We start from the raw sequence: 112,071 nt of genomic DNA, 5'->3' as shown, positions 1-112,071 counted from the left end.
GCCTATATAGCAGTATTAAATATAAAATTATGCTTATGAAAGCAGATTTTATTCTCGCCAACGTCCGTGTCAGTTAGTGGTTTTTTTTTATATTATGTCTTAAGGCCACTAGAGGGTGCTGCTTAAGTGTTATCCCTTTATGTTTTCTAAAATCACCACTAAACATTAACTAGAGGCAAATATATAGTGATGAGTAAATTATATTAGCAAACATCTCGCAGCCTTCCTAAGCTAATTCTCTCCCAATAACATACTGGTGCCTAAAGCACAACGGAGTGGAGTGGAAATGAAATCAGTAGAGATTGACATAAAAACCACATGCAGTGTTACAGATGGTTGAAGAACCACTACCAGAGAGTTAATGCTAAGTTAATGAGATCTCGTTAAAAATATTACCTTTAAAATGAAATTACTACTGTTTATATAGGCAATCACGAGTTTCTTTTTTTAGAGGGGTGTAACTATAAATCAATCATGCACTGTGGTTGCTGGGAGCCCCGTGGGTCACTGACTGATAAGCAGATTAAGGGGGAAATTCACTAAGGTGCGAAGCGGTGCGTTAAGTAAGTTCGATACTTCGCCTATTTACTAATGGGCGCTAGCTAGCAAATTCGCACTTACCTCTTACGCCAGACTTGCCTTCGCCAGCTCAGATCTGGATAGGACTTCAAAAAAAAAAAAAAAAAAAAGTCGAATCAAAAGTCCCAAAAAATGCTGGCGTCTTTTCATGGCTCATGGGTGATAGGCTGCAAAAGGACGAAAACTTTTGTTTTGGTACCCTGCTTCCTCCCTACTTTTCATAACATATGACACATAAACTATACTCTGGGCACATGTGTAGGGCAATAAAACATCTCTATTTGCATTTATGAAGGCTCCCTGGGCTTGTCAATCAATCTGTAGGTGAGACATTCGGCCCCCAAGCCTGGAAAGGGCATATCTAGCACTAGTGGAATCTGCCCAATTATGCAGCTCCCATTAAGACTGTGTGAGAACACGACTGAGCCCAGTCCTACATGCCCTGTCCTAGCACAGGGGGTCATGTCTGGGAGCAGCCACACTGCAATCTACATATATTAGCACCTGAAATATTCTGCAACTGATCCGTCATTGTCATCGCAGCCACCATTGTGCTTTCACACGTTTTCCCCCTTCACATGGCTCCAACAAAATGAGAGGCTGTGACAATTCAGGACAATAAGAACAAAAAAAATATATAAAATGTGCAGCTTTTGTGCAAGACTGTGGTGATCCAAACTGGGTAGAGGAAATCATAGAAAAAACAGCTGTCCTGCCATGGCACTAGATAATCTAAGGAGATATTTGACTAAACACTGGTAGTTTCCAATGACACAATGTTTTGTAAAAAATGAATTTGAGACCACAGCCCAGCCTTGCAAGGCTCAACTGTGTGTGATAGATGCTCATGTTCAGTATAGACTGCCCCACGGCTAATGATATGAAAATGATATGAGACCTTGTCAGAAGGTTCTATATTAGGACATAAAGGCAACTGCAAAATTAAAGGAAATAAAATGTTTCACTAGGGTTATGTTTCAGACCTGCATACTCTCTTAAAACAATGGAATTGCAGGGTTTGATCTAAAGCTCATAAGAAAAGCATACAATATATGAAGACCAATATGTACTTTTTTTCAGTAGAGGAGCTATTCTTCACTCGTTCACATAAATGATGGTGGATTCAGATTATAATCACGTTATTAGCACGAGTGAATAATTGATGTATCACTAGCCAACATACAGGGCTGGATTTACATAGCAGGCACCCCTAGGCCCGCTGCCGGTCATCATCCCGTCCCCTCCCTTTTATTTGCACAAATTTTATCATTGGGACTGGAGCAATGAGGAATCGAATCTCCTGTGCATCCCCAGTGTTTCTGAATCAATGTGAGTGTGGTTGGGCAACATGCCGCCCCCCTAAAATCCTGCTGGCCTGGGCCTTGGTGGCCTTTCCACAAATCCAGGCCAACATAGGCAGTGGCACGTGTTGATCCTTGTAAATGCATTTTTCATTTCCCTTTCATAATCGTGTTCTACATTTTAACATGATGAACAGTCTTTTCCCAAATCTGCAAAACTAAATAAAGATCCACTGAATGAACTCCTTCATTTAGTAACAATCTGATCAGAGGAGCATGGGGGCCATTGTAGGCCTCAGGACTGGAGTTAGCATTTCATATTAGGTCCACTGGGACAGTCATTGACTCTGCAGTATTTATATGTATTGCATAATTGAGGTTCTTTAAGAATAAAGAATAAAATAATTGAGATTTAGTAATGCATTATATTCAGAGAATTAAATTTTCAATAACATATTAACATATAATTATTTTGAGATAGCTCCCTTATTGAACTTATTTCCTTAATGTCCATGATTTTACCCTCAAAGTCATAACTCACCTGAGTATACCAGAGCTTTGATGGTTGGATTCTAGATCTTTTTAAAACATTGCAAAAAAGTTGTCATTCTTGTAACAGTGGCATTTGTAGCTTATTCAGCACAGCATCATGGGGTCATGAAAATGCATGACTTATGGTTAACCTGCAGGATGGGGGTGGAATCAGGGCCAGATTCGTTGCGAGGCCACAAATGCCCGGGCCAAGGTGGCCAAATATTAGGGGCGACATGCTACCCAGCTGCTTTCAGGGGAACACTGGGGACACAGAGCTCCCCAGTACTCCGGTGTGTGCACAAGGGGAGGGGGGAAGTGCAGGCGGGCACTAGGACCGTGCGGCCTAGGGGCGCTCACCTAGGAAATCCGGCCCTGGCTGGAATATATTTAGGATAATTATGGACTCCATACAAAAACTATTTTTGCATAGTAAGGGCTCTTACTGACGAGCGTTTTTACCTGCACTCCCCTGCGTTCCGTTTTTTCTGCGTTCAGCCGCAGGGGAGCGCAGGAATAGACGCATTACATTTTTTCCAATGGGGCTGTACTTTCACAGGCGTGTGTAGGCACCAAACGCAGGTTGAGACGCAACATGCTGCATTTTTCCTGCGTTCGGCGCCTACACACGCCTGTGTGAGTACAGCCCCATTGGAAAAAATGTAATGCGTCTATTCCTGCGCTCCCCTGCGGCTGAACGCAGAAAAACGGAACGCAGGGGAGCGCAGGTAAATACGCTCGTCAGTAAGAGCCCTTAAGGAAAATATCATTCTAAGCAATATACATTCATTTTAATTGTTCAATGCTTTTTAAAGTTACTTTTAAAGGTTTTACCAACAGTATCTGCCTTGCTGTTTACAATCTCTGCACTGCTGGTTCTGACTCCTTAAACAATGTTGCAAGGTCTGAGTTTCCAGGTCTGATTCCAGTTGCAGTGTTTTAAGAGTCAGTAGTAGCAAACAGGACAGCGTAACACAATTACATTTACAAGAACACCAATAGAAAAGGTGCAATGAATGTATATTGGAAAGTTCTTATAATTACATTTTCTTTCATTATGCAAAAATCAGTATTTGGGTGGAGGATCTCTTGTAACATTTTGCTAAGCTGTTACATTACTACAAAATACACTCACTCGCATGCAGCATGTTTCAGATATACATTTATTGTAATTTATATTATTCCAATCTATATTATTCCAAAAAATGTTGATTAGAGTACTGGTGTCGTTTGCAACTAAAAGAAAATTCACCAGAAAATATAAAACCCAGTCGTGCATTTATTCAGTTGGAAAAAGAAGCCATGTATTAGACAATCACAGAGCAGCAGGATAAAGCTTTCCATACACCTGTCGATATAATCGTACAACATCATTTTCATACGATTGCTGTCTGTTAATTAATGGCCAGATTTGTTAATTCTCCTACTTTAATCCCACAATTGAAATCTGAATGTTTTTGATCATTATATTCAAATGAATGATCAATATTCGTTGGACAATGAATAAAACTGGACATGTATGGCCAGCTTAAAACAAACATTCCTCCCCCAAGAGGCCATACTTTATCTGTGTATATGCAAGGTTATTCCATAGGTGAAGGATGAGGAATAAAGTCTTGAGGCAAGTTCGAGTCCCTTTTTTTGTATGTCTTTTCTGTACTTTTACGTCAGTGTTAGGTTTTATTTAGTCATTAGAATGTAAGAGAAGAACCTGATAGCTCATGTCAGTCCACTCACATTGATCAGATATAGTCCAGACTGCAAAGGAGGTAACATTGGATGTGAGACACTTGTTCTCTCCTGTCTGGGATATAATCTCTGCAGTGCTCAGTCATTGCATAATTCAGCTGCTGGAGAGATATCTGCATTCAATAACCACCTGTACAGTAAAGGCACACATTCTTTATTTGAATATTTATGAAATACATAAGGAATAATGATAAAGTAACTACAGACACAGACAGACTATAGGCTACTCCGAAGCCCTCACACCCTCTATGGGGCTCCCGCTTCCCTCCCACTCACACACCACGAGCCCCTCCCCCGTGTACGCACCTTATACTTTACTTTTGTCGTGATCCACCAAGTTATTTCCCTGTGTCCCACTGGAACAGTCCAACCCTGGGCACAGAGATCAACACTGAATGCAATAGAAACAAGATACATTTTTTATTATGTTTAGCTTTGGACTGTTCCCGGAAACCTAAGATCATGAAACCCATGTGTGTTGCTCACAGGATTGCATAGAACTACACTGCACAGCGACTATTTCTAAATACCTTCCCAGGGGTCACTGTATATGTCAGTTTTTAACAGTCTGGGCTGCCCAACCCTAACACGTTTCAGCCAACTTCTCTCCTGTACGTGCTTCAGTCTCCTAATAAACAACCAGCTTATTCCACCATCTCATGTGTATTGTAGAAAGTGATTTATAGGACACCTATCATCAAAAAATTGTTTCCTCCACCAGAGGTATGGGCTAAAAGAGTCTGCACCTGAGTTGGGGGAAACAATAGTTCTGTAAACTAATTTGTTTGCAACAATGCAACAGTAATTGAAACATTTTGTGTGGAGAGCTTGACACAACTTGGCTTCTGTTATTAGCTATAACGAATCCTCTGACTGTACATCAGCTGTAGCCCAGGCCACCATTACAGGGGCTATAGGCGTCTGAAGACCGTAAAGGTCACTTATTCGTGATGTGTGGGCTGGGCAGTTTCAGGCAGACTTGAATACACTGTCTTTGGGGTAGGGCTGAACTTTAGTCTATGCACACCCCACCCGCATCTTTTACCTCTCTTTGATATGGTCTCGCCGGCCCAAGGGGGGTGGGCATATAAATGAAGGCATGCATCGGGTTAGTGTCGGGTGCGGGTCCAGATGTGGATCACTATCATGTATAGCCAGCTATCTAACAAAATATAAAATTGTTCAGTGCTTTTCTGAGTACTTTTAATTTAATCTCTTTACCTTTAATTTCAATTTAAGGGTGTTTTATTGGGGTGGGGCCAGAAAACAAAAGGCTTAAATTACTACTGCAGTAAGCATCTCCTGCTGCTTACCTGCTCATTTCTTTTCCTACAGTGTGTCAGTAACAATGGAACTAAGCACAGAAGCCCAAACAGGACAAAATGGGGCACTTCTGTTAAATTTATGCTATTCAGTGTTTTGTATGCTGTGTGTAGTTTCTACCGAGTCTCCTAGCACAGGGCCCCAAATGAGCATTATAATATATTATCTTATTGGGTATCACTGCTGTGACGAGGAATGCCATATTTACTAGGGAGGTACGTTCATTTGTTGGGCACTTTTTTCCCCTGGGCCGACACTCCATCTCTAGGGGCACCCCCCCCCATCACTGTGCTAGGGTGTATGGTGGAATTGTGGAATGCAGTATGGAGAACACTACAAAGATTCTGTGGGGAGATCAAGCATGGTGCAGTGCACTGATTGACGGGACCACAGGCCGGTGCATTTTTTAGATAAAATGAGCTGTGGCTGAGGAAAAGGGATTTTTATTAAAGGACCAGTAACATCAAAAACATTTTTTTTTAAAAAAACACCAATACAAATGAAACTTTAAAATCGCTAAGTGTTTATTAAAAAATAACTTTTCGAAACTCCGCTTGTGCTCCTCTTCAGAAAGCGATCAGGTGATCCATTGTGCGGCGCTCGATTTCCCCTCCCTGCCTTCCTTATAGGAGATAGCCAGAGAGGACGGCACGATGGATCGTCGCCTTGTTGCCTTTTCTGAAGAGGAGTGAAAGCAGAGTTTTGGTAAGTTATTACTTAATAAAGGCTTTGCGATTTTAAAGTTTAATTTGTCTTGGTGTTTTTTTTCTATGTATACTAACGAATTTTTTAAAAAATGTTTTTTGATGTTAATGGTCCTTTAACTTGAAAGTGTCTTAAAAATTGGCAACACCCAGTAAATTTGGCTTTTCTATTGATCAACATCAGATCTTGATCCACGCAACTTCACCAGGCACAAATTCACTAAAATACAAAGTTGTGTCCTGGGCTCTGAATGCTGGCGACTTTCCACTAGCATTACTTTAGCAGTGGGAGCACTTAGGCTTAGGTCAATTTGAATAGGACAGGTACATTAAAGTCATATACACGTCTTTATTAGAAATGTTGGTGCAAATGCTTGAAGTGGCCACTTTTTTTACACATGTCCAAGGAACCTGAATAACGTCAAAAGAGATACTCCAATGCGCTACACATGAGCCCACCCTAATACAAATGTTCCATGCAGCGCCGATCCGCGCCTATATGCCGCCTGAGGCGGCCTTCCGCTGCACGACGCTAGTGCAGAGAGCGCAATTGCGCTCTCTGCACTAGAAGAGCCGAATTTCCGGGTTGAAAACGGAAATTCGGCTCTTAGTTACCAGGAGCGGCAAGTCTGGTGCAAGAGGTAATGTTCAGTAAAATCTGCATCTTAGTGAATTTGCGTAGTTATGTCCATTCGCCAGAGCGCAAATTCACCAGGCGTTAGGGAGCGAAGTACCGCCAGAGTCTATCTCCTTCGCTATGGAATTTACACCAGCAACCGTAAGTAAATCTGCGAAGTACCGAAATGACGTCACGCTGGCGAATTTTCGCCCGCGTTAAGTCACTTCACCCTTTAGTAAATTTGCCCCTAAGTACCTTATCAAGAAGTGTATGATTGGTTGGTGTCCAAGTGGGTCAGATCATCATGTTACAACAAAAAAATCAGCCAAAAGGAACACCTTAAGTAGCTTTCCTGAGTTCTTTTCATAAACAGGGAGTCCTCGAGTTGCAAACACCCGACTTACATACAACTCATACTTACAGACGGGGCTGTTACAGTAACATACTATGATTTTCTTGACTTTTATTAGCATTTAGCTTTATTAAACCACCTGCCATAATCCCCTCTGATGTGTGTTGTCTACTGCAGAGCAGTAAAAATAAATACTATGTTAAGACAGACATCTATCTGCATTTAATAAGTAAATGTATATGTTTCAACTTACATACAAATTCAACTTAAGAACAAACCTACAGTCCCTATCTCGTACGTAACCCGGGGACTGCCTGTAGTGATTTGGCTTGTGCTTTCAACTCCATGGGTTGGCTGGTATATGGTATACCTATTACAATACAAGGGAAGAATGAACACAGTTTTTGATAAAAATGTTTATTTCCAAAGGCATTATCATCTCTTAGACTCCCCACAAATGGATTAGAGTTTAAGAATATTACACATGGATGGAAATTAAGCATGCCAGATATTTTACCTGTAGTTATGGTTGCAAAGCCAAACAGCCTTTTGTAAGGCACGTGAGAAAGTGAGTGAGGGCAGGACTACCCGGACGATTCCGCCGCGATGCGCAAAATCGCAGGCGTCACGTCGGATGCAACTTAAATAAGGTAAGTAATGCCAGTGTCGGATCATGTCGCATTGTTAATGCGACGTGACTGTCGGATGCAGATGCAGCGTGCAGCATCTGCATCCGACAGTTGTGTCGCGTCAACGCTGCAACATGATCTGACAATTGAATTACTTACCTTATTTCCATCGCATCTGACGTGACGTCTGCTATTTTGCGCAGCGCGTCGGAATCGGCCGTGTAGTCCTGCCTTTAGGAAACACAAGCTTAATTCATTCTCCATACTGTGATCTCAATGAGCTAGGCAGGTTCTGGCAACAGGAAAATTAATTTTGCTGACTGCTTGGGAAAATCAGATGTAGCGCCATAAAGGTGAATGTAGCCGTCAGTCCAGCTATTCAGGTCAGGTCAACACTGCAGGGCCTAAAACTATTTTGTCCCAAACTGAAAAAGTTTTTCATTGCATAGTGATATTAGACCATTCTCACAGCCTGTGACCATGATTAGACTTAATGGACAGATTGGCTCTCATCATTGCTGCACCCAAGTCATTGATGAGAATAGGCTCCTGTGATTTAACCATCTGAGGACTGGCTAATCAAAACCAGAGCTGAATCATGCCTCTGTGTACCGTATATAAAATATAATATGAACCTATATTGTACATAGTTATTCCAGGTCATCGATAATACGATACTCTTGAATTTCTTCTTCTTGCTTTCTTATGAAAGATGGTTTTCCCTTATTATACTACAGCCACCAATGTATTTTCCTTATGTATATAATGTAAAAGAAAACATACAATAAAATGACCAGGTACTCTTTACCAGCATTTGTACAATTTCTAAATAGCACAGCGTCATTCCTGTTCCAACATGTACACATGGGGCGTATTTATTAACATGGGAGGAATCACTATCCAACCAACTATCAATTAGATTTGAACAGTCACCTGCCAGTTAGAAAGCAAAAGCAAAGGTCTGATTGGTAGCAATGGGCAACATCACCAGCGATGTTTTTCTCCACAGTTAATAAATATAAATATGAGCCTATTAGGATAAACAACCAATTTGTATTGATCTGACTTTGCTAGAAAAACAATATCATTAATAAAGAATATGGATTTACAGTTCATTTTTTCCATATGAGAAAGGAAGAAAAGGTTCAAAGAGAACTAGAAAAAGCCAGAGGACTGAACTGCCTATTCCCTAATCATGAATTGTCTGTTCTGGCCAGAAATGTATATATATTTTTATGTACCTAGTATATTTATAATGACACCAGTATATTGCCATTCAATTGAAACACAATGGATTGCAATGTAAAAAAAAAAAAAAAAAAAGTACAGGCGCTTTCAACCTATGGGATGTGCAGCTCCAATACCAGATACTCAGTAGCCATGCGATTATAACAATTTATAGGGGCAGCTGTCTGCTCTTCCATGCAGGTGGAAAAAAAATAAATGACGGTTCTCTTGATCTTTTAATTCACATTGGTGGCATTTAATATGGCTACATTAAAAAGACATATTTACAAATAGCTTCATAACAAATCATTTTCTTGTCCCAATGATAAACAAAGAAGAAAATGGCTGCCCTGAGACTTGAGGCTCATTTCTAAAGCTGTGTAAAAGAAGTGGAATTAGAACACACCATTCATCATCACTTTAACTACATGCTACTCCGTGTTTAATTGTGTATTTATTAAAGGAACAGTAACATGAAAAAATGGAAGCGTTTTAAAGTAATAAAATTATAACGCAGTGTTGCCCTGCACTGGTACAACTTGTCTGCTTGCTTCAGAAACACTACTATTGTTTATATAAATAAGCTGCTGTGTAGCAATGGGGGCAACCAAAGGAGAAAAGAAAAGGCTCAATTTACACAGCATGATAAGTTCTGAAGAACATAATGTTATCTGTTATCCACTATTTAACCTGTGCCATATAGCCTTTTTTCAATTTCCACCATTGCTCCACAGCAGCTTGTTGTATATGAAATAAAGAAGTGTTTCTGAAACAAACAGTTTTAACAGTGCAGGCCAACACTACATGATATTTTCATTACTTTAAAACACAATTTTTTTGTGTTACTGTTCCTTTAAAAGGTGAAGGAAATGTTAGGCACCCCCAAGTGAATGTATTGACTTACCTGAAACCCAGGCCGGTGCTCCTATCAGCAGAAAACTGCACCAGCCAGGGGTTATACCAGTGAGCACCACTGAGCAATCCTCTTCCAGCTTCTTCTTTCTTCAATTTTCCCGGGCCAAACACATGCGCAGTTGAATGAAATAGCTGGAAGCTCAGCCGCGAGAAGAAAGAAGAAGACGGAAGAGGATTGATCCGTGGTGCTCACTGGAATAACCTCGGGCCGGTGCAGTTTTCTGCTGATAGGAGCACCAGCCTCGGGTTTCAGGTAAGTAAATACAATCACTTGGGGGTGCCTAACATAACCCCCAAGTGTTAAATGACTTTCCTTCTCCTTTAAGCTGTGTAATGACTGGGCATCAGAGTGCCAAATTGGGGTGTAAAAAGCCACGTGAAAATAACGGTGTAGATTTTGGGAGCAAATCAATGGATGGTGTAAAATCAAGAGAAACACACTGCTTATAAATATCACTACAATGATTTCTGGTGTAGAACATTTTACACACACTTTAGAACTATGACTGAATGTGTGTTACCAAATGATTGTGCCTGGATACATTCTACCTGGCTCTAATGATGCCTTTTAATATAAAATAACCATTGTAGCTCCATAATGAAACAACAGATCTTTTTGCTTACAAATCACAGTTGAAATGGTGGGGGCAATAAAGCTAGTCCTATACAGTATATGGATGGTAGGTTTATTACGTTTCGCTAGATGTAAGTACCCATCATTCTCAACCAATAGCTGTTTCCAACATGACCTGTCCTTTACTATACTGGTATTTTTAATTCTGTAAATAGGATCTAACAATTATATTCCAAGCATGGTGGTCACTTTTGAGCATGGAGCAGATTATGTGGTCTCTTATGTTATAGAATAAAAATATTTGATTGTATCTGCACTTAATAGTGTTTCCAGAAGATTGTTACCATTGTAGATTCACCAGCTGTCCCATCTTTGCTGGCAATGTTCTATTTGGCTCTATGAGGCACCCAGGTACTGATGAAAGTACAGACCAAACAGGCTGGTTATGATCTGGCAGACAGAGACCCACCACGTCAGAAATGAAAAGATACCACGGAAAAACAAAGGGGTGAATAGGCCTCGTAAGGAAGTCAGCACTCCCATAATTTGCTCCACAGCAGCTTGGACATCTTCTGTATCTTCTTCTTCTTCTGAAGTAGGCGAGTGTGATTGCACAGGGGAAGAATCTACTACTGGAGTGAAACCAGGGGGTTCTGGGTACAGTCCCCAAGAATAGTCACCTAGAAAACACAGAATGTATTTCAATAAAGGTAAATGAGTTTGTAATTATGTATTAATGTCCTTATGCTGCTTTAAGGATATCACAAAACCATGCTCCGATGATGGATTCTAAGATAGGTTTGCAAATTATAGATTCTGAATTACATATTTTTCTGGAAAAACCTCAATGTTAGTAAAATAAACTGAAAAATGCAGATTGCGATACACTAGATATATAAAATAGGTAAGCATTGGTTAGTGGGTGGAGGGCAACCTTTTGCTTTAGATCTTTAAAAGTAAAACTAATAGAAGCACTAAAACTACAGCTGCAGCTATAATTTCTGCTATTATTTTCCCTGCCTCTACTAGAACAGTGAACATACAGCTTGCATAAGGTATGACATTCACACTTTTCTTGCACCTATTCCATACTAACATATTCCATATTGCCTGCGATTTCCTTTTTAGCCAGAATACATAAAACATAAACATAAAACAGATTAATCATGAATAAGGGTCAATATCCTTTTGCTATTGGGTGGCTTTGATCTCTCCACGCCTGGTGTATATTCTGGCAATATGCGGCATAGATCAATGCATCCATGCTTGAATATGGTGGGCATTTTATATACCTCCACTAGCCCTGAACATATGGTAGCCTTAGGCAAGCTAGCTGTTGCAGTTCTCATTCCTCCAGCAGATGGGAGGGATGCGCAGAGAGTTCTACAACAGCCGGAGTTCTGCCCATAGCAATTACCTAAACATACAATATTATAAAATGACTTTGTTCTGTTTACTATGCTTACTGGATAAGGATAGTGGTAAGGATAGTCCTTACAGTATGATATATACGTGGAATAGACCAATCCTGACTTAAATGATTGACTTTAGCCCCGAGAGTACCTTAATTGCCTAGCATGCATTACAATGTAATATTCACATACCTACAACTTTGTAATTGCTGGCAGAAATCAAAACAAGAAACACTCACCTAATGATTTGAGCATAAATACGCAGTGAAAAGTGAGGATAACTGGAGCCAGGTACTGAAGAGCAACCACAGTCAAATAACAAAAGATGCGTGAAATCTGTGCAGGAAGAAAGCAATGGCAGGGTTATTTTATTATAAACATATTATAAATATATTAGCCATGACTCTGCAGTAGGCCTACACTGGTAATCCACACTAGAGCATGTGGTATGGATTCTGATAATGATGTAGTTTACATTCCAAATGTATTTGGTTCTTGCCCGGTCACATTAAGACTGTCATACAGTATGATATACCTCTTATATACAGTATTTAATATGTTAGAGTTTAGATGCCATTTAAAACTCTCTGGGGGTCATTCACGAACAGCAGGAAAAATTTGCAGTTATCAGTCTATTGCAATCTGTCAGAAAAACAAATCTCTGGGTGGTTACACTTGACTGAATTAGCCCAGTATTAGTAAATGAGCCCCACAGTTTTGTTTCAGAAAAGATGGTCAGTTGAGGGCAAAGAGGTTTACGATGGTGCCATTGTAGCAAAACTAAAGGGAACCTTACTGCCTACAGAGCACTGTAGGAAATATCACAAAAGTACTCTAAATGTTGTTGCTCAGATGTGCCTAGTTCAGTATAAAGGAAAGCAGCTGCCAGCTAATGCAGGTGTTGTTAATCACAGTGCTTCTCCCTATGATGGCTGCTTCAATCAAATTAAAGGTGGCCATACATGGGCGATAAAAGCTGCAGACAGACCGAGTTGACAGCTTATTGGCCCATGTGTGGGGCCCTCCAACAGGCTTCCCAGATCGATATCTGGCCGAGAGTCGCCAGATGTCAATGGGGCAGGGCTAAAAATCCTGTTTGTTGATGCAGTCCTGCAATCTGACCGCCCGTTATCAGCAGATCGTTGGGCCTTAGGGCCCACGATCGGATCAGCCCGATATCACCCACCTCAAGGTGGGCATATTGGGGAGACATCTGCTCGTTTGCCAAAATCGCCAAACGAGCGGATCTCTATGTGTATGGCCACCTTAAGGGTCCTTTAGACCAATTCGGCAGCTTATCTGCCCATGTGTGGGAGCATCTGATGGGTCTTCCCGATCGATATCTGGCCAAAAATTGGCCTGATATCGATCAGGCTGGTTTGTTTTTTCTTATGATCTAGGACAGCATTGGATAGTTGATGCGGTCCTTGATCCATTGGCTCTCATTTCCTTTGTACAATCTGATTCTTTGGCTCTAGGGCCAAACGTTCAGATGAACCCAATATCACCCTGACGTTGGTGGGCATATTGGGGAAAGTGGTTGCCAAACGAGCAGATCTTATTGTGTATGGCCACCTTTATTCTCTGTGATGTTGCATGGTTAGACATTCAGCGTGTGAGGATGCACATTTGTATTTATCTATCTGTTGGCCCTCTAATATTAGCCTCACCTTGCGCTGTATCTCAAGCATGGAGATCCGTCCCGCTTCTCGCTTCATTTGTTCCACCCAGCGGTCAGCAAGGCACAAGTATGCCTGCAAATGAAAGCGGGTCAAGCAGAAACGTAGAAGGCAGAGAAGTACAATTATCCAAAGACGGAAGGTATTGTAGGCAGAGTTAGACATCCTAAATGTAAAATGAACAGGAGGAAATGAGAAATGTGAGAACATAATATTCCTGCAGCTGTGCAACGACATGACAAGTTTACAGAAAATAATAAAGCCTGGGAGTTCTACTTCTGTGCATTCCACAACTGGAGGCCTGCAGGCCTGCAGGCTGGACATGATGCTGCAGCACATTTTCGGATCCCCCGAGTCTGTCAACTCAACTGACTTCATATATTTCCCCCTATGAGATGATCACTCTAATGTTAACCTGCCCATGAACATGCTGTATGTGATACGAACAGCCCATTACTTGGAAGTGAATGGACTGCACAGATTTTCCAGCTTTAAAAGGTCACCATAACCTAAAAAATACCTCTGCTAAAAATGAGCACATTAAATAGGACTTGTGTTGAATTTACATTCTGCCTAATTTATATAAAAAATCCATATTTTCCCTTTTGTTGCCATTATAAACACTAACATCTGTAATCTCCTTTCACCTTTTTTAAGCAACAATAATATCTTACCATTTTGTAGTCAATGTATTATATTAATATATTAAATTGTCTGAAAGCTGCAAGACAGAATGATCACATGATTGCTTGTCATTTGATTTTGCTCAAAGCGTATTTCAATTTGCAATCTAAAGTATAATTAAATATTTTGTTCTGGCAGACTCTTTAGTCTCTATTTTACAGTTCCCTCACTTTTGTTCTTATTCCTGGAGTACTGTATATACCCAGAAGTCTGTGCTGACCATAGTTGCCTATATTAACACTGGCTGAGCAGACATAATATGTTGACATAATAGAAGGAACATATATTGACAATCATTTGCTATTGGCCACGAAGCTTTGTCGTTCAGGAGACATTGTTTGTTTATATATATTTTAGAAACTGAATTCACTTTTCAGAATTCGGTTAGCACATACTCTTGTGAAAGGTAATAAAGCTTAATTGTAAATTAAATATGCTGGAAGTGCTTTACACATTCTGTTGTAGTTACTTAACTGGCACCAGTATGACCAGATATACCCTGTCAGTTGATGCTTTCTGTTTTCTACAACAACTTCCAGCAAGTGCTTTTTACAGCCCTGTAGGAACTGACAAACTCCTGCAGGGCAAGCTTAAATTGATAATTATTTTCTCAAGGCCACAGCTAGAATGCAACCTCTGGTAAGATATTTTACACGGCCACATGGCTGTTTGTTTGGAACAGATGTATAAACAATCCACTTTCCAACAGCTGATTGCTTAGACTAAAAACAAAGACTTTTATAAGCAATACAGCGTTGGCTAGAATAGCTTGAGTTTATATAGCAGCAGGGAGCCTGTTTCTAGTAGCAGATGCACCGACAATCAGCCTTAACTAAAAATAATTCATCAGTTGTGCTCAGTATTTGATTACAGGAATGTTAACACTGCTTTAACATTTATGATGCAGTCCCAGAACACTGTTTTTCACCAACTGGGTCAAGCAGGCATCAGTCTCTATTATGATATATCACATTCTGTGTATATAAATACTTTGACAAAAGGGACAATATATTTGTGGAAAGTCAGATTTTGAATGCCTTATTCACACTACAGTGTGAAAGGGCCAAACAAATTTAAAGTAAAGTAGCCAAAAGGATTTATCCTTATGTCTAAACATGGCTAAATATTTGTCACAGCTTTACAACTGCCCAAATATCTGTGTGTACCAAAATCCATTACAGAACTAAAGTCAAAAGGATGATAGTTGACACTTACAGCTCTACAGACTCTTTTCCCATTGGTGCGTTCAACAGGAAGTCTCTGGTGATTGGACGGATCCACAGCACCACTACAATAACAGGTGGTAGAAAACTCATGTGAAGCAGGAGCCTGCAGGGAAAAAGCAATGGCAATTTGAACTAACCATTATCAATAAATTACTTTGCACAATTTAGTATGAAAGGAGCTCACCACATACTTAGATCAGACCTGCGGTGGCACCGTCCCTAGCAAACCTGTTTGTATTCGATTTAGAAAAGAAATTGTTCCTGAGAGAACCATATTCACAGTATATCATCCACTATTACAGGTATGTGGATGATATACTGATTATATGGGATGGACCACGTGAAACTTTTATTGATATGGTGGAACAGGCCAATACAGCACACAAGACAGTAAAATTTACTATGGAGGTTTCCGATACTGTAACTAATTTCCTGGATGTACAGATTAAGTTGGAAAATAATAGCCTGAGTACCAATTTATACCGCAAAGAAATGGATAGGAATAATCTCCTACACAGGAAAAGTTTCCATAACCCCCAGACCCTTAATGCTATTCCCAAGGGACAATATATGAGGGCCAAGAAAATAGCATCAAGTAACATTGGTTATAAAATGGCATGCAAAGAGCTAACAGAGAGGTTTGTACAGAGGGGATACCCGAAAGGGCAACTACGAGCAGTAGAGAATGAGGTACAGAAGATAGAACGGGGAGACTTATTAAAACCAAGAAAAAAGGAAGTGGACAATGAAAGAATAACTTTTGTGAGTAAATATGATAAGAGAAGTAAAATGGTGGAAAAAATTGTAAAACAATATTGGCCCATATTACAGACTGACACCAGTTCTAGTCTGGCTTTCAAGAAACCTCCACGATTTGCTTATAAGAAAGGGAAATCTATTAGTGACACACTATGTTCCATTGAAAAGACGGACAGTAAGTATAACCCAATGGTTAGGAATAAGGTAGGCACCTTTCCGTGTCTAGGGTGTAATTGTTGTAGTTCCATCATAAAAGGTCCCAATATTCATCACCCAATATCTGGGCAAGAAATTAAGCTGAATACATTTGCTACGTGCAAAACCGCATATGTTATCTATGTTTTAAAATGCCCATGTGGGCTAGTATACGTTGGTAAAACCATAAGACCCGTACACATGAGGATCAAGGAACATAAGGGTAGTATAAGAAATTTTAAGGCTGGTACTTATTCTGATACCCCTGTATCAAGACACTTTTTTGAGCATAAACACAATGCATGTCAGTTGAAATGGAAGGTGTTGGAGGTGGTACCAAATCCAGCTAGAGGAGGAGATCATAACAATCTATTATTACAAAGGGAGGCAAGATGGATCAGCCGGCTAGAATGTACCTCCCCGAAAGGGTTAAATGAACAATATAATTTGATATGCTTTCTTTAATGGTATAATGTATCTTGTTGTCCTCAGGTATTATAATTAGTGAGCTAATGGCATTGCCGAGGATCGTCGGCCGAATCGTTGATGGGTGAGTCCATCAAAACAGGAGTATCACTATAACACAGTTAAAAACTAAGCAAGAGTTCCGATTGCAACATAGATAGCATAGAGTGAGCTAGCAACTATTGTTGCCAAACAATTATAGATGGAAATCATTTAAATTTGCAACATTGTTATGAAACAAGTGGTGTAGATAGGCTGGTTCAGCATTTTCTCTTTATTTTTGCAGGTTAGGCCAAATGGAGCAATTTCCTGCATTTTAAGTCGTTTTGTAAATGTTTTATTGACACTATGTTCTTATTGTATTACTCTGATTTTTAGCACTAATGCACTTATACATGGATTTGGATACTTCAGAATTATCTACATAAAAGGAGAATCAAGTAAATAGTATTTTACCAATTGGGTTGAAGCGCTGCTATATTTAATTGTATGAAATATTTATTCACTGTTTTGTCTGTTTTACACTAAATGTTAACTATGTGAGAATAGTTTTTAACCTATTGCTGTTTTTAAGAATGAAAAAAATTTTACTGCACTAAGCAGCATTGATTGTACACAGATGTCGCATGATTAGGGGTAGCACAAGCGTTAAATGAAGTAACAACCCACTGAAGGTGTGATTGGCCACACAGGATTTAAATGTTGGATGTTTTGTTTGTTCCTATACACTTGATAAAGGGCTTGTCCCGAAACATGTTGTACACTCCCCAATAAACGGATTTTTTGCAGTTTGACTGCCGCCTTGGATCTGTTCCACATCTACACTACAGTTCTACAATAAATTACTTTGCCATGGTGTGGTGTACATATTAAAACATACAACTCAGAAGATGTACAGGAAAAAATTCTTGCAAATGGTTTATTTACATAGGGAGTTATTTTTCTGGCCCCCTAATCCCCAGCACGAAGGAAATAATTTTCTAAGAGATATTGCACCAGAAGTATGCGCAGTTGCTGATGCAGACCTGACTTCAACTGCACATGCTCCCAATCATCGATCACTGAAAAGGCATCTCTGACCCCGCTGCCCTAGTCTGCTTTGTCTAACCAGGTATGGCAAACAGTACCGTTTGGGTTCTGCAGTGGTCCAGTCTGGAAAGGTGCCAGCAAAAGGGGTCCTGCAGTCTTAAAAAGACTTTTGTTCTCCTTAAAAATTGTATTTTCATTAAATTATGTTTAAACAAAATACAATTCATATATAACAGATAATACGATTCATAATTATAATAGTAAGAACACAGAGGTGTGTCTTTATCTTGTTTAGCTTATCTTATTTAACAGTTATGGCAATCACTTTCATTTTATGGGAAATGCCCTACTCATGGCACACAGTCAGCATTCCTCTACAGAATGCCATAGGCAGCATTGCCTTCAATTAACCCACATGCAACTGCTGCCATTTGGGCGTCATAATTGCTGCACTTCTTCCAGACATTCAAAAAAACGGTCTGTACAATTTGCCTTAGGGCTATGGCAGACACTACATTTTGTAACCCATGATACATTTCTTCAAGTGCAGGTATATCTTTCCATTGAAGTCAGTCTGAAATGGTAAAACTATTGAATTACATGATCATGCCAAATCTTCTTAGCAAGATTATGCAACAAAACATACTGTAAACCATCACCCTTAATTTTCAATTATACGGGTTACGAGACACAATCACAATTTTTTCATCATTGTGCCATCCAGTACACAGTGCTATTGTACACAAGCAGTGCAGCACACAGATTGAGGTGCAACTCTTCGCACTCCTAACAGCAAAGCACCAGATTGAATGGAAGTGCAAAAAACATAGAACTTTGCACAAAGTTTTCATGCTTTATATCTTTTTAAAGATTTCAATTTTGTAAACAAACCCATTAAAAATAAAACTACATTAAAAAGATAATCAGCAAGAAAACACATTATGAATAATGCTGGTGTAAACCCATATGGACCAAAGTAGCTAGTCAGTGTATCCCAAAGTCTGTCGGTGTGCTTACTGTAGCATTGGCCTGTCAGCTGCCATTTTTAAAGCATCCAAGTGAGTCTGAGCCAGTCGCAAACCAGGAAAAGTGAGGCAGCCACCAAGGAATGCACAAAGGGCCACTAGTGCAATTTTAAAGGCAAGTTTGACGAAGGGCATTCTATAAAGGAAAATAATAATGCAAAACATTAGTTATCCAGCATACATTTTGTGAGCCTGTTTAAATACCTAAAATGTTTGCCTTCTATATCTTCGCTTACTCGTCACATATTCAAGTACTCATAACTTTAATTATAATTTTCCTGACAGTTTCTATAATAATGAGTGAGCAACTCTTATTGTAGTGTTATTTAGTGTGTAAAAGCTATACAGATCAAACTTATTTCATATTTAAAGTAAAAATCAAGCATTAAAAAAAGAAAAAAAAAACCTTCACAGATCTTCCAGATACTTCGGTGCAAAACAATGTGTTTCTGAGTCTTGACTGTCTTTCACTGCTTGGGTCTGTCAGTCACAGGATTTCCCATACATTGGTATGGGAAGTGGTGAAAAGCAATTTCAGGCATTTATCCAGAAAGCTCAGAATTATGGAAAGACCATCTCCCATTTTATCTAAATAATCCAAATTTTTAAAATGTAGTTGCTTTTTCTCTGTAATAATAAAACAGTAGCTTGTACTTGATCCAAACTAAGATATACTTAATCCTTATTGGAGGCAAAACCAGCCTTTTGGGTTTATTTAATGTTTACATGATTTTCTAATAGACTTAAAGGTATGAAGACCCAAATAGTTAAAGATTCATTATCCGGAAAACCCCAGGTCCCAAGCATTTTGGATAACAGGTCCGATACCTGTACTGTTCTCCACAAGAGCTTAGTACTGGTCAAAATGCTCAATGTTTCACAGAGCTAAGAGTTACATAATGAGCTTAAGGTGTTCATACAAAAATAAAACAGAAATGCAAAAGGCGTGAAACTGACTTTAATTTTCTGGGCTTATTACAAAAACATTAAAGGTTTATAGACTAGTAAGTGGAAAATATCAAACTGAAATAAAGGGGCCTCTACATAGGTTATTGTTAAAAGTCTCCTTATGTTCTTACTGTACTGTTACAGTACAGGGGCTATGAAGGAATAAGAATCATCTCCCAAAAAAGCACAGCTATCTGTGTTATTTAAAAATCCTCTCTTGTAATCCAACATCACAAAAGCCACAAGATATAATGTGAAGCAGTGTTTTGTGTGTATGTTACATAGAACATTTGGTCAGTGTTAACATGCCAACACAACCTGAATGACAAATGGGCTGGACTGTGCTAGTTTGCCACAGCCCTTCACAGCACAGAATAGGAAGTGATTGATTAAGAAAAAAGAGGCAAGAAGGTTTCTAACAGACAAGTCTACTGCATAAATAAAGAGATTGTATGTTGAGCCAGTAGTTAGCAGTGTTGCCAACTGTATGTCCTCCTCTGATTGCTTGGCTTTCCACTGGGTACTGGGTTTCCCCACATACACTCCAAAAACATGCACGTACGTTAATAAGTGCACACACTTTGGTAATAAATACCAAAGTGTGTGCACGACAAACACCTTACATTGTAAGCTTCAAATGAGCAGGAATGAGCATATGATATAGCAAAGTGCTATGTAACAAGTAGATTCTATAACATATTGGATAATAATAAACCCAGAGTTGCTGGCCACGCAACAATCTTTGATTTATATAGAAAACATGGACAACATGCAGTCAAATATATGTGTATAATGAGTACAAGCCCTTCAAAAAGTAGACATTACCATTAGTGTTAACATTGCTTAATATTACCAAAATAGGTAAATGATGTAAATGTTAGACTTACGACCACTGCCAGCCTTGCTGAGCCAGAAAATTTTCTAGATTGTGACAGACACTGGCCAAGCCTTAAAAAAATAAAAACAAAAGGAATGTAAATGATACACGAGAGACAGGAAAAGCAAGACATTTTTAAAAGCTTGTCTGCATCTGCTGAGATTTGATTCACAGCAACAGGCTTTATGCCCATTATGTGATTCAGTGTCAGCAGATGCAAGGATTGTTTATTTTTGGTTTAAGTATAGAGAACAAACAACTGATAAGACAGGTGGTTCTCAAAAATGATACAGTTCTAAGATAGGTTACTACTTCAAGGCTTACATCTGTCCCAGGCCCTATCTGATGCAAGAAGCATAAACTTTACCTGGTTCCAGCCCAAACTCCAGATACTCGTCACGCACAATTGTTACTATCATCGCAATCAGAAGAAAGAAAAAGGCAAATGTCATGCAGACAGACCGTTCACCCCCCTCCTCAGATCGGAAGTAATGTTTCATCACAGTAAATAAGACCTTGCTAAAGTCTTCTAATTAAGGAAAATTAGGTTAGAAAATTGAATAATTCCAGGTTTATGCACTGAAATATCAGAAAGGCATTAACTATTATCCCACAACAGGGAATAACTGTGCAGCATTGCTGCTTCATGCAAGGATACATGGAAAAAATGATGGACATCAGGCACCATAGGACTCCAATGTTGATCTCATTTTGGGCATCCACGACACAATAATAGGCTTCGGTGAACAAGTAGATGATTGTCGAGTACAAAGCAAAATCTATAAACCACTGGTACTCCAGGAAATAGCGAAGCACTATAAACAAAAGCAGAATGAGCACATTAAATTTAGTTGCATTCCTACATTTGCTAATGGAAGTCAAAGGAAAACTTACCAAGGGCATCCATGGTGTTGATTGGCTGTGTATCCAAGCGCAGGTCTATGTCCTTAGGGACGGTTAGCGGTTTCTCCTCTGCCACACCATTTGTCCGCCTGTAGAAGACATACACTTCATTACTACACCAGGCAAACTTCACTGTATGTGTCTGGTTGTATCCATATCTCACTCACCTTTCTTTCTTGGCTTTAGGTTTTTGTTTCCCTGCTAAAGTCCGCAGTTCCTCCTCAGTTGGATGTTTGTAACGAAACAAACTAGAAAATAAATCAAAAAAGAAAATACTTGTTTATATACACGCAACATGTCGAGCCATGCTCCCCCCTGCTTGCTTCATCTGTGCGTGTTCACATTTGATTTTAACTTGATGTCTCAATAAATTGGACGTTTTAAATGTATACATCCGTTTTCATGAATCATGCTGTGACGGTAGGCTGCAAGTGTGCTTTTATCTCTTTTAGTCTGCAAACTGCAACTAGTATACAGAACCTTTACCTTTCTGCATGTTATAGTTTTAGGAGTATTCTGGACAGCTAATAATCCATCTCTAGACAATCAGACCCTGCAGTAATAATCTGGAGAGCCAGGAAAGCAAACTTTGGTCCAAATTTTTTTAAAAAAAATAAAATTTAACAAATATTCACAGGAGATCATAGAAGGCTAGACAGAAATATGATGTACATTATTTATATGTACCTGCCATTACACAGCAACCATCTGCCAAAGGAGTAGTGTGGAGACACTCGTTGCATGAGACTTGCCACTAACAATGTGACCACCATCTGAATTCCCATAACAGCCTGTAAGGAAAAATCAGAAATATGGAATTTATAGATTTGCTATCCTAGAAAAGGTCTGTAAGAATTTGCATTCAGCAGGCCTTGAAAAGGTAATTAGGCTCCAGTGCAATTTCCTCCAACGACAACCACCCAAAACTGCTATAACTGTGCACATCAATACTTTAGTGGCAACACCCTTATTGCAGATAAATACCTTAGCAATTAGAAAAGAACTCTGGTTAGACATTGGCACACATTTCTGAAAAGTATACTTCCCATAATGTGCTTAATGAATATCATTCTAGATTAGTATAGCAGTGTTCTTAACCGTTACCTTCCTTCGTTTAGAATTAATATCATATTATTTACTATTGTGGGAACGCAAATATTAAATAATGGGAACATAAACATCATGGGGACCTCTTTTGGGGTCCCATCCCTTGCTTTTTCCCCTTTTCATTGCACACACACACACAGGCTAAATTGGCACCTAAATGTTTTTATGGTTAACACATCAAATATGTTAGATTAAACATTAAATGGAAAAGTTTTCATTGCAGTTCAAAGGAGCTTGATAAGTGTCACTGCAAAGGGAACAGCTTGCTATTGATTATATTACTGACAGACAGGCATAGAAGCCACATATATCTGTGTGAATTACCTTTTCTTTACTCCGTTCACAAGTAACATTTAGCAGATTTGGAAATCGATGTGCAGCTGAAATATTATTTCAAAGCTAGATATGCGGACACCCACAACTTTGTTACTAGTTTATGTTCAGCTCTTACTCACCATGATTACTGTCAACCTCAGTTCTGCTTGAAAGAGTGAATTAAATCTCCTCAGCCATGTGATTCCTATTGAACAGCTGCAGGAAGGACACTGTGCTGTCCCTTTAAGGCAGTCAGTACTAGCTCAGAGACTTTGACTAATCAAAATGCAGTATTCAGTTGATTGACAAGGCTACCGCCAATCATTTGGTGCGCTTTGACAAGCGAAGGCGGAGGCATTTTTATTTATATTCTTTCAGTGTTTCCGGGTAGGGTGCGGGTTATATACGTGATGCGTGACGGGAAATGTAGTTCTACATTAGCTGCAGTGTTTGACGTGTGCACGTTTATGAATGGGCAGTAGGAACACGCTCTGCCTAAGAGTGTCGTTTTCAAGATCTCTGGGGCTCATTTAGAGACTTGGAGCAGCAGTGACGGTGGGCGGGTATCCTGGTGGCGTATAGACCAAATATAAGCCAATTTTGGTGAGGTTTTGGAGATTACTTTTGTTTGTCGACGCTTGAATGAGGTTGCCAACTTTTGTAGGGAAATACAAGGCCACCTACAGTATATCTGAAGCTGACTTTCCTATTGGTGTCACATACCATTTATACTGACAGGCCTATTAAATAGAAGTCAGATCTTTCATAGTGGAGTTCAGAAGGCATTTTATTAGAATCTAGTTGGCAGCTGTCCTGCTGGAGTCTTGAAGGGGACATGTAATGTCCAGAACAAGCATTTGCTGTATGTATGTTTTTATTTATATAGTGCTACTAATGGAACAGGCATCACTAAAATAAAAAATGCAAAGTTTATGTGTCAGAGAAAATAGGAAAGTGGTCCCTGCCCCATAGAGCTTACAATCTAAGTTGGCGGTAACCTACAGATGTGCCATAACACAGATGATGTAGTGAGGTGCAGAGGAATGAAGGGCTTTGAAGATTATGAGAACGTTTATAAGTTACGCTTTGTTTTATGGGAAGCTGTGAGAACTAGGGATGTGCGGGCCAGCCCGATAGCTGCAGGTTTGGTGGGTTCAGTCCGACCTCGCACCCCTTTTTGCGGGTGGCAGGTGGGTCCGGGTTGAGCTCTTTTCTCTTTTACCTGCTCTCCCTGCCTGCCACCTTGCACTGCCGGATTCTGACTTTCCGGCTTCCTTTTCTATAAACACTCGCGTGATCACCCCGCCGCTTTTGTGACATCATGGGCTGGCGAGGGTCTATAAATGGAAGTCGGGCGCAGGAGTAGCGAAAGCGGGAACACCTTCAGCAGCAGAGGGGCTTGTACTTTCTTGCATGGGAGGAGGAGAATTCTGGCAGGAGTATTTAATACAGACTATAGTGGGGAAAGAGATTTGGAGGCATTAACAAGTTGCAGTAGTCTAGATGGGGTAAGATAAGAGCATGCATGAGCTTGTTAGCTGTTGTTTGTGAAAGAAAGGGCTGGATTTTGGCAATACTGTGTAAGAAAAAATGGTGTTAATATCGTCAGACCTGGAGAGGAGGGAAGGAGGGCAGAGACACACACTCAGATTCGGGGAGATTTAGTCGCCCGGCGATAAATCACCTCTTCGGGGCGACTAATCTCCCGGAACTGACTCCGCCGGCTAGAATGTAAATTGCCGGTGGTATGGCACTCGGAGCGGTTTGTTTTCCGAAGTCGCCTGAAGTTTCCTTGTGAGGCAACTTCAGGCGGCTTCAGAAAACGAAGCGCTCCGATTGCCATCCCGCCGGCTATTTACATTCTAGCCTGCGGGAGGCAGTTCGGGGAGATTAGTCACCCCGAAGAAGGGGAGATTCGTCACCGGGTAACTAATCTCCCCGAATCTGAGTGTGTCTCTGCTCTTAAACACATGCCTTTAAAAGTCACTTTGTATTACTTTAATTAAAATTTCCTCTAGCACCATCCATCCAATTAGTGTTTAAGTATAGAGGGCATCGCATGAAAATAAAATTTTTAGGTGAAAAATGGGTTTTATTCAGATTCCCATCAGTTTGTGTACAGCAAATCTAGGCGTCCACAGACAAAAGGATTGAATTCTCAATGAAGGGGGTAAGAAAAAAGAAAAATATATTTGTGGACTGCAGTGTGCAAGTCACAGCAATGTTTGTGTAACAATTATAAATTTGAATTAGCTACCACAAATGTTCCATAAAATTCATACAAAAGAATTGTAATATAACTGCACCACTATGTATAGTATCTGGGCAGATGTTAGTTATTCAGTCAGGTTTACTTAATGGAAACCATGTATAGTTATGGTGTACCCTGGACATTAGACTTTAAAGTTTACACTTAGTGATAAAATAGCATTAAAGTGGTTCACCTTTAAGTTAACTTTAAGTATGTAATAGAATGGCGAATGGCAACTTTTCAATTGATCTTCGTTTTTTATAGTTTTTAATTTTTTTGCTTCTTCTGACTCTTTCCATTGTTCAAAGGGGGTCACTGACCCCATCTAAAAAACAAAACAAATGATCTGTAAGGCTATACATTTATTGCTACTTTTTATTACTCATCTTGCTGATGTACTTCCTATATTTAAAAAGAAATTACAGTCTCGGCCTGGCAGTTATAGGCTAGTCTGTGGTGGGAAAATTATTTGAAGGCTTGTTAAGGGATCGCATTCAAAATTTTGTCCTAGTGAATGGCATTATGAGCAGAAATCAGCATGGCTGTATGAAGGATAGGATAGGTCATGTCTGACAAATCTGATTGCTTTTTATGATGAGCAAAGTAAGATGCTGGGCAGCCGGGAGTAGTAGCTGTGATCTATTTAGATTTTCCAAAGTGTTTGATACAGTGCCCCACAAATGACTGCTTTCTAGACTAAGGTCTGTTGGCTTTAGACGATTGCACATGGATAGGAAACTGGCTACAGGATTGGGTACAGAGCAATGTTCCCTCTGTGCGCTTGTGCATGTGCACACAAATGTTGAGTCCACAGCACACAGCAAAAATTGGCACACACAAAGATTTTGGTGTGAGAACACAATACACAATATTTTGTATTAATTCTGACCAGAGCACACAGTTTTTAAAATAATAAAACTTGGAAACCAATTGCAAATTGCCTCAGAATATCACTCTCTACATCAGGGATCCCCAAACTTTTGAACCCGTGAGCAACATTTAGAAGTAAAAGGAGATGGGGAGCAACACAAGCATGAAAATGTTCTTGGGGTGCCAAATAAAGGCTGTGATTGGCCGTTTGGTAGCCTCTATTTGGACTGGCAGCCTACAAGAGACTCTGTTTGGCAGTACACCTGGTTTTTATACAACAAAAATAAACTCCTGCTTTGAGGCCACTGGGAGCAACATCCAAGGGGCTGGAGAGCAACATGTTGCTCACGAGCTACTGGTTGGGGATCACTGCTCTACATCATACTAAAAGTGAACTCAAATGTGAACAACCCCTTTAACCATAGAGTAGGTTGTACTGAACAGGTGGGAGTAGAAACAGCAGCTGACAGAACGCATGTGTTAGCCAGTAGCAAAAATAACAAATACAAAAAGTATTGTAGAAGTGTTACCTATATTGGCTAACAATAAACTAAAAGGCTGTGATTTATTACACATGCCCTGAAATATATTGCAGGGGTATGTGGGGGTTTAGTTTGGGTCTGGCCTTTATTACAGTAAAAGTGTATTTTGGGGGTTCTGATGTATACTGCCATGAAAATAGTGCTTGTGAAATCAAATAGTAGTACTATACAATTTACTTGAGGGGCATTTGGGTTTATGGAATGTACTACAATGACACTTGGAGTCTGAATATCTTGACTATCTAAGGGTTGTAAGTTGCAGTGGAGGGGCATTGACTGGCACTACAGGGGCTCCGAAGGGGCTGTTTGGAAGATTAGGGAACTTGGCTAGGCCTAGGTTTTACATATTCCTCAATGCATCTCTAACAGCAATTTTTGCATTTATATCCTCTCATCTAAACAGGTTATCTTACCACCTTCCACTTCTGTTCCTCTGACCCTCAATAACCATGTTAAAAGCACTGCATATATCCCCAAGTTCATTGCTCAGGAGTCACTTTTTGAGCCTGAAATAATAAAAAAAAAGTCCCATATGTCCATAAGACTCACCAAGGTTTCATCAAGGTTACTAAAGAATGCTTATGTATCGGAACATTCTGAGTGCTGAAATTTACCTTCTGCATAAACCGAGTGGTCACAGAACTGAACCAAGAATGCAGTATAAATAAGGTAATATGTAAGCGTCTCAGATCCTCTGATTTAAAAAAGATTCACACAGTTTCCTTTTTGAGGAAAAAGATATACTTTGTTTCTTTTTTTTGGGTACATTTTCACTTGTGTTTTTTGATCTGTTCACATTTGCCACTTTTAAATGAAACACTGTATATAATTGAAATTCTTGGACACATTTCAAGTGTGGTGAAAGGAAACCATGATGTAAACTATTTGGACACAAAAAGATGATTTTTTTGGACAGAATTTGGAATCCAGAGGCACTATGCGAATGAAAAATCGATAAAAAAGGATTGGAATCATTGGGACATAGGATTTGTCCAAAGCGAAATGGATTGGAGCGGAATTGGGACATTTATAACACAAACATAACTTATTAATTGACAGCTGTTCGTTTAGCACTCTCCAATTTTCCCCACCCACAAATTTTCCCCACCCACATCTTACACTATTTAACACAGAACAGCAGTTGATTTCACAGGCTTGATAAAGGGTCCTGCGAGGCCCGAAACGTTGCCATTTTTATTGTCTGCTTTAAAATATGAGCCAATAAATTCACTGTTCTAAACAATCGTTCATTCTACAGTGTGCTGCAGTGTATTGGACTATTACATAAGACTCACCAAGTCCTGGATGAAGCCCAGGTGCACCGCCCGGAGCTTTCAGCAAGGGAGCGGATCAAACCTTATAGATGTAGAGCAGGCACTCAAGAGCAGTCTCCCAAACAGGCGTATACAATCCAAAAGTAGTTTATTTAGGTACAAATGAAGGTGGCCTTAAGCATTTGTATTCCAAAAACATTATGGTATAATGAGAAAAGCAAGACAATAAATGAAGTAGAGAAATAAGAAGGAAGAATAAAACCTAGGATAAGGAATATGTGGAACAACAGATAAAGGGCCATTGATGCCAAAAGGCAGAAAAGCTAACCAGATGTTCAATCTTAGAAACCAAATGTGGGCAACCAGTTTGCTTTGTGCATGGATAGTTTTTAGAGACGTCAACCAACCCCATGTCATAAGGGAGAAAATGTTCCAGTCCTGTTTTTTTATGCCTGAGTTTCTCTTTACACTAAGGGGGGTTATTTACTAAACTCCACACTTGAAATAAAAAAAACTCAACCAACTCCCATGGCCGATTTTGCCTTGTTTATTAATAAAATAACATGAATAAATTGGAATGGGAAAAAACCTGATAAAAACAAGAGAAAGCCCAAATTGTACGATTTGTTTGGCCTTTTTTCCGTACAGCTCTATTTTTTTGGCCAAAAACCCAGAAAAGTTTGGATTATCTGGCTAAATCCAGTGAAAACCACAATAACTTCAAATTGGGATAGGTACATCTGCTATTGAATTATACATGACCTCAAAATATCTGAGATGGCGGATTTTCGGATTATGGCTTTTAGCAGCATTTTTTTTGCACAAAAAAATTCGAGTTCCCCCCCCCAAAAAGCCAGACAACATAAATTGAATTTAGTAAATAACCCCCTGTATGATAACATACAAATAAGGTCTTAAGAAGGCAAGGAGTGGATCATTATCTTCCTCGTGGCGTGGGGCTGATTGACGTCTCTGAACTTTAGGTTTTTGTGATTTTCAATGGTGAACTTGGAGACAACAAAACATTTGCTTCCCTATAAAGTTTTATTGCTCTATAGTAAACCCTTTTTTTCATTCTTTATCTCTTTTTAAAGCAGGATTTTCTATTAAGGTCAGAAGAGTAGGTATAAACACAAGAGTGCCAATGTATGTATAGGTTCCCCTTTTACTGTATTCAAAAAACAAAGCTTGCATCCTAAAACAATAACTCGGATCAATAGATTATAAATTATAAAATGAATTTATACTGTAAGTTGCCACTTGTGCCTCATTCAGCTGGTTTTGTGTGAATCATTGTAGTTAAGTTATAGTTAGTGCCACTAGGTGTCAGTCAAACTTCCTTTTCCAGACCTGCAAGCTTTGGGAAAAGTGAATTCTTGTGCTGATATCAGTTTATCTGTGATTAATTGATTTTACTATAAGCCCTCTCTCTCTCTCTCTCTCTCTCTCTCTCTCTCTCTCTCTCTCTCTCTCTCTCTCTCTCTCTCTCTCTCTCTCTCTATAACATAACAAATACAAATGGTAAATATATGGCACATCTATAGTAAATAGGGGAACACGCCAAACACTTTTACTACAACAATTACAGGTATGGGACCTGTTATTTAGAATGCTCGGGACCTGTGTTTCCAGATAATTCGGATCTCCATACCTTACGTCTACTAGAAAATCAGGTAGACAATAAATAAACCCAACAGGGTTGGTTTGCTTCCAAAACTGATTAATTATATCTTAGTTTGGATCAAATACAAGGTACTGTTTTATTATTACAGAGAAAAAGGTAATCATTTTTAAAAATTGTAATTATTTGGATAAAATGGAGTCTATGGGAGATGGCCATTCTGTAATTCAGAGCTTTCTGGATAATGGGTTTAATGGGTTGGATAACGGATCCCATAGCTGTATTATATTTATTTAATAATGATAAAACATCAGAATCTTAAATATGCTGCACTTTATAGTTCTTATATTTTTCTCTGTTTATTTTTTGTTACACTACACCAATGAATTCATCATAACTATACACCAGCAAAATACATTTGTGCCAACAATTAATTTTAAATAGGGAGAGATGTGAAATGAGCCTTATAATCCATATAAATCTGCTCCATCTACCTTTTATATGTCTCCCTATTTAAAGGCAAATGTTTGCATGTGGGACGCATTTAACTAATGTGGCAGAATGGAGGAAAATGACAAACACAAAGATGCTTAAAAGATCTGTTTCCCATACCACTATCATTTGTAAAGTGTCCCATGTGATAATAAATGTGCTAATAAATATTCACACTCTCGTTTGCTTCCTCTATGGTGTTTGGGTACATGAATATGATGTCCCAGGCGACGACAGGCTGCAGACCTCACTCCTTAGGGACAGTCCCTTTCTCTAGTGAATCTGAAAGGTGCTGGGAGCCAAATGCCCTGCCTGTTCTCAGGCTCCTGAAGGAGTGGGGGGGGGGTGAGTGGAATTGAGGGAGGGCAGGTGCACAGCAAGAGGCGCCTGCAAATGAGGGAGGCGGGGGAGAGATTAGAGCAGAGAATGGGGAATGACAGTGGGTATGGAATAAATGCATAGATGAGTGGGGAAGGCACAGGGGGGAGAGAGAAAAAGATTGACTGGAAGACAGGCTGAGACAGAGAGTACATAGAAGAGACAGGGTGAAGAAGACAACCTGAGACAGGCTGGAAATGACAAATATAGAGCAGTGAGCTGAAACACACAGAGACAGCTGCAACGAAGGGGACCCTGAGATCCTGAGGTATAGAGAAATAAGCAAATACACACACAGGCCTTAGGAAATACATGAGCTCATGTAACATTTACTCCATGAGGAGGGTCATTTCCCTCTGTCCGTGACACTCATAGAGTCAGACAAATCATTTAAAGACAGGTGACAATGGCAGCTTTAAAATGTTTTTATTAAATCATTAACCACAAATGAACCATCATGTTTCAAAGTTTTCATTAAAAAAAAAACCATATACTTGCTGCCCCAATATTTTCCTAGTACATTGCCTCCTCTGCATTCCCTCAGTGCTGCATAGAGCAGGAGGGGGACTGTTGGCCACTCTCACATTTTGATGAATACTAATGAGTTCCAATGAGACCCTCAGCATCTGTTTATACTCCCATTTGGATTCCAGTCTGATCCAGTGTGTTTAACACTTGGGGTCACAAAAGATAAGTGACTAAAGAGGGGTCTAATTAGGCTACAGTGCTTAGCATGACAAAGTGACCCAGACAGTGACAGTCTTGTGTCACCAGTCCTTTGTGTTGGCATGAGCCAACAAACTTACTTAGTGGGAAACTTGTCTGTGGCTCATTGTGCCTTTGATTTACTGTAACAAAATATGTAGGTTTTTTGCATGTCTTTCATTTGAAGAAAAATATGTAAAATTCCCTCAATTCTCAACTTTTGTAGTACAACAAGACACTAATGGCAGGTACTCAGGTAGTTCTTTATGGTGTCAGAGAACACTGTATTGGCAATACCAGCATGCATGGTGCTGTTGTTTTTCGCTAAACCATAATGTGAATGGATTCAGGAAATCCTCAGTTTAATTTGACTGTCATCCTCATGTAACTTGTACAGTGTCTGCAGGTGTATTAGGGTGCAAAAATGTCCGTGACCTTGGCATTTTATACTGTAACTGGCTACACTGTGCCCTCAGTAGTGGGTATGCACAGCAGGAGGTACATGCTCAATGCAAATGGTGGAAGCAATAGCTGTCACTTATTTAAAACGCATAAACAAGTAACTTTTGTATCCTCCTCTTTCACTATTGACAACACTAAGATAATTGGGATATAACCCCTATTTACCTTTTAGAGGGCCACTATACCTTAATTTTATATTCTGTGCAAGTGACGCACAGGGCATACCACTCAAAATAAATTCCTCATCTTCTACGTGTGTGTATTGATCCTCTTTCCCACTTGTCCTTTATACCTTTATCCCAAGGAGCTTTGATTTCTTTGGCTTCCTATTGTAGGAAAACAAAAGCTAACGATGACAGTTACTTGGTTTGGATTGTTATTTTAATTTAGCCTGTTCATTTAAGTAGTTCATCAGAATAGGAGCATGGCTGTAAACAATGACAATTAGTTTAATGAATAAACTCCTGGAGCAGATGCTTCCCTGCTGATGCTTAGCGTGTGTATACCCAAACTTCTATTGGGTTTATGGCTCTTCCTACAGATTTATGGAGGTTCCAAGGCACTTAGCTACTTGATAGCTTGTACACCATATTGCACCATATTGTACATTCTCTTGTTTCTGTGTTTCAATCCCTGTGGTCTAGAAACAAACACTATAGCACCTGTAGGAACTAGTATCTGAATAACAGTAGTAGATTAGTGCTACAACCTAGACAGTAATAAACTGTGATTTTTCTTATTAATGGCTCAGGCCAAGAAGAGTTAATAATAGTTTATAACCATTAATCCTCGTGTTTTTATCCTTGTCTCAGACCCCATAAAATCCTGAAATCACTTGTAAGCTGTGGTTCTTTTAAGGAGAATTGGTTATAGATGAACGCTCACATAGTAGGAGGTCTGTGATGGATTACAATGACAAGGAAAAGTCAGTCATTCCATGAAGGGGTTGAATACTCAATATGCTGACTACCATATTTCTTCAGAGAATGATTCTTATACAACTGCTTCTGCAACTTTTTGTATGCAAACATTTTTTTTCAGTCCTAAAACTTTCTACAACTAACAAACCTCTTTCTACTGAAGTTATTTTTCTTGGTTTAATAAGTGAGACTACAATATAACTACATATAACCCCATTAATATCACTGATTGCTCTATATATTTAGATACAACTACTATTGTACATTATAGTTGCTTTCTATACTTTTTTGTATTGCCCAATATAACCTCACTCTCTTCTTCCTACTATAGCTCAATTAAACCTTATTTTGCAAAACGTTTCCTATTGCTCCATATAACACAGGGATTATTGCAAAAAATGGGCCCATGCTGTTTAAGGTGGGTTCCCATGATGCTCTTAAATACAGAAAAAGTTCTTCATACAGAAGACAGTAAGATAAGTTAAAAAATATTCTTAGGGCAATGATACAAGGGGCATTTTGTGGCCCCCCCACAACCCTCATGTAATCATGTAAAAAAATACCTTTGTGTGGCTACTTATTCATTTCACGGTATGTACAATATATATAATATATCACTACTTTGTGCAAAATGCATACAGGCATTTCGAGCACACTTTACTGTGGCTTTATTGTGGCTGACAAAATATCCAGTTTGCCCTCACCAGGTTTTTAGACAGGTTTAAAAAATATTATGGGTGCCAAGAAATAAAAGTTCAAGAAACTTAAATTTAACCTCAGTGTATAATTCCTATTCCTCTATATAACTCCACCATAACATATACAGTATTATCCTTCTATAAGTGACAATTGCTCTATCTTCTCTCTACATACTTCTATAGCTATAACCTTTTACTATTCCCTTATTAAAGTATAATTATATTTAAAGTATGATTATATATTATAATGATAACAATTATATTGTTCTATATTACCTGTGTAACACTCATCTTATTGCTTCATATATAGATAATATATCTACATACAGATTTTCTGCTTCATATAGACTCTTTCTATAACTATTTCTCTTGTTCCTGGGGCCCACTATACCTGTTGCATTAACAGATGCTGCTTCCAGTTGGTTCATACTCCTCCTCTAAATTACTTCACAAAAAAGACCCTCTTAGTATCAAAAAACCCTCCGGTTACTCCTGTGTTTATATCAGCTGCTGCTGTTAATTTGATCCAGCCATAGCTTTACATAAATTAGTTTTGTACAACTCCCGATACCATGTTGCCTTCCCGATCTTGCCGAGTTGCGGCTTTATATGAAATCCAGGTCCCACATAGTTGTTCAATCTGTGGAGGACACAAAATAGTAGTGAGATTGTTAGATTTATGCAGTAGTATTGGCAATCCCCTTACAATAAAAACATATAAAGTATAACCAAGATATCAGTCAGTGTATATTTATGCTGAAGATACATCATGGATCCTGATGTAAGTGCTAGTGGTTTGCCTGATATATTAATTTTTCAGCATACAAGCAAACCTACTTGCATCTATTTATACTGACTAACAATCTTGTATGAACAAGTAGACAGGTGTGTATAACAAGCTAATGCATACCAGAGGCTGCTTTTTAGAAGTATTGCACTGCTTTTAAATGCAATATAACAGAACATTAAACTGAACTAGGTTATTGCTTGCACACACATTTTCATCAGTTTTTCCATAGTTTTCATGTTTATACAGCACTCCATAGAGAACAGTTTAGGATACTCGCTCTCTCTTGCTCTCTCAAAGTCCTTCTCTCAAACTACTAGTCTGTTTTCAGCTGCACTGGCCTACTTTACTTGACAGGCCCACAATACTGTAGAGTTTCACTTGCGGTCCAATTGACCCCTTTTCTAAGAGCTGTAAAATTAGACAACTGATTACACACAAAAACAATCCAAACAAGCCATAAAATAAACTTAATAGCTTGAAGTATTTCTTTCTAAAACATTCCCAGCTTTCAATGTACCCCCTATGGCTAAGTAATAATGGTCAGAAACTGGAGAATCATGGTACAAAGGAAGAAAGATGCACAGAGTTCATTCTTTTCCTCATGACCCTTTTCTCCGTCTATATTCCCATCCCGAATATGACAGTTGGTATTGACACAGCTGGCAAGTTCTCAATGTGAGAATAGGGAATTCTGAAACTAGAACACCACATAATCCTGTTTGTTTTGTATAGAGGAAGGGAGATCTCAAATTAAAAAAAAATTAAATCCCTACAATCATTCATAGAAAGTAAGCTTGTCTTTCTTACTTAGCTGGTGTGTCTGGTGCATTAGCATCACTGCAAGATTTGGTGCAAGGTCTCCTTATTATTCCACCATTCCTTCTGTCTAACTTCATCCCACATGCACCACATGTAGCTTTCTGAATCTGCAGCCTCCTTAGGTCCAAGGCCACAACCTCAGCACCACTGTAGCTAGACCCATGAACATTTTATGTTTTGTAAATATCTGCATTTTTATACTTCATAGCGTGTAAATGTTCTGTGCTGACATGCTACATGACTGTTGATATTTCTATGCAACCTCTGTGTGGCAACCCCTCACCTTTATTTGTTTTGCAATTTTTTTTTTTTTTTCCCCTTTGTTTTGCCTTATACCCCTCCTCCTTTCTTTCTTCTATATCCCCCTCCTTTTGTTGGAAATCTCTTCAATAAAAAACTATTGAATGAAAAAAAAAAAAATATCTGCATTTTTGCCTTCAGTCCTGTATGGATGCTGGGAGTTGAATTGTATTATGTAACTGCATCTCCCTTTCAAATGGGAGCCCTGGTCTTGTTGCTTTGCCAGGGGGTCACCACTTTTTCATCCTGCTTTCTGTTTATTGGGATATAACTATATACAAGTGTGTGATTAATATGTGTTTGCTATGTGTAGGATAATCAGCCCACATCTAAAATGTTATCCTAGTAGTATTAGTGTAATTTGCTATTTGCTACAGATTTCTATGTGTGAAAACACGGTTATTATTAAATATATAGCACTGGTTTACTGAACTAAAATTGTTAGTACTCGTAATAGAGATGTCTGGCATATTATAAGATGCTGATAAAAATGACAGAGATTTTAGATGATTTCCCTGCCAGAGGGGCCTTATGGAGTTCAAACACCTTGATTATTACTTTCCATTTTCCTAGGCAGCTCCAGGAGATCAGTTTGTGCAGGTTATTTCAACTATACGCAATGCACTCTTTTGTTAGTGGCAATAGCAGCGTATTAGTTATTCTCAGCATCAAAGTAATTGTGACCTCTAACCCCAGTGGCCACCCCTAGGGTCTCTTTCACTGCCTCACAGCACAGATGGATGCCTGGCTAGATACCAACAGTCACATTCACACTCATCTTTCTCTTTCAACGTGCCTTTAAAACCCTTTCTACGAATATTATTTATGGGCCTGGGAATGGCAGATATAAAATTACAGCACTATTTTATCTGAATAAATCCAATATTTAACTGCCCCTGGAAAACTGTCACTTTCTCTACATATTGTCATTTTAAATGACTGCTTATTTAGTTCAAATATAACTGCAGCGTTTGCAGCACTGCTATCTATAATACTGTTATATACCATATATGTATTTATTACTGTATAATGCCATCTTGTTGCTTCATATAGTCTGTATTTTTGCATCTGCCATGCCTCCATATAACACTTCTTTATAAAATGATTTTTGGTGCATATATAGTTACCCACCAAATCCAAATTATAATCGTATAATATGGATACGAGTCAGATAGGAAATGAGGTATATTTAAAAATCAAATCTGCCAATGAATTTGCATAAGAGGAGGTATAGAAGAGCCACAGCTCCGCTTCAATGGAAAAGGGGGCAATATATATAGTACGGCACCTCATACTGTATCCATCCATTTGGCCTGCAGGTCTATCATCAAAAATCAGGCTGTGTATTATTATTATTAACACATATTTATAAAACGCCAACACATTCTGTAGCGCTGTACAATAAATGGGAGTACACTGAACATGTGGATTTACATACATAACTGATAGTAAAGTGCCCTGTCCAAACAAGCTTATGTGAGGCTTGCTTGCAAACCTGAAACCCTTTGTATTTAATAGAATATGAGCTTCTACCTCTTCATAAAGCCCATAGTACAACGGTTCTTGCTACAATTTATACATAGACATTGTAAAAATACACAAAATAGTAATGACACTTATTAGGATGACCAATGCACATAGGTTCAGTGTATTTCTGGTTCTAGTTGAATTAATATTTTAAAACACTCCTCTGTTTGGGTTGTTATAATGGCGTGATTGATCCTGTGCCAATGTTGAAGCAGCTCACCAGAGCATCAGGAACACTCCCAGTATTTTGGCCTTCTATTTGTATACTATGAAGTAATGGTAGAGAAAAAAGAAATGCAAGAAAAATAGAATGTGAAGGAAAAATAAAAGGAACAGAGCCTCAAGACGACTGAGCTTGATCATTATTTGCATATGTTTATTCACCCATTTATTTTTAGTGGAATATTGATGGTATAATATTTCATTTTGGAGTATTTTAGTTTGTTGCTTAATACGTGTTTAATGGTGCTGCTCTGCAAAGTGTGGTTCCAAATGCTGAAAAAACTTCTGTGTTAGCCAAGATGCAACAATAACTGATTCTATGTTTTTTATCATAGAGCTGGCACTATCTCCTTCATCTTTTTTCTCTGTAGGTCTCCAAACACTCCATGTGAACTGTATACTCCAATATCTTTGCCTTCTTCCTAAATATGTTTATTCCTTTTGGTGAGTCTTCTCAGTTTGCGCCTTTACTCCATACAAATTCAAATATTCTAAACCAAAGAGAGTAACTACAGAGGAAGCAGAACCTGCAGGGGGACCCAGGAGTGTAGGGGGCCCAGTGAGGCCCTTATTGATGATCAATTTTAATACATCTTGGTAGAATAGGCCAACGTATCAATAATTTGGTGCCCTCATTTGAATTTGCTGTGGGGCCCAGTAACATATATTTATGCCACTGTCTCAATTGCTTCTATGATACATATTTTATAACTCCATATTATCTCCATTGATGCTATACAGTATTTTCTTATGACTATATAAGTTATACAGGCTTTTGTTGCTAAGTAAAATAAGACACTCTTGTGTCTTAGAAAGCATTACTTCAAAATGATTGCTTGTTTAAGCTGTGACAACTTTCTGCTATTGCATTATCGCTGGGGGTACCATATCACTGAATACATCCTTTTATCTCATTTAAGCAAGGAGTATAGCAGATAATTATGTTATACACTGTGTGCCGAATAAATGGTTTCACTGAACGTGTAAAGAAATGAAGTAAAAGTTACTCCACTTACATTACATTGTTTGAAACTTACATTATTTGACATCAATCGTCTACCCATTCCAAACCCAATAATAATGATCTATATCCCCCGCATTTGCCAGATAATTGTAGTCACTTTATGCAGTGTTAATCACCCCCTACTATATAGCAATTACACTGTGACACTGCTGACATTAAAAAAAAAATAAAGCTGCTGTGTAGCCATGGGGGCAGCCATTCAAGCACAGGATACTCAGTAGGTAACAGATAAGTTCTGAAGAATCCCATTGTATACTACAGAGCTTATCTGCTGTGTATCCTGTGCCATTTCTCATTTTTCAGCTTTGAATGGCTGCCCCAGTGACTACACAGTAGCTCGTTTATATAAACTATTTTTTAATAAATCTGTTAGTATATATTAAAAAAAAAACACCAAGACAAATTAAACTTTAAAATCGCAAAGCCTTTATTAGGAAATAACTTTCCGAAACTCCGCTCCTCTTCAGAAAAGGCGATGATCCATTGTGCGGCGCTCGATTTCTACTCCCTTGCTATCTCCTATAAGGAAGGCTGGGAGGAGAAATCGAGCGCTCGAGGGATCGTGATTGCCTTTTCTGAAGAGGAAGGCAAGCAGAGTTTCATTTAGTTATTTCTTAATAAAGACTTTGCAATTTAAATGTTTCATTTGTTTTGGTGTTTTTTGTTCAATGTACACTAACAAATTCTTTTACATTTTTTTTTTGATGTTACTAGTCCTTTAAGGCAGCCATACACGGACCAAACATGTACCCTCTCCTCCTGATCAGGAGATAAGATGAGAGTGTACAACGGCCACACACATAGTATGGAGCAAGAACAATTAGAACCATAGAAAGTGAAGAGAAGCAGTAGCAGGAAGTAGAATGGAGCTGTAGCACAATGAAATTGCTGATATGGTGCATCAGCAGATAACATTTTCTAACGTGCCCAATTTCCAAACTGACCAATATCAATAGTGCATGGTCAGCCTTGGCAGGGCTTGATGCATGATGCAGATTCATATTGTATATTATTGGTTTGTATTTAGCCAGCTTTATGGCACAGTCCACAGGAGTGTTTTGCAGAAAATACTGGGTATGTGAAGTGCAGCTGAGCACATTCTGAGTGACTTTTGGGGGGTGGGGTACTAAAAGTCAGTGAAAGAAGGCATTGAGAGAATACCACAAAAACAATATGTGTAGTGTGCTTCCCACACAGACTTCAAAGTAAAATGGTATCTGACACTCGGCTTTGTTTAGGCAGCAATTGATTCTCAAAAGAGACTGATGTATTGCTCAGCTGAGATAACTTCTCTGTGATCATTGCTCCCACTGGGCATTTTAAACATCCAAATAGTTGTCTAGTGAAAAGAACTTAACCAACATAATGCTCAATATTTCTTTTCTGCAGAACAAATAATATCAAATGAAATATTAATTACACGTATGCTTTTCCTTTTAATGTAGACTGCCTGGCAGATGAAAAGAAAAGTTACAAAAATGCGAAGGCCAACAACATGACATTCCATTCAGAACATAAACTACATTGTACAAACACCAACCGGTCAAGCCAGTACATCAGCGTCTACTATGACCCCAACAAAGTAATTGGAACTGTTATTTTACTACACACTGAATTTTACCCAATAGTTTTTTATGCCTTTTCTGTGAGCAGTGGTTTCTGGAAGTGTTGCTAAATAGTGATTTAGTAACTGTGTACAGATATCTTGGTCCTCATTTACTAGCACCAGTACTAAACTGTACCACTACATTTGCCCATAGAAACTAATTAGCAATTGGTTTTATTCACTCTACTGCATCTTAGAAAATTAAATGAAGATCTGATTGGTCACTATGGGTTAATGCCTTGATGCAATATAAAAGACAAAGAAAGCTACACCGGGAGGAATATGTTAGTCACTCCTCCATAAATTCAAGCACTTTTTTCCCTGGGCTTATGCTACTTTAGGGATAAAAATGTAAGTATTGATGTTCCACATCCTACTTATCTTTCTAGCAGAGGCTTACACATGTGCAGTAAAGTCAAATTGGAAAATGTTACTCTACTGTGCATGTGAAAGTCTAAGGGGTATGTTTATGAAAGAGCGAAGCTAGAGGTCACCACAGTCCTCTAGAGGGAAATTCCCCTACTCTCCATTGATTTCTATGGGATTTTTAAAAGAGTATTTATCAATGGGGGAAAGTGAAAGTTCATCCTTTGATAAATTCGCCTTTCAAATCCCATTGAAATGAATAGGGAGTAGGCAATTGAATGTGGCAATTTCTAACTCCCCCTAAATATACCCTTAAGTCGGGAAAATTTAAGTAAGGGGGTGGTGCAAAGCTGTGCTACTTTTTTTCCCAGGGCCACTGAGGACAATTTTAAACAGTGAAGTCTGTCAGCCTCATTCATCAACACTGTGCAAATTTGCACCTGGGCAGTAACCCATAGTAACCAAACAGTTTCAGTTTTTTTTCAGCCACCTGCAAGTAGAACAATGAATGCAAAAATGTTATGGGTTGCTGCCCACAGGCACATTTGCCCAGTGTTGATAAATGACCTCCACTGTAGTGTTCCTAAAATATCCCCTAGCAAATAAGTCTGTACTTGTCTTTTAGCACCTATGTTAGTAAATCAGCTGTTTATCTGGTGCACAATACAGACATCTGTAGACTAAAATAGTTTGTATTATCTGCTTAATACCACATAAGGATATAATAGAGATTAATATGATCCTCAGGCTCCACATAAGCAATGTAATCCTTGCATCAGTTTGTTGCATTGATGCCTTCTTCTGAACTCTGATCAAGTAAGTCAACAGCCAAAGCTAAAAAAGAGCTGTTTGGTGCATAGCTGTAGGGTGTGTGCTGCACCCATCTTGTCTCAAAAAGCCTGTAAGAGTGTGATGTGCATACGCTGAGTTTAGGATTAAATCAAAGATTCTGTTCCTTTCAGCAGACAAAGTAGTCAGTGGAGAATACTGCTGCAAAAGTATTCCTCCTTCAAATTCCCTTTCATTTACAGAATCATATCGCATTCAGCAACATCATATCATTTACTCCCTTACATCATTAGATCCCAACTTGGCTCAGTCAAACTCACCTTAGAATCTCTATATCCCCCGAGGACCTTTGGAATCCCTTTATACATCTACTTGTTCTCCTCTGAATTATTAGCATCAAAAATACTGCTAAGAACCTCAGACTCCCATAACCTTCTCTAGAATATCAGTTTTCCGCAAAAGAGTTAAATTCCTTTACATGCATGAAACTTTCCTCTACCCCACGAGAGAGAATCTTGATTAGTGCCTTGTTATGCTGCCCAGATCCTCCCTTCTGGCATGAAATAGGTGCACCAGGAGCCATTACTGGGATTATGAAAGTTATTGGGAAATTAATATAAGCAAATGTAATTCTAGACAACTTTCTGATATACATTAATTATATTTTAAACTGATCTTAAAGCTATGCCTTTGCTTGTATCATACCATTCCAGCCAGTAAATGATACTGATGCTAATGTTATGCCAAGTGAAATAGAAATGTTTTATAGACTTATAATACACAAAAGCCATGAATATTCTGTAAATTATATCCTTATAAACGGTGAGTTCTGATGTCATCAGTTATAAACGGTGAGTTCTGATGTCATTTATGTCACATGACTCACTAAAACTTGTGTATTATAATAAATAAAGTACCCCCAGTTGCAAAATATGAGGATATTAGAAGTTACCTCGGAGTTCCATGACCTGTATAAAAACACTCGGCCTTCGGCCTCCTGTTTTTATATGGTCATGAAACTCCTCGGTTACTTATAATATCCTTATATTTAACAAGAGGGGGTACTTTATTCACTACATATTGGCATATGGTCTGAAGTCTAAGAGGTAATGTAATAAAAGGCACTAAATTTGACCAGGAGCAGTAACACATAGCAACCAATCAGCAGGTAGAATTTACTGGTCACCTGTTTAAAAGCAAACATGGTATTGGTTGCTATGGGTTACTGCTCCTGGGCAATGGCAGTGGCTTTTATTAAATATGGGGGTATGCCTCCCCAAACCTTCAATTTATCGCCGTTCCCAATATATGTGTGATTGTATACACACTTACCTAAATAGTAAAGGGGTTGTTCACCTTTGAGTTATTTTTTAGTGTGATGTAGAGAGTGAAATTCTGAGACAATTTGCAATTGGTTTTAATTTTTTATTATTTGTGGTTTTTGAGTTATTTAGCTTTTTATTTAGCAACTCTCCAGTTTGCAATTTTCGCCATCTGGTTTCTAGGGTCCAAATTACTCTAGCAACCATGCATTGATTTAAATAAGAGACTGGAATATAAATAGGAGAGGCCTGAATAGAAAGATGAGTAATAAAAAGTAGCAATAACAATACATTTGCAACTTTACAGAGCCATTGTTTTTTAGATGAGGTCAGTGACCCCTCCCATTTGCTAGCTGGAAAGAGTCAGAAGAAAAAGGCAAATAATTAAAAAAAACTATACAAAATTATGAAGACCAATTAAAAAGTTGCTTTAAATTGGCCATTCTATGACATACTAAAGGTATACTTAAAGGTGGCCCACCCTTTAAGATATATGAGCACTTCAGGTGCTTCGTTACAAGAGGAGACCAAAATTAATAGCTATTGGCTATGTTGTAATCATGTTTCCCCTTTTATTATACTTGCTAGAAATCCTGCTCAATTAGAACATACCTAAAATATGTAGTGTAAAATACTCATATGCAGTGGCCTTTTTCAGCAAGATTCAAATTCACCAAATCCAAGAGCCTGGCCTGGCCAAATCCTTAGCTTAAAATTACTTTAGATGACATGATTAATGAAATTCCAAAATGTTTAAACCCTTTCCATATGCAAATTAGGGTTTGAATTTTTTTCTGGGTTCCTGTAAATTGTTTGTGAAAGCTCAGACAAATGCCAAAAAGGTGGATTCGGTGCATCCTCTGCAGTAGCCTACCAAAGTCCTTCCTATCTTGTCTTCCTATCAAGGTGCCATTAAGTTGGGCTGTGGACTAAATACCAGCAAACAATAGTTCACCATAGAAAAGGAAGAGCCTTCGACTAGAGAGGGGCGTCATGTTCTTCCATCAATTCACCGAAATACTACAATGCAGCCAGGAAAAGCAGTGATACTATTAAGTTGTGTATAATACTGGAAGGGAACAGTCTAATTAAGCTCAGTAAAGGATTTAATTAATAAAGGACTAAAAAAGTAGAAGAGTTATATATCTATAGGGCCTCTGCTAAACAATTTAAAAATAACTGATATAATTCAATGTGGTTTCTACTGGACTGCCCTACAACTCTACAGGTATTTTGCACTGTATGCTTTTTGTACCACTCCTATACAGTGGAAAAGATTATCTAGGAGGTAATACAATTGTATCATTATCTGCAGGTATCACGTTTGTGTTGCTCACACGTCGGTCCTCTAGTGCTTGTGTCTCCCATAGGGCATATTCAGGCCAATTCACATTCACATGAGTGATTTTGTCAGTGACCCTGAAAGGAAACGCAGCATAATTTTTTCCCTAAAATTCCATTCAATATTTGCTTTCCATGGGGGATTTCCAAGCTGCTTTAAAAGGCTGGCACAGAAAGCAACATACTAATCCCACATTATAAACACCCTTGTAAATATAAATGAAACACTCCCAAGGATTTATTGCCATTGTATCCATTTGGGTTGCAAGTAGAGAATGAGTTCTGATTGAAGACAATGCCCAAGTGAATTAACTCTCTATCCCTGCCTCTTTCCCCTAAATGCCACAGACAGATGCACAGAGGGAAGCAAATTTCACTTTAGATTTTTTTTAATAAGTTGCAAAAGGGTTTAGACAATTATACTGTCAGTAGACAGGGGAATTATGGCAAAAGTGTGTATGAACAATTGTTCTCTTTTCGACAGCCAAATCTGGTGTGCAAAAAATCAGCATCTATCTGAAAGTCCCAGAATGATATTCTGTTGTTTATTTACAACTCTTTAACCCATAATACATTGTAAAATACCTTTGTCCATGGGTTTTGAAACAGCAATATATAAATAGATTTATAAAATCTTTATTCTTACTAAGTATTGCTAATTTTACAGAATGGTACAGAAAGAGTCAATTGGATCTGTTGTGCTCTGAGCTAAACAGGATCCAGTAGTTTCTAGGTCAGTTTCGGCTGTGGGCATAGAGGGGCCTTCTGGGTTTGTAGAGAGCAAATCTCCTGCTGTCCCCTTAGGTGGGGTGATGACAACTTTCAGCACTGTGGATATACACTGGGGTATTATTTGAAGGGGGCACGAATTCAGGGGGCTCTCTACAGAAAACATATGAGGGAGAAGATCTGTGTGGCAGGAAAAAAATCATAGTTTCCAAAAGCAGTTCTCGGGAGAGAATGTATAAGCAGACATGAACTTTGCTTTTAAATGTATGCTTTTATATTTAGTCTGATGGAAAATACAGCATATTGCATTCAGATTTCATAGTAAAATGTAAATGTATAATTATATTAAGGATGAACGGAATACAGGATTCTGTTTCAAAACCAAATACAAACCCTAGTCATAAGACTTTTTGGACTGAAATTGACAATTCTATTAACAACTATTCACATATTTGATTCTTCTTAAGTTTCAGTCTGCAAATGAGGTCTAGGATTTGGCTTGGTATTCAGAAAAATGGTTTGTGGATGATTTTCACCCAAATTCAAAAATTATGGAATTGGAGGTAGATTTATTATTACTTGTACAAAGGAAATCATTTTATTTATTAAATGATTTGCTTAATATGGAGGCTGTGGCAGATGGCCTTCCTGTAATTCAGAGCTTTCCGGGTAGTAGGTTTCCAGGCATCCCACACCTGTACTAGAGAACCTCACCTGGTACTGTGCTGCATAAATGGGAATCATTATGAAATGACGCCTGCTGCACAACAAAAATTACAAGCACCATCAGTAAAGTCTTCTTGACTGGGGAAAGGATATAGTAATTATCATATTCAAATTGAATTAACCCAATTTGCATAAATCACACACAAAGGCAGCTTGGGATAATGACAAAGTGTCCGTTCTCACGCTCTATTTTGTAATTCTGCCATTTTATATTACTCTCAATCTCAGCTGTCAGGAAAAATGCTCAATATTTACCCTATTGTGCCATTTTCTATAACCCTGGTTACCTTCTTCTTGTGGCTGACTAATCATTTTCTCTTTACACCAACAGACTATGCCACTAAAAAAGAGACAAAACAGAATTACCTAAATCTAGTTCAGCTATACTTATAGCTATAGCTATACTTATTACCCTGGTAAAGCATACGTTAATAATTTTGCATTCAATCCCTCTCAGCATGCAAAGGTCTTGTATTTTTGTCCAAAACGAAAGCATCTATATGATGCGCTGTTTGAAAATGATACATATGATTTGCCATTTTGCTGTGCAACTAAATTATAATTTTTAGAAATTTGCATATGGCAGTTTTTCATTCTTTTAGGAGCTATCATTTAAAAATATACAGCTGTCTTTCTCTTCCTCTTTGTTTCTCCTTGTATATACTGTATACTGTATGGCATTCCAAATAAGTTTCAATTACAGTTAGGTCAGGGGAAATAATTTACAACGGGGACAAGGCACATGCGACTTGTGCAGAACATGCAGGTGGTAATTGTAGAGATCACTGTACATAGAATGCTTGGGACCTGTGGCTTTCCAGATAACGGATCTTTCTGTAATTTGGGTCTTCATACCTTAAGTCTACTAGAAAATCATGTAAACATTAAATAAACCCAATAGGCTGATTTTTGCTTCCAATAAGGATTCATTATATCTTAGTTGGGATCAAGTGCAAAGTATCATTTTATTATTACAGAGATATAGGAAATCATTTTTAAAAATTTGGATGAGATGGCCATTCCATAATTTGGAGCTTTCAGGATAATGGGTTAACGGATAACGGATCCCACACCTGTACAGGTAGCGGGGGCTTTGTTAATGTGACCTTGTATTTAGAAGTAAGCTAGATGTGAGAGTAATTTATCCATTATCATGGATAGCTAAACAAAACAAAACAAAAAGCTATGCTGATAGGTATTGATGGAATTTTATAAATTAAATTGATACTGTTTTGCAACAACAAAAAAGTTTTGTTTGAGTTTAAAGTGGATGCAGTCAATAGCTTGGGGCTGTATTAGCAGCTCTGTCTGGTGCAGCAAAGATCTGCCGTTGATGAGCTGGGGGCAGCGTCTTCCATTTTCACTACAGGCTGTATGATAGCACAGTGCTGCTTTCAGCCTTTCTGAGCTGGTGTGTGTCTCTCTGTGTCTGTCTGAAGGCCTGCCACAATCTATTCACTGGCTCAGACATGTTCCCTGAATGGAGCAGAGTAAATACACAGTTAATTTTATTCTGTGAGTCTACTGTCTGGCAAACACAATTTACAGCAGAGCTGTCCAATATTTATACACATTGGACCAGTTATCTGTAAACCCCCAGTTAATCCCTTAGCTGTGTGCTGTCAAAATGATACACAAAAATCTACTAACCTATGATGTAAGAATTTACTGTTATTCAGAAAGAATAAATGATCTTAAATAATATTATTAACACAAGCCCAAACAGGATGATGCGTCTGAATGCTGTGCTGTGCTTTGACTGTATAATACAGAGTGTCCTTATTTCTGGATACCCTGAACAAGGGTATCAAAGGCAGTGTGACCAGATTCAGCTGTAAGAAGTTCTTTTAGCGCATGACTATGGTGGCACAAGCTGATTGTGTGAATAGTGGACATCCAGACAGGCTTATTAAGTTGGGGTTTTGTGTGACTGACCAATTTTGGCTATGTTGAATTAATTTCTGCTTTTAAAAAAACCCAAATAAAATGAAAGTATTCCCCTACCTTATTGGTTGACCAACAACGGAGGCATCTAAGGAGGCATTAAAATGGCTTGTTTCTTATATATGTGAGGTCCAGTCTGCTTGCCTATCAAGTCCTTAGTGATCACCTATTATACTGGTCATAATTATCTTTTGCCCACCGAGCTTCAAGTTTCCAGCCTGGCAGCACTTTTTTAGCTATATCATCTGATATAATTTTATCAAAAGACTCTCTTTGGTCTCTTCTTAAGGTTGTATTTGTTAATCCTCGCTTATTATTTATTGTCAGGCAGTTATGGGATGCTTGTGATGGCAGTAGATTTTTCTGTAATATTCTTCTCTTTCCCATCATTGCTGTGTCTTAAATTCCTTTCCCCCTAAAATGAAAAAAAAAAAACACAAATTCAAATCTAAATCATAAAAATAGAGCATAAAAATATAAAGCTTACAGAGATCCTATCCATGCGTATCCAGTGGCAGAGCACTTATTGAGGAGTTACAAAAACAAACTGAAGCTGCTTATAAAAGGTGGCACTAAAACATTCAGACTGATCATTTTAAGGTGAACTCAACATGCACAATTTCCCCTTATATTCTAAGGAGAAGGAGGATTTGAGGGTATTTTTAATTGGGGAGTGTATTTGGAGGGAGAAGGAAACAAGTGCAGCAATATCTGCTGTTCAGCACCCTGGACAGCAGATATTGCATCACAGCTTGATGTCTTTATTATTAAGCTTTATTTTATAAAACATGAACATATTCTGCAGTTCTTTATAGAGATTATACATCAGTCACATCAGTCTTTGTCCCAGTAGAGCTTACAAACTAAGGTTGATTTAAATATTGCACAATATTATTAAACAGCAACTTGCAGTCATTTTTTATTATACTTTGCATGTTATGGCAGATTTATTTTCTGAAGGTGATATAAACCTGTCTAATTGCCCATTTTAGCAATTTACTGCAGAGCCCAGAGTAGATAAATAGTTAGCCAACTTTATAAGACTGAGCAAAGTAACTGTGTATCACATGCTCTAGAGTACTTGGTTTATCTGCAGAAAATGTGCATAACTTTCAGAAAACGTGCATAGCGTGTGATGTATAAACTAAAGCTGGCCATAGACGCACGGATCATATCGTACGAATTGAGGATTCGTACGATTTTCGGATCGTGTGTGGAGAGTGCTGACATCTTTCGTCCGGCCGATCCCGCCGGAGCCCATTGCACATCGTTATCGGATCGTTCGGCCATATGGCCGAACGTTCTGATTAGCCCTGATATAGCCATGCTCCTTAATGGCATATCGGGGAAAGATCCGCTCGTTTATCGATGTCGCCAAACGAGCGGATCTTTGCGTCTATGGCCATCTTTAGGCAAAACTGGCACATGGATACAATTATACCTCTGAAAATGCAGTGTATCCTGTTTGATACAATAAATCATAGTGGTGTCCCCCTGTCGAATTGCAAACATACCAGTTATGCCTTTTCTTGTACTTAAGATACAAAGGGGGTGCTGGTCCCCTCTCAGTGCTGTGTTTCGGATTAGGAAGACGAAGAGGCTTTCAAGATGTGCCTGTGTGCATTATTATCATTAGTATGTGACTGGAGATACTCAGTAACCTTAAAGGGGAACTATCGTGAAAATGAGAATTTAATATAAGCTTCATCGTATTAAAATAAGAAAAAACGTTTTAAATACAATCAATAAAAAATTATATATTGTTTCTGTAATAATCAAATTTATCTTCACTATCCCTCTCTCAGCATCTGTTTCTCTTCATTCTTTCTTCATTCAGGAGTTGGGTGTCAGATATTCATTGACAGTTAGATCCAATATATTTTATCTTCCTAGCAGATTTATTAGAGCTCACTCAAACAACTGATTCCAGTACAAACAAAATCTAACAAAATAACTGCCTTTTGCACAAATCATGCATGTAGAGAGACATGATGTCTGGTGATTCTAGTACATCTTCTAGGCTAAAGGAGCCCCTCTATAAGATATATTGGATGTAAATGTCAATGATTATCTGACACCCAACTGCTGCATGGAGAGAGAATGAAGAGAAAGGAATAGTGAAGATAAACTTGATTATTTCAGAAACGGTACAGAATTTTTAATTGATTATATTTAGAAAATGTATTATTTCAGTATGCTGAAGCTGATATTAAATTTTCATTTTTGCTATAGTTCCCCTTTAAAGAAACCGATGCTTCTTTCATCAAACCTTCTTAAAGTGCTACAAAGCAACTGCCAAGATACTTGGAAACAGCAAGGCATACTCGCACTGGAAACTAGCTGAACTCTGTGCAGGCAGACATATAGGTTCAGGGTCACTGACAGCTGACAGCATGAGAAATAGGTCATGGTCCATGTCAGGTGTGTATTCAACAAAACCTGTGCTTGCAACCTCTTGTTTTTCTCCATATATAGTCTCCTTGACAGCTGATGCTATAGTTTTATAAAATCTTATTTAGAACACAACCTTTTGTTTTATGCAGGCTGATCTACATAACCTCTTTCTCACTATAATCTCCTACTATAAAAACTCTATAGCGCGGCCTAGTAGTTCATAACTCCCGTTATTATCTGTTACTCCATATCAGCTCTTCTTTTATAATTGTTCCCATTACCATAAAACCTCTCTCTATAATTCATCCCATTGCAACATATTACCCCATAGTATGACTCTTTATCCACTCTCTTTATAATTCCTCTTGCTGCTCTACAAAATTTGTCTTTAAAAACTCCCACTACTCAATATAAACTAGCCCTGAAATTCCTCCTACTTCTTTATATATCTGTCCTAGTAATACCAATAACCTTTTTCTGTATATTTATAAAGGTATTTACAATTTCAAACTTCAAATGATTTACCTTTTGTGGAAGGAATGTCAGTATTTCTATATCACACATGTACTTCTTTATTACACACATAATGCTATAGCTGATAAGAGATATCCTTATTCTCACAGCATCAGCAACTGACTTATGCCTTATCCCGTGACCCTAGTTATGACCCAGCCCCCACAAAGCCTGGCTTTGCATAACTGATAAATTTGTCTTGCTTACAGTATAACAATGTTACCATCAGCATGTTAGGTTTTGTATGGCTCCAGATACCAGCTGGACCAATGCTCTTATAATAATATGTATACCAAACCAGGCCTGAAAAAAATTAAGCTGCAATAGACATTGTTAGAACGCTATTGAGCCCCCACCTCTCCTCCACCAATACGCCCCCCCCCCCACAACCCTTATCGTGAGAAAGTGAGGAGGACATGTCACTAGAAAACAAGTCCCTTTTCAAATTCATATTAATTTATCCATGCAGTCCGGCTGAGCCACAAGGAGCCTTGTGAGGGGGGCCAGGAGAGGCAGCAGAGGGAGGAGTGGGGGGATGGGGGTTTGTGGGGAGAAGTATGAATAGAATCTCAGACACAATAATGCCATTTATAGTTGGATTGAGCAGACACAATAAGAAAGTGCTGTATGTGTTGGGTGAACAAAATGGCTTCGTCCCAATCTTTTTTCTCTCTCTCATTATATAATAGACATGTATTGTATTCTATCCTCTCTAAACAGAGAATGAGACTCATGTTTGTATAACCATCAGAGAGAAAGAAGTAGAAAAGTATACGCTAGGAGGAGGTGGGAAACCAGGACCTCCTATTATACTATACCAATTTCTCCTATTACTGGCCACAGAGTTTATCTGAAATGGGGGAGAAAAGGAACACTTTCATATTTTGCAGAAGTTCCTGCAATCTATCTGCTGAAGATTTTGTACAGAAGCAGGAATGAGACCGTTTAACTTTACCTTGGTATAAGCTGCTGACGCATGTTTCAGTGAATACTTTTTAATATGTTTTATTGATTGACTTGTTCTGCAAGGCTGTATGTACTGTGTGTCTTTCACAAATGACCTGCAATAAAGAGAATGTCGCAACTGCACTGCATGCACACAGGTTATCTTTTCTCTTCATATTTGCGTGAAAATGGCTGTTACCATATTGTCTACCTAGTTTTAGATATTCTCCATAGACAATTACTGAACAGTATGATCATGAATTGAGGGGATAATGGTGCCTCAAGAGAACTCATCATTTACAGTTTAAACACAATAGCTGGTTGTGTTTTCACTCAGGTATACATTTAATGGGTTTAAAGTATGTGGAGGGTCAGGTTACCACCTATAGCAGTCAGTGGATCGCTACATAGCAATCAATAAGCTTTTGATAAGCTTTTAAACAGAGGAAGCCCAGCTTTATTTTGTATTTCAGCTAAAACTATGACTACAAATATAAATAGATTTCCATACATATGTAATGAACTGGTTGCTTTACACCCAGAACTGTGATATCTATATACTGTACATATAGCATACTACAATCATAGCAAATAATGCAAATTCAGAGCCATGTTACCCAACTTGCAGTTTTAATGTTTCAATATTATTATTCTTTAATAAAAAAAAATAATAATTGTGATACCTTACAGGGTAGGTCCTTCATCAATATGTCAATAATTGTGCAGTACTTGGAGAGTAACTAGTAGGGCTAAGCAGAAAATTATATTGAAAAAAACATGAACCACCAACAAAAGTGGGAAAATCCTCCAGTAACTGCTTATGAACATGTCTCATATAAGATGCACCGTGGCATAATCCTCAAGACTAATATAATTAGATTATAAAAATTGAGATAGCTCCCCTTTTATTTAAAATCTGGTGCTTTTTCTACATACTTTCATGTAGGAACCATCTAAGAATTCCACGCTAAGGCCATTTTAACTTACAGATGATTCTTTTTTTCCGATTTTGTACCATTGCTATCTATAATCATTGAGGTTTTTAAAATAACACCTGCCTTGCACAGACTGGAAATTATATTGCACAAGACAAAGAAAAAATGCAGACCTGACAATCAGACTTATATAAACAGAGAACTGTGGTACAGATATGGACATACACTGTAACAAAATGCATTCTATGAGCTCTGAAAAATTCAGATTAATAGGCAAAAAAACCCTGCATTTTGCCCCAGACTTATTTAATTTAACTATTTAGTTATCTAATTTAACTACAGAGATTTCTTTCTCTATGACTGTTCAGGGGAGCAGGCTGAAAAACGGCATGTCGGCCTTTTGGGCTTTTGATAACAGTCATTGAAGACCTGACATTTCTTTTGTTACCATGCAGAGAACATAAGGAGTTTGTAAAATAGTGTAGGACATTAAATTATATCTCACTGTTATCACATTCACAATTACTTGAATTTTAAAAGATGGAAATTATATGTACAGTGTACAAGTGCTATCTTGACCTGTCTGAAAGGTATTCCATTTACTATTGAAATTACTAAAGATAGTAACCCAAAGGAGTTACCCAACAAGTAATGATTTGATGTGTGCAAACATACATATATAAATACACATTGTAGATATAATATACAGGGCTGCCATCAGGGGGGGGGACAGGGGGATAAGTGTCCCGGGCCCAGGCATGAAGGGGGGCCCGGCAGTACTGCACTTTTGAAAAAGCTGTGCCCCCCTTGAGAGCGCCAAAGCCGTGCAGGCATTTTTTATAGTCCCAAACAGCTGAAATGTGGAAGTGCCGAACAGCCAAAGGACCCGAAGTGGCGAAAAGACCAGATTTCACGAAAATAGCCGAAATTGAAGTCCTGAAGCTGCGAAAAGACCCAAAGTCACGAAAGGAGGCAAAGTTGAATTCCTGAAGCCATGAGTTCAATTCTACTGAACACTAATTTGTGTTTTTTTTTTAATCCACTGGCCACCAATGTATTATTTTAATATTGTATAGGCCCTGCCACCAATGTTTTTTAAAAAAATATCTTTGGGTTTTTTAACTTGTAAGGGGGGCCCTTGCGCCAATGTTTTTTTTAAAAAATATTCTTTGGGGCCCTAATTTTTTTTTTACTTGTAAGGGGGGCCCTGGCACCAATTAAAAAAAAACTTTTATGGGGGCCCTGGCGCTTTTTTTTTAGACTTATAAGGGGGCATGACCATCAATAGCTTTTTATAACTTGTGTGTGTGGGGGGGTTACTTTTTTTAGCGCTGACGTCTGTGTGGTCTTTTAATTGTGATCTGGGTGGGATTTGGGGTGGGGCTTGGGTGCTAGGGTGGGCGGGGCCCGGGAGGCCAAACAGGCGGGGCCCGGGAGGCCAAACATTTTGTTGTACGGGGCCCTATGATTTCTAATGGCGGCCCTGATAATTTATGTATGCAGTTCAGGCTTTTTCACACATTAAATGCCTCATTTACTGCACTATAACCATTTTCCTTTAAAAAATAAAAAGATACTGCAATGCTTCAAGATTTATAGGAATGCCTAAACCAGGTTTCGGTTATACAACATAATCTTATTGTCTTAATCTTAATCATACTCTCTCCTGTGTAATTCTGCAACAATACATTAGATGAATGTAAGTCCTTTTGGCAACACCTTTCCCTGTGGCAGTTTTATGATTTATGTCTTTCAGAAGCTACTGTAATAGTAGCCCCAATCTCCATTATGTTTCTCTTGATGTATTTGTGTAGCCTGTGAAGTGTTTTTTTTTTATTGCTAAACACAAGAGTGTGCTGCATAATAATAATTTTCTCACAAATATTTTTGTTCAACTGGGTCATTTGGGGATGCAACATTACTTGTAATTCAAAGCAGACAGCACAATCTTCAGTAGGCAGGACCTATTTCCTGCTCAATCCATGCTGACGTGTAGTATGTGTGTATTTCTTTAATTATATGCTTGTGTGCATAAAAGTTTTTTAAAAATTATTGGTGGCCAGGGGCCTATATAGTGTTAAAACAATACCGTGGTGGTCAGGGGTTTAATAGCAAACAAACAAAAAAACATTGGTGTTTAGTGGAACTCACCTTAGGCTCCTTTTGTGGCTTCGGGTCTTTTTGCGGCTTTGGGGCTTCAGCTTCGGCTCCTTTCGTTGCTACGGGTCTTTTCGCGGCTTCATGACTTTAACTTAAGGTCTTCAACTTCAGGTCTTTTCGTGGCTTTGGGCTTCTATGGGGCTTCGGCTCAGTTTGTGGCTTCGGGTCTTCAGCACTTCGGGTCTTTGGGACTTCTAAACTTCGGAATTCGTATCTTATTCGGACTTCGGAGGTTCGGCGGCGTACCCCCTGTGCCCCCCTGAGTGTAACTTACAGTACAGTGCTGGGGTCTTGGGTTTTATTCCAGAGAGGAAACTAGCTACAAGGAATTAGTATGGTCTCCCAATGCTTGTGTGGGTTTTCTGTTGTTACGTCAGTTTCCTCCCACACATAAACATACTAGAAGGTTAATTTGCGCCTGATAAAACTGACTGTAGTGTACGTAAAAGCTCTGCAGAACAAGTCAGCATTATATAAATAAACAACAATAATGCAACTGGAGGTAGCAGCTCTGTATGCTGTATATATAAATATATATGTATCAGCTCCATTGTTGCTGGTGTAAGGAAGCCAAACTGTCATTCATAGATGTGAGTCACCCAGGCTGTCAGAAACTGATCTGTGCTCTACAGCACAATATTCTCAGGAGTTACACCTCACTAGCTCTGTAAGTATAAAAGCAATGGAAAATCACTGTGTCTCCCAGATTAACTATACTCAATTTTTATTATTTGTGTGTAGCATTTCACTTAATCAAAATACTATTTGCATATACAGGTATTTCATTTGTAATGTTTACATTTTCTATTAACAGGTACTGTTCCATTCTTAAAATAGTTTGTACTGTAAAATAAAAACTGATTCTATTCATAAATAAAATATAGTACTTTTAGTAAAACGCTTCAGCTTTTACGCCGAGTCCCTTGCTGACACAGGTATTTATTATCTTTAAGGGTTAGAAGAATAATATATTTTGCTCAAGTTGAATCTCTCTCTGTCTGTTTTCGTTTCAAGATAGTGATGGGGCCGCTATACTAATTCATTAGATAGGGCTGCTGGGGGAAAAACATTTGAATTCCCTTGAAAAAGATTCAGAAAAGGAGAGAGGTTGTTCTGCTATACAGTATACTTATAGTACAGAGGTAAATAAGTAGTAGAAGAATATTAAAGATATAGAAGTATCCATTAAAGATCTTAAAGCTGCAATGTTTTGAGTCGATCTGTTTTTATATCTGAACTACGTTTGGATTAGAAGAGCACATAGATTTTGCTCTCTTAGTGCTCTTGTACTCAGAGCTGTGGAGTCGGAAACAATTTTGGGTATCTGGTGCCGGTTTCAGGAATTTTTGCAGTTTCTATAATAAATAAAATAAAAAGCCACAATGATATAGACTTAGTTATAGATTAAACCCAAACTTGAACTGTATCCCTCATTCATGTTGACAGGCTTGGATGGCCAATAGGGTAATGTGTCAGCTTCCCAGCCAATAGTTCTTTGGTTTGTTCCTAAAAGTAGACACCATGTTCATATAGCCTTAAAATTGCTGAGCTTTGGCAGTGATAAAATGGCTTGTATGTTGTGTACTTAACTTCTTTCAATCCGGATGTACCTTAAACTGAGGAGTCAGAGTTGGAGTAGTAGAAGGATTTATGTACCAACTCCACAGCCCTGTTTGCACTGGCATTTTGGTTAAATGACACCAATTACCATAATAATGCACCTATTTTAAATCATAGTTACTATGTTCTGCTTTATAGCTGTATCATAACGCAGTTCTGTGCATTGAGAACTGGATATAACAATCACTACATTTAATTAACTGGTTGCAGACTGACAATAAAGTGTTAGCTGATGAATGTTGGCTGTATTTAACTGGGAACTCACTCCACTGTGCAAATGCTGGTCTGTCATTCATCACTTCTACTCACTTCTACTCAGTGTTGTATGCTGTATAGATAAGCTATATAGATTACACCACAATAGTTTCTCTGCATCCTTTCCCATTGAATCCAACAGCTAAGATATTACACGGGTTCGATGCCTAATTCTAATATTTCTGAATGTTGTCAAATGCTGCTATGTAGTTTCTTTCTTATTTGTGCTAGGTGCATTGAATTGACAAAAATGCCTCATTTACTCAATCGTTGCTCTTGACCTGGGTGGATTATAATGGCTTATGTTTCCCTTATTAATACTTTATTCAGAACTCGATAAAAGCTGTTATGTAGCTTTCTAAATCTGACTTTCATCCAATGCACCAAATTGGAAAGCTTTTGCATGTTCAATGTATTTTAGATGTACACACCAATTTATTGAATGGCACTGCTGAATATGTTGGCCCTGTATAACTAGGTGTTTTATAATTGTTTTAAGGCAACAAGCAAATTCAAAGAAACCTTAAACTTATTTGATATCTGACTTGCATGTTCAAAACTAAGAAAGAGGGTCCGGGATAAAGATATGACGTAGAACTAAGAACTGTTATCTTTGCAGATAAAACCAAGTCCTAAAATAGCATTACAATTTTGATTTAATAAGCACTCACGTAGATCAGGTGCAGAATGAAAACCGAAGCACTTTTTTTTGAGCCGAGTAGATTTTGACCTCATCAACACTCAGACTGGCCACAGGTCACGCCTTTCATATGGTAATTAAGTTCCTGCACTGTTTTCCTAAAGAGAAGGAAAAAACAAAAGCACCAGAATGTTACAAGCAGGGTGGAAAGGAGGGGGTGCTGCTTGCTGAAAAGAACATAATGTTACAGTACATATAAACCATCATGATAATTAGTGAGAAGAATTAGAGGGGTACAATGAAGGAAATCTGCTGGCGGTATACAGATTATGCATTGATGTTGGCTGGAGTTAATTAAGGAAGTCCTCCCGCTAAATCTGAAAACAATGTTAGTTAGTTTATTGCCCCCTCATTAGAAGGCAGCCTGATCTACATACATGAACTGTTTTAAACGGCCAAACTACACGAGGCATACATAACAGAATAGCAGAACCAGTAGTATTACCAAATAGTAAAGCATTACAGCATCATATTTCAAAATACTTGTAAATAAAACGCAAATGTAGAAGAATTTTAAACCTGTTTTTGAGCAAAAATTGTAAAATCCATTCAATATAAAATGAAAAAGCAAACGCTTATGGTACAAACCACTTGCCACAAAAGGATTCTGGGTCAGCAGAAATTAGTGTCACTCATCTTTATACTAATATATGCATAAAATGAATCTGTGGCCTGGTGCTGATAGAGGACACAGACTGTGTATATATTAGTGATGTGAGCAGGGCTGACCTCAGCGGGGTGAGATGTCTTTTGGGCGTGAGAAAAACTCTGAGACCATTTTCACAGCTGTTCAGAGCGTCCCATTGAAACGTCGAGAGCAGAGTTAACCGTCTCCCCCCTCCCTACCTCTTCCCATTCATTCTGCTAACCCTCTTTGAGAGATCCTTAAAAATACACCTCATTACTCAGGGCTGCTTGTATTCAAGATCCTGTAGTGCTCCTGTTATCTTAGTGATTCCCTGCAGTTTCCTTGCTTTTTTATCTGTTTTTTTTTTCCCTTAGGAGAAGCACATTTGTACCAGGCTCCAAACTGTCAAAATAAAATCTAAAATTCAAATGTAGTAAATTGCTTGATAATAGGTATCTTTGTTTTTTTTTCCCATGAAAAATATTAAATGATTGTTGCATATGATTTATTGGCAATTAATTAAAATAAATTTTTATTCTCAGTGACAATGATAAATCAAATCTGCTACTTTGAGATGTTTTAAATGCAATTGTTAGAAAACAAGTGTAAAGGGTCACAAAATGTACTTGTTTTTTTTAATGGTTTACAATTTCTTAAATCATAAATCATACTACATATTTTTTCAGCTGCCGCTGTTTAATAAATGGTTCACTATATGACATTGGTATAAAAACAAAAGTGCCCAGTTAAGTGTAAACAACATTTATACTGTAGGTTTCAAACTGAGCCATTATTGTGCCATCAAGGTGGTGGAAACAATTTTTATAAGGATTATCAATGTATATTTATATATTTGTAATTCAAGTTCACGTAGCAACATGAAGGCAATATAATGCACATTGCATTCTGGAGCATATTTATGAAAATACATTTTTACAATGCACTGTTTACACTGTCGACTGCAATAAATGGTGCATGTGTATGCTTTAAATATGTTATTTTGCATAATCTTATCTGGTTTTGATAAGCCTGTGACAGACTACATAAGGTGCAATATCTCTGCATACACACACATTGGACACAGGACTTGCTCAACTTAACTCAATTTAAAGAAAAACTTGCTGCAAGAGACTCATTTTTTCTTCTGTTGAATGTGTGATTATCTGTTATACCAAACTAGTTGAATTTTGTTTGTAATTGGCTATAAATTTTAATAGGGCCTAACTATTAAATGTTGACAGAACCAGCTTCCTATCTTTATATTAAATACAAGCTTTTTAGCAATGCAATTGCTTCTCATTGGGATTGTGGGGGGCAACAAAGACGTCTACTTAAAGGTTGCAGTAGGGTGTGGAAGATGTTTTTCTGTAAATGACATCTGAGTTTATATTTTACACATGTTTCCCCTGTCTGATGCTACAGTAATATATGCAGGCAGGAGATTAAAATGACAGCTAGTGCTTATTGTGTGGATATACTTTTTAACCCGATGTGTCATAAAAGCCTATAGTATGGAATGGGAAATTGTGAAGTCACTGCATCTTTCATTTAATGGAGCAACTATAAGAACAAATCATGCAGCGATGTATGTATAGGACCAAGTGCATTCCCACCATGCATTTTTTATAAGCAACCATTAAGGACACATTTGCAGTGTTCCTGTGTGACAAGTACAGAAGTAACATTCTTCAAAGGAAAGGGATCAGTCTTTCCACTGAATTCTGTCTGGATTATGTAGATGTATGTAGACAATCTCAGGCAATAGTATCACCATTTACAAAAGAAGAGATAATTTGTGAGCTAGCTTCATCCCCATGCTGTCAGTTACAAAGTATGGGCAAGCTTTGCATCCTAGAGATTCTGAGAATAGGTATTCTATTAGCAATGGTATCAGGAAAATATTGCACTTAGCCAAAAGGGTAATAACATGTAATGAACAACGATCAACACATACAATTTTTTTTTTGTTATTTATACATATATACAGCAAATGGTGTCTTGGCAAGTTAGACAAAAAAGGAAAGTTTGGGCAGAGGAAGTCCAAACTGCAAATATAAGTGGGTATATGAAACTGTGTTACTATATAATACATTTTGTTTGGCTCAACCTGATTATGCAGATTAAGTTAGCATCGACTGTAGTGCTGGAGTCTGTCAAGGATGGTAAGTCATCAGTAATGAGACAAATAGCTGCATAGTAAGTATTGCTGTGTAGTCAGTACTTGTATGGCTGATGCTCAACCCTGGCCAGTAAGGTGGAGACATGGAGACTTTCTCTAGCAGAAAGCAAGTATCCCATGGGGTTACAATGCTGGGCCACAACCTTATATTTAGAGTTCCCTTTCCTAGAGTATTTATATAGAAAGGGCACACATATGGCTGGGATGTTACAGCCAACAAAGCTAATAGCTTAATATCCCCTTATTATAATGTAATATAACGTAATAATTATTTAAGAATGACCCATATTGCAAACTGGATATAAAATAGCTTTTTATCTATATTACAACAGCCATGATGTATTACTGAGAGGGGCACTGTCAAGCTTCAATTCTTTAGGAGATAGGATTTGGGGGCTATCAAGTCTGGAGGAAAAACATCAACCATTGCCATGTGGGGAAAGAGTGCTTCGGCACTGCAATGTGAAGTTTTAGATTTTTTTCTGAAGCACTTTTGTGTTTCTGCTGCACCCCTGCCCCATGTATTTTTTTTCTCATTTCTATCAGTAGTCAGCCAAAAAATAGGGCAGCATAAAATGGAAGGGGTTTAGGATAAAATTGATCTCCAACTAAGATTTATGGACTGATTTTCAGTTCGCTTGGCTTTCTTTTTATAGGATCCTGACTTCTATTGGTTCCAGCCAAGGCAGGCAGTAGGAAAAGAGGAAGCCCACAGGAATGCTCATAGGAAGGGTGTAAGTTAGATATAGTATGGATGCCCCAGCTTCAGGTCGCCAGCCAAGCACTACTTTGTTTGGCTTTCAGGAAATGTTGCAGCTCAACAACATAGGGATTGAATATCTCTATTGCATATCCTACAAATATTTACAAAGTGTAAGTCAATTTTTATTGACTTACAACAAAGAACAATCTACTTCTGCCACCTAATAACCATTTTCTATCTTCTATCTTTGTTTCCCTAAACTTTATTACTTATACAACACATGGAATTATTGAGCCCAACCTAATAAAACGAACAATGTTAAGCAGTGATTTAGTTACTACTTAGTAGCCACAGTGTACCTGCCCTGCAGAATACTCAATCTAAGCTTGGTGCTTGAGGCACAGGGAGATTAAAACAAAGACTGTACACAAGTGTTTCTTTTGCACTTCTTACTTTTTACCAAATACATTCAAAATTGGAAAGAACAAGCCACCTAAGCATATCCAATATAATTAGAATGTATTAAAAATGTAAACTTATACGGTTTTACTTATGTCTCTAAAGCATCTTTGGTAGTACAAAAAGGTATAGGTTTGGCTATTATTGCTGTTTTAATAGAAGAGGGGTTGTATATGTCTTAATTATCCAAAAAAACATTGGTTAATTGATGACCACCATGATGAATCAACATGGCTGTAAAGTCTTTTGAGGAATAAAATTTGTGGCTCTGCCCTTATATGTATTCTCTCACAAAACGCCATTCCTGTTTATCCGCTCATTTCTACAAATCAAAATGAGTGTAAAAAAGGCATGCACTGTGAGCAGAAAGAATGGACAAAAGCCTTTATGCATGAATGTGTAGTCTTGGGAGTCAACATTGGTTTCTGCAGAATTCCAGTAGCTGCCCGAGTGCCCGGGTGTATCACATACAAGGAAACGTTCCCTAGGAGATGGCACAATACAAGTGGTGGAAGTTGATAAAAAAAAACAATAAAGGGCTGGGAGAAGCGGAAAGGGCAGAGAGGTGTAAAACAAGGGAGGGAGGGATACAATAAATAACATAGCACAAAATGAAGATTTATACATAGATATGCCAGTCTGGATAAATGTCCTATCCTATCGACCATATAGATACAAAAGAAAATATACACTTTCAACTCAGTATACTGTGGCTACTACATCAGAATTAAACTCAGGACCCTAGTGCTATTCATTGAGCCTCCATGATGTACTATTTACAAACAGATTAGAAGCAAGGAAATGCTCTGTAGTGAGCATTTCCTTTAGCTTTCCAATATATCCACAATCTGTAAAACTCCTATTTCAAAGAAAATGTTCAATTATCAACATATTTTGCCACATTTTTTCTACCCACTTAATTAATTTGTTGAATAACTGTCATCTTGTAAAAGTAATGTTATTACAGTTACATTTTACTTCAGATTTTTATTTCAGTACCTATATTACCATCCCCTCCACCTTCCCTTTAGTATGGGATCACCATAACTGCACTGGATGCATATATTAGGTTATATTTGTTACTGCCAAGTGACCAAACTGAAGTTTAAATCTTGGTAAATGAGCAATTCAGTAAGCTGAACAAGGAATTTCCAATCCTACACAAGCAATCCCCAAAGAAGGGTTTATGTATTCAAGGCACAATCTTGGTAGAAAGGCCTGCTGCTCAGAGCACAGGCTACACCATGTCTTCCTCCTGTGCTGCGATTTTACCCGTTGCTGTGATATATATTTTTTTTGGAAGAAAATGGGAATTACATACATTTTAACGCTCCTCTATGCAGAGAAGGCAGTGGGCCTCCAGCTACCAACTGTCGTGAGGAATTATGGAGAAACAAGAAACTCCACCCAAGGATCCTATGTGCATACTGCAGAGGGGAACAACCCCCTCTTCTCTACTGGACCAGAGTGGCCCCTTCCTGATGTGACAATGTGAAAGGGCCAGACGTTTGCATGTCTGCTTTTATTTTCCTTATTCATTTTAGTTATCGTCCACCCACCTCTAGATCTTGTTCATTCAAACACTTCATCATTTCTCTTTCCTTTCACCTCCAATCTATAGTCATATGCATTAAATATTTATTGAAACACATGTTCACACACAAAACATATATTGTGATATCTTAACTGAATGCCCGGGTGCTGATCGTCAAGTATCTGGGAGGGAAGAAAAGCTCTGCACAAAACAATGCCACAGATTGTAGAATGGGGGCAATCTGCAGTGCTTTTTATTGATGTCAGTGAGAAGCAGTTATCACCCAGAAACAGGCCTTAGCACTTCCCATTAATGTGAATCCGTGAAACATCCATGAAGGGTGGAGTGAGAGTCACAGCCCTAATCAAATTTTTATAAAATTTTTATTTTTATCTGCTCCCCCTTGTACCCTAAACAGCTTCTTACCTATCTGCTATACAAATATGGACCTTTCAGGTCGATTGCAACTTGAATGGTCACCCCATAGCTAAATATATATACTGTATATAATAGTTTACTGATCTGAATTATATTTTTGTCCCTTGACAGAGATATCCACGATTATCTAATTAGAAACCCTTCTTATTGTGCGATAGCTGCGACTCTGCACTGTACCTGCTATCCTGCTGAATGTACCCAGTGTCAGCATTAATAAAAAAAAAACTCTGTTGGAGAAAGAACTATTACATTGCCTTTCTATTGAGTTATATCTTTTCTAAGTCATGTAAGCATTTCAGAAATGATCTATATAGAGACATATGCCTAGATTTAAGTTCTCTTGGATGGATCTCTGTGATCTCTATTATCAGCACTGAAGAAAGGTGGTACGCATATTGGTGCTTTGTCAGGCCCGGATTTGCGGCAAGGCCGCATAGGCCTGGGCCTAGGGCGGCAAAAAAATAGGGACGGCATGCCGCCCAGCCGCATTATGGGGACGTGTGCGTCCCCATTCAATTACAGCAGCTGCGCCGGCGTTCTTTCGCCGGCGCGCTGGGAAGGGGAGGTGTAGGTGCGCGCTAGGACCGCGCGGCCGCCTGGTCGGACCGCGCGGCCTAGGGGCGGCTGTCATTGAAATCCGGCGCTGTGCTTTGTAAATTATATCATGAATACATATGTAAGATGTATATATTTTATATGCATTAACACAGAAGTAAACACTTATTTACTACAACTCAAATTTATCTCATCTTTTTATTAAACCGAGCTTGACTAAACTCCCATTCATGATTTTATCTTTATAAAAAAATAACTTGAAAAAGTCGGGTCGGGAGAAGACTCAATAAAATCGAGCGCAAACTCAGATTGTACAAATGTTTTAGATTTCACAAATCAATTTTTCTGGGTTATCACCTGAAAACCCAGAATTGTGATTATCGGACTAAACCCAGTGCAGATCACAATATCTTCAAATTGTAAAAGGGACATCTACCATTGAATTCTAGATGACTTCTGCAGGTTTGAGATGGCGGATTTTCAGATTTGGATTTTTAACCGTCTTTCCTGTTGTTAGTGCATCATGGTTTTTTCTATATCTAATTTTAATCTCTCTGCAATTCTCTCTTGTCCTGCCTTTTCTTTTATTCCCCATACACTGCAATCTTTCACATTCCTCTGGTCTCCGGTCTTATCACTTTTATATCAGTGACCTCTCTTCTAGTAGTTTATAGCAATCATTTCAGAACAGAACTTTCTACCTCAACATAAAACGGCACTTCTATGTTATTTTTTTTATTTTATTTTTTTTACTGTGACAGATTTTGCTTCCATAGGTAGTTTCCGTGTAACACCAAAACTCAAGAGGGGATTTGCCAACACAAATATCATATTGCCCAGTGTTATTACCCATAGCAACCAATAAGTTCTTTGTTTTAACTGTCTAACTGAAATTGGCTGCTATGAATAACCTCATCGGTGTAATTTAGGACCTGGGTTTATGCACAAGGCCCAAAATCTGGGACAAAGTTATTCAGATCCTTTTTTTTGTTGTACTCTTAGATTAGAGGAAGCAGGCAGTTATAGTTGTAGATTACATCCCTATAGCACATAATTTCTACTATCGGCTTTGAGACATCCTCTTATTTACAAACATAGCAACAAAATGATTTTCTTAGGAACTGATGCCCATTCATCTAACTATTTCTATTAAGCAAACATATATAACTTATTTCCAAGTTCCTACAGGCAAATCTAGGACAGCAGCCATTCATTGTAGTCTAGAGGGGTCCTGTTTAAAAGACTGAACTCTTAGTTTGACAGTTAATCAAAGGTACATCTCTTTCCTAAAACAAATTCTGGAAGTCATGGCTTAAATACAAATGAAAGGAAGAAAGTACAAACACCAAGCCCCACAGCTAGATCTGAATATGTCTTTAAAGAAAAATAAAACATATGAGCGTTCAAAAATCCTGGAAGCCCTACAAGTCCTTACCCTGTATTTCTAAATGACAGAGAATACATTTTTGGGTGTTATTTCTAGGGATGCACCGAATTCAGGATTCAGCAAGGATTCATCTTTTTTCAGCACGATTTGGATTTGGCCGAAACCTTCTGCCTGGCCGAACCGAATCCTAATTTGCATATGCAAAGTATGGTCGGGGAAGGAAATCACGTGACTATTTGTCACAAAACAAGGAAGTAAAAAATGTTTTCCCCTTCCCACCCCTAATTTGCATTTGCAAATTTGGATTCGGCCAAATTGTTCCAGAAGGAAAACAGGCAACATCACTGGTGATGTTTATCTCCAGTGACACCACAAGGAAATCAAAAAATGGAATTAAAAAATACACATATGTTTAGTTAAGAATACAATTGTTCTGCAATACTTCTGAGGCCATATCTAAGACAGTCTGACCCTCATCAATGCCAAGCAATTAAGAAAATACAACCCTGAATGGTGGACCTTAAATAACAAGGGATAACAGTTGCTTATAGCAATAGAGCAATGCAAGCAACATGCTAATAATAACATAATTACTAAAAAGTGTTGGAAATATATTTATTGGTACATAATAAAACATGTGCCAATGTGATGCAGCCTCTTTAATTCTCAAGCATGAGGAGTGACAAAACAAATTTCAATTCAATGTGATGCAGTCTCTTTAATTGAATGGATCTTGGCAGCTTCAAGCTTCACATTTATTCCTTGACAAAATTGATAAACATTAAAAATCTCTATTTGCCTTTTCGACTTTTCATGGATGCTTTATTTAAAAAATACTTTTACTTTCTACCTTAAAAATCTAAAAAATGTTCCAACCTAGCTGTGATCAGATTATGATTATTATTTACATACCTTTTACCTGTCCCTTATTCTCCAGGACCAGTAGGGAATTACAACTGCAAATAGGGTAGAGCTTACCAGTTACTAGGCATGGTTTGGGATGATGGAACATTCAGGTATTCTGGACGGTATGAATTTAATGCACAATATATATATATATATATATATATATATATATATATATATATATATATATATATATATACTTCTTAATGTGTTAGGTCAGAACATTAAAAAGGTTAGTGCTAAGTTCTGTGTATAAATAAGCACTGCAACTTCTCTTTTATCTTTCTCCCTTCGGCAGAATGAACTTGCTGTCTGTGATAGAAGACAATGAAGAACTGCTAACATCCAGTTAAGTTGCTGCAAAACAAAGGAAATGGCTAGGAGCAAATCTAAATGTAAGGTGAATGTCATATTTTCTTTATATCAAGCCTCCACATAGATTAGAGTTCGGCTATATATACATATATACTCATAGCTAGCACACATGTTCAAGCAAAGCAATGTATCCAGTGCTGCTGGTTTAATAGGACCGATAGAGCTGTAAACCCACTCCCAAACTGCTTTTAAACTATGGATGCATAGTTGGCTACAGGAACTCAAAGAATGAATTTGCATTTCTCTGACCATAATTCTTTACATGAGGTATCAACCTTCTTCTCTTTGGCTTTACAGCAATGCTATATGTGTAGCATGAGGCATATGAATACATCTATTTTGCCTCATTTTAGCCCACCAGACCTTTCTGGTTGTTCTGTTTGGCCTTCCTTAAGTACAGACCATCCACACCAAACAATATATGTCTATGTAACTTAACTAGATAAATAAATCAGGCATTCTTTGGGTAGGCACACATACAGTATATATCTTTTTAGCTTTCTTCCTTATTAACAAAATTGGCTTCAAGCATAATTTTTACCATAATCAGGGTAAAATACCGGTGCAGTAGCAAACCTAGCTACTCCCATGTTCGAAAGATCCTTTGTTTTTAAGTTATTGAATATAACCATGCATTTCACCAGCTTCATGACAATTTGATCACTATACACACTTACTTATCTATTTATGCAGTTCTTCATTACTTTTGTTGAAGCAACCAGCGTTGCAGTCCCCACTCATTATTATATCCAACGTTATAAGCCCATAGGGCTTTGTTGAGAATAATTTAAATTATACATATTGAACAGCAGAGTATTAGCTGTACGTTCAGCAGAATGATGGTTATTTATAGCATTAAGAAAATACGATGTGTATGTGTTGAAATCAAAGAATACTAGCAATATGCTGAGAATCGTACAGTTCCAAAAGGCTCCATGCTCTGTATAGAAGACAAACAATCTCACTACCAAGGCTTGCTTATCACCATCAGGCGGTGTTGCTAGGAGACTAAGTTTGCTCATAATGAAGTGCATAAAATTAATGATACTTGCTCCAGCTGCTATTTTGAGCAGAACGCTCCTCGAAATTTGACTGAGAAAGAATGATTCTTAGAAAGAAACACTTGCATCACCTGCCTTTCCCACCTCTCCACAGTCAAAACAAAAACGAGGATCAATTACATTAGTGCACCTTAAAAATTTTATTTTAAAGGAGAAGGGCAAGGCCCTTCAAAGAAATATAGATTTATGGGAGTGCCAATGACATTGGTTTGGGGAAAGCTTACGGTTATGTAATAAAAGGTGCAAAGTTTGCTATGGGTTAAATCACCTATAGTATCCAATCAGCAGGTATATACGGGACACCTGTGTAAAAGTAAAAATCTTATTGGTTGGTATGGGGTTCTGTACCTGGGCAAATTTTGCTCATTTTATTACATATGGAGGAATTAGTTGTCTGAGCAGATTCTCTTGACCTTATAGCATCATGGTGGCACAGTGTGTATGTACTAGAGGTATGAGAAGTTGTGGGTAGATGTTTTCAAAACATGAGCTTTTAATGCAAGATGCTCAGCAGTTTTATGTTCCAGAAAACCACTGATTTTCGTATATGCTGTATATATCTTCCACAGTGTGGCACCATCTATCACTGGAAGTTGAGCTTGCACCTTGGGGACTTGGCAACTTACCAGAGCCTGCTTTCTGCAGCCCTCTGGGGCCTCAAGTAAGCCACTGTGGTTGGCAAAGTGGGATTGTATATTCAAGTGAGTTCAAAACATGCAGCACAACACAGCCCCTGGCAAACCTCTAATTATTCTTACTTTGAGGATTATGCCCTTCTGTTTTTTTGTATGAAGCTAAGGGAAATGAATTTCATTAGCACATTTCTGCCTATACATGCAGCAGTAACACACATCTGGAAGTGAGAAATGTACAGTGCTTCCTTTAGGGGATCAGGAATGATGATCATACATACTGGAAATATTTCTAAAGTGCATGGGATTGATGGGGTTAATGCTGAGCCTTGTAGTTGTCAGCTTCACTATTACAGACTGTACAAGGTAAACCCATAATCATGCTGACGTGATCTAAAGTATTAAGGGGCTGCAAATTGCTCAGTTTATGAGGCTGAAACAAAAGTAATTGAACTGGTCAGCCCAATATGGTAAGTTGAAGACAAAAACAGCCTTGTGTGTGTGGTCCAGATCTACATTTTAACTTGACTTTACTTACACTTACAAGCTGAGTGGCCTGTGCAACTGGCCAGTACACTTGCTTGTGCCCTAATGTAACACCCTGATTTACTCTTGTAGGGAGAATCCATGGTGTCATAACAGGGAAATATTGCATTCCAGCATGTAAAATACTTCTAAACCATCTGGGTGGTGCTTACATCTACTCACCTTACAGGTATCTTGGTGTATGAGTTCTAGATTGTTCAGAACATTGATATCATTAAGGCTGCACCTCAGCAATTAATGAGGAAAATTCCAACACTTCCAAAGTGCACATGTGTAGTAACCCATAGCAACCAACCAGCTATTAACTTTGATCAGTCAAATGCACGATAGGCTAATAAAAACAGATACCGGATTGGTTGCTATGACTTCCTGCACTTGTGTTTTAGGAATATCTTTCTTTAGTATTAATATTATGATGATATTTCTGTATAGCACCAATATGTTAAGCAATGGTTTACAGAGAGATTGTTCGTCACTGGCCCCAAGCATGGAGGATATTACAATATATATTTGCATATTTTTAACATTCCCTATCACAAACACACATGCAATATGGTCAGTCTTAGCTGCCTGTATGTTTCTGGAGTGTGCATGTAAAATGATTTCATATTTTGGGAAAGATTGTTTCATGTTAGTCATTTTTTAATAAATCTTGCCACATTATTTATTTAAAAAAAGAAAAAAAAAGACTCCAGGACAACTGGCAACTACCTTTAGATAAGGTAGTTGCCAGTTGCCAGTACCTTCACCTGGTAGGAATATAATGGAAACCATAAATGAATTAATTAGGGTATGTACCTGTGATTAGTACATATGGTGTGGGCCTATTCTTTCCACTGCACTGCAATCCATATCTTAAACATACGCATGCTTCCTTTTAGGTCTTTACCAACATATATGGAGAATAATACTAAAATGATCTCAATCCTTATAGGAACAACCTTGCACAGAAGAATGAGATTAAATTATATAAGCATTGCCAAGCCACCACCTCGAATAGTTATTCTGAATAGCAAATTAGCTAAATCCCAGCTCCAGTCTGTACTAAAATAAGGGGTACACCTACTTCTCTTCCACCGCAGGTCCTTCACTTCATCTGCACTGCTGCAAAGTGAGGAAAACATGGTGGCTTGTGCCTATTTTCTTTACTCTGACCCCTAATACCCTATAATTCTACCATATATACCACAATAGTAACCTTATTCTTAATCTGACTAAGGGACATAATTATAAAAACATATCTAGCTGTTCAAGAATTGTTTCCTTCACCCCCTCTATTCTAAACCAGACAAGCACATAATTATCCATGTCAGTGTGCAAAGGCATATTTTTCAAAAATTAAAAGAAAAGTAAGAACCCATTGTAACAAACTTCAACCAGTACTGGGACGTATACATATGTTTCGCATTCTGGAAACCTAGAATATTTTAGCGATTGTTTCTGGGCCACCAAGTCCATGTTGTGATCATGATGCTGGTCTGCTGTGTAGAAGGAGGAACTGGTTTATACGTTCGGTTGTCTAGCTTTATGACATTAGATATACTCATACAGCTAGGTAACCAAAGACAGAAACCAATTCAAAGCCAGGATACTTTCAATCTTGAGCTACAAGCATTAGATGTTAAACATCAGTCAATAAAAACTGCTTGCTCCTACTACTTGTTACCAAACTTTCTTTGGTAGGCTTGCATCAATATTCAGGCTTTCCCATATGTCTCCTCTTATTCTATTATTGCTTTAGCCTGCGCCAACACTGTTGGGAGGCGATTTGATGAACGTACCATCTTTTTCTATACTGTTTTCACAATTCCCATGACCCTATCACCCCCCTTCAGCTTTGCACCATGACCTCCTGACATGACCTTTTACAGGTCAAGAGAGGTCTGGGTCACTTCCAGGATTGCAGGCCCTCCCTTTGAGAACCTTTGCATTTAAAAAGAACTTGAAAACAAAATAGGGTATGCCTAAACTTTTCTAATTCTTTTGACATTTAACATAATGTTAAATGCTGAGAGAAATCGATAAGACTTTAACCACTTTTAGAGCATAATAGGAGCAATGCCATGAGGAATACCATAAGTGTTCTCAGGATGTGAATAGCAAAAGAAAAAGTTGAATGTCTTAGTTTCACGCACATGCAAAGTGCCATATCATAGATGAAATGCTTTTTATGATATCAATTGTGCTGCAAACCTGTGCCTACACAGGTTCTATCCTTTGCTTTACTCCCATCTAGGTCTGGGCAAGCTCTTATAATCAGGGCCCTCTCACTATTAATATTTACATTTTGTATAGGCTGTTATACCCATTACTAATGCACAACTCTTAAAAAATATATCATTAGGAGTAATTCAGGGTTTCATATCATGAAATAATCTAAAGAACCTGTAGGCCTATAGTAATATTTGTTATGGATCTTTGGGGACATAAAAGTTTAAGCAACAGATCAAGGAATGTTCTATCAGTCATAACTTAACAGACCGGGGGTTTGTAGTTGTGTTGATATTAGATAACTGCATAAAATACACTCACTAATATGACATAGTTCATACACCAAATTCTGGTCAGTTAGGAATTTTTTTTAGATGGGAGCCCTTTGTACTATTAATTTCTTCTTGAGGTTCACTGTCCAAGGCCCAAGGCATCCCAAGTTTATTCAAGGTGACACAGAAATTAAACTTATTACATTAAGCCATGCCACACTCTTTCCATGTAGATTACCAGTTAGCTATCACAGTACAAGGTTTTTTTTAATGACCACAAATTCAGTGCAAAGTACAATTTGGAAATAAATACTCCATGTATTTATACCAGAATTCCAGCATAATTGCGGCCACGATGTGTCAATTTTGGCATTTTGCTTTAAAATAATGTGTGTGTTATTCTTTAGGAGCAAAAAGATAGTGTAAATAATACGTTGCCCTATATAGCAGCAAAAGTCTAAAGCAACTGAACTTTCTAAGCAATCTTGAACTGGCATGTGGTTGATCTGGATCTGGTCATTGATATGGATGAAACTATCTAGTGACAACTAGGATAATTTGAGCTTTATAGAAAACATTTGTTCATCAAGTACAAACACACTTCCTGCTGTTTTTGGTCAAAAGGAAATACGTGTATTAATACGATAGAGATCTATATCTGTGAAAAAACAACCTGCAGCCAGTTTTCTGCACATCTCAAGTTAAACCAAGCAATAGGAGTCTGCATTTTATATAACATTAAGAGGTTACCAGTTCCGCAAGTTAACTTAACTGAAGCAAACGCTGTATGAATTGAAACAAGTTCTCAGTTGGAGATGTAACCTTTTCTCCCTGACCATTACTCAATTCTCATTTTCTGTTTGACAGTTCCCACACTGGTCATTGGTCCATCACCCCCATGAGTGATAATTCCTAAAAACAGATATCCTCGACCCTCGACCCAGACAAGAGACAATGAGCTCCAACCCGTTACCCATTACACAACGTATGGTATCCTGGATATTGTATCAATAATATTGATCATATCAACTTGAAAAACGCTTTTCATTATTACTAAGTTGTATTATCATTCAGACCAGTCATTATTTTTGGTGGTCTAAAGCTTGGAAGGCTTGCTTAATATTCAATATAGGTAGTCATCTAATAGCTCCAAATGGCCTATTGATTTGACTGAATGAACAGGCTAATTTGATTGATTTGATCAAAGCCCTGCTGTACACAGCAATATTCATTGCCCAAAACAAACATGCAGTTTTCCATGTATCCTGTAAAACATGCATTCTGATCATTACAATGTTGAAACACAATGCAAACCTTTTTAAAGCACCTTTAAAAAAAACTATGCCATAGTCATAACATTGGTTCACTGTCACTTTATTTTTCTATGGATGTTTAGTAAAACATATTGACATGGATTATTATGTCCAGGGAGTCAATTATATGTAAAATTGATTTACTTCCTAAAAGGGAAAATTTTATATTGTTCCAGTACTCCATAAAACAGTGCCCTGTATATAGCTAACCAGATATTTTTGGAATTAGCTTCAACATCAACATATGAGCCAAACGTATCTCAGACTTGGTAAGTACTGTTTTTGCTATTATATAATATTACTTAATATTCCCAAGGTACTTGTTGCTTGCATAACTAGTGGCCTGTGGGCACTAGTGCAAAATATTGAACAGGGCTTCATCTATGTCCCCCCTAAAAAGCCATAGCCCACACACAGGGCTGGTCCTATCAAATGTGGGGCCCAATTAGGACCATGTTGGCGGGGCCCCTAGACAAAGTGTTGCTGGCTACTGACACACCAAGTATTTAGGAAAATAAGGGCATACAGGCACAAAATAGAAAGGAAAGGGGCAGACAAGGTAAGAGAATGAGAGGGATGAAATAGGGACACATAATAGGGGCACACAGGGTAAGAGAGAGAGGGAGGAAATAGGAGAGTGGACTGGGCCAATTAGTTTGGGGCAGGCTGGGCCGATTCAGCTTGGGAGCAGGCTTGGTTGGATTGGGGGCAGACAGGGCCTATCAAGGTTGGAGGAAAGCTTGGCCTATGAGAGTTGGGGGCGAGCTAGACCTATGGAGTTGGGGGATAGGCTGGTTTATCAGAGTTGGGGGTGGGCTGGACCTATGGATTTGGGGATGGGCTGGGCTCTCAAAGTTGGGGGCAGGCCAGGCAGCATCATGTGCTGGTGGAAATATTATCTGTGCTGCCCTCTGGTGCGGGGCCCCCAGAGGTGCGGGGCCCTATTGGGCCCAATTGGTCCAATAGGCCTAAGGCCGGCCCTGCCCACACACAACCAGTTCTTTAGTTCCCATAACCCCTTCTCTGAGTCCATTGTAAGTACTTTAGGCTCCTGCACTTTGTGGTATCAGACTTGGTAAGTACTGTTTTTACTATAGATAATATTACTTAATATTCCTAAGGTACTTGTTGCCTGCATAACTAGTGGCCTGTGGGCACTAGTGCAAAATATTGAACAGGGCTTCATCTATGTCCCCCCTAAAAAGCCATAGCCCACACAACCAGTTCTTAAGTTCCCGTAACCCCTTCTCTGAGTCCATTGTAAGTACTTTAGGCTCCTGCGCTTTGTGGTATTGTCAAACCTCCAAACCTTCAGCTACTCTGAACTACAATAAGTTTTAGATTATTGGCTACAGCTAGACATATCTGTTTAAAGGAACAACAAGGCCTGAAAGCTAGTTGATAAAATAATGCAGGACTACAACTACATAAAACTGGAAATTATTCCTCAGTAATCCACCAATTGACTTCGTTAGTCAGACTCTTCAACAGACACATGGAGTAGCCAACCATGGTATCATATAGTAACAAGAGAATCTGGAGAGTCTTTGAAAGTATGTAGTTTTATTATCGCACTACATGTTTTGGACCCAACTGGTCCTTCCTCTGGTGCACATTGTTTGTAACATGCACCAGAGGAAGGACCAGTTGGGTCCGAAACATGTAGTGCGATAATAAAACTACATACTTTCAAAGACTCGCCAGATTCTCTTGTTACTATATACTACAACTACATAACACACTGCCTTGTTTTCTGCAAAATGTACTACCTTCTCTATAGCCATTGAATAATTGCTAATGTGTGGCTGCTGGAAATATTAAAATGGCTAAAGGGAATCTGTTAGTATGATGATTGCTAAGCTATGAATCCATCATCACCAAATTCCATATAACTGAGAGTGTGGTTCCAGTGCCATAGCACGGTGCAGTTTGCTAGTAAATCAGCCACAATATATTTAACATACTTTGGGAGAGGGGAGGGTAGATTTACAACCTTTTGGTGAGAGGGAATAGCTCTTGCGCCCATCACATCTAGAGCTCTCAGATGCTGGGTATTCAATGTATGGCACATTTACCTTGAGTACATGGCTGTAGATGGTAGGAGGCATGGATATGTTTTAAAAAACCTTTTAAAAACCTACTTTTCACATAAACATGTCTTCTTTTCACACGTTTAGATAATTGTTTATTGTTGTTAATGTTTTTACTCATGAAAACAAATAAAACATTGCCTTTAAAAAAAAGTAAAAAAAAAATGTCTTCTTTTCAATTTCACTGACACTTCTGCAATATTAAGAAATCTGTCAGATCGTCCTGATTTCTTGTTAGAAAACCGTGAATTAAAATGCAAAGATTGCGCCTCATGTTTTTTGTGCATTGGGATGGCATTACAAAGCAACCATTATGGTGCAGAAACATTTAACTAAAAGAGCCATATTATACAGATCAGTATAAGAAAACAGAAAACAAAACATATCTTTAATGTGACCTTTCTCGCTGAATAAAGCATGGGTCAAAAGCTGTTGCTAGGTAAAACAAAGCAAGCATAGTATTGTTTATCAACTTGACCTCTGCAAGGCATTATTTAGCTAAAATCTTTGGATTTTCAAATCTGTTCAAATTTGTTCCCACCTATACTAATAAACCAGGACCTGAAGAGATACAAATTTCTATGCAGAATACAATATGAATAAGTGTGTGTGTGTGTAAAAAAGGAGAAACATTAGAAAAAAAATTAGAGGCATTCATTAAAAAAAGAGGTCATAGTGAATTGTGTTTCTGTAACACCACAGCCATACCCTTGTTCCCTTCCATATCATACTAGTTCTCAGAATTCAGTATTTTATAATTCTGCAGTCCTAAATCTACATTAGAGTAAGCATAATAGAAAATAACATATTAGGCAAATATTTAAAAACTGCTGAAGGCCACTGACCCATGACCAAGAGGAACAGGTGGCTAGATCTGATATCAGCTGCATAAAGCAGCTTGGGAGGTCAGAAGCTTGTGCCGCACTCCAGCTTGGGCTTGGCCTAACCACTTGATCTTCATGAAGCCCACGTGCAGATTTGTACAAACAGACCCAACCTGCCTGGGGCCTTATTAGACCCTGATCCCACTGCCACACTTGGTTGGAATGATAGAGTTGTATACTTGTGCCAATGACATAACACACACAGACACTTTAGCTATACTCTCAGCTTTGCGTGACAGAAGCAAGGAGGAGTGAATGTATTGTGTAACCCAATCCCAGCAGCACTTTCCAGGATAAACATCCAAACGCTGGAATCAATCATGCTTTTTAAATGTATTTATAATTATTCATTTGCCTGACCATATGCCTACACTGATCTTTTTAGTTGTCTCTCCTTTTTAATTATCACAATACTATGCCATGAATAATAATATAAAGCTGTGGACAGACATGAGATTTTAGTTCGGTCATTCTTTCGGAAAATTTGATTTGCAAACCAGGGGTCATACAGATTTTGGTATTTGGCAGAGGCTTTTGTGGAGGATTCAGTAAAATCCTAAATCTCAGACATAGTATTCATCTCTAATTGAATTTATTGAAAACACATAAGCAAGGTAAAATAATATGTAGTACAGGTATGGGAACTGTTATTCAGAATACTTGGGACCTGAGGTTTTCTGGATAACGGATCTTCCTGTAAACTGGATCTTTATACCTTAAGTCTACTAGAAAATCATTTAAACATTAAATAAACCGATAGGCTGGTTTTGCTTCCAATAAGGATTAATTATATATTAGTTGGGATCAAGTACAAAGTACTGTTTTATTATTACAAAGAAAAAGGAAAATCTGGATTACTTAGATAAAATGGAGTCTATGGGAGATGACCATCCCCTAATTCACAGTTTTCTGGATAATGGGTTTCCAGATAATGGATCCCATACCTGTACGGTTATGGGATCCATTATTATGGATAAAATAAACTCAATAGGATTGTGTTGCTACTAATTTGGATTTATGCAGCCTAGTTAATTAATTATTAAAAACTAAATTATTTACTTAAAACTGACTCCCCTCCCATCTACCTTGCCATCCCATTTATATTGAATATTATATTACAAACAGAACATTCTAACAGATCCTGCTAATAAAAATAAGGCTTAGACTTTAATAGACATTAGACATTAATAAAAGGCATTTTACTCTGGATACAAGTAACTGAATTGGTCCCCTTTTTAAAAAACTTTCTCTGCACTTGTTCACACTGCCCTCAAGCTAAGCAATGGCAATCCATAACATTTCCAGCAGCAGAATTCTGACATCTAGCAATTCAGTATGCTAAAATCAATCTATACATCAATTCCTGATCAAGGTAGTTTATAAATGACCTTTTAAAAGGGATATATATATATATATATATATATATATATATATATATATATATATATATATATTCATTCTTTTATACATGTACATCTATGTAATTTTACTGTGATCGGTTAGGAAATTGGCCTACTTTTACACAAAGTTCACAATATTTCAATATTTATATGGCAAATTTACAACAAATCTAATGTTTCAAAAGAAAGAAATCAGTTCAGTTAAAATACTACTCGTAATATTTTTATGTAAAAGGTAAACTGTTAAAAGTTAGAAAAGTGTTATACATTAAAAAGATTAAAAACGCCACAATAACGTTGAAATTCTGCAAGAAATACAGGTATAATCAGATGAAAGCAATACAGAAAAAAGATGACAGTAAAAGCATTAACGAAGTACCTTGTGAATTTGATGGCAGAAGTGAAGGCTGAATTCCTAGCTCTAACAGATGAGAAAAAGGAAGATGCAATCCTATGAATGTGGCTTCATTTAGGAAACCAGAATGACCCTGGGAAACGATAACTCCACCCCTTCCCCCACACCCTTTAACACTACCACACATTCCTCCCCTCTTGTTGTGTGTGCATTAGTTCAGGGAAGAGAGAATAGCCAATCTGGAAACATCTCCTTCAAGTTAGTAAGACCTTGGCTTGGAGATCAGGATGGGAAAGTCCTTGTCTCTCCCTTTCTTTTTTTTTTGGGGGGGGGGGGAGATGGGAAAGTCTTGGATTGAAAAGAGGTTTTGGAAATAATGCAGCGCTGGGGGCAACTTTGATGAATAGGCCCCATGAGTTGAGTAACCTATACACAGACAGGAGGTCATTCCTCGAAAAAAGTATGTTATTAGCACTATTTATATCCCCTTGATGTATGAATGGGAAAATCCATTCCCTCCCATGCACATCTACCGGTATATGTTTTAGTCACATGCACTATTTCAAGCTGTTATACTTTTTGAAAACAGATATATGTAATTGTTAAAGATAAAAAGAAAATAATTAAAAAAAAAATAATATATGTAAAATCATTTTCAAAGGAAGAGGATAAACCTAATCCATGTTTCTCCATACTTGCAAGGAAATGCTGTTTCAGGGATACACACATACAGTATATGATATTATGCACATACACATAATGCAAAGTTGAATATAAGTGTGATGTGTTATTGTCCAAATAAAGAATTAGTCCTAGTAAGGAGCCATCCTCTGTTAGACAAGTTAAGGACACTCCCATGATTAACTTTTATCAATGCAATGTCTTTTCGAATGCACAGATGTCTCCAATCAGTGGGGATTCTGTATTATGTTATATATTCTGCTCTTTACCAAGGAAGCAGCTCTTTGTACCACAGGCTTAGACCAAAGAGCTTTTTCTCTTTCTACTGGGAGCTGTTTGCTGTCCCCACAGACACGTTCCTAAAAGTTGCACCCTGATGGGATGACCTGCAACACATATTTGCTTGAAAGAAGATTTTGAGATGATTTGTTTCTGCTCTTTTTCCATTCAGCAGAGTGCAGTGCAACACAGTTGTCATTCCTTGTTTTCGTAAGTAGGCCTAACTGTAGAACTGGTAGCAAAGGGGAATTATACTAAGCCAAATTATAAATACATAGCAAATACATGGATAGGATTCTAAGGAGGTTTTGCCCTGCTGTTGGACAGCTCAAAAGGGATGCAATGTTTACAAAAAGAAAATTGAAAAGTTTATGCTAAAAAATGCTGTTTATCTCCTCTGTGGTGTTTCTATGTAAATCAATTGCATTTCTTTAAGTATTACTCAATACACGTACAGCTACCTCGTACATTATTAAGTATTACTTGGGAGGTGGGGTCAGTGGTATAACTAAGGGCTCTTACTCAGTGGCGTTCTGACCTGCGCTCCCCTGCGTTCCGTTTTTTGGCGTTCAGCCGCAGGGGAGCGCAGGAATAGACGCATGTAATTATTTCAAATGGGGCTGTACTCACTCAGGCGCGTGTAGGCGCCAAACGCAGGTTGAGACGCAACATGCTGCATTTTTCCTGCATTCGCCGCCTACACGCGCCTGCGTGAGTACAGCCCCATTTGAAATAATGACATGCGTCTATTCCTGCGCTCCCCTGCGGCTGAACGCCAAAAAACGGAACGCAGGGGAGCGCAGGTCAGAACGCCAGTGAGTAAGAGCCCTAAAAGTTAATGGTTGCCACATTTTATTGAAACTGATAATTAGTCAATGCCCCACAGTTGTGATAGAGTCTGTTTCCCTTATACCTCTGGGTTTCTTCTTTAAACTTGTTTCAAACTCCCCTTTTGTTGCTGGAAATCTGGAAACAGGTGTTTCAACCAGAAGATTCTATAGATATATTCTAGATATTTCATTTATTATATTTGTATTCCACAAGTACTAACAGTGTCGCTGGCAAGCAGAACCTGTCCTTAGCATGTTGGTGCTAATTTTTCCTTTGTTGCGACAAAACTGTAGGGTGCACTATTCACAGTAAACATACTGAGGAAATGATATACTAAATTTAAAAAAAGAAAGAAAAGCATGACACTGGCTTACTTCATAGGATGATGCTTTTGTATCCTACCTGTATAATTTCTGACATAACTGAACCATCCTAGGCTGGCAGAAACTCAGCTGCGTGTGGTGATATAGATCTGCCTGAGCAGCTGACCCTTGTGTTCTATTGTTAACCACAGAGCAGCACACAGGAGGGGTGACCCCCAACTGTCTATATCCCACATTTGTACTAACAATAATTTCTAAGTTACAGATGAAGTCTGTGGTTGTGCACCTTGTCCAATACATATACATTTAATAACTGACAAATATTGGCAATATTATTATACATATAGGGTTTCTATTAGCTCAATCCAGTCCCACACCTGGGCGCAGAGTTATTATGTGATGTATAAACCGGCAGAATAAATCGCCACATATGGCCAGGGATCTCCTTGTAAAAAAGCGTAAAAAAAGGCGTAAAAATCGCTTAATTTTTCAACACGTTTTTTTCTTCCGCTGGAACTTATTTACAAAGGTCTGAAGCAGTGGAAAATAACAGTGGAAAAACTGGTGTTTGCATGGCGTAAAATATCACACCCCTTGATAAGTTGTAAATTTATTTTACATAGCTTCTTACACCGTTTTTTCCTAAAAATTTTGTTTTACACAGCATAATAAATAGGCCCCCTAAAGTATCAACAGCAAAACTAGAGCTATAACAGCAAAGACAGTAAAGGCCCTTGATGAGGAATTTTCATGCTCCCATATTATTGAGGGTTAACTATTTGTAGTGCATTCTGTACTGAGCAAGTGGATGCAAGAGACATCCCCATGGATGTTGGTACACCAGGTGCCGATTACTGTTAACTGTTAGTATTATATGTTGTACTGATGGAAATGACTATGTAAAAAACTCACCCAACTCTCTCAGGAGGGATCGGCCCTGGGAAATAAAATAAATCAGGAGCAAATGGAAGCAGAACTACTTGTCTCTAGTGTATAGGCAGGTAGAGTGTAGAGTGTTAGAGATTACATATTCATTCACTATTTGTCATCAGATTTATCATCTCTTGGTCAGTTTTGGCTGAACTACAACTACCAAATACAGGAAGTTTTTGAAGGGGTCGCTGTGAGTTTAAACTTAAAGAGATATTGACACCATACTTTAAACCTTTTTTTACATCTATCATAGCATTGTCTTTGCACGTTGTTTTTTTTTGCCAGAAAAGTATTTGCCCAATGCTTTTACATTACCTATCTTATCCCCCATGTTCCTCTATAAGGGTGCTGCCATATTTGTAAAGCATTAGTCTGTTAGTATTAGAATCTGTAAGTGACAAGTTAAGAAAATATAATATTTGCAAATGGAAGTAATATCTGCGTATTTTTTGTAAAACTCTCATCTGCCAGCAAACACTAATATCGCTACCACAAAACTGCAATGTAACCCATTGCAACTAATCAAAAGTGTGATTTTAAACATGTAACTAGTAAATCGTACCTGCTGATTGGTTGTTTTGGGTTACTAGACCATGTGCAAATTTAGCAACTTTTATTCCATTACCCCTATACTTTGTCAACATGCCAAAGCTCACAGAGTGTTGTTTTTGCAGCTACTGCACTACTTTCTATTGGGCTACACTAATAATAATTAGTGATATCAGTAAATCCGTGATATACACACAACCACAGTTGCACCTAAATAGTTTTCTTGCTGTGGCTGTCTATCTGCTTACTATTTATACTCAATCTTCAGCTGCACAGCATCCTTTCAGATTTGACAAAGGCACATATTCTTGCTCTTTAATTAGGTCAGGTTGTGCTTGGTGCAGTTACATGTTCTATACATCACTGCTGAGCAAATACATTTAAAGGAAAATAATGCAGTGTTAAACTTATTTGCAATATTAAATATAGGCCTATCTGCAAAAGTATTTTGTAACATCCATAAATCTATTTACAGTGTAAAACCTTTGCATTGAGATATCTGCTATATGTGTAATGCATCTATGAGCACCATAGCCTAACATCTGGGGGCCAGGTGCACGCTCCCTTTCTGCTGTGAACAGGGCCGTATTTAGATAGAGGGCGCCCCTAGGCCCACTGCCGATTGTCGCCCCTGTCCCTTTCCCTTTATTAGTGCAAATTTTCATCATCAATGGGGAAATTTAAAAAATGATTGTATTTCGAGCGCATCCCCGGTGTTTTTGAACCAATGTGGGTGTGGTTGGGCAGCATGCCTAGGTGGCCTTTCCACAAATCCAGGCCTGGCTGTGAAGGAACTCATAAGGATACAAAAAAAGTTGCCTCTCTGGAAACATTGCTTTGTCTTTAAACCCTTTAAGGGGATCCAGTGTTCAAAATTAAACCAATTAGTTCCTGTTGGAATTAATTTTCTTGCATGCATAAAACAAGACTTGGAGTTACTGTCCCACTCCTTTGTGATTTTGTTATTGGATCTTACATTTTGATTGTTCTTAGTTTCGTGTTCAAATGTCGGGATTGATATCTGCATCCCAGTCATCTAATTTTTTCTGTGCTGACCCTCTGCCATAGGACAGCCAGTAAATATAGGTCTCCCCCAACACTCTCTTAAATTGGGTCTCCTGAGTCATGTCAGGTAAGGTGGTCAGAGGGTGATGCCTACCTTCACCTGTTGGAGCTACTGGTTGGGCAGGTTGCAAAGGAAGACTAACATGGCCTGTATCTGTTTTACACACTTTATACCATATAAATTACCCCTTTGGCCACATTCTCCTATCCAGGAAGAAATGCACGTAACATGAACTTCTCACAAATAATCTTCATTTGATTTACTCTGGTTTTCACCCATTTAAATTGATGAAATATTACAAATAAAATAATACTAATGCAAATTCCAAATTGTGTGAACTCCCCCTTTAGAAAACCCTTTCTCCATTCACACAAAAATGACTTGGAAACTGTTCTACTGGGTGGCTATTCACAAAAAATCACACAAGACAGAGATTAGGGATTTGAAAGGGAATATATGAGTGTGTTTCTATCTGTTACCTGGGTGACAATGAACAAAAAGAAAAAAAGAGGTCTTGTTCTAATTTCTCTTCATTTCATGTTCACTTGCATCACTGCACGTATACACCACGCTGCAGATCAATGATCCATATTTCTAAGGGTAGTTGTCACTTCAGATAGCAGATAGATGTACACAGCATGCCAGCTGAACACATTTAATCACCTGTGTACACAAGAAATCAGAGCACACTGCATTACATCTACTAGAAGCTGAAATGATGAGGAATAAGAGAAGACCCAAGTATAACATCACCAACTACATGCTCCTTCAACTTGCACTGGTTCTGCTATCTTTGACTGACTGAAGAATTGTGTGCAAGGTGGAAAGTACATGGTGCACAAATGAAAGGGAATGCTGGAATTAACACCCATTTGAGGCTGTCTTAATTTCAGGGTTCTATTAGCATTTTAGCATGTTGCAACTTAACATGCTACTGACTTGTACCTAGTGAATACCAGACGACTACTATTCTGAATACATTTATGTGTCAGAACGAACACCATTCACACACGCTGATTATACAAGCTTCCACTGCAATTGTGTGCTTCACTTAAGAAGATGATAATACATTGGAATCAGGGATGCACTGAATCCACTATTTTGAATTCGGCCGAACCCCCGTATCCTTTGCGAAAGATTACTCTGAATACCGAACCGAATCCTAATTTGCATATGCCAATTAGAGATGGGAAGGGGAAAACATTTTTTATTTCCTTGTTTTGTAACAAAAAGTCATGCAATTTCCCTCCCCACCCCCAATTTGCATTTGCAAATTAGGATTCTGATTCGGTTCGCCGAAGAATCCTGCTGAAAAAGGCCGAATCCTGGATTCAGCGCATCCCTAATTAGAATGGATTGAGAATTTTTTTAAATTTTTGCACCTATTTGATTTGACTTCCATTGGTAAATAACTCTTCAAGCTTAAGCACCTACTGAGTTAAATATTGTTACATTTCCCTGATTTCCTAGTGTTCCTTGAATTGTTTGAATTGTTTCTCAAAGAATTTCAGCTGGATCATGGATATGTATTAATAAAACAGTGCCAGGACTGCTAGCATAAGAACTAATACCTAAAGAGTTCTAGTTAATGGAGCAATGATTCTCTCCATACTTTCGTTTCACAAAATAATGTTAAAAAGTAAATGAAACATATATGCGTTGACTAATTCTCAGTTACCAAAACACAGTTATAAAGCCAGTGTAGGAATGACAGCAGAAAAGCTCATTACACACTGAGTTTACTGTTTCCAATTCTGCCTTGCAGCACCATCTCCACACCCTTTTGTCCTACCATACTCCCTCTAGTGCCTGGATAATAATATTAAACAAGGAAAGATTCAACCCACACAAGGTTTCTCAAAATGCTAAAAAAAAAACCCCTGTCTCTTGTTTTACTGCTTCATTTCTTCCAAAAACATAAACTTCAAACTTAATTATTAAAAAATCTTTTTGGCAAGCCCTACTGATTTATACAGAGTTGTTTAACTATTTCCATGTAGCAGGAGAAATTCAGCTCTTATAGTGCCGAGAGTACAATTGTGGTCTCTGCACTAGCAATGTCCCCCCTAGACCTAGTAGCACCAAAAGTGTAGGTTAAAATCTACTTTACAATATACTGTCCATAAATCAGTGGGAAAATACAGCCTCCCCAAGCAGCTAACTCTATGACTCAGCTCCTGTCAAGGTACAGGAATGCTGATCTGTACATTTTACAGCATGGTTGACATATTAGGATATAATTGCATAACGTCCAATTATTATTTTATAAAATCCCATCAAAATCATGATGACAAATACTGAGGGAAAAGGAATCATCTGATGGTAGGGCTGCCAGGCTGCTTGCCCCACTGGGTTGCTCTCCATAGTGCTGAAACTGGAACAACTGAAAAATAGCAAGGCTAGCCTGAGATCAGCAGCAGGATCATTTTGATTTAGTTCAACAACTAGTTACATCAACTAAGTTCATTTCTATATCATAGCCTTTCTGACTGCTATATTTATTTAAGGACACTGGGGGTCAGCTTCACTGTTTTAAAGAGGTAACTCCTAATTGATAAGTACTAATTTATCTTACCAAATAGTAAAGTAGAAGATGATGTCATAATATGTGTGCACAACCCAGCAAAGGTTTGTGTTTGAACCCCCCACCCTCCCCTGTGGTCCCAGGAGTTTTCTTCTGTTTTCCTGCATTTTTGGCTCTTGGGTGGCATCCTAAGGGACCGGTTTTGCAGGGCCCCAAGTTGGAGGGTAAGTTGGTCTATTGGGGGTCCGGTTGCCGGACCCCCAATAGTTTAGTGGGGGAAATTTGTGGGTTGGTCTGGATTGCGGGTCATGGGTATGTTTTGGGTACGGTCTAACAAAATGGACCCTCGCAGATCGCTACCTGTCACTACTACAGGCATATGTACAGGTATGGGACCTTTTCTCCAGAATGCTCGGGACCTGAGGATTAATTATATCTTAGTTTGGATCAAGTACAAGGTACTATTATTATTATTACAGAGAAAAAGGAAATAATTTTTCCAAATTGGGATTATTTGGATAAAATAGAGCCTATGCCATGGGAGATGGTCTTCCTGAAATGCGGAGCTTTCTGGATAGCGGGTTTCCTGATAACGGATACCTGTACTTATCTGAACAATATCACCTATGGGTCAGTAGTCTTCCCAATCACTTAACTAGTATATAATCTTATATTTTTTATTGTCAAGATGCATTCAGACATTATAAATTCAGAGGAGAGTAGCTGAAGGCTAACAGACCTGAATGCTAAATTTAGTGTGGGACTCCTACTTGTCATTCCAAACATTTGTGTCCCCAATAACTACCTGTTTCTTACTCAAACCCTCTAGCAACTATATCCTTCCTATCTAATGTAGCATAATTTTTATAATGCAGCAATATTGCTCTTCTGTGATGAAAGAGCTAATTACTGTCAACAACACCTCTGGTTGTCCACACAGATAAAGTTTTACCACATAAAATATTTCACTAGATCAGATTTATTGCTATGTTATAATAGAGCCATTTTAATGCAAATGAAAACTAGACGTAGATGAAAACCTCAATGAAAACATTAAGAGTTTTTTTTATCAAAGGATGAGTTTGTGAGGTATGTGAGGTTTTAGCTGGGGTATTTTCAGATTTCAGCTATTTCCAACTTCTGGGCACAATAGATCTGAAACAAATTTGAGGTTTCTTTTTTAATCGAAAAAATTTGATTTTTCGAGGGGAAAAATAGACCTAAATAACCCCATAAATGTAATTTTTTTACTAAATTAGGAATGAATGGTTTTCAAATACAAAAAGATTGAAACAAATGATTTATTGTTAGTATGAAGGCATATTTTTAATGCACCAACATATTCCGCATTGCTGTACAACAGAAATGTGTAGACATCAAATACACAAATGACAGACAAATAGTGATTTATGCAGGGAGTAAAGAGGGCCCTGATCAACAGAGTTTACCATTTAAAATAAATCATATTAATCTCATAAATGTACATCCAATTCCCATGCAACTCCACAGAGATAAACTTTTATGTTTCTCAGGCTAAGAAGTAGACCAGTGGGTGACCATAAGTGGGCGAACCAAAATTAGTTGATCTAAATATAAATGCCTTTGGACTAATTATCAGATCATGTGGGTGGGGTATAGAGCAAGATCCACTTACAGAGCCTCATGTGGCCCAACTGGATTTTGTATACAGCCCAACTGATAACTTAAAATTTACAATTGACAACCACCAAAATCATTATAGTATAAGCCATTAATAGAAGCTGCAATCTACACAAATTTACATATGCTCTTGAACTCTTTACATCCTAAACCATGTTTTAAGGAAGCAGATGATGTTTATAACTTGATATATATATATATATATATATATATATATATATATATATATATATATATATATATATATATATATATATATATATATATATATTAGAAAAAGGAGAGTGAATAATATACCCTCTGTTGTAAAAAATAAATATAGTTAAAGTTCCATGTCCATACAAAGGTGGGCATTTGGAATAGAGAATATATAATTTCTTATATTAAGCAAGTTTCAATGAGTCACAAATGACATCACTATGCACCAATTGTAAGTATAATCATGGCTCGTGCTTTATGTACAGAACATACTGTATACCATTCCAATTTTCTATTACTATTGGTAGATCCCTTTTCTTTATGATCAATACAAATTACAGATCAACAGAGCCAGACCACAGCTAAAGGGTGCCCAGACAAGCCCCCGATCAACCCACCAATGGAAGCAGTGATGCACACACTAGGGACAGGCAAGTAGATAAGATACATGCCTAGTGCCACCCCTCTGTTGTGCCCTAGGCCTCTTTTGCCTACCCCTAGTTCCAGCCCTGAAGTCCAATATACACCGTGTAACTGCAAACAAAAATTCAGTATTAATAGCTTACCAAACCAGTCTTTATCTTGCATTTGTTATATATATATTTATATATATATATAGAAACAAAAGAATGAGATGAAAATCAGTGCAACGAAGAAAATGCACAATTTTACACAGTTAACGTATGTGGGTTAAAGGTGCAAGGAATTGGAGGTTATAATGTGGGGGTATGGGTGTATGGGTGTTTAGTCAGGAAGGGCTGCATAGACTTAGATTTTGCTCTACGGCCCACTGACCTTTAGAATCACCACTGTGCAAATAGCATCCTTACCTTTGGGTCCATGTTGTAACAGGGACTGTGTTTACCCTAGTCCAGTATTTTGTGTAATGCAGTAAGAATAATTAAAGCAAACATATAGTTGCTATAGTTGTGTGTTGATTGTCCTTGTCCTCTATGTTTTTGGATTTTTAAGCTGCTGACTGAATATTAGAATGGATACTCTGATTTGTTCTCTATCCATTAAATAACTCACTGTATCAGCACACTGGAAACTAAAAGGTGAATTTACTTATGCAGTACAAGTACAGTTTCCACAATTTTAGTAAGGGTGCACCAAATCCAATCGCCTGGCCGAATCAAATCCAAATCCTTAAAGGGGTTAAATTTACTTTTAGTATGTTGTAGAGAGTGATATTCTGAGACCATTTGCAATTGGTTTTCATGTGTGTTTTTTGAGCTATTTAGCTTTTTATTCAGCAGCTCTCCAGTTTGCAATTTCAGCAATCTGGTTGCTAGGGTTCAAATTACCCTAGCAACCATGCACTGATTTGAATAAGAGACTGGAATATGAATGGGAGAGGGCCTGAATAGAAAGATGAGTAATAAAAAGAAGCAATAATAATACATGTGTAGCCTAATAGATATTGGTTTTTTTCTGTGGGTGACCCCCATTTGAAAGCTGGAAATCAAGAAGAAGAGAAATATTTCAAAAACTATGAAAAAGAAAAAGTGAAAACCAATTTAAAAGTTACTTAGAATTAGCCATTGTATAACATACTATAGCTCAATTAAAAGGTGAACCACCCCTTTAAAATCATTTGACTTTTTGTCACCTGAACAAGAAAACTGTGAATTTTTTTTTGTCCTTTTTAAACCTTTCTTGCCGTAATTTGTATACTGTATGCCAAAATAGTGGATTTGGAGCATCCCTAATTTTAAGTGTAATTGCATCCACCACAGTTACTCAAGATACGAGAAAACAGACGGTATTGATTTTGCTTGCATTCATGACTCACTTGTAAGTTGTTGCTAGCATTAAAATAGTGGGGACAGGTCATCTCCAGTCCATTAATGTATGAGCCTTTAATTATTATCGTACAACTCCATTGCTGCTATTAAAGGGGTGGTTCACCTTTCAGTTAACTTTTAGTATGTTATAGAATGGTCAATTCTATGCAACTTTTCAATTGGTCTTTATTATTTATTTTTGTATAGTTTTTAAATTATTTGCTGTTTTCTTCTAATTCTTTCCAGTTTTCAAATGGGGGTCACTGACCCCATCTAAAAACAAATGCTCTGTAAAGCGACAAATGTTCTCTTATTGCTCTGTTTTTTATTACTCATCTTTCTATTCAGGCCCTCCCCTATTCATATTCCAGACTCTTATTCAAATCAGTGAAGGGTTACTAGGGTAATTTGGACCCTAGCAACCACATTGCTTAAATGGAGAGCTGTTGCATGAAAGGCTAAATAACTCAAAAACCACAAATGATAAAAAATGAAAACCAAATGCAAATGATCTAAGAATATGACTCACTACATCATACTTAGCTTAAAGGTGAACAACCACTTTAACACAACCCTCTGTAAAAACCCTGGAATTACCTCATTGACCAAGATGGTATTAATTCAAGATTTCCCCAATGTCAATGTGCACACTGGAACTGGATGTTAGAATTTAAAAGGGAAGCAGGGCAGTATCAAATGTGTTGCACTTACATTGAAGTTATACAGCTCTGGGCACTGGAGACTCATGGGGTAGTATATAGATAGGGCATCCAAAGCTCTTCTGGGTCCTGGATTCTGCCCTAACTGCACTCATATATCCTTGCATTGGCTGACTGCCACAATGAAAGACATAATGAAAACAGAAAATGTGTTTAATCCAACCTTTCTGCTGCCAGAAGCATTTAAAGACCCCTCCGCATTTCTGCAATCCATTCAAATGTGACTGCCTTAGTGATTTGGATTGTGGTTTAGAACCGAGTGTTGTTACATTACACATCAAACGTAAAATCAAAACCTGAAGGGAGTCAATTCAAAATCTTATCAACCAGTTTAGCATCCCAAGCACTATGTAAAATTAGGTCATTGATTCTAGAAATATTTATTTAAAAAAAAATAAACCAACATGATGTGTCTTTTTAAAAGGCAGCATCACTGAATTACTATGAAAATGCATCTCTGCCCTGAAAACATAAATACCTGTATTCATTTTCATCTGATAAAATATTTTTATCCTTGGTGTATTCCTATAAATAAACTTCCCAGTTCTTCATGCCGGAGGCACAGAAATGCCTTATCGCTTTTGCCAAACTGACTTCTTATATAATGCACTTGACAACATATGGAATCTTAGAGTGGCATTTTGACCATCAACCTCTGTAATGTAGTGTGACTTGTGGGGTGGAACAATCCATAGCTAAATTTTAGCTGCATGTGTTAACGTATCCTTAAAATACATTTTGCACTGGACAAGAAAGTAAAAATTCAATGGCCTGCATGATGTACCCACCAATTGACGATGGGTTCTTCATTTCTCATTGAAGTGCATAGTGTTAGTTTTTAAACAGGTGACTGCTAAAGAGAAGCTAACATACACATTAGATGAAAATTAATCACACATCAAAATCCCACCCATTGCTTGTCTGAGAATTTACCTTCCAATGAGGCAATTAGCCTGCCTACAATGTTTTCAAAAACCCTCCCTTCTACTGTAGCTTCTGTGTATATCGCTAAAAGAACCACATAATAGTAATAGGTGAACAATCCAGTAAAATATTAATAACTGAATCTTAAAAGTTAAAAAAATATTTACCATTAAATAATATATCAAATGAATGTTTAGCTTCTCAACAATCCTAGGTTTGTATACATATACACAATACAATGTATCAATTTATGTGCTTGTGTGTTGTGGGTGTCCTTTACACAAGCACATAAAAGCAACATTTTGAATGTCACCTAAACGAAATAATAAAAAACAGTGATTGTATTTGTTTCTATAGTTCTATGTTTTGCCAATTATATGGTTTGTTGCTATAGTGGCAGAACAAGTGTGAAGATAAAACCATGTTATACTGTATATTTTTATATTCTATGGAAACAGAGCAGTTATTAAAATAAAATCTAATGCTACTTGCATTATTGGAGTTTGTGGGTGTTACTAAAATATTCATACACATATTTAAATTCATAAAGATATAAACAGTTGATAGTATAGTAAATAGTGTCTCTAAAATGGTCATTCATTGTTGTCCCTCATAAATGCTATTGTGTATGTTTATACTGTATGCATTTTTTTTGCAGAATTACAAAAAATATATATGAAAATTGACTGCTATATTTAGTACCAATCTGTAGTGACACCACACTGACATAAATGGTTGGTTATGGAGTAGGAAGCCTTGGAGTGACAGGGTTAAACGCATTTGGCAGGGTATATACAATCTCACGGGCGTCTCAGCATGGTGACGTCGTAAAGTGCAAATGAAATTACCTCACACATTTTAGCAATGACGTCTGTTAAGAAACAGACGTGACAGTTTTAGAAAGTTGTTATTCATTAGGCAGCATCTTTTGCCGAGGTCCGATACACAGGCTACTGCACTGCTAGCATCTTCTTACTGGAATTGTTCTACTTCTATGTTAATATCGCAGCATATTCCACCTGCTGATAATGGAGGGGGTGCCCCTGTGAGGAAGGATGTCCCCATCTAAAAGTATAATATAATAGCTAAGAAAAATGAACTATCACCTGGCCAAACAATATTACAGCCCTGATGTATAGCTTCACTCCAGTGCCATTCCTATACTATCCTTATTCTGCCCACTCCTGGGCATAGGCTGGGGAGGACTGAGGTGGAGGCCAAGCTGCCCGCAGGTACCACTAACACTTCAGCAGCAGGCCTGCTAGTGTATGTGCCTATGTAACATACAAACACACACATGTATATCTATATATATATGCCACATGCACATGCGTTGTCTCTTTGTTTCCTCCCTAAGCAGAGTTGTGCTGTCGCTGCTGCCCTCGCTTTGATGCCAACCCCCAGTACAAAGGCAGAGGGGGCATGAGGTGCATTTCTTCCAAATGGCTTACCTTGTCCTTTCATGCTTCTCCTGCTCTGCCTGGAAACGAGCCGAACCCTGACAGAGGCAAGTGTGACTGGCACCCATGTGGGGCTGATCCTGCCTGTGGCCTCAAGCTTGTCACTCACACAAGGATGTATGGATGGGCTGTTGGGGGGGGGGGTGGCTAGGGATGTAGGAGCATCGTGTCACACCTCCCTTACCAACACAACTTCTGCTGGGCATATGCCAATGCAATATTGCAAGAGAATGAGGGCCAGCAAAAATACAGTATGTTAATTAGTTTAACGAGAGGTTGATAAAGCCATCTGTTTATCTGCTGATCTTACAGTACAGTATCATATCATTAAAAGTTACATCAGCGGCAGTTGAGGAGATTATAATGGCGCAATAACGCCTGACTATTATAGCTATTGTATAGGGGGTTATAGCAGCAGGATTTAGCGCAATTACGCCTGCGACCTATGTCTGGGAAAACTGCTTAGAAAGAGGATTTGAGACACTTTATAAATAGGGACACGTCTCCCCTATTCAATTCCCGAAACAAGAAGTCATCCTTTGCCAACGAAAAGATGGGATTAATATAATGATGTCTCTAGTACAGTAGATTTTTAAAACGTATGTCATGTGACCGATAAATATAAAGCGAGTACGATTCATATTACGAGTCATTAACCCCAAAATCATTTGTACAATACTGTGTGTGTGAGTCTAAGGACTCTAAGCGAACGCCATAATGCCTTTATTTATATAGGGACGTGCTGCTTTCTAGGGTAACACAAGGTTATCCCATTAAAAAAGTTAAACCCGATGAGCTGCCCTCGTTGTGTTCCTATTTCTTTTTTTTTTTTTTTTTTTAAAAAGGGGCCGATTAATTCATTACACACTTCATTTTCCCACGGAAAAAAAAATCTCAGCCAAAATAGAATAAGGGCATTCAAAATCAAGTTCAGAGTTAGGGCTATTAGCATGACAATGATGTCTGAGGGGAGAAAGGTCTCTTGAGGCAGAGGGGTCTTGCGATGAATAGGGTGGGCTCGGGACTGCAATGAGGGCATTTTCCCAGGCTCCCCAACAATCCACCAACTGTTTGTCTTGCATGGTAAACGTTTTGTTATGAAGTTTGTCTCCTAATGACAGGAAGAATAGGGGCGAGACTGAATGGGCAGGCAGGAGGTAGGCACACACCCTATAGCATGCTCTATAACACTGAACAAATACACGAGTGTGTCTCTGGGAGGGCACCAACATATGCTTATTATACGCGAGCACACACACACACACAGGTGAGGGGTGATGGATGATGGGAGATAGATTACACAGAGAAAGATAGACAAAGAAAGAAACACAAGTGATTTAGTAATTTGTACATCTAACTAACTGAAAGCTAAAATATAAATATATGCTATTTACACAATGCTGAGCTGCGTAAAATGCATAAAGTAGGGCAGATGAAATACCGATCTATAGATGACAATTACAGGCTGACTCATAGCTGCAATTCGCAGGGAAAGCGTGTGTGAGAGAAAACACGTATAGTGGAGCAGAAAGACCGACGGCCGCCTATCCATCCCATGCCATCCCAAGTTGCTGTACAGCCATTTGTTTATGCCCATCAATCTGTGTTCTGTGCGTTCTGAATTGTAGAAAGAACATCAACAATATTAATAAATGATACTTACTAGCTGCTGTGTCTCTCGGACCTCTTGTGAGTTGGCACATGAAACTAGACGACGTTGCTGAAATCAGTCGTGGGGCTGAGGGATCACTTGGGGTTATCAAAGGGCAATTAGCAGGTTTGGCAGAATCCGAGAGGAGCCAGTCTGTTTCTGTCTCACAGAACAAAGGAGGAGTAGCTGAGTTACGAGAATTAAAAAAGTCATTTGCATTGGAAGGAATGATTCGATTTCTTGCACTTGTTTTCTCACAGCTCCAAAAATAGGTGTCACTTGTGCTCCCCCGGTTCTACCAAGCTGGTGCAGACGTGTGCAGCAACCCAAAGAGTGGGCTCCATTCATTATCCACAAAGCTTTGATATCTATTGTGCGGGCCCTGCAGGGTCTGTTTGGCCATTTATTCACGCCTTTTAGTCCCCCCCTTCTTAGTGGCACAGGAATAACTTAGTAGATCCCATTTAACTCCAGGAGTTTGCAAGAAAGTCACCAGATAGCGAACCGGTGCGAACTTCCATTTAACTTGGCAGCACTGGAGGTGCCACTATGGACAGGCACCTGGCTTCTGACTTTAGATTCCTTTCCTCTCTTCATTGACTTTGTGGTCTGGAGTGATAAGAAACACCAAGGACATCAAAACGTTTCCTGCTGTGGTAACTGGAGGTCAAGAGGAAAAAAGATCCACATAAGCATTTGTAAAGGAATATAAAATGTGACTTTTAATCTCATTTCATGCAAAATGAGCAGATGTGGATAAAAGGGGATGAAGAGCACACGCCAAGCAGCTCTGCTTTCTATATGGAGTGAGTAAGGATGCATACAGGAGGCACCAGGGGCAAGCTTTGTACTCCAAGGAGCATCAGAAGGGAAATGCAAGATCTGGACAAGTGGAGGTGTGGGGAATGCTATATGGGAAGCAGGATTACGACTAAACCCATAGGTTTTGAAAGTGCAGTGATTCAGGTATATGATAGATGTGCATGGAGAATTTAGGGGAACACAAGAGAAGAATGGGTCAGTGAGACTGTGTTATAGCAGGAAAATACAGAGGAGACAGTGAGATTGTGCCAGTGCAGTCAGGTATTGAGGATGCAGTGAGATTGGTGCTGATGATGCAACTATATTGTGTAAAGAGATATGGGGTGCATGAAAGTGTAACAAGATGTTGTGGTGCAGTAAGATTCTGTGAGTGCAATGACTAGGGAGGCAGTGAAATTGTGCCAGTGCAGTGACATGATGGAAAAACTGGAATTGTGCCACAGCAGTGAGCAGTGAGATTTTGTCAGCGAGGTGCCAAGCATACAGTGAGATGTTGCCAGTTTGATGAGTTGCAATGAGGTTTTGTCACTGCAGGGATTTGCCTTAGACGTAGTGAGATTGTGCCAGGGCAGTGGCATGCTGGAGATTTTGTGCAATGAACTACAAATAATGCAGTGAGATTATGCCTGTTCACTGGAGGATACAATGGGGTTGTGCCAGTGCAGTGAGCTGTAAAGGTACTGTGGGATTCTGTCCTTGGGGTGCAGTGTGATTCTACAATGCAGTGAAGTGGTTAAGGGGGTGGGAATGCAAAAATATGAAACAAGTTCAGTAAGGTGCTAGGGATACAGTGAGATACTGGCAGTGCAATTAAATGCTGAAGGAAAAAGCGAAGAAAAGTGAAGTTATGTAGTGTTGAAGGCACTAGGGTTGGAGTAAAATGATTTGAAAGGGGTAGAGTCAAGGACGGATAGTAAGAATATTTAATAACTCACTGGTTCCAAAAATAAAAAGGTAGTGAATAATCCAGGTGATATGCCAATATATACTAGTATTAAAATGACTGGTGTTATCAGATAAAAGAAATACACTCAGGTCACTGACAGTTTGATGACCATAATGATGTTGTAAATTGAGTGTTAAAATTATTTGTAATTGATAAAACAGGATTTTGCAGCTGAGGCTGCTGGGATGCTGGAGCAAGATTTATTAAGGCAGTTATACAGCTGTATAATGTGAGCTTGAATGTGAACCTGGTGTGTGTGTGTTGTCTGTCAGAAGATTACTATGGCTAGGGTGCTAGTAGTGTAGCTTGATATCAGCCATACCATAAAGTGGTGTGATTTGATAGTGAGATGCTATGTGGGGTGTCAGAGCAGTGTGAATACAATGAGGTCCTGTGATTGAGATGACAGAGCAGTGAAATGCTGTGAATCAGATGATAGTGCAGTGTGATAGTCCAGCTGGCCAGTGAGATGCTGATAAGGTTTAGGTGGTGATTTGTAGAATTAACCCTTTACAGTCATACCCATCGAATCCCTTCGTCCCTGAATGGGTATCGTGGGGGGCCCAGCCCTCCCCATCTCCTATGGACCACTGCCTCCTTCCCCACATGCATGGCATAGTCAGCACATCCATTTTGGAAACGGAGAAAGAACAGAAGGGGAAAAAAATCCCCCTTTTTTGGTTTCTTCTACTTCCCTTCACGCCGTGCTGCGTCCTGACGTCAAACCCCAGGATAGGTCAGCTGGAAGCACATTTTAATGCATTTTACTTCTCCTAGGGAGAAAGGGAGGGGGAATAATAGCCCTGGAACTGGGTGCATTTAATCTGAAAATGATAGAGATATATTTATAGGATATCATATATCCTATATATGATATCCTAGTTTATATCTTTTAATAGTCATTCAAATCATACAAATGAATGCAACTTAAAAACACCAATATATATTTTATATATATAGATATATATATATATATATACTTATGTATTTATTCTAAATGTGATATTCTTAAGGTGTGTGGGAAATATTGTACATATTCAGGATATCTCTTTATCTTTGTAGAAATAGGTATATGATAGTAAATTACTACATAGTGTGCAGTGGACATTTGAATGGACACCTGAAACAATAACTGAAGGGTGAGATTGAACTGAACTGAAGAGAGAGGCAGACAGCGAACCACAGTTGTACTGCGGCCATAAGGATAAATATTGCCATCGCACAACACCCCCTTGTCTGTAATACTATTTTATACAATTGAACAGATGTAAGATGTTTGATTTACAACGTACCAGCATTTGCTACTGAGCAGTACAACAATAATGATAGAATATAATATTAGTTGCAATGAATCAGAGGCTGTGTGGCACCTACATTAGACTATTGGCAAGTTATGTGTGATTTTTTTACTTATACACCCCATTTGCATTACAAATACGATCTGGTTGATATAAAAGTGAATGTATGTTAGTAGGCCTAATGTGATAGGTATAGTTGTGTAGCTATATACCCTGGCTGGTACTTGAACCGTTTGTCTGCTGTAGAAAACTCCTTAACATTTTCCTTTGGCATCATATATAAGAAAACCAAAATACTAATCTATAATATTGATCTGATGAAGCCTACTTACCTCTCCTCCTCACTGCCATCCACCGAAGCTTCTCTTTAGCAGAATAGGTGTACCACCCCTCCCCCTTCAACCCAGCTTGCTTTAGCCCTTTCTCTGCCTGCACTGGGTTAATCAGATGTATAGTGTGTGACAGGGACACTGGGGATCCAAAGGAATCATAGTACTTGCTGAAATCGAAAGCTCGCTTAATCAGGTCCTTGTGCTTCATTTTTTCATATTTTTGTGTCTATGTATATATCCCAGGGGTATATAACATATAGAAGCATATATATATCAAATGGAGAAAAAATAATCTTGCTGAAATGTATGGGCAGTTTGATAAATAGGCTGCACAGTATGTAACTAGCTAGATAGGCCCAATGTGGGTAGGCAAAAAGAAATATATGTTGGGAGAAAGAGTCTCAGATAACCTTTTAGCTGATGATATAAAGGGATACAGGTATGGGATTTATTATCTGGAAGGCTTGGGACCTGGGGTTTACCAGATGATGGGTCTTTCTACAGTTTGAACCACAATATATTAATTCTACTAAAAAACATTAAAACACCAATATGGATTTGTGCAGCTTAGTTAGGATCAAGCACAAGGTACTATTTTATTATTACAGAGAAAAAAAATATTATTAGAATTATTTGTTTAAAATGGACTTTACTGGAGATGTCAGGATATCAAGTTTCCAGATACATTTCCAGACAAACAACAACATTTCATGGTCTAAAGAAATAGAATAGAATGGCACTGGTAAATATAACAGATCTTACTTTTCATTTAAAGAAATTATAGCTGCTTATCTGCTTGAGTATTTCCTGGTACACACAGGACCATCTACTGTTTTTCTGTCTTGGGATTCTGGCTCAGTCTTACCCCCCCAAAAATTCAGCTGTCTTTTGTGTTGGTAGTTTGGATCAAGCACAAGGTGCCCTTTTATTATTACAGAAATTATTTGAATAAAATGAGTCTGTGACAGATGGCCTTTCTGTAGTTCATTTCTTTCTGGATAACGGTTTCTGGATAACAGATCCCAGAACGGTAGTTGATATTACAAAAGAAAGGAGAGAGAGCACATATAGTCAGTACAGCATGTGCAACTGCCCCTGAAGGGCCCTCATCAACTGATACAATTTAAAAAAAAAAATATTACTTTAAAAAAAATATATATATAGGTTCACACCCTGGACAGGTGAATAGTTAGATATGTATTGATATATTATGAATATTATGAAATAATAACAGGATATGATAATAATAGGACATAATAGATTTGTTATGTGGCCAGTATTAATATTTATCATATCTGTCATGCTTAAATGTGTGTTGGTTTGCTGTATACTTGGCATATGGATTTCTATTGTATATCTGTAAGTGCTAGCAACAACTATTTAAATCTGTTTTCGTGATCTTTATTTATGTTTCTTTCTCCTTTTTTCAGTGTGGTGTCATGCAGTATTACACATTTACATAAATGTAAGCAAAGCAGGGAGGAAAATAAATTCCTCAGTGCACAGATATGTTGTATTATCCAGGAACCCTTTATTCTGAACCCCATAATTCAGAACACTACAAAATATGGGAATTTCCGATTTACTACAACCATTCTTTTTGATTGATTGCATTTTTCTCAGTACTAATAAATATGTACATTGTACTATGAACATTTTAGAGCCATGTTATTGGCAAAACAATCATATTAGTTCATTTGAATGTGTTTTAGTCTTTAGCGTTTGTGCTCTAAATAACAGAAGTATCCCTTATCTGGAAAACCCCAGGTCCCTACCAGTATTTTTGATATGCTACATGAATCTATCTTATTATACACACACATGTTTGTGCTTCCTTTAAGCATCCAGGGATGAGAGGGAAGAGTTAACTCTGCCAGTTCCAGTATGTAAATGTACCAGGTCTTTCCAGCCCGCCTGTGCCACATGACTTTATTAGACTGGGAAGCACTCCTGATTTGCATACATATTCTGTACTGTATCAATTATTCAGTGGGATTCACTAGATGTTCCTCATTAGAGCCTTTGGAAGCTGCTATTGAAATAAGTTAAACACACTCCAAAGCAAATTACCACTCAGCCCAGGTTTAAAATACATTCCTGCACTAAACAAACATATTTATAAGAGTATCACAATTTCATGTGTTTATTTTTTTCAGCATCATGAGACCTCTTGTAGTCCTATACCTTCCCCTTAAAATTCAGATATATGCAACATAAAGCCAGTTAATGTAACAACCCAATACTAGGCTACAATTACATATTTTCAGTACAGGCAAACTATTAGAGATGGATTCAGAGATATATATTGTAAAACTAGAATATATACTGTATATATAGATATTTAATTTAGCAAAGGGATATAAACAATGGTTTTTTTTTGAAGCGTGTCATTTGTTTACACCTTAATGAACATGGAGAGAGGGACGTAATTTTAATACTAATAATTGTTTTTTAGCTTCATATAAGAAATTGACATAAAAAATAATAAAAGAACAAATAAGCCCAATATTATCTAGTTGCGTTTCAATTGATATTGAAGTATTTCATTGCAGAAATGTGTAAATAACCATGACAAATCATGCAGATAGAATCAAGGCTACATATAACATCTGTATAAATATATTCATAGTAGCAATAATTTGAATAATGCCTGCATACACACACTTATACAAATAATTGTAGAATTACACTACACATGTGCATTTTAATGTTGTACTATGTGTAGTGAAATGGATTGGTATCTTATTTAGTATCTTGATTAATGTCTTCATTTTTCCTCTTAATAAATGTGTATTTTGGAAGGAAGTCAGTGAACCACCTTTCTTTTCATGTTTAACTATAAATGTGGCTTCTGCTTGTGTTTCTATACTAGAGTGTAATACCTGGATGTGATTATAATACAGTAACAGCATCTGGGTATTACTTGTAGAGGAACTCACCTATTTATATAGAACATTATCTGCATATTGGCAATAGAGGAACTCACCTGTTTATAAAGGAAAGAAAAAGCAGTAGCAGGAGAACAGTATAATTCATATGGGAATTAATCTGTTTATATAGAACAGTAACAGTATCTGGGTATTACTTGTAGTAGAATAACCTGTTTTTAGGGAACAGTGATAGTAAGGGGATTGTATTGCTCACAGGTTAACTAACCAGTATTTATAGAACATTTTTAGTATCTGGGCATTAAACATAGGTTTATTCAACTGTGTATAAAACAATATCAGTATCTGTGCATAGGTAGGGAAACTCACCTGTTTATATACAACAGTAACAGTATATGGGTGTTATGTGTAGGGGAACTCGTTTGGTTTTACCTAAAAAGGCTACGTTATGGTAAAATTTATACCTGTAATTTGCTAATATATTACATCTTCTCCGTAGTCCTATTTTGTATGATGTTATCGTAACGTGGTTTGAGGCCCCATACATTTTAAACGCATGTTATTATATCAATTACGGTGAATAGTGAATATTTCTTAGCAGTGCAGAATCAACCCTATAGCCTTAGATCTAGCTTCTGTAGCTACAGGCAAATGTATTTGCATATTGGGTATTTCTCTTTCTGAAGCTCTTTGTGCATGTGTAGATTAAAAACTTATATTTTATTGTACAATACATGAATCCTTCCACATCTCTGTGTTAACAGTGGTTTAAATAAACCCAGTGCATCTATCATGTGATACAGTACGTGCTGTTTGAAACATAGTATAACTGGATTTTCTTGCCTTGCTTATGTGCCATTAAGCCTTTTTGTCTGCTCAATGTGCAGAGTTAAATTACCCATAAAGGAAGTGCTGTGTTTAGTGCAAAATGTGCTCCTCTCATTCCTCCCCTCCTCATTCCATTTGTTTTATGTACAGGTTAGGAACCTGGAAGGTCCATTGAACAATTTCAGTATAAGGAGCCTGATAAAGGAGTGTGAGCTTAAATCTTCACTTTATGTATCTGATCTTTGTATGTATCTGTTTTTTTATAATATCAGATTGGTCTGCTAATCATCAATATTTCTTAATTGCCACACTCTTGCCCTCTTTGTTTCTCTGTTACACCCTTAATAAACAGCTGGCCCAGTTTTATAACTTAATGTATACATGTGAGGACCAACTAATATTCTTCTTTAAGGTGGACACAGTATTCTGTGTTTATTGGGAGAATAACTCTATGCATCCATTATGAATAAATTAATTAATGAGCTCACATGTTCTCACCAGGGGGCAATATGTATGTGCTTTGGCTGCTGTTGGCCCCAAATCAGATGTTCACACAAACCCCTCACTTTGAATGATTATAGCAAGCAGTTTGTGAAAAGTATGATAGTTGTATAGAATGGTTGGTAATTACAAATTAGGTATCATGTCCTCAATATCTCACAGTGTTTGTGCTATAAGCATTTATAGGTTATGCTCTCCCTTTCCCTTTGTAAATGCAATTCATTGACCTGAAGCTTTAACAGCGCCATCTATCTATGGATGGTATAAATCATAACGCAGTACTGGAGAAGAGAAGATGCTTTTAGTTCTCTACATGTTATTGTGGCTGTAACTGTATATATTCATCTCTGTTTTGTATGTATAAAAAGCTGCTGGCATGAAACTAATACAGACTAAACCCTTTGCATATCAGAGGGGTCCTTGAGGACAACCATTTCAGCAGTTCCCAGGTTATTTAATGAATTACTGATTTTGTGTGTTTAAGCCTACACTTTAATCTTTAATACACCTATTTGTTACCTATTGCTTGCATTACCAGTTATAAATAGACTAGCTTATAGAATAACGCTTGATAATAGAGTTTTCCTTTCCTCTGTGGGCATTTTGTTTACTAACAATTGCCAGTTTTAACACCATTGTAATACATTTAAACAAACTCTTTGGTATTAATTTATCATATTGCTGTTACTATTCAATACACGCCTGTAATCTACAGTTTTGCATGAGCTCAATAGATTTATAATAATAACACATTTTTTCTGTTTCTGCCAGACAAACATTAATTGGGGTATGTGGTTTTGGATACATGTGTGCAGACATGATTTGATGATTTTATTTATGGTATATATTTAAATTAGCTGGTTTTATGTTCCACAAAGCTGCAGTATTTGCATGTAAATAATGTAAAACAAAAAGAAATCACAGAGAAAAAGAATGATTGTACATGTACTTTACGACAAAGAAATTGCATTCCTTATGGAAGAAATTATTTCATTAAAAATTGTCTGCTTACTTTTATTAGCTTTTATTTCGTTTCTAGCAAAATGGAAATGCTAGCACATAATAATTAATAGGGTTGATAACCAATCAATATGCAAGACAGCATTGTTATACGTAAGCAGAATCCTTTGTAAGTAACCCAATTATTTTTATACATATCTATTTTTATTTTTATTAAACACAAATATGTATATATATACGTGTGTGTGTGTGTGCATTATTATCTTGTACATTTTTTATGAAAATATATGCTGAATATTTAAAGAATGTATTCTTCACTGTTTTTATTGTAAAGTTTTGTACATTCCCAATAAAATATTTTTTCATGTTAATGTAAATCTTTAATGTTTAAAACATTTTTTTGTAACCCTTAGTTATTAATTAAATACACTGTTAATTGTATGCAATTTAGAGCATAATAAATATTGGTATTTTATAAAGGTTAATATTATGGGAAATTTGAGCTGGTAGATGTGAAATTGTTCATACAGATTCACCTGAACTGAAAATATATCCCAAATATAAACCTGTATACTCTTTTTCCTCTGATTATTTTTTCCTTTGCACTAAAATTACACATATAAGTCATAATATTCTTTCTTTTAATGTATTTGGTTAAGGTAAAAAAAAAAAAAGTATCTTTGGTTTAAAAAAAATGATAATATTATTATGAAAGAAGAGAGAAATGTATTAGCCAAGTAATTTCCAGTCAATTTTCTGAAAAATGAAGTAATTAAATTAACAAATTGAATAATAACTGATGTTTTCGACATATCTGGCATTTATTTTTGGTGGGAGATACTTCCCAATATAGTTTGGTTTTCTGAGAGAGACAAATGATAAATACTGAAGATAGATAAAAACATACTTAAATCAATAAAAATAACCAAAAATAGTAACAGTGATTTATAAAGAGATAGAGCAAAAATTTTTTAAACTGATAGATAATATGAATATTCTTTATATATTTATATTCTTCTTGTGTTTTTTTTTACCAGTTAGAATGTTTGTCTTATTTGATTCTTCTACCTTATTCACAAAGGATGAGAGACAAGCTGTTATAAGCTTTTATTGTAATTACTGTAATCAACTTTTTGGATTCATACATGGGATACTACCATATAAATTCTCCTTCTGTAATAATTTTGTTTCATATTTTATCTGTGGTTTGAATTCATAATGTAATTGTCACCACTACATTTTATCAGATAAAGAAAAAAGGTGCTTTGTAGAAAATACTCATACCTGACAAGAAATGGCACACGCTAAATATTATATTTGTATACAATATTATTTGATGTGAGAATTAATGTTTTTCCCTATTTATAGTTTTTTAAATGTTTGTTGTAGAATGTGTGTTTTAATGTTTGTATTGTTTGTCTCTCGCTAACATGTTATTTTATGGTTCTTGTTACACACAGCTCATCCACTGATACGAACATTAGAAAGTGTGATAGAATACTGTACTTCTTATAAATGTGTTCTTTATGTCGTAGAAGAATAGCCCTTCACATAGGCAGTGCGTACAACAATAAGTGCATATGTTCATAACAGAGACAATATGTACAGCATGTTAATAAATCCCCAGCAGCTTGGGCTGATGTTGGCCCGAAACCACAATTTGAAACAACTTTAAACAAATCTTTCATTGTGTGAAAAACAATAAGTCAGAATGGTCTCTGCATTTCACACGCAGAATGCAATTGACAGATCATTTAAAAAATAATGGGCACTACTAATAAATGCATGCCATTAAGCTGCATATGATTTGTGCCCATTTCCGCATGATCTGCTGGATATACACTTACAGCATGTATATAAACTCTTATGTGTTTTGATCTACCTTTCCCTCTGTAAAAGCTAATTCACAAAACTTAAGTTGTAACAGTGCCATCTATCTGTGGATGGTGTAAATCTCATGACAAAATTGGGAATGTACCTAATGTTTATTATCCATAATATTTTCATTTCAGACTCTTTTTTGGGAATTTGATTATTACAGAATAACCAGACTATTCCAACCTATAGCAAATACCTGCATTATTCTGATAGGTAGGGAATTGGCTTAGAAAACAGCATCAAATACACGGGATTGTCCACTCCACTATGTCCAGTGAATGGTGGAATAGAGTGTTTGGCCCATTTGTGCCTTCTAAAACATTCTATCGCGAACTATCTAAGTATATAAAACACATTCCCTGTTTAGCTACAAGCTCCCTGCAGCTTAAATATCCTGGACAACACACTTTTTACTGCACATATTCAGATATTACTTCTTCTGTTTAACCCCACCCAACAGAATATGGAACTATTTAGAGTAACTTCTGCAAAATATAAATGCCAGCATTGAAGAGGAAGATCTTCAAGGAATCAGAAAACAAGCCTAGTCATTGGAACTATAGGCAATTCTTACAATTATTTTTATGTATGGTGAAAGATACAGAAAAACAAAAACAGTTTGCTCTTAGCTATGACAAAATGTCAAAATATACATGTAAGACATTCCATGATTTCACTGAGATTTGGACCATTCATAGACCCAAAAGACCATATACAGTAATTAGAGCACTGACACACAGCAGTATGTTAGGGTCCAAATTACCTTAGCAACCATGCATTGCTTTGAATAAGAGACTGGAATACTAATAGGAGAGGAAACTGAAAAGAAAGATGAGTAATAAAAAGTAATAATAACAATAAATGTGTAGCCTTACAGAGCATTTGTTTTTTAGATGGGGTCAGTGACCAGTATTTGAAAGGTGGAAAGAGTCAGAAGAAGGCAAATAATTAAAAAACTACAGAAAATACATACACAGAATAGGCCATTTTATAATATACTAAAATTCAACTTAAAGGTGAACCACCCCTGCTCCACCTGCCTGAATATTTATAGAGATCGTCTAATACTGCATAAATGAACAAAACCTTTGGCAGGGCTGCACTAGGAGTGTATTGGATACCCAGAAGACATGTGGGGTTAATAGTTGATCTGGGTGCAGTTCCAAGAGTGTGCTGTAACATGCTGCAGTGACTGCTTTATATTTGCCTACCAGAGGATAAGAAGAGTTACTGCTGCACCTTTGGTTTTTATATTATTGTTTGCTGCCAAAGTATGTTTAATATATGATGTTTCCTTGGTTTATAGGGTGCTTAGTAAATCAACAGAATGCAGGGGATCCTACAGTATTTCTGTTTTAAAGATGCTGCATATATCAATGCACCCTGCTGCTGAGTTGGAGAGCATAGGAGGCATCAAATGGAGATGATAAATAAGACTTATGAGAGCAGGAAAAAGAAAGAAAGAGTAGCCTGTAGCAGTCTATGAGAGAAGTGCAAGAAAAATCAGCTGATGATGTTGAGAGAGTCAAACATACAGACTTACATGTCGAGTTCCGTAACATAAATTAATGGCTGGAAGATATAAGAGAAAATACAGTATTTTGGTAAGTACTTTCCAGACAGGAAGAGCTGGTTTTAACCCAAGTCTTTGATCCAATCCTCTAACTCAGGGCTGTCCAACTGGCGGCCCGCAACCCCCCTTCTATGGCCCCCCACATGCTGTGTTTGCTTACCATATGTAAAATTTATAAAGTATCACTACAGAGAGTAACTGGCCCCTGCAATGTTTAAACCTCAAATTTAGACTCTAATCCCATGTATTATTCACACCTGTGATCCCCCTGCATTGTTCACACTTGTGACACCTCTATTGTTTATATCCTAAAGGCCTGTACTGTTCACACCTGAGACCCAGACTGAAACTTCCCACATTGTTCACCTGTTCACACTTTATACAAAATGCTAATGGGGCACTAGCTATGTGTCACTGTATGTAGTACATATTAGAATCATAGGTTTCCCTGTCTCCTGCTCTGTTCTGCCTTCCCTCCCTGTGTGTGCCATTCTCTGCTTGCCCAGTGCTGCTTGTGTGTGCCATTCTCTGCTTGCCCAGTACTGCTTGTGTGTGCCATTCTCTACTTGCCCAGTGCTGCTTGTGTGTGCCATTCTCTGCTTGCCCAGTGCTGCTTGTGTGTGCCATTCTCTGCTTGTCCAGTGCTGCTTGTGTGTGCCATTCTCTGCTTGCCCAGTGCTGCTTGTGTGTGCCATTCTCTGCTTGCCCAGTGCTGCTTGCGTGTGCCATTCTCTGCTTGCCCAGTGCTGCGTGTGTGTGCCATTCTCTATTTGCCCAGTGCTGTTTGTGTGTGCCATTCTCTGCTTGCCCAGTGCTGCTTGTGTGTGTGCCATTCTCTGCTTGCCCAGTGCTGCTTGTGTGTGCCATTCTCTGCTTGCCCTACAGTAGCTGATGCTGGAAATTAAAAACAAAGTTTTAGCCACGAAAATGTGATCCATTCACTAAGGAACAGAGACAGGGATAAGAAAGAGCTTCATGTTATGGTGTTGACGGGTGAAGAGAAATGAATGGGGGGATGGTAACAGCAATTGTATTGTTAAGGCCTATGGAATACATATTTGCAATTTATAGAAACACAGTTGGCATTTGTATAACCTTTTTGGTGGCATAAATGCATGCTGCTCAGCAAACTCCAGGGGAAACCATTGCTATTATAAAACATGAAAGAGAAACAAATACAATAGACTTCAAGTCAGGACTGTGGAAATACAAAAAAAAAAAAAATTAATGTCTCTCCAACCCCTATTTAAATGTGGGCAACATTGCAAATCTCACCAAAGGAGATTACCCCAGGGTATTGGGGTGTCTATTCTGCCAAAATTAGTGTATGTTACTTTAATAAAATGCAAAGTCACTCACATTTTGTTGCAACATTTTTTTTCTTGATCTTTAATTTTGCTAAATCACCTTCCATGTTTGTCTTAAATGCTCAAGTTAAAACAGGGACTAAAATAATCAAAATTCGGTGATGATTTATGATTCAATGAAAAAAATTAAAGGGATGCTGTCATGGAAAAACATGTTTTTTTCCAAAACACATCAGTTAATAGTACTGCTCCAGAAAACTTGTTTTTTTGAAAACAACATGTTTTCCCATGACAGTATCCCTTTAAGATATATTTTTTTTCAAAAAATCACTGTGAAAAAACCTTTTTATCTACAACTTTTTGAGATTTAGCAAACTGTGATTTGCATTGTAAAATCTCACCACTTAAAATATGTTTGGGTTGCTACAGAAGCCAATTTTAAGAAATATGCCTTAAGTCTCCTTAGTAATGTCAGTTATAAGCCACAATTTGAATTTCATGAAATCCGGGGATGCATTTTGGTCCAGTGTTGCCCTAAGCAACACCTTGCGTCTATCAACACATGTGCTATGACGTTGCTTGAAATGATGTCACAGCGTAACATGGCTGCACATAACATCACTTCCATCTGTGAGCTGTGCAAGATACCCACTACCCCCCAACTCTGCCACCAAATATCAGGGCAATGTATTGAGCAGCAGGGGATTTTTATTTACCATATATGCATTTTGACGACATCCCCTTAATGCTGCTGCCCTAGGCAGAGACCCTGGAGTACCTATACAGCCCGATGACATCAGCCCGATGATTTATAGAAGCAATCGAGATCATTCAGGCAAGCTACTCCAACATAAAGACTGGTTTATTGTTCAGTATTAGTACTAGAAAAAAACTTTGGGTACAATGTATTTATTGTTGCATGCAGGGCTAACATTAGAAATCACTGGGTCCCGAACAATAAGGTTTTCTGGGCCCACCCCAGCCCCAAGCCCCAACCCAGATCCTGCCCACCTCACACCACAGTGAAAAGAACACACAGACATCAGTGCTAAAAACTGAAAATATCCCCCACCCACACAAGTTATAAAAAGCCATTGATGGCGAGGGCCCACTTATAAGTTACAAAAAAACTGTGGTGCCAGGGCTCTCCCATAAAAGTTTTTTTTTAAAAAAAAACATTGGTGGTCAGGGACCCCCTACAAGTTAAGAAAAATAATTGGTGACCAGGGCCCCCTTATAAGTTAAAAAAAAAATTGGCGCCAGGGCCCCCATAAAAGTTTTTTAAAAATCATTGGTGGCCAGGTCCCCATAAGTTAAAAGAAAAAATTAGCACCAGGGCCCCCATAAAAGTTTTTTTTTTTTAAAAAGGGCCCCCCTTACAAGTTAAAAAGAAACATTGGAGACCCAGAGAATATTTTTTTAAAAAAAACATTGGTGGCAGGGGCTTATATAGTATATCAATAATACATTGGTGGCCAGGGGTTTAATAAAATGGAAAAAAAAACCCACATTGGTGTTTACTAGAACTAAACTCATGGCTTCAGGACTTAACCTTCACTCCTTTTGTGGTTTTGGGTCTTTTTGCAGCTTCGGCTCTTCAGGACTTTGACTTTTTGGGACTTTAGCAGGTGCAGCACGGCTTTGGCGCTGTCAAGAGGGGCCTTGTGATTTTGAAAAGTGCAGCACAACCGGGCCCGCCTTCAGGCCCGGTACAACAGTGCCCCCCTGATGGTGGCTCTGGTTGCACCACAACTCCCAGTATTCCCTGGTTGTCTTTTGCATTGTAGGGTTGCTGAGAGCTGTAATTCAACAACTCAAGGACCAATGGTTGAATACTTTTGAGTTACACTTTAAAAATATCAAAAATAAATGTTTACTTTATTTTTCCCAGTGAGACCCTCTGTATGATGGCTACTATGCAGCTAAAACTAGCCCTTTTCTCATTCATTGTTATAAAATCCAATCTGTTTATAAAATATGAAGACAATTACTGGGCGCCCCTAGGCCCATTCCCGTTCGCGGCCCCTGTCCCCTCTCCTTTATTCGTGCAAATTTTCATCATCTGTTACCGAGAAATGGGGATTGGCGCATGGGAAATTAAAAAAATTATTGCATCTCCAGCGCATCCCAGTGTTTTTGAACCAATGTGGGTGTGGTTGGGCAGCATGCCGCCCCCTAAAATCCTGTCGCCCTAGGCCTCGGCCCAGGTGGCCTTTCCATAAATCCGGGCCTGTTACTAATAAAAAATTAATAGAAACACCTTTTCTGTCCCACACACCAGTGAGAGCACAGAACCATGAATTCATTCCAAATGACTAAGCGAATAAATTCATGTTCATCATCCCCTCAACAATATTTAGCCACCATCTTGGAGTCCTGCATTTCATGATTTCTATGATTGGAGTTCTGGCATCATTCTCATAATCATACAATATCCCTAAATGCTTGTCTAGTTTGTAAATCAACATGAAGGTTGGGCACTAATTTATTCCATTTCCAGGCCTCTGCCTTTTCGCCTGTCAGGCACTCATGAAGACAGTTGTATAGGAATGTACAGGAATTCATGAATCTGCATTTTCTCCAAACAGAATTTTGAGAATGAGTTGGATACATATTTTCTTTAGAAGGGTTCTGTGTGTGTCAGAAACGGCCAAGCAACAGCTGCCTCATGATTGTCTAAGAAAAAAAAAGGATAAAAGGCACTTACATTTTCGGCAGAGCTGAATTAAATATATTAAATAGTTAAATATAGAAGAATATCAACAGTATGAAGTAGCAATGAATAGAATGGAACAGAAACAAATTGTCCACCTTGCTCAGCAGAACTCCCACCTAATGTCATTGAAGACCTGGTCCTTTGTCTATACAATTTTTTTCTGTCTCTGAGGTCATCAATATTACATTTTGTGGTGGTCAAAATAATTTTTAATTTCTTAAATATATCATTATTATTAAAAATGTATTTGGCTTAGATTTATGTACAAATAATTTCTATGCAAATATTTATTTTAACTTGATAGTACATATTAAATTAAAACAAAAACATAATATATAATATAAATTGATTGGAAATTGTTAGATTAATCCATATATTCTGTATTGATTAAATGATTTTTTTGTGTTCTTACAATTGCAAATAAATCCTCTCCCAGCTCAATCAAACTAAATCTAGGTTACAGGAGGCTGCTCTACTTGGTTGAGCCTGTCTATGGATTCTAATTAAAGCCTCATTATTATGCAGATAAGATTCAGTTTCTACGCTAATCACTGCATATAAAATGAGCATAAACATCAGGATAAAGCAAAATCTATGATGATAGGAACACAAGGGATGAAATCTTTTGGAGGTTCCTTAGTTACTCTATTCAAGAGATATTTAAAATCTCTTTCTGTTTTATTTGATTTGCACTATTAACTAAAGGTGCTGACAGGGGTTCAATTTCTTATTAGTATTCCCCATCTGCTCTGGAGATACTTTCACTCCCTTGTTTTCCATGGTCAGGTAAAGGAATTTCCTGTTTGTATTGCATGAAGCTAGAGATGATATTTTAATCTGTAATATTTCCAATGGATGGGTCCCTAACTTTTTGGGCATAGTGGGGATAAATAAATGTCCACTTTGAGGATCCATTAAATCTGCACATGTCCCTGTTCCTTTTTATTTTAATTCAAATCTAAATGTGTATTGTATTGAGATATTTACTTGTTTTGCTCAGGCGACAACTCTCTCCATGGCATAGCTGAAGAAGGAACCTAAGTGGTGTTGAAAACTTGCATTAGGTATCAAATCAGTTTACCAATAAAAAACAACTTTTGCCTGTAATGTTGATTTTACCTCTAACACACCTCTGTCTATGCACCACCATCAAAATGCCATGCATAAGTCTACAGACACCCCATTAATATATTTTTATGTCACTTGTGTAATCCTTTGCAGACTTAAGCTGGCCATAGACACAAAGATCCGATCGTACGAATCATATGATCTCCCGACCTGCCACTAACCATTCAGATCAAATAAAGTACAAAAGAACAGATCAGCCGATGTTCTGCCCCCTGACAGCAATTGTACAAAAGTTATGTCCGACCAAAGCTGGTGACAGTCTCCCACTGAAAATACATGCAGAGATATTATCGGCAGCCGACAGAAATCTTTTAACCTGTCCGATCGACAAATCTCCGCTGGACGAAAAATGACGGGACTCTCCACACACGGTCTGAAAATCGTACAAATCCTTGATTCGTATGATCAGATCTTTGCGTCTATGGCCAGCTTTACTGGCTGCTTACTCAATAACCTGTGGCATGTGTTTATTTATCCATATTTATCATGTATAACTATCTATCTTTACATGCAAAAATGTATGTGAATAAATGTGATTTATTATGCGCACATGGTAAATATATTAGGTATTGAAATATTTATTGCAGGATTGTAGCATTGAGTGGGGTCAACATATTGTGATCATTTTGGTATGCTTGGAAAAAAAAGTGTCCAACCACTTACTTACAGGCAGTTGTTTGGTATCATATGTGCTCATCTCCTTCACCAGTATCCCACACATACAGTCACTCATGCCTGACTGTTACTGGATGTAGTAAGAAAAAAAAGAACGTACTGCAACTGTAATGTTATCTCTTTCCCTATGACTTGTTCAATAGAAAAAGGAATATTATTGCAGACCAAGAAACTTGATACAGGGGATTTATCAAGGGGCAACTTAGAAATCATCTATGTTGTCAGAAAACAAAATTATTAATAATAACCAATAATTTTGGCCCCTTTTCTATTTGTCTTCAACTCACATAACGATGCAAAACACAGTCTACCAATAGTTTTTTTGTATAAAAACCTTACAATACAGAGTAATGCAGAATTGTTCTTCTGGAGCATGATTTTCTCTTTACAGAATGTTGGTCAGAAAAACAACTGTATAAAAAACACTAATTAAATATTTCAAAATCAGAAAGTAGTAAAAATGCTTGGAAAATACTTAGTTGTCACCTAATCTATAGTCCTTTCAATAAATTATTAGAATAAAAATTCTATAAATACCTAATAATAAGAAACGAATAAAAAGCAAAGTACTACAGTAACTACTGACAACAATACTGAGTATCTGTGTCTGTGTCACTATTGTATTTTGATTGCTAAGAATGCTCATTGTCCTACTAAGGCTTTGTTTACACTGCAGTCAAAGGATGAAACTTTGATCTGACTAATTTTAGTATGAGATTGTGTGGATTTGTGGAAAATAGTAATGCTTTCAGTGTAAACTGGATACAAGTAGTCACATGGAAATCAGAGAGACATCTGTGTGACTGCATTGAGATGAATGGACTTGTAATTGTCAGTGTGACTACAACATCTCAAAACCACCCAGCCAGATCTGATCTGCTCCCATAGTATTAGTACAGACCCATCCAATTCTAATAGGGATGCAAGGGGCAGACTCTCATCCGACTAATCCGACACACTGACTTGTTCCAGCTGAATCATGTCTGTAGTATGAATGAGGCCTAAATCAATCTGAATTTCATTAACTATTCAAGACAAGAGGGTTCTACAGTGTAATGGGAAACTATGTTCTCTATGCAGGACAAAGAGCTAACTCTGGATTTCCTGTAGAGTTTAAAGGGTTTACTTAGTAATGGACTGATCACAAGTCCAAACAGAGTATTTATTGGGCCTGCCCCTCCTGAATCTGACAACTGATTTAAAACATGATATTTTCCTTAGAGAAATCTTTATTTATAAAAACACATACCTATACATAACTCTTTAAGGAGACAATACAGAAATTGCAAAAAACTCAGAAATAATATGTTACAAGATGGTGCGTTCTTATTCTTAAAGTGCTTGGGCCTGGCCAGCATTAGAGAAGAGGCCTGACAATGCAGGAATAGGGGAAGGGGACTGGGGTATGGAAAAAATTACAGATGTCCAATCTGTGGCCCCCCTGCTGTACTTGAACTACTGTTATTTGCATCCCACTGACACCCACATCAAACAACTGTTACCTACTACAATATATGCTTTGTACTATATTATTTGCATTTTTATGATTAGTTCTGCTAGTAGTTGAACATGCCCAGAGAGAATGAGAGAAATAGAGAAATATAAACTTGAATAATAATAATTAGACATAGGCTACAAATGCCTTTACATAAATAGGGAATATACTGTGGAATATGCACTTAATTCATTTGTGTTAATTATATTTGTCTTGATATTTTATTGGTTCTTAATTAAGTGTACCCTGTGAACGCATAAATTATGTGCCACATGGGCAGATGAGCTTTCTTACATTGGGTCATATTTATTAAACGGGTTGTTCACCTTAAGATTAACTTTTAGTATGATTGTAGAACATGAGTGCCCATACTTTATTAGTGCAAGGTCTAATTTTAGTGATGTTGTCACATTACAGTCCATGGAAAATACAGTATTACTTAAATGTTATATTTCTTTGATATAATCTATATTGCTATATTTAAGAAACAACTATTTCTTATGTAACCTTAACAGAAAAAATATGTGAATAAAAAGAATGAAACAGAAGGGTAATTTAGACAAGCTGTTTATTGGCAGTGTCTTGAGATCTACTGATCACCAACTAAAGATCTACTGGTAGATCCCAATCTAGCTCTTGGATCAGATTGATATTCTGATACAATATGCAATGGTCTTTACCTTTTATTTTCAGTGGTTCTTGATTTATTTAGCTTTTTGTTCAGCAAATCTCCACTTTCATCAGGTATCTGGTTCTAGGGTACAAGCAATCAGGCAGTTGTTTAAATGAGAGACTGGCATATAAATATTAGAGGGGCCGAATAGAAAAGTAATAAAAAGTAGCAA

The 112,071-nt window shown here is 37.8% G+C and overlaps 1 protein-coding gene and 1 long non-coding RNA gene across 3 annotated transcripts; both read right to left on the bottom strand.

Moving 5' to 3' along the window:
• Window positions 1–9,248: 9,248 nt before the first annotated feature.
• On the bottom strand, window positions 9,249–23,373 carry tmem161a.L (transmembrane protein 161A L homeolog; the record flags this gene model as incomplete). The annotated part of the gene is given in 12 exon segments (NM_001092606.1): window positions 9,249–11,183; window positions 12,155–12,251; window positions 13,586–13,760; window positions 15,494–15,607; window positions 18,970–19,113; window positions 20,813–20,873; window positions 21,170–21,321; window positions 21,461–21,617; window positions 21,697–21,794; window positions 21,873–21,953; window positions 22,393–22,496; window positions 23,268–23,373. Coding segments are annotated over 12 exon segments (1,470 nt in total). The 5' UTR covers window positions 23,271–23,373.
• Window positions 23,374–30,964: 7,591 nt separating this feature from the next.
• LOC108713425 lies at window positions 30,965–92,506 on the bottom strand. Of its 2 annotated transcripts, none has more exons than XR_005961329.1 (4): window positions 91,892–92,506; window positions 56,339–56,465; window positions 46,906–47,260; window positions 30,965–33,980 (listed from the first exon to the last, which is right to left on the bottom strand). It is a non-coding gene; the product is annotated as an uncharacterized LOC108713425 (long non-coding RNA). The 2 variants fall into 2 exon arrangements; XR_005961330.1 differs by lacking the exon at window positions 91,892–92,506 and adding an exon at window positions 90,220–90,553.
• Between the last annotated feature and the right edge of the window lie 19,565 nt (window positions 92,507–112,071).

This window comes from Xenopus laevis, chromosome 1L (assembly GCF_017654675.1).
Source record: "Xenopus laevis strain J_2021 chromosome 1L, Xenopus_laevis_v10.1, whole genome shotgun sequence".
NCBI lineage: Eukaryota > Metazoa > Chordata > Amphibia > Anura > Pipidae > Xenopus > Xenopus laevis.
Note: the sequence above shows the minus strand (reverse complement) of the source record. Positions and strands in the feature narration are given on the sequence as shown.